This window comes from Gymnogyps californianus, chromosome 2, assembly GCF_018139145.2.
Source record: "Gymnogyps californianus isolate 813 chromosome 2, ASM1813914v2, whole genome shotgun sequence".
In the NCBI taxonomy this organism is placed as follows: Eukaryota; Metazoa; Chordata; class Aves; order Accipitriformes; family Cathartidae; genus Gymnogyps; species Gymnogyps californianus.
The window spans coordinates 27527208-27653301 of record NC_059472.1 but is presented as its reverse complement, the minus strand read 5'-3'; the positions used below and the strand labels follow the sequence as shown (position 1 = coordinate 27653301).

Genomic DNA, 126094 nt, shown 5'->3' with positions numbered 1-126094 from the left:
AAACTTTATTACTTTATTTATAGGCCCAGCCTCCCAGATAAGTGCCATACAATCATGTTAAAAACATTGAATTATTTGATATACTATCATAAACTCATATAATTCAGAAAATGAATATGTTTATTTTCATACATGTTTGTACATAAAAAATATGGTTAATGCAATGATTTTACAATAAACATTTCAAGCAGATTTTATTACAACTGTATGTAAGGCATGAACAAGAATTAAATACAGTAAGCAATGTGCTGAAATGTTTACATTGAAGGGAAGATTCTGAGACATCACTCTGGTATTAGTTATTATATAAATAGTGACACACCTAAAACAAGTCCATCTCAGTAGAACTGAGGATTTATGATGACTTGCATGATATTCCTTAGAGTGTCCTAGCCCAGAAACAGCAACAGAGAAACCTTAAATATCCTTATACATAAGGCAAAAATACAGGTAGATACGTGGTACATCTATAGCTGCTTTCAGCTGTTACAGTAATGGAAAACTTAAGCTAATTAATCTTAAAGACTTACATGGGATTCTTCCTTGCAAAAGGATATCCTTAGGTTGACAGAAGAAACTTCTGCCAGTTTTTCATTCCATGAAATGACTGCTTTGTTGCCAAAAGACTGCATTAGTCAGGGGCTGTTGGTGTAATGCAGAGTAGCCTAAAGTTTGGAAGTCACAAAATTGCTCATGAGGACTAGACTAGCATTGGCAGCCCTAGGAAATGGTAAGCTATAGAAGAAAGATCAAGGTTATATACATTCATAGTGTCATCCTGAATTGCACAGTGCAAACATTAGATGCACCTCAAAATGTTAACCGTGTAGTTACTTCTACCAGGGCCACAAACTAGTTATCTACATTTTCATGCAACAGAATACTTGAGACAGTTCTTGAGAGCACTAACATATAGACGATGTGCTTTCAAAATGAATTTTGGGTATCATGAAATAAGGTACAGTGAGCAAAGCATATCTGAGGAATAGGAAACTCTCTCAGTGAAGTAATTTATTGAGGTTGTTTACACACAGATTCTTCTACATTTAAAGGTGATCAAAGGAAGAAGTATATCTAAATATATGCTATGCTCAGGGCACTTTTAATGGGAGGGGTTTGGGAAAATGGAAATGTTAGCATATCCTTAGTGTCATATTTTCATCAGTTCCCACACATCTGTGTCTTTCTAGCAATATACTTCGATATTCTTCCAGAAGCTATCACATTCCTTCTGATACATCTGCAATGCTTTTTATCCAATCCCAAATGTAAAAGCTATATCTATCTCCTTTTATATATATACTTTTAAAGTATACTAGACTAAGTTGCAAAGCAAAGAAAAGTAGACTGCATTTTCACTGTTTCCATGGCAAGGGTATAGTCCTAGCAGGTTATGGATTGGAGGTCAGTTTCTCCTAATATTTTTGGATCAGTGATTTTTGTAAAAGTATTTAACATTAAAGGTTAACCCAAGATCCAAAGATTCTGTTTTAACAGCACAGTAATATTTGACTGGGTTTTACTATTAAGCTTTATCAAGCAGCTTTAAGGTTAGCTTCAAGTCAGCACTGAAGCAGAACATTGTATTTGAGTTTGTGGGTTGGATAAACAAACACATATTTAAGTTTGCTGGTATAAAACAGGCCGCTGATCTCAGTTACAGCAGTCTAAGATCAGAAGGAAGCTCATGGATTTATTTTTTCATGTTGTCTTGATTTATAATTAGCTTTTACTTAGCAAAGTTTTAGAAGCCCTTTCTCATCTTTGTTGTTATTCCTTTATCTGAGAAACCACAATGTGGTAACCGCCAGCAGGCATTGAATATAGCAGGGTTTTATGCCTCCGTAGAAGGATGAGGATTGAAAAAATCCTAGCTTCTAAAATCAATGGCAGAACCCTTGTCTGAGTGTTACACTGTATCAGGCACTGTTGGTGCAACAAAGCGCAATCATATCGGTCTACATGTTTACAGTCCTTGTAGTATATCTACTAATTTATTTGTTTTTCTTAGTTTCCAGCTAGACTAACTGATGAATTACAAACCTCCTCTGAGGGAGCATTCATATTTTACATTAAACACTGGTGAAAACATGATTTGAAGTCTAATTTACCTCCCATTCTAATTGTTACGGCCCTAGCCCCGGGCAAAAGAGCATCTTAACTAGAAGCCCCAAAAGTCAGAGTTCGATAGGCAGCCTGGCTCTCCTCTGCTGTGTAGTTTAAAGGAGAGGCAGATTATAACTGACTTTGGAAAACGGTTCCCAGTCTCTTGTTAATGGTCTCACCTCTTACGTGCTAAGATTGCAAAATGGAAACTCCACTTCTTGCCTGCTTTTTCTAGGCTCTGGTATCTGCACCGCTACTCCAGCAGCTGAGATCGGGGACACAATGTAGTTGCAAGAGCAGCAATCCATTAGGTTTGCAATGAAGACTTTGCCAAAGGCTTGGAGTGTCCTCTCTTTCTTTTGAAGCATTCAGTAGTCCTCAGCAGGCTTAGTGGGCACTCAGGAACTCGTAAGAGGTGCTCCAAATCAAGCAGCTTAGGAAACAGACACAGAATACAAATAAATGAATGATCAGATGAGATAGTGAGGGCTGACAGGACTTAAAGAATGTTAGTGTTGATAGGAAACCACATGAAAAAGGGGTGTGTGTTCTTTTCAGTCCCGTTCCCCCTCTCAGTCACAAGAGGTGCTGTAAACATAAAAATGCCTTTTCGTACTACTTAAATGGAGTTATACAGGAGAAGGTGCAAGAAACAGGGTAGAAGGACAGGGTCTATGCATGAAAGAGCCTGCTCCCTCCGGCCCCAAAACCACTCTATCCAAGGCAAGCTCTATGCACCCTTTTCTGCACTTGAGGGCAGCTTTTCCATAACAAGAAGGAGGAACCTCTAATGCTGTAAGAGACAACCTTGCACACAGTAATTAAGAATAGCGTGTTTGCTAAATATGAAGCCTGTGTACAGAGCAGATCTCTATAGGGCACACAGCTTAGACAAGTAGGAGTCCAGGTGCATGGCCATTTGGACTTTTGAAAACAAACATTCCCAAATTGCACCTCCTACCAGGTTCAACAGAGCCAGAATAGCTGTGTTAAAAAATATTTAGACATGTTGAAACTATTTGTTGACTTTGAGACTGACTTAAACTGCTCATACATTGATACCCCAAAGCATGTGTTTAAACTGAAGTTATTTAGTAAACCTGGTTCAAATGATATCATTAGATAAAATCAGAAAAAGGTTTCCAAACCTGATCTTGCAAAGACATAGCAGCACATGGGTTTTAGTCATATAAGTACATACTTTGGTCTGCCCTCTTTTGACTGTATCCTGGGCAAAGTTGTGCTTTCTGCAGGCAATAAACCCCAAAGGAATATTGTAAACAGTTGCATACAGCATTATGAAACACACAGAAAAGTTATACATGTCACTGGTAGACATGTTGAGGCAAAGACATCCACAAAACCTGAAAGCATCCAGAGGTTTCCATTGATATGCTCTACAGCTGATCTCTTCTTTAGCTCAGATCTTTACCTGCATTTAGAGTTTGTGAAGGTGGTGGTTTGGGGTTTTGAGCCATCTATACCATTGCTGCTCAGTCTTCATTGTAACAGTTTCAACAGTTTTCACTGGGCTACAACAATATTTTCAACTGTCTGGCTTTCCTGTACTTTGCGTCCTCAAAACACTGTATAAGCATTTTGTGTTGGATTTATTGCCTCCATCTGTCCCTTGAAGCACTTAAAATTACCTTTGTAAAATATGTATACATTAGATCAAACACATTTTACATTTGAATGAATCTGCTCTAAAGTGCTTTCCAAGTCATCAGGCAAAAGAGGCAGTCTGCAAACCCAGCTATCCCCTTAGAACATAAACACATCGGCACCATATCAAAGATATCCCAGGAAGATGTTCTCAGCCTCAAAATACAGTCTTTCCCCATCATTCCTCCCAAAGTAACAGAAATGATTATGTGCACCATTGTAGCAAGTCCTAACTTTGGTAGAGAATTTCTTCTTCATTGAAAGAGCACCTTAAAAGCTTTCTCCAACATTGAACTGGCTGTCTTTATAAAACCTCTATGTAGTGTTTGCTTGCTTGTTTACTTCTTGTGATCAGAAATAATGCAGAAGGATTAAGTTAGACACAAAGGGAATTAGTACCAAATCTGGGATTTGAAATAAATTCTTTGATCCTATTATACAAATTTAGATTTTTGTGAGTTCTTTTTCTCTCTTAAAAAATTTGAAGAGGATAATTTTTTTTTTTTTTAAAGCAAGTTTGTGCAACAGGAAGAGTTCCCAAAATGTTCTTCAGGTTTTTCACAGTTTCTTTAACATATTCTGAAATCACTCTTTCAATGTAGTTTGTATTCCTTCATGAAATAACATGTTTTATTAATACACAGACACCTCGTACTGCTCCATCTTTGGGAAAATGTTAGCTTTCGTCATTATGTATGGTCCCAGTGGTAACACTTAACATCATCCTTTATTCCCTGTTTCCAGTCGATAACGGTGGGAGGTTCACCTCTGTTTTCCTTCCTCCTCTGTCTCCTTTCTGGCATTCTGCCTACGGCCATGGGGTAGCAGGCGTATATTATTTCTTCAAGCAGTTACACCAGTTACTTCAGGCACGCCTATCTCTTCAAATTAACTTCTCCATGCCCCTTAGCAGCTGTTGCTGCTTTATCACTTTACTGCCAGATGGGCAGCAGGCACCGGTCCTGAGCCAGGACCAGCCCAGATGCCATTCCATCCTTACAGCAGCACTGCCATTAAATTCTTTGCTGGAAACTGGATAACCTAATCAACTATGTTTTTTCATGAAAATCTAGTTTCATTCTTCTTTATGTGTGTTATTAATATTTGTCAATAAGGACTAACTTTATACCAAAGGAAATACTGAAGAGCTGTTATGTAGACAAGTACATATGATTTTTTAATGAGTTCTGAATGCAACTCCACACCACTCCAGCACAAAATTTGCCTTAATCTTCTTTGTGCATCAAGGCCTTCCAGATTAGTCTCACATCTATCAAGACATACAAGTATATTGAAAAGTTTTGCTATGAAATAGATACATTTTAAAGTGTAAAGTCTACCTCACCTCCTCTAAAGTGCACAAAAATTTCCATAAAATAATTATATGACAAGGAAAAAAAAAGACAAAAATCATTAAAATACATTTGGAGTTGACTTTGATATTTAATAACTTGAGCAAATAGTTGCAGTGTGTGATGCCAACGTTATCCTTCAGTACAAAAAGCAGACCAAGTTACACTGCTAAACCCAATATATGTACTTGCATGATATTCTCAAACACACTATACGGTGTGTAGGAACTAATATGCTATTTGCTAATTATGTCTGGAGTAAGACCATGGCATGCTCTATTATGAGCCTCTCTATTCCACAATAGCTTATTGCAATCATAAGAAAGAGGCTGTGGTGCCTTTTTTCTTGACCTATGAAGTTACAGACTTTTTCTGTAACACATACCCTTGATCCAAGGTGCCAAAAGAGAACTGCTGGATTCCTGCAAAAGCCTTTACTTCCTCACAAAGCAGATGTTGTAAGCAGTTTCCTTCTAGATCGCCTTCATCGATTGTATCGTAGACACACACTCCAGTAATGATAGAGACATATATTACCTTTAGTCTGAATTCATGGACAAACTGTACTTGCTGTCCCTCAGGGGCACTGACATCAAATGTGCAGATATCCCAAACTGTAAAGACCCAGTTCAATATAGGTAATATTATTTATTTTGCGAATTCTAAGGAAAATTGTGTTACAAATGCAAACTACTTGTCTGGCTTATGCACTCTTTAATGTGCTAATAGAGGTTGACAAGTATAGAGGAGGATCACGTCTTTCTTATTTGCATCCATGGCATTAAAAAGGTTTTGGGGTTTTTTTGTTTGTTTGTTTCTATGCTTGTTTTGTTTTGCAGTAGCTATTATTATTTTTCCTGGATTTTTTTTTCTTTCTTTCTTGTATGGAGGTAGCAATGAAGTCTTATGAAGCAGTTCCTTAAAGGAATCAGAAATCTGGCAAGAAAACGGGATGTGAGGTGTTGAGCTTCTGTTAAGAGCAAAGATCTAGTATCTTGGGCCTGTGTAAGACCTTCAGTCCTTATGATTTCACCCTCTTGTTTCCTAGTTGCCCCTTCCTTTAAAATTTGTTGTGCACTTTAAACTTTCAACCCTTCAGATGCTTCATGTTACCTCAATATCTACTACTCCTCCACTGGCCTATTTGGCCAAAATTTGCTGGGCAGAAAGCAGACTACATTTCCTAGGCAATACCTTTGGAGATTGCTTCAGAATTAAGACAACTGATCATAAACTTGGTGTGTAGTGATAAAAGTCAATCCCAGTAGCTTCCCAAGAGATATAGGAAGCTTTTTGCAAAGTTACCTTTTACAGACATACCAATACAGGAATAAACCATTGCACTGCCATTTGGAATCCATGAAGCATTTATTTTTTATTGTCTTGATTTTTAATTAGCATTTTATTTAGCTAAGTTTGAGCAGCCCTTTCCCATCTTTGTTGTTATTCCTTTATCTCAGAAACTACAAATGGAGTCCATCGAAGGTAATCAAGTTGCTCAGGCATGATTTTCCCTTGGTACATCCATGCTGATGGCTCCCAATCATCTTCTTCTCCTGTTCTCAGAAGACTTTGTTTGCACTCTGTATCTTTTAGATAACATGCAGAAAATATTTAATCAGAGTATATTTTTATTGCTGCTACACATTTCTCACCACATATTTTATTGTACGGTACATATACTATGAGCACTGAATGTCACCAATGGATAGCAAACACAAGCAGGGCTGGATCCAACCCTGATCCAGATGTGGCGACTGTGCTGTGTGTGAGCCTTCACACCGTGTGTCTGAATCCATGTGCCACACTGGAAGAGGCGAAAGAAGGATGGACAGGGAGAAGGTGAAGGTTAAGGGCCATGTTATCTGTCTCCTCTCCCTCCCTGCCACCAGTAAATCCTACCTGCAGGGTATTGTCCTCTCATTAGGAACTATTTCTGTGAACAGATAACAAATTGGAGGAGGGAGATCAATAAAAACTCTACACAATAAGTAGTTACATAGCTGAAGACTTGATCTGATTCAACAGAGCGTTACAATAGCTCTGGGACAAGTTATCCTTCTTGACGTCAGAGGTTTTGCATGAGCAGAAAAGCAGGAAAACACAGAAGCAGTCAGGCTTACCTAGTCTTCAGTGTAATAGAAGGCTGCTTCAACAACAGAGGCAATAAAGTAGTTGTAACTCTGCTGCAACCAATTACGAAGTTTCCAATTAGGAAGAATTATTTAGGATTTCCTCCAAGGAGTTCATTTTAAAGAGTAGTGGAGATTATCCCTAAAGACCTTTTCCAACCTGTCACACTTAAAAGCATTCCAGCTTCTCAGATGTGCTGCTCAAGGGAGCTCTTTCTATTTTATTGGTATCCACCAGAGAAAAATAAACAACAGCCAAGTCATAAAAAGGTTGTTTTTTCTTACTTAACATTACAGCAATTTGCTGTTGCTAACCTCGTTGGGAAATTGCAGGGAGCTGAAGATGAGTGGATGAGCTGATTCACTGTGGAGTATGATTGACTAATGGTGGGAAAATAATGAGAAGTCCCAGGGAAGCACATAGCAGAGAGAAACTTCAGCGAAAGGAGAGTTTTAAAGAGAAGCGTTCTATTTTTCCCTTCTGTTTGTTTGGTTTTTTTAACAAAAGCACCCAACACCTTCATGATGCACTTTGATCTGCACAATTTTGACTAGGTTATTTTCAGAGCGCGGGAGGCCCTTCTCTCTGTGTGAAAGTGAAAAGGCAGTGCTTACCACCCCTGGAAACAGCTGTAGGATTCACAGTTCGCCCAGAGCTCCTAAGAAAGTAGATTCACATATGTAGCCTGTATTTCCTTCTGACAATGTAACATCAGCTGGTTTTAACCTGTTTGTTAAGAAAAGTCTAGAGTAGGTCACCAGTGGTTGGAGAAAGTGGACGTATACCATGTATGACTGGACAATAAACTGCTCCTCCACATGCCAGGATTTAGATCAGAGCAAAGCACACGTAAAAAGCCCCAAAATATTTCCCCACCCGTTTCCTGCCCTTGCACAGACTGTAACAGTCTCTGTGGTTTGGAGGCAGAACCAAAGAGGGAAGCTGTGATTTCAAAGCAGCACAACATGAGGGAAACGTTCAGTGTGGCAAGAGGGTCTGCTGTGCCTGCTGTCCTGCAAAAGAGCGAAAAAGTTGCCCTGCCGATACGAGACACTTGCAGATTCAGCGCATCTGTGGCAAAGATCACCACTTTGGGGTCTGGAACAGTATCTCTGCTTTACCATGAGCAGAAAAGAAGGAAAATCTGGTCAACTGAGGGGACAAACTACAGAGCCAAGGGATTTCTTCTTTCTCAGAGCTCAAGCAAGACAAAAACATGGCAAGGGATGATGAAGATACTTCATACCAAGATCTCAGAGAGGAGAGGACAAGCATGCGTGAGCATTAGAAGAAAGCCACGCTGGAGGGAAGCCAACCAGCCTGTCTCTAGCAGACCTTTGCTTTCAGGGGAACTCCGGAAACGGGTGAACTTTCTGGTTCTTCCTCACTGCTGACGTATACAGGCAGTAATGCATTAAGTCTTCCCCTTTAAAGTATAGATTATCACAAATACACGATTCTCCATTTTCAGTTTTTTTGGAATTAAATTTAAACATACACTGTAGTAGCAAAACTAGTGTTACTACTGCAGCAGTTATGACTTATTTCCTATATTTCTGCAACAGGGCAATTAAAAATTAAAAGAATGAACCTGATTTTAAGACAGAAGAGCCTCCTGTAAAGGAAATAATCTCATCAGCCTTCTGAACTGAACTGAATAGTCCTGTTTCAGTGCAGAGCAGACCAAAATTACTACTACACCAAGGTGACTTAAACTTACAGTTGAGCCTTATGCCTTCTCAAGGGACTGCTCACAGGAGCTCTCTTGGAGGGTTTTTCAGAAGCCCCATGTCTTGGAAGCTGCAAGTCCCTTGGCAACACTGTTGTCAACAAATACACACAAAATCACCTGATGGTGTACACAAAACTCTCTAGTATGACAGCAGAATCTAACACTGAAATATATGCCCCGAGATATGGAGATAACTTTTCTTGTAAAACTTGGCTGAAGGCTGCAAGGCTGCTTTAGCAGTCGTGCAAGACAGCCTGTACTGCTCATGCAGCTCTAGAAAAAAGGGGAGCAATTGTAATGGGATTATTCCCAGTGCTTACTTCAGACATCACTTTTCAGCCTATGTAACCAAAAATAAAGAAAACAAGGACTGTATCATCATTAAGATGTTAATTAAGTAATGAGACAGGTTAAAAATAAAATGGGAAATTATTCTTCTATTTTTACTTCCCAAGATTTTATTAGCTAGCCGATGCAGGCCAGCTCTTGAAAAAGCACTTGTTTAACAATTCGACAAAAATCAAAAGATAAATTTGAAGGCCATCACCTTGGCAGCTCTCATGACAGACTCTCTTCCACGTGCAGTAAGACTCCTTTAAAAATGTTAAAAGTCAGTCAATCTAAAGCTGCCACGTACCTTTTAGGAGAGGTTCGAAGTGAAACTCATCTGCTTAGAGCCATCGTGACCCTGCAATAATTTATACTGTCTGTCCTCATCTAATGTTCAGAATATCAGCATGCCAATCAGATTTTCCCAGAGACCATATTATTAATCTTTGCTCTTTATAATAAAGTCTTCTTTTTAGCTGTATGATATACAATATGAGCCCGGGATCCTGACAAGGACTCGTCCTCTATGGATCTCCCACAGCCCAGCAACATGGGGTCTTCTGAGACTGAAAAAAATGTCCTTTGTGATTTCCTTTAGCATATGGGAAGGAGGAGATGAAAAATGCTAATAACTATACAGAAAGAAGTGTAAATTGCAGAGATTACAGTGCCCTGCGTGTGACCAACTCTACGCCAGTTTCAGGCATGCAATCGGATGCATACACTGCAGCAGGTGGAGACACACTCGCACTTCTCTCTGTGGATGGAGCTCAATCACTCCCTGAATTAGGCCAGGTTCCCTCTTGGGAAAAGCCCCAGGAATTAGCAGCTCTAATTGCATTATCCAGAGAGATTTTGGCTATGGTGAGCAGAGACAAGCATGAATGAGACCTTGATACAAACCCTTAGTCTCTTGCCCATCTCTAGACACTTTTGAGAAAGTTTACCCATTCTAAGTATAATTTAGCAGAATTATAGCTTTGGATAGGCTATATAGCTTTATACAGCCAGCTTTAGTGCTGGGGACTGAAGAAAAAGAAAACAGGAATACTCAGAGCTGGAGAGCCTGAGAGAAAGAGCAGTGCAAATACAGCCCATCCAATAAAAGATGTGCTTGTGTTTTATTTAGATTCTGTTGCCATTTATGTTTAAAATAATCTGATTAGTTCGGGTTATTCAGCACCTGGAACATTCTCTTTACTGCTTGCCAAAAATAATTAAGCCTTATTCTTCGTGATAAAGGACACTGGAAAGAGAAGCCATGGAGAAAAAGACAGGAGAGTAGGCTTTGAGAAATATTCAGAATACTCAGCAATGGGTTTGTAAGCATTTCTAAGTACACCTGAAGCCTACGAGAGACCAGGATTTCTGGCCCACAACTGTGAGAGACTTCAGGAACTGCTCAGCTGGAAATGACGAGCAAAACAGGTCTCACAGGAGTGCCGAATGATGAGGATGCCTGAACCCTTGTCGTATCCTTAGCAAGGGACAAAATGAATATTTCTGTAATTTTGCCACTGATTAAATACGAAATTCTAAGTAAGTGAAGTAGTGTCTTGATGCTGTTTCCCTGCTCACAGAGATGTTTCCATGCATAGTTCTGTTCATATTTACTGCTGTGCCAATAAATGTGCATCAAATGCCTTTCCGCTGCTGCTTTTTTCTCAGAACATCTGCCAAACCATACAATAATTTTTTTTCAGTGTTTGCAGACAGTTTGAGAGTCTATAAACTGTAGTTCCTGCAATGTACACACAAAAGCAAAGGAAAGAGAGGAATAAAAATCTCTTGCCTGCTTTGATGGCAAAATTCTCTATACAACAAGGAAGTATAAATTCTTTTATTCTTTTCTTTTAAGTTCCAACAGCTGCCAAACTCATCCTCTGCTAAACTCCAGTATTTCAAAAATGCAACGACTTAACTGCAAGGGATTTTGCCAATGGAGTCCCATCCCTCTTGTTCTGAAGCTGGCTTTTCCAAACCAGCGTATGCAGCCCATTTTGTATCTGGGTGTAGAGGTTCTCCCAGCCCCAACCTCAGACCCCATCTTCTGCATGTAATGATCCTTTCTCATATTCTCTTCCTTATCATCTGATCAAGAATCACTTTCATGCTTCAAACTAAAGATGGAGATGTAAATTAGTACTAATTAGATTAATATAGATGTTATAGTTACACAAAGGACTTGCCAGTGGAACCTGGGAAAGGAAGAGGGAAGGAAGAGGGGGAAAGAGAAGAGAGAGTTTATTTGTGGAAACCACTTCATAAGCACCAAGGACACCTCTGGTTGCTATTTCTGAAGTACAAAGCCAAAGCAAAAACTTGCATTTAGACCCATAAGCCTCGCTGAAACCAGTACAGCTACCAAATAAGTAGGCCATCTTGGGAAACTCTTTCACTAAGCAGTACTCTCCATTATACTCATTTTCTCATGTGAGTTAGTAAAGTGAGCAGAAGGAAAGGGTCACTGAATGAAGGAGAAGGTCTCCAACAAAAGGGAGAACGCAGTTGCCACTAATATTAGTAAATGCTATATAATATATGATAATGAGTAATCAGTTACCATCTTTATAATTAAAAGGTAATTGTCTAAACCTATGGCTGTAATGTAAACAGAGATGTGCTAACCCAATTGAAATTTGTGCAAGTATCATCAGAGACTAATCATACCCTTCTTCTCTATAGGTTTGCTTGAATTTGATTATTTTGGAAACAAAGCAAAGATTTAACCTCATTTGTTAAAACTGTATAGGCAGCAGAACTACCCAGTATTTTACTCTGTCTCATGACCTATTAGTAAAGTTCCCAGAATCAGCAGATTTCCAGGTGCAGAAGTTTTAACTGGTGACAATACAAGGGACAAAAGTGACTTGTGGGTTGTAAGATTAACAGTGAAATAACTAGCTCTGACGTATGTCCCAGTGATGTATTCCACTGATAGATATTTACCATTTTACACCAGCACATTTCTGTGAGATGTCCTGAAGGTCCCCAGCATTAAAATTAACACAACATAGTCATGTTCAGTCATCACTTACAACAGGACAGATCTAGATTAACATCAGTATTAAATTTACATCAGCAAGAGAACGAGAGACCACAAGCACTTGGCCTTTTCTGGAAAGACCCAGAACAAAAAATGTTATTACCTTTCCCACAAGATTTTACGTTGGCAGAAATGATGGAAGAATGTGGCTAGTAATTCACCAGCCTTAGAATTCATTTCTAAACTTTATTATTGTCTCCACTGAGACTCTCAAATTACTTTTGCTATAACATCATTCCAATTATTTTCAGCTGCTCAGCAATCAGAATTTGTAGGAAAATTCTGATTCTCTGAAAGTTGTGCTTATTCTAAATGGGAACAAAATCAACTTTTTATAGTTCCTTAAAACACAAGTTTCTGGAGGAGATGCTGTTTCAGGAGATTTGAAATGCATTGCCCTAAGATAATTAACTAGTAAAGAGCTTTGAGTTTCAAACATGACAATTTATTCTGAAAAGAATCAAAATTAATCACACTGGCGTTGTTAAAATGCTTTTCAATTCTTTTCATCGTAGAATTTCATGAAAAGCAATGCATTTTTCAGATGGTTCAGTTTTTAATGAAGCTTCATTTCCCAAAGGAGTAATTTTCCTACAGTAAATTTCTCACCTTTGTAATTTTATCCTTTGTTTTCTGTACTCTGTTTGTCTGACAGTTATACAAATGCTGAAGACAGGCACTTGTACCACTACCACTACCACTTTTTCTAGGTATGAGTCTCTTACTCCATCTGCCAGTACAAAAGTGTATTACAACACAGACATTACAGCTCTATGTATATGGCATTTTATAGTTTGAAGATTGTCTAAGGGTTAGCTATTGATACCAAACTATACTAGTAAATGCTGTAAATCTACAGTACACCGCAGCTTTAAATCTAGGTTTGTATGTTGGAAGTGAGTGCTAGCTAAATGAGGCCCTTCTGCTTTTTAGGAGGTGATCAGAGAGAAATGGGTAGATTAGGAAAAGAAGCTTAACTAAAAAAATTAGGATGGAGGAATAAGGCTTCAAGTTGCAAAATCCACAGACAGTATCTCAATTAACAGGAAAAAGCTTTCCAAAGAACGGATGTACTTGGAGCATGGTGAAAAAATTAATTGGTTCTCTTGAGGTTAATAGGGAATTAGAGAGAGGATGGAGTCGCATTGCAGACCGGTTGTGTAATTCCCCTGTCTGCTCTTACAAATGAAGTGGATGGAGATTTGCTTTAGCTGGACGTCCACTTTCCTGAAGACAGGGAAAAGAACTAAGAAATAATGCTCAGCTATAGGTACAGGCAGGACGCAGCAGGGCCAAAGGGAGTCGAAGCAAAAGATTTGTGGGTGGGAAACTGTCAGAGGTAACCACTGACAAATATTTGCCAGGCTGGTTTTGGTAGATTTGGACCCAACATCTGTTCTGAAGGACAGGAAAAAAACAAGTGTAAAACAAATACCAACACAAGAATCAAGGCTTATTTGCCAGAGATTACGCACATTTATTACCAAGCACACATATGGAAATCTGACCTTTGGCAAGAAGATATGATTAGACAGAGTACGCACACTGCAGACAGCACGGCTTTCCCACTGAAGGACACTAGAAGAAGCAGTGGCAGAAGTACACTGGGGTTATAAAGTGGAGATCGACATATTCTGTGCGCGTCACCTGCATGGCAAGTAATGCACGTTGTCCTCGGGAGGAGGAGAGGGTGTACACCCTCTTTGCAGCTCTGGCACCTCACCAAGTCGGTGAGGCACATAAGATCTGGCCACAGCCTCTCCGGCAAGCCCAGGGTCTTAATCCTCTGCAGACACATCTTTGCCCTTACTTTAGATAGTCCAGAGTTAGCAGAAGAGTTATTCCCAGGCTCCCACAGGCAGTGGTGATGTTCTTTTAGTAAGGGCTGCTTTAGTGGCTTAAAAATGTCTTAGATGATATAATTTGCTTCCTTTTCAAGTGGGATCCACCTGATAAGTACTTATGGTTACTGTTCAGCTGCCTGTACATTCCTCATTGTTGACAACATAAAGCAAGAAGGGATGGTAAATCTCAGCTGTTAATTAAGGCTATCTGAGAGTTAAGGACTCTGCCATAAATGGCCATTTCATTGCCACATGCAAGAACCAAGGAGCACAGCACAGACCGTTTTAGCGTGAGCTACAATATGTGAAAGGATAGTTTATATAACTCATCCGCCAGCTATCCTTAAATTCAGCGTAGATGTTCCTCTGGTGCGTGCCACCTCCCAGGCAGACTCCTGCTTTCCACATCTGTCTTCTGAGCAGGTAGGCAGGATGGTCAGGACCAGGATGGTCCATACAATGCTTTGCACAGCGTGAAGCAAGAAGGTTTGTGGGAAGGAAGCTGGCATGGGGATAACATGACTGCAGAGGCAGCTGAAGGGAGAGACTCCTCTGGACCAAGGCCCTGGGGCTATGAGGATCTTGTCTGTTGCAGATAAAAGAGACATCAGCTGGGATCCTGCGAATGTTTAAAAAAAAAGGGGGGGGGGGGCAAAAATACAGCTGCCATACATCTCCATAAACTTTCTCATCCATACAAGGATTTCAGACATTAAATCCCCTCTCAGTCAAGAAACTGGAATTGTCTAAGAATATTCACATTGACAAATCAAGGGCTGAGTAAAGACGGGGAAAGGATTAGATCTAGCACTTTTGTAATTTTTTGTGCATTTTATCTATCACAGACTTTCTTCTTATATTCACCAGAATTAAAGCTCCCTCCTTGTAATCTTTTCTGATAATTCAGTCACTTTCTACCTTGAGAAACAGAATCGGGAGCCAACAGCTTTGAGTTATTAAAGATGATCTGGTTAAACACACAGTGCTACTAAGGAGAGAGGAGCATCCAACAGACCATGCCAGCTTCTGCAAACAGTGCACATGCTTGCCTTCATATGGCCAACGGGGAGAGTGGTCTCTGTGTAAGCACTTTCCCTGCTTTAATTTGTGGTTTGTAGAAACTGATAGCCCATTAGTAGGTATCTTAGGTCATCATCCTGTTAACTGCTTTCATGCTTTAATCAAATAAATGACAAATACTACTAACCCTTGTTAACTCCCAAATTCTTACCCGTGAGGAAGGCTTAGTGTGGGCAATGCTCTTTGTGCAGACAGAGTTTGTACATGTATGCATTTTATTTCCTCTGCTCACATTTAACCTGTTCATATCATTTCAGTTGTAGAAATTTAAATGCAAAATGAAGGGAAAGAAAAGAATATAAGATGGGAATCAGATGTGACTGGTAAACCTCTTTCCATACACCACAGCTTTCTAAAGACTAATGCTGAATGTTATGCAGAGGGGAATAGGAGATTAGCTTTGCACAGCTTTAAATCTCTTGTTTTAATGACTTGGTAGGTAAGATTCAGAATTGCTAAAGTGTTCAGTTTCAGAAACTCACTGGAAATGACAAACCCAATAAAACAAAGAAGCTATGTTGTTCAAACCACCTTCATGCTGTTTCATCAAATTACAATTCTGATTTTTATTTAAATATAATAAGCTCAAAATGAGTTAAAATTAATATAGGCACCATGTTTATACTTCAAAATATAAATTAGAGATTTATAAACTATTTTCTAAAAAGGTAACATAAATTTCCTGTTCCTTTTACATTTTAAGGGAAAGTGATCTGAGTATTTGTCAGTCATTTTAATGTTTTACAACTTTTGTCAAATGCATTATTCACAAGCATGTTTGATGATTTACTAGTTTAGTTCTGAGCAAACACTTTAATGTGCAAAGTTGGAAAGATTATTCAAATATTATTCTATTCAACCAACTCTGGTTGAGAGCCAGAAGAAGGCACGTTTGCTGAAAATATGCTGTTCTAGCACTTTAATTAAGAGAGACTGGAGAAAATTCCCTAAAGCTTTTGGCTAGACAGTATTAGGCTGCAGTGTAAAAAATAAAATCTAAATTAAAGGAGGAGCGTTCCTCTCATGGCAGATTGGAGTTCAGACGGGAGACCAGAGCGTGCCTGCAGCCTGGGTCATTTTGCTCGAAAGGTGAATACAGTTTGGGTTTGCATGCTCTTTGCAGCAAAATTGCAACAGATGAGAAGCCAACCGTATCCTGGGCTGCATCAAAAGAAGCGTGACCAGCAGGTCAAGGGAGGTGATTCTGCCCCTCTGCTCTGCTCTCATGAGACCCCACCTGGAGTACTGCGTTCAGCTCTGGGGCCCCCAACATAAGGAGGACATGGACCTGTTGGAGCGAGTCCAGAGGAGGGCCACAAAAATGATCAGAGGGCTGGAGCACCTCCCCTATGAAGACAGGCTGAGAGAGTTGGGGTTGTTCAGCCTAGAGAAGAGAAGCCTCCAGGGAGAACTTATTGCAGCCTTTCAGTACCTAAAGGGGGCCTACAAGAAAGCTGGAGAGGGACTTTTTACAAGGGCATGTAGTGACAGGACAAGGGGTAATGGCTTTAAACTGAAAGAGGGTAGATTTAGATTAGATGTAAGGAAGAAGTTTGTTACTGTGAGGGTGGTGAGGCACTGGAACAGGTTGCCCAGAGAAGCTGTGGATGCCCCATCCCTGGAAGTGTTCAAGGCCAGGTTGGATGGGGCTTTGACCAACCTGGTCTAGTGGAAGATGTCCCTGCCCGTGGCAGGGGGGCTGGAACTAGATGATCTTTAAGGTCCCTTCCAACACAAACCATAAAAAAAAAAAAAAAACAAGAGAAACTTACCAGAAAAATAACAGATCTCTGAGAGTTAAGACAAGAGTAGACTATTTAAAACAAAAATCTGAGAGCCACATGCTATTCAGAGACTCGACAGCAGGGCCCACTGGAGGCAGAGCATTTGCTTCTGTGGCTGGAGGACAGCCCATGGCTGTGCCCAAGCAGCCCAGCTGGGGCACGGAGAGCCGTAGTTCTAGACCCTTTACATGTGATATTTCTGTCCTGACTTCTCCAGTGCAGTCTGCGGCAGATGCGAGTGCAACATTTCCTAAGGCTGTAGCCTGTGCTGTACCTGATCTGTAGGTTAATGGAGTTCAGCAAGCCCAGCTGTTAATCTCCCACTTTTCAGGAACATGATATGTATATTTATTTATACTCTCATTGATACTCATGAATGTATAAGCAACAGTGAAAGAAACAAAAGGAAACCATTAAAGTAGAAATAAAAATGAGACTCGTGGGAACTCTGATTTCTAATTAGAAACACTGTACATCTATTATAATTTTAGCTCACAGAGGTTAATAGAAAATGAGATCAAAGGCAGCATGTGTTTACCAATGGTAGATCATGCCAGACTAAGCCTCTTTGATGTGCTAAGAGATCTGAATAGGAAATGCAGATCTCATCTATCTGAACTTCAGCAAAACATTTAATGTGCTGCCACTTGGGACCGTATCTGTTAGATGAATGATAAAGGAACTCACGAAAGAACTATAAAAGTGCATGAGGTTTGGAACAGGGCAGATGACAATCTGATTCTGTTGAAAGGCAAATTACTATGCTGGAAGGAGGTTAGTAGTAGAGAACCTCGTGGATTTATTGTGGGTTTAGTCATCTTCTGTAACACTACTTACACTGTTCCTCCTCCTCCAACCCTGTAGGTTCCTGAGGGTTTTTTTTACCAGATGCTCCAGGGCTGCTCAGCAAACGAATGCAATGCTGCCCTGGACCCTGAGCTGCATCACCCAGCCGGTGGGAGCCCATGTCGCAAGCCCCTTCCCTTCCTGCTGGGGAAATCCTCACCTGGGATGCAAGCGTTTGCTCCAGGGAGGACTTCAGTACCCAGCAAGTGCAGGGATGGTGATGCCTCCCACTTTCCTCGAGCATGGACACTTTCAGAAGAGTTCTGCAGGGCCATACAAACACCACAAAAGCTTCTGGACTCAAGTCCAATTGATAGCACGGCCAGGTCATCTTTCAACTGGTAAAGAAAATAGGTTCCTGTGTTGGGTGGAAGAGAATAACGAACACACAAAGATAGCTTTCGTTTGTAACCTTAAAACATTATTTTTAATTGAAATTGCAGATGTGACAAAGCAGAAGACTGCAATATCGTTCAGGAGAAACTAGAGGACCTTAGGGCATGGAGTCACAGCAGTGTGATGAGCTTCCATCAAATATGTTGTAAGACCATGCCCTTTGGACCTACAATGAGATTTGTGTTACAGACGGGGAGTTCATCATTTGGGGAGATGATGGACCAGGGATTTATTTTCAAAGAAGCAAAGGTACCTAGAAAGTATTGTCTGAGCTGCTTCTAGCAAAGAGGAGGAAACATATAATGACATTTTCCTTGTGAGCTCTTTCTGGAAGATGGCATAAAACCCTTGTCCCTTGCTTTGAAAAAGAGAAGCAAACATGAACCAGTGCACAGAAGACAGACATGACGAGCGAACCGACAGCTTCTCTTAATAAGAGAAACACCAAAGAGTTTAACTTAGTTAGTCTAGCAAAATCAAGGCTGAAAGAAGAAGCAATTATTCTCTGTAAAGCTATCAAGACCAAACCTCAGGGAAGGAAAAGGACTTTTTAGCTGAGACAGCAAGACACAGGAATAAAGGGGCCATGAATATGTTTAGGCTGGAAAACAGGAAAAAATATTTAACTATCAGGGAGCAGGGTTGTCTTCCCATAGAGGCAAATAAAAGCATATGCAATTTTAGGACAGCAGCTAATTGGCATACAGAAGCGCCACCTCGAACTCTGCCATCCTGCAGCAGGAAAAAGAAACCATAAGAAGCCATAAGGCATTTCTAATTTGCAGCTGGACATACAGAAGCCCAGGGGATACCAAATTGCATGGCAGCAAGTAAAACCACCTCTCCTCCTCTCAATGGGAGAGACTGCTCTCTAAGCACAGGTTATTAATGCTGGGATTACAAGGCCAGTCCTACATCAGAACAAGCAGTTTCTTTGCTCTGGAGTTATAAGTGAAACAGGAATCAAATCTATCTAGCCCCTGTAGACCCATCTGCTGCTGCTCCTAAAAACAAGGAGCAAAAAGAGTGGCAACAAGAAGAGCAACAAGCCCACAATAAGTAACTTCAACAACATTCAGATCCACAGCTGAAGCTGAACTGCAATAGCAGAGGGTTGCTTATAAATCCTCTGCTTTGGAAAAAACACAGGACCTTATAGAAAAGCTTACATACACTTTTGCTATGCACTATTGAGACTCCAGGTAGGAATGCATGCATTTTGAAGGTGAAAAGACTCTTGGACATTACCACAATGACAGCCCTTGCTCTCTGTGCCCACCAAGCCAGAAGCCTGCAGACCTGAAACTTTGGTTTGGGCATGTATCCGTCTGTGAAGCATCCTCTGCTTAACAGAGTGGTTGGACCATTGCTTAGGGGGGTGCCATTTGATTCGTGCTGCCTTGGCTGCGGCTGATGATGAGTTGTTACACTTCTGATTAATTTTCAAGCTACGAAACATTACAAGCTTTGTGCAGACCACAAGATGGCACAGCTGTAGTACCTATATAGAACTCGATAAGGCAGCCCGGCATGAACAGATTAAAAATAAAAATTAACATAGTATTTAATAACAATTAGAGATGGGGGGAGCAAAAAATATCCTATTCTGGTGAAAAAGCTCTTGTTTCTAATTGAAGGGCAGTGTTCTCTGAGCCTATAAACAACAGAATGCTGAAATCTTTTATTTTCAATAATCAACTGCTTATTGAAAATAATATCATTTCAAAGCAGAAGGGACTTTTGAACAAGGAAACCAGTTTTGTCTGAGATGTAATAGAATCCTGTGACTTCAGATTCTTTTCAGTTGAATGTTACAACCATTATGGAATACCTTTTTAGTGATCTATGTTTTTAAGATGGAAAATTGTTTGATACCAAAAAACTCTCTCTGTCCTGCAGACGTTTGCAACCACTTTCAATTTTTGAATAGCAAAAGAGCTTGAGAACAACCCCTAATTAGATGTCAGATACCAATGACCTTTTGAAAATAGTCTTTTTATGATACAATCCACAAGGCAATGAATGCACTCTATGAGACAATAATGTTAGTAATATGGATTTATGGGATTCAGATTCACTGCTCCGAATGACCCAGAAAATATTATGGAAATTTAACCCAATCATTACTCTGGCAGCGTATCACAAGGAACTGGACAGTATAGGTTTATTGTCTCCAGGATATTTGCTTTTATTATCCCCTAACTACTGAGGAGATGATTTGAGGTAAAGAGAAGCAGACATATATTGAGGACTATGGAGGGAGGTGGAATTTCATTATGTTTATATGTTGTGGGTTTTTTTAACAAAAATGATGTGATTTGTATCATTCAGCAGTGAGTTTTGCAATTTGTCCTGCAGCTGTTCAGCATCTAGCATAATAGGTTGATAATCCATGATTAAGATTTCTAGGAGTGTCTGCAATGAAAATATTAACTTTCTATCCATTTATGTACTGCCATATTCGTCAATAATTGTCACAAATGCCAGGGATTTGGAGAGGTCCCATTGTGGCATAATAATCAAAATCTAAACTCACCTAAATACTGATGTATGTCCATCAGAAATATCTAGTCATCTAATCTATATCCAAAGGGGAGGAAAATAATAAATTTATTAGTCAGGTCCCCTTGTAGTAAATCAGAATTCCTGATTAGCATCCAAATGAAAAACTGGCCTTTCCAAATTTGCTACATTTCATCCAGGCAAACTGTTCTCTGACTTGGACAGTGAGGAGATTCACAAAAGCCTGCATTTTTTGAAATGAGATCTGAAACTTAAATTAGCAAGTTTTTCATTTGGGTTGAGAGTCTTCCTTATTTTAACTGCGAAATGCCTGTGACTGTTCTTGCTATGCCTGGTATAATATTTTTAAGGAATGTCTTAGTAAGTAAGAATTTAAGTCACTGACATTCACTAATAATCATGGAGACGGTTTTCAAAACAACCTGAGGGATCTAAATACATAACGTTCTCCCCCCTCTAATTCTTCCCATACTTCTGTCACTGTCATCCACTGCAGTATTGTACCTCCTTCAGGGCTCAATCCTCCAAACACAGAATGCAGTTCCAGGAAGCCTGTAATGATTTGGGGGGGCTGAGTCTTCAGATTAAAATCTTTCCCAGGGAAGGAATGCACCCTTAGAGCTCTGTAGGAAAAGAAAAAGAAGGAAAAGGAGAAAAGGAAAAGGAGAGAAGAAATGATGATTGAATCGTACAGCTCTCATGCTAACTGAAATGAAAGGAGTCAACTTCTTATCTCATACTGTTACATCCTCTACTCTCACCAGCAGCATTGCTTCAGTGGGCTGTCCAGAGCTCAACAGACTGACAGCAAAGAATACAATTATTCTTTTCTTATATTAATATAACTCAGCACAGAATCAGACCAAAAAAGTACAAACTGTCTGTTTATTTTTTAACTGAGGGTAATAAAGAGTCTTTAAAATTTCACAGAGAGGATACATATCCCATGCAGAAAACTCAGTCTTGCAATTCCCATTAATTTTAATGTGATTTGTACAATCAGTCCCTGAGGCTAAAAATGCCTGTCACAGTGAAACACATACAATGTCCCTGTTGTTTTATTGCATCCTTTGGTGATTAAGCTTGTGTATTTTGGCCTTTGTAGAGAATACACATCCTAAAATCTTGTTTACAGTTCCCTGTTAGTATTGCAGTGAGTGACCACATTTTGAGATCATATATATATCTGTAGAATTTTGTTTTCCTGCCCCTATCTATATAGTTATATGCACTGATGAAGTCCCCCCTGAGCCTTCTCTTCTTCAGGCTGAACAGTCCCAGTTCTCTCAGCCTCTCCAGGCCAGCTGCAGCCCAGTCACTCGTGGTGCACCACAGGGGCTGATACTGGAACCAGTACTATATAACATCTTCATTAATGACAAGGATGATGGGACAGGGTGCACCCTCAGCAAGTTTGCAGATAATTCGTGGATCCAGGGGCTCCTAGGCACACCAGTGCTGCTAAATTATTAGTCTAGGACCCTACAGAAAGTCTGCAATATGGCCAGGAATTTCACCTAGCTGTCTTGAGGTTGGGCTAGCATCGTGGTGTTGAACCAGCCTTCACAGGCCTGGCTCCGAGATAACGACAGCATTAGTGGGATGCGTTTGTCCAAATCACTTACTGCTATTCTCAATCTCAAATCTCATCTGTAAGTAGAACTTCTCTGGGAATGTTTTATGTAGAATTTCTCCAAAGAAGCACAATATTCATAAGCAGGCCAAAACTTTGACATTCATTAATGGAAATTATCTCGATTTCTAGTACAAAGTTGCATTCGGATAGAAATTTCTCCAAAGCTGTACTCTGTTTGGATTAAAGATTTTGGTTCTGTCATTTAGCAGAACTGATTTTTTATTTCAAGTAGACACCTATTAATTATATTAATTATTGACCTATTAATTGTATTAATTATTGTTAAAATCAGTAACAGAGAAAATCACATCCTAATTCCCCCCCTCCTTTTTTTTGCGTTTTGTTACATTGTTCTCCTTAGCCTAGGATTGAACATGGTAACAGCTGGGGAGCAAACAGAGTGCTTGTCGCTGAATGCTCTGGCAATATAAAGTTGCCAGAGATTTTTTTGAAATAAGGTGGTTCCATATCTGCTTTTTCTGCAAGAATGCAGTCCCTGAAAAAAATCCTCTGAAAGCCAAACAGAATATCAGCTACAGTTATAACAGTATGATCACAAACATCAGTCAAAAAGACCTTGAAGAGCCCTTGGCTTTCCTTCAGGTGAGAAGTACCAGGAGATGTGCCACCAGGCTGCCAGCATTGCCCGTCTCGGGGAGAGGGGGTTGCCCGCAGATTCTGAGCTGTCAGCGTGGCTGTAAGTGATGAAATCACTGAACTGGAATAAGCCAGGTGGCCATTTCTGACAGCAGAATTTCAACAACTGCCAGGGGTTTTCAAACTGAAAAGCAAAGAAGAGAGCTGGCATCGTCCCATCAGGTACTACTTCATGGGAGATGTGTACCTTAGGAGCAGCGGCAGCCTGGGAAGGGTAGAGAGAAAATTCTTAATTTCACAAAAACATTGGAATAATACAATTTTTCTAAAAAAAATTTCAAATTTTCTCAAATCCAGCTATAGAAATGAATTTGAGGTACTCTTCTCAGATCCATGATCTTGTTATTGGTTTCATGTAATTAAATCCCTGTTGCATATGAAGGATGATGACCTGCACCTAGAAAAATATTTGGGCACCTAAAGCAGAGCTTAGGCACTGAAGCTTTGCCAAAGTTCAAAACCATGACTCCATGTCATAGGTCTCAGACACTCTCCCAGATTGCTGTGCTATTATATGTATATATGCGCTTACTTCTGGCCCAGCTGTGAGGCAGAAAGACTTTGGCTTTTTTCTCAGTGGCAGTCCTCAAGCACTTCTTAATTCAAAACATGTTACTCATAGGTTGGCATTGGTGGGAGGGTACATAGGCACGGACGAAGAAACAGTAATTATTTACACACCCCAACACGCCTCAAGCACTTGAATAAATTAACCAGGCTCCTAAAATTACTCTGTAGTCAATGGCTTCTTCAGAGAAGAATAGACCTCAATATAGACCAGGACCCTTGAGACTGGACTTAACCCTTTGGTAGAGCCTCACTCCCTTCTTCAGCTGTATGGAAAACTATCCTCCCAGGTTTGACAAATAATTAGCGACTAAAGCTTTGCAATATAAATAACCTTATGATCCCCCTTCTGAAGGGGGAAGGAGCTGGGGTGTATGGACTGCTCAGGACCATTGCTTATATCTGACAGGTACTGTGAACTGGACCTCTTTGGGTTTGGATTAAATATGAAATTATTTTTAGCCGCAGACTAACAATAGCAGTTTCCTCCTACCTTTTTTCTGGGAATGTTGCAAATACAAAGAATGAAAGTGCATTTTTTTTACTGTGCTGTTGCATTGTTATGCTTCTGACTCTCTGTCATGTTTTGATCTTTTCCTTTGTTCCTTTTCTTAGATCTTATAAGTAAATATCTGACTTAGCCATCCAGCCACACAGCAGGCTTTTTCTCAACATGAGCCATAGTCTCTGCTGGATGCCCCATTACAGTTATTTTTATTACACTGCTTGCTTCCAAAACACTCCTGCAGGGCTGGTCATAAACAGAATGTGCACAGGAGAGTCTATGCGGTATATTAATTATCATCACACATCTGCATTTCACATGTCCCTAAAAATTTGTCCTAAAATCTACCAAATTGTCTGGATCTACGTGAAAGAGTGTGTAAAAAAATGTGTGTTACATCTTGCAAGAAACAACCGATATTCCATGTGCAGTGATGTGCATATAGTTTGCTTAGGCACTTCTAGTGCACCGCTGTGCGTTACTGCCCCAGAACTGTTCCATCTTTACTATGTTTATCTTTATAATGATACTTTTCTATCCCAGGAGTATTATGTATCCCCTACAGGCAGAAAGGGGGCTGGTAAAGAGAGACTGAGGTTTGTAGCTGCTGGTCTGAAGCCTGCCTTAGATGCCAGGAGATCCCAGGCTTGGCATTTCCCACTGGCTGGGAAGAGTCTGTCAAAGGCACCGAATTATTAAGAAAAATTAGGCTTGGAAACCTACATGAAAACTGGATTGAATGAGTAGGTCTTCAGTGATTTTCCCACACATTTATAGAAAGAGCATGCAAATAAACAAAAAGGAACAAAATAATGTTCTAGTGCAAGCTGTGTGGTTTCCTCCTGCAGGAGCTCTTACCAACACGGAAGCTAGCATCTCCCTGAATTCCTCATGTGTAATTATGGTTTTACATTACATTGCTTTTCCTGGTGATTTAGGAAAGAGCTCCAATACACACAGACTGCATCCAGGTTCACCTGCTGATGTACATCCCACATCCCAGTTGTCTACACTGGATTGCCATTGGAGCACACTGTGGCTCCAGTCCAGCCTGTGGCTGGGTTTCCTTTCCACCAAAGAGTGGGTATGGGACCAGAGGGAAAGGAGGAGGGCAGGAAGGGCATTGGAGCAGACTCAGGTCTTGCCCCAGGAGGGATCAGGATGAGGGTAAAGTGAGCTCCTGGACCTGGGGACTTTGAGGTGATTTTCATCCGATGAACTAGACATAGCTACGTACTCCCTGTATAAGTAGTTGACCCAACGTTTTTCCAGGCACACCATCACTCCTTTTGGAATTTAGTACATCTATCCTTGCTGTCACTGGCACAGATACCATATGGGAGGGGACTCACTTTTCCATCCTCACAATCCCATTCGTGGAAACACAGAGCTGTAAAGATACTGGCTCCTCACTTGGGTCAGATTAGTCCACGTGCAAGACACAAGGTGATGGAAAAGAAAGGTGGCCTCTAGCATCCTCTGTTACTGCTCATATAACAAGCCATGGCCACACACATAGTAACTCTGAAATTTCTCTGTTTTTACAGCTTATGATCAAGAAGAGTCATGAGGGAGCTGTTACAGGGGGCAGCATTTGAGTACTCAAACCAGAGGCTGGTTTGGAGTTGGCCTACAGAGCACCAGAGCAGGTGGTCAAACCACGACAAAACAACATGTTTTGAGAGCTGAAGGGAGACGTCGTATTATGCTAACTCAACTCTTTACATAGGTACCAATCAACTCCTGCGGTGAAAAAAGGACCCTAAAGCAGATCCATTTCCTTAGCCAAGGGCAAATAGTACTTTTCACTACAGACCCGTGGGGTACCCGAGCGTGCAAGCTGTTCTCCTGCTGGAAAGGTTATATTTTGACATAAGCATTATATAGTGTTTTTCCTGTCATTTAGAGGCAACACACATAGCTAGCCATCATGGAGTGATTTAGAAACTTGATTAGACAGTTAGGCAGCTTGCATTTCCTCAGTAAAAAGGAAGCTTTGCTGTCTATCTATCTCAGCACCAATGGCTCTTGTTGCACAGCCCACTGCACAGCAAGTGTAAGGTAGGTCTTGCTGCCAGTTTTCATTTTTTTGTTTTTCCCAGATAGATAAAAGGGCACAATCATTAAATACTGGCTGACCACTTCATTTCACATGAGTGAAGATGTTGGTACAGTAGGCTGGTTTCTAAATAAACGTTTAATGATTTGACACACAGCAAGAAAGAGAGGAGGCACTTTTAGGTTTTATCCTCATCCGCACATGAAACAACTTTATTTCTTGTAATAGATTATGAGCAGCACGGGTCTGTGGCTGCAGAAGTGAGCGTATCACTGAGTGCTGACCTCTGCTAACCTCACCTGGGTATTTCACAAAGCCATCATCCTCCCATTAAGGCAGCAAGTACCATACCTGTACTCCCACATCACGGGGAACCACGCTGCCGCATTCCCCTCTCCTCCGCCTCACAGCCTCTTGCTCAGAGACAGAGGGAAATCATTGAATGAATAGGGAAGCTGGCAAAATTCAGAGCTTTCGTTCTGTTTGTGTTGTTAAAATTGAGATATGACTTCAGGTAATTTTAAAGTGGTATAAAAAAGTATCACAAGTAAGTTACGCATATACTCTACTCACAGATTTGTTTGCTCATCTGAACCCGAACACTAAAGTGTCTAAAAATGATTACTTAAACAGTACTTTCATGTTTCTGTGTCATGCAAAGGTGATTTGCAAATAAGTTTTTTAATAATGGAAATAATGCTTCCTAATATAATAAAAGGCCTGTGAGTTATTTTTGCTTCTTATGTTTTAATTTTTGCCCTAAAAATATCAGGATTACACAATTTTTTTCTTAATGTTTTTAAGGAAGATTTCTCTAGACAAACTTAAAATTTTCACAGTGAATGTTAAGACTGATCAAAGGGGAAAGATATGGTTCTTCAACAGAAGTCTTTTCATTCCAAGATAGTAATTAGTCAATAAAGTTAATATGTAAATTATTATTGTTATTGTTATAACAGTTAACAAAACCAAGCCCCTCTATAGTCTAAAGAAGCCTTTCCTTATCTCCACTCATCCTCCCGGCTCTTGAGACAACCTTTGGACTTTTTTCTTTTTCTCTCTCTGGAAAGAAATACATTCCCATACTCCAATCATAAAAATCAGATTAAATAAAAGCCTTTTAGTATTACTAAAAAGCAAAAAAAGCCTGAGAAGATTTTTCCATCTCTTTTTCAAGCCATCTTTCAGAAGCAAGATAAAAATTTCTCACCCTGTGAAATGCCTTGTCTTTCCTTTTGGACAGTTCTCTCTCCCCTCTCTCAGGTTTTCTTTTGAAACGTGGAAAGGGAGGTGGAAGAAGCAGGAACATCCATGCACAGCAATTCATGCCATGGCCGAGGCTTTTCATACATGAAGGTGTTTTAAAGTAAAAACTTCACTCAACATTCGTTATGAAGCATAATATCATCTATAATAATATATAATAATATAATATATAATGTATACAAGATAATATTGTAATGTGTAATGTATAATTGCAATGCCATCTGCTGGTGGTGCGTGGTGGGAGAACAAAGACAAAGCCCGCGTTATGCGATGTCCATGTAATAACCTCTTGGCATGTGTCTGAAATAACACGGTGGGGAGTTTCCCTCAGAACTGCTCTCCCCCTCACCCCGGCATCCTCCTCCTCACCTGCCCTCACCCCGCAGAGCCTGCTCCTGCCCCATCCCGCAGCTCCTCGCTTGCTCCCCTCCAGAAACACCAGCACTCCCAGGTCCCCTCAGCCCGATTTTTGGCCAAGCACCTTGAGGGGTATATTATATTTAAGGACCTTGGTTTGAAGCTGGAGTGCTTTTTGCAGGGCACAGCTTATTGTGACGTCTGCATCAGCCATGTGAAAGTACAGTTATGCCCCATCACCCCCCCGCACTGCTGAGACTTCATAGCGTGTTCAGTATGGGGTCTTGTGGTTCCAGAAAGATCTGCCCCAAGTGACAGTATCGAAGGCGAAAGCAGCCAAAATGATGAAGAAAACTTGACCTGACAAAGCCTGACCGCAAGAACCAAGTTTCTTTCATGGAGAGAAAGCAAGTCTAGCCACGAACACACTTTAAAGATGCAACAAGGCAGCTGCAGAGCAGGATGGGACAAACTCTTCCCCGTACTCCCAAGGGTGAGAAGAAGCCATAGCAGCCTCTTCTCCAGCCTCTTTCGGGGTGATTTTCCAGCGACAGGCGAGGCGGGGCGTGCGGCTCGGCCCCCAGGCAAAGCATCCATCCCCGGGGCCGGGGGAGCGGTCCGCCCCCCGGCCCCGCCACCGCCCCCCGGCTCCGCCGCGGCTCCGGGCGGTGTCGGCGGCTGCGGCGGGCGGATGGCGGCGGAGCTGGGAGCGGGGCTGCGCATCTTCCGCGATGTGAGTACGCGGCACCCTTGACATGAACCCCTCCCTCCAGCACAGGCAGCAATTGCAAGCGGTTGGGGGGTGGGGGGGTGGGGGTCGTCTTTTTCCGTTTTTTTCCCTTTTTTCCCCTTTTTTATTTTTTCTTTTTTTTTGTCTTTTTTTTTCCTCCCCCCCCCCCCTTTTTTTTTTACTTTATTTCTTTTTCTTCTGGAGCCATGATTTCCTCCTTGGGGTGGAAGGGAGTGAAACCCAGCAAGTCTTTCCCCTTCCCCTTCCCCTTCCCCTTCCCCTTCCCCTTCCCCTTCCCCTTCCCTTCCCCTTCCCCTTTCCTTTTTTCTTTAAATATTTTTAACATTGAAAATGTTAATGAGGGGAATGAGTTTGCTTCCGATGGCATGCATGTGTGAGGAGAGCAGGTTAGCAATTGGGGGTGGTTAGGAGAGGCACTGGGTGAAAACACTGTCACTTTTCAAAATACATTGCTTGGATTTTTATTACTTTATTTTTTTCCGGGTTTTTCACTGAAGAATTTCTCACCCTGCAAAAGTTTTTTCCTAAACTGTGCAGGCTCTCTCCCATCCCATTAGACCCTGACGGATTTGAAGTGCAACCCTGAGCCCCTCAGCCCCCTGAGGGGGAGTCCAGCGAGCTGCCCTCCTTTGTACCCGGCCATCCTACCCCTCAGGGGTGCTGTGCTAGACTATCACCGAGGGCTCAGCATCTCACAAGATGCAGCTGTAAAGTTTTTTGTCTAAACCTGCCCAGCACAGAGCAATTCTTTGGTCCAAGGCAAGTCCTGGATAAAAGGCAAACTCCCACCCAAAGATCTCCAAAGTATCCCCTGTCCTTGATGAGACCTACAAATCTTCAGACCAGCTCTACTACCAACTCTAATCTACTTCAGACTAACTCTTATACCGGGGTTAGTCCACAATACCAGCTGGAAATGACATGTTCTGTATTAAACGACCCTTTATCTAGATGTTTTCTCTAATGTGCCCACATTAACTTCCCCAGCCTTTTTCCCAATTATTGGAAGCAGCCCCCATCTGCTCATCTCCTGATTTCTCTGGCCTCCATGAGAAGTCATTTAAATTAGACTCTTTCTTTGTTGACTTTCATTATTTCCATTCAAGTGTATAATGAAAATGCAGCTTTTTTGTCTTATAAATACCACTTGTAAGAGAAACAGGAGAATTACAGGCATACATCACAGAAGAGAAACCTAAGTTGCCAGGAAAGAGTTAAAAAAACATTAAATGGAGCCAACTCCCCAGTTTAATTCAGCACACTGGGTTAGGAAACTGCACATGATCAGAATACCTAATAAACTGAAAACTTTTGATTTCACCCAAAGTAAAAAAAATAATTCAAATGAAAATTATTTGTTTAATTTTCAGCAATTTCTTAAACCAGTGTCAGGTTCATATTTATAGAAAAGCAGATGCCTTTCACAGAACTGGTGAAGAGGAGGGAGGGGGGCTGCTGCCGTACTTCTGCTCTTACATCTGCAGGAAAACCTTAAATTCAAACCTAGTGTCTGCCTGCTTCAAAGCAGGGATTGGACCCTGGGGGCCCTTCCTCCTGTGAGAGTACACTCATAGATATTTGGGGGTGTGCAGCTCTGTGATTACCCCTCAGTGAAGTACCTCCACCTGTATAAACACTTAACTGCTTATTAGACCAGGCAGCAAGAGACTGGCTGTAAGCCTGCACAGAAAGGGCAGGCACTGAGGTCCTGGTCCCGCTGGGGGACAGGCAGAGACCTAATGAGAGTGGGACCTGATTTCTAGTGCAACCTCCTCCCTGGTTTTGTGTCAAAGTCCCTATCAAGTGTCCAAAGGATTTTAACATTTCCTTAAGTTCTGGGGGTTTTTTTAAATAATTAAAATGAATTAGTCCAAAATGTAAATAATAATTAATAAATCAATAAATACATAAAAATTAATTAATTAAAATTAGTTTAAAAACAAAAAAGAAAAATTACTTATGCAGAAACTTTTGCCTTATATTTAGAGGCAGAAGAATTACTTATGCAGAAACTTGATTCATATTTACGGGGCACTTCTAGCTGATTGAAACTCCACTACCACAGCTGTCCCAGTCCTATGCATCCATAAGCCAAGCCTGAGCAGCCAGTGCTCTTGCTCGAATAGAAGCCTTGCACAAGGTGCGGGCTGCATCACCTGGTGTGGCTGTTAACAACCGTGTGGCTCTGCATGGGCCCTTGCTACTCATGGCACAAGTCACTGGTCACCTGTCAATATTGCTTGGGTCCACGCTGGGCATATTTATCACCTCGCTGAAGCACACCTTGCTCTTCCCCATCAGACATGCTTGCGCACGTGCCCACAGCGTGCAGCTCAGCCCAGGCACCTGCGAGGTGAGGAGGGGGGTTTCAGGGCTAGCCCCTTTGGTATGCATCTGCTTGGGGGCACCCACTCTTCCCTTTTATTGGGTGTAACTGGGCAGAAGAAAACCATTAGATCTCAGAGTATTGCGTTTCTCCACCCTCCCCAAATTTCACAAATCTCTCCACTTGCAGCTGAAAATCTGCGCTGGCTTTGCCACCTGTTAACATATAGTTACTAACTCCAGAGCAGCACCAAGTCCTACAGGCAGGATGGAGGTGGGTACCTTGACAAGCAGGCTGACTTTTCCTTCAGGTGACGCAAAAAGGAAACAAGGCTGCTTGCCAATGAGATAGGAGAAAGACCAATAACAGTTCCCTGAAAAATCCAGCCAAACCTGCCAGGAATCTAGGACTGTATTTTACCTGTTAAGGATTGTAGAAAGAGTTCTTATTTTATTCTAATAATGCTTCTAATGATCTTTCCTTTGCTCTGCATTTAGTCTTTAGTTCTCATTAGGAGAAAACTTCCAGTTTAAGAGTAAAAATTTAACCCCCCTAAATAGTCCAATCCTCATACTGAAAACCGAGTTGCAATATATGATTTATTTGGATATATAGGGAGGGAAGATGTCATCTTACCAAGTTTATTTCATACTTTATGTGCTGTAAACTTGGTCCAATGCAAAGTTCAGCTTAGAGACCATCAGTGAAGTCCTGGATGTGGGTCACAATTCTGTTAGCTCCCTGCCAACCCCTCCCTACAGAATACAGTCATGAAGATGCTCCGACAGAGCTTGGCACCTGGATCCTTGGGTTTCTCATTTGATTTCACCTCTAGGAGCAGAGCTGTTATGGCATGTGCTGGAGAAGCTGTTTAAATACTACTAGCAGTTTATCAAACCGGAGAACGTTTCCATTGCTGTCAGCTCTCAAAAATATATATGCCCGTTTTGAAACTCTTTCCTTCACTGATATTCATAGCAGCAATAGAAACTATATTTGGAAGATTTCCTTTCTTCCTTTGCCTAAACTTGTTGCAGCATTGCCCGGACAACTCCCCATTGTGGTTCAGGCTGAAGTAGCGATGGGGACTGCATCGGGAAACGTAGCAGGGTGACAACGGATGGCAATTGCGCATATCTGAAGTGTCACATGGTGACCCATGCCACAGCAAAACCACCTCATCTGGAGAGCAGGGAGCAAAGAAACTGGAGGACAGCCCCTCTGTCGCTTCCACTCCCTATCCCTGGTCCCTTCTCCAAAGTGTGGACTAATGTGTTGGTACCTGTGGTGGGACTCCAGCAGGGACAGGCGGGCACGCCTGCAGTAAGACAGGGCCAGTGCACCTGCATACAGTCCCGGATGGGTTGGTGCTGTGTCCCCCAGCCGGTGGCAGGGCTGGGCCTGGAAGGCTGCCACCTCTCCTCATGGGATGCACCCCCCAGAATCATCTTCTTAGACTTTGCCCAAGGAGTTACAGACTCTCGCCTACGTATTTAAATAGCTTCTCCAGCAGGTGCCATTTACAGTGGGGAGAAAAGGCAGACCTGCACACCGAGAGGGTAAGCTGGGGTCACATACAGTTTTCATGGCGGAAGTATTGCAGGGAAGGATCTACAGCAGGCACTCTCGTGCTGCCCTTGCCTTCCCAGCTTATAAATCTCTATGCTTTCCCTCTCCCTTTTCTTCTGTATCTGGTTTCTACTTGCTATCAGAGCAATCCTCAAATTTGCTCCCACACATCTGATCTCGCTGCCTCCCACACCCAGTCTGATCCCTTCATGCCACCTGGCTCCTCTCCTGACTTATCCCTTTGCTTTCTCCACCCACACAAACCCTGAGTCTTTCTCACCATCTAAGATGCTCAGCGCATCCTCCTAGCTATCATCCTTGCTCTGCTGCTTTAAACCACTTCTCTCAACCCCAAATCCAGTATCATGGTAGCCATACGATATCAGGTTTTGTGCCTGAACATCATCCTTATAAGCCATGCACAAACTAGAAAATAAAGCTGGTTCTTATTACGGTCTTGGTTTTCAGCGCACACAGCACAGGAGGTGTTAAAGAAAGCAATACTCTGAGGGAAGGATGGAGACACACTAAGGGCTTTTCAATTTTATGCAGCCTTGTGAAAATATGATGTAGAGCTCAAACTATAAATGCCCACTAAATACAGCATTGTGTGCTATTAACCAATAGGAAAAAAAAAGTGATTCTGTTCTCTCTCTCTTTTTGTTTAGATATTAAGAAGAGCAGACAAGAATGGTAAGACCGGTCACGTGTCTTCCCCCCTCCCTTTGGAAAAAAAAATCCATCACTGATGCAGCATTTTAAGTCATGCTTTAAACATCCTAACAGGAAAGCCAGCCATCCCTCATGTCATTTTATGTTTTCTACAGGTTCAATGCAATGTATTTTGTTGTACACTGATCCTCCCTACGGGTTCTTTAAGGGCAGACCTTGTGCTTTCACAATTTGGCATGTGTGTTTGATTTGTACTTTGGGTGCACGTGGGTGTTTTCTTAGTGACATTGTGTTCACAAGAAGGTTTGAAGTACTTGTTAGTAGCTCCATCTTATTACTTTTTAAAAACACCATAGGCTGTACCCAGCCATCAGACTTGTTTCTTACATTTTGCAGTTATGTATTTGTTCGGCATGTCAGTAGGCAGAATAAAGCCTTGACTTCAACTCACATACTTATAACACAAAAGTCATGAAGTTTTTATTACGTTCTTAATCAAAAGTTTTGCCCTCATGCTACTGTCTGATTTGCCTTCCACATGTATTTTTTCCCTTATTTAATTTCAGTAAGTTGGAGCATAGTACTGTAAGGCTTCACAAACGCTCCTGTTTTGGCCGCAACAGGGAAAGGTCCTTGCTGTAAGGACCACAAGTGTAACCACTAGAATTTTTTGCTGGTATACATAGTCATGGTCTTGAACCTGATTTTAACTCCTTTTCTCAGCTGAGAATTGCTGCACAATTTTGGGCAAGTTACATTGCCGTTTTTGTGCCACATACCCCAGCAGAGAAATGAAGCCTCTGCTACTTCCCTGCATCACACAGAGTGTGAGATTCAGTATGTTTGAGGCTATGAAGAGCTTCTGTAGCTCTGCAGTCACCATAATAGTATTTATAGTTAACTCAGATAACCAGAGTTAGATCTTGCAGGACGAGAAGGAAATACAAGCTCGCAATTATTTAACACTGCAATACCAAAGTATGGGAAGAAGGGAGATGCGACTTCTTGCAGAAGCATGGGCCAGACTTCAGTCTTTTCCTGGAAGCACTGAAGAGTGTCAAACCCACAGCTCAGACAGGTTTAACCCTGACACGTAATTCCCACTCAATCCTCAGAGAACAGGTAATGTGCAGGTTTGATAAAGTGTACTTTCAGGTATTTAAAGGCATAATGAATACTATTGGGAAAATCAGAGAGAATCACTTTCAAGGAAGAACTGTTGGGCAGTAAGGGGCTGCCATACGGTTTGATGGTATAGCTGAGCCTGTCAAATAACCGTTTATAGTTGCTGAGAGGTTGCACCTCCACAGCCCACCTCCGGCTGCATATTCCTGCCCCAGTTTGTGTACAGCAACTGGCACTTCCCACTAAACCAAGGCAGGCTCCTTCAGAGAGCTCAGGGACCACAAAACCCATCACTGTGAGGGTTTTCTGTTAGTGGTTTTTTTAATCTCCCTCAGTCAGCTTGCCAGTGGCTTGGAAGGGCAGTGATGGTGCAGGCTGAATCCCAAGGTGAGGGCTGGGATGGGGAGGAGAAGGACTTTCCCCTTCAGCCGTGCTTTTCCAGCTTAGCTATGTGCCAACCACAGCCAAGCTCTGCTGGCATCCCCTTGTGGTGTTTGGAATAGATGTTTATGTGTCTACCCTGAAGAATGATGACAGTCAGAGCACATGGTGCAGAGCAGCCATCATCATCCCACTGAAGTCAAAAAGAGCCCCTGCAGCTTCATGTCCCTGACCTGGACTTTGAGCTCATGCTCTGTCCCAGCCCTGGTGGACCCACGGCACTTTGGTGGTCAGGAAGACTTCCAGTCCTCAGTGGTGTTACCCCACAGTTTATTATTGATACTTTGCTATTAAAATAGGGGAAACAGCTCACAGGATCAGTGACAACTTTGCTTGTTCCAGAACAATATTGTCGTGGTTTAACCCCAGCTGGCAGCTAAGCCCCACACAGCCGCTCGCTCACTCCCCGCTAGTGGGATGGGGGAGAGAATCAGAAGGGTAAAAGTGAGAAAACTCATGGGTTGAGATAAAGACAGTTTAATAGGTAAAGCAACAGCCACGCATGCAAGCAAAGCAAAACAAGGAATTCAGTCACCACTTCCCATCAGCAGGCAGGTGTTCAGCCATCTCCAGGAAAGCAGGGCTCCATCACGCATAACGGTTACCTGGGAAGACAAAACGCCATCGCTCTGAACGTCATCCCCTTCCTTCTTCCCCCAGCTTTATATGCTGAGCATGACATCCTATGGTATGGAATATCCCTTTGGTCAGTTGGGGTCAGCTGTCCCGGCTGTGTCCCCTCCCAGCTTCTTGTGCACCCCCAGCCTCCTCGCTGGTGGGGTGGTGTGAGAAGCAGAAAAGGCCTTGACTCTGTGTAAGCACTGCTCAGCAATAATGAAAACATCCCTGTATTATGATCAACGCTGTTTTCAGCACAAACCCAAAACACAGCCCCATACTAGCTACTGTGAAGAAAATTAACTCTATCCCAGCCAAAACCAGCATAAATATGAAGCCACATAGGCCCTAGAGACTTTGGTCACTGGAGTTCATACCTATATATGGATCCTTTACAACATATTATTGGAAGAAAAGTGGCTAAGTTCAGCCACTTTAGTTCTATTCATTTAAGTCGATGAGCTTGAAATGGTTTCAGCTCTTATGTGCTTAATTGTGTTTGCTCAACTATCAATTGCCCGTGGGACTTCCACTTTGCTAATTTAGCACTGCACAGGCTCATGCCACATTAATAAGGAGATTTGTTTTAAGGCTGGGATGTTAAGTACTTTCTCAGAAAGTGAACACTCATCTAACATGCTTACACTGTTGTCAACACAGATTATTAGCTTTTATTAATGACTAAGATACTTACACTTTCAGTGTCACCTTTCTGTGCTGCAGGAAACCAAATATTGGCTTACAGTAACAAATACTATGTTACTGTCCATGACACGCTCCTGTTAACCCATATACTATTAATAGGACTCTCTCAGAGCTGCCATATTCGTTCTCTGCGAGATTAAAATACTCCAAAAGAATTTATCATCAAAAACCTTACTAGATACTTGCTTGACAGCGAGAAGAAAATACATCCAAAAAAGTGGATCAAGCTGATAAATAGGAGTATTATAGGAGATAGTGTTCTTACTATGAATTTAGGGACTGTGGGACTTCAGGTTTGCCTTCCACAACAAGGGAAGACAATTATTCTTGCAAAGACAATATAAAATAAGAGATCAAAAGAGCCAAGAAATCCTGCTGAACTGCTGTTACTCAAAAATACTACAATGATTTATGACAGCTGGGTTTAATTGAGAAATTCCTTTATCAAACAGTCATTCCCCTATTTGAAAGAAGCTGTAAAAATGTTGTTTCTTTTGGGGTGGTGGCTTCTTTCTTTGCCAGCTCAGGTACGTATATCATTCTGTAACCCTCCCGTTTCTGGAAATATCAGCTATGCACAGCTTCCACAAGCAGATCAGCTTCATAAACTCTATCTATAGTTCTCATTTCATGGCTGAGCAGCTCCGCTCTGTATGGAGCAGATCCACACTCCTCCCGTAACTGAAGAGGCCGTGTGATTTTCTTAGCGGGAGAACAAGGCATAGGGAAGGAATATCTAATTTCTAAGAAATATATGATTCATAATATTGACAAAAGCATCAGAAAACCCTGAGGGAAAAAAAGCAATTTCATAAAGGTGAGATGTTGCACACTGACCTTTTTGGAAAGGAGAAGTTTCAAGTGTGCATGTCAAAATGAAGTTTTGGTCAGGTTTACTTTACAAAACTCCATACATTCAATGAAACCTAATTTGGAAAAATTCCAGCTAAAAGGAAAGTTCTTCATTTATTTCATTCCTTTTGCTATTTAAAACAAAATCAAACTCGTTAAATTCCTCTCAAAAAGTAAAGTCTTGTCCCTAGCCAGCAGGGACAAGAAATATGGAAAACTGGAACTGCCAAATGCAGTCTTTCCTAATCAAGACAATTCTTTACCTCTCTCATCTCACAGGAAACAATGATTGTCCCACACACATGTGACTGCAGCACCTATATGTACTTATCCTCCTGCTTGTCTGCATGAGGTGTCTCTCTTATCTTCTGATATGCTAAGAGGGACACAGGGCACCCCATTAACCTTGCAGTGATTTGCAATCAAGTGAAATGATTATCAGTTGTTGGTAAAGGTCACCCTGGGGCCTTTTCTGACCATGCAGCTTTCACATGTGCCCTATTAGTATAGCCTCATGCTATAATTCCCTCCTGTTAGCACAGGAAAGGAAATTCAAATATAGACTATGTTGCAGAAATCCAATCACAAACGGTCTGACTGTCAAAATGGAGAAGAAAAAAAGTAATAATCCACTGAGAATGCAACTCTTGATCTTGCAAGAGTAACAGTCTTCTTTCAGCTGAGGGAAGGTACTTCAACACTGATGGCTCAACACTGACCAGAGTCAGGGAGTACCACAAAATAACTGGAGAGCAGTTCCCTGCCTTTGCCTGCATCACGGTGGGGGTCATTTCTCTTCCCATCCTCCTGTGGGAGAAGAGGGCTGCTCTTCCCTTTCTACTTTATCATCTCCAGCTTTTTCTTGAGGGGAGCCTGGCTGCTTCAGGTCTATTCTCTTACGAAGGTGGAAATGAATGACACTGAGCTCAGTGGCGTGCTTGCCTGGCTGTAGGCTGCTGAGCATATGTGCCAGCGCAATAATCACCCTTTAAGGCATGAGCTTCCTCTCCTGCTCTGGGAACATGGCGTGCCCTGGTGTTTAAAACTCCCCTTAGCACTGTTCAGTGTGGAAATAGCCGTCCAATTAAACCTGGATGGAGGAGATAGTGACCCCCAGCCACGTCCTCCAGGAGGACCTCTCAGCTGTCTCTCTTGCCTCTACAAGTTTAGAACTGGTATTTGATTATGGCCTTGTTCCAAACTTACAGCTTCTGCCCCCAAACCCTCGGATCAGCTCCAAGCAGGAGTTAACTAAAAAGGGCAGCTCTAATATGACAGGTTTAGAAAAGATAGTCTATATATATAGATGCTGTCATTGATTTGCAAATACAAGTCAGTTGTTATGAAAAAGCACTGAGTACAAGCTATATCTCAAACATTCTTAAAGCTCCTAAGAGGAAGATATTTGAAAACACCGTAGGTAATATCTGCTATAGAAGCAGAGACTTTCCAAAAAAAAAAAAAAGCCTTAACTGTAAGGAGCACAGTAAACAGTATGCTGCAGGCAGTCAGGAATGACTGCGACCAAATGAGGGAGAATCAAAAAATTGACTAAACAAAGCAAGACTAAAGCTCCAGAGATGGCCAAACCTGAATATCAAACACCCAGAACAAACCAGCAACAAAATATTATTAATGCCAGAACCAGCGCATTTATGTTTGGTTTCATTTTTTCTCTGACATTTCAAATAAGCACTCACTGAAAGCCTTTTTTTCCCCCCTCTAAAATGTGTTTTTTATAATTTCATTGAACTAGAATCTGTAAAATGAAAAATACAGTCAGATAAGACTTATCTTCTCATTGTGTCATGTCTTCATTCTGCACCCCCTGATGTCCATGATACAGAGCAGGGACATCACACTTTTAATAAAACTGTATAGCATGATAATACTAACAGTATCTTCTCACCTGCCTTTAGCATAAGAAATTATATACGAAAAGTCCCCCGGTGCCCTCTGTAAAACACACGGCACTCCAGCAGTAGCAAAATTGTTGTTGATTGCAGTGGCCTGGGGATTTCAGACCAGCTCTAAAACTATGCGAACATTAGCCCGACAAAAAACCTTCAGGTCATAAATAAAGGACTCTTTAAAATAAGGCAACAGAGTGCAGCAGTAGCATCCTGTAGCTTCCACTGGTGTCAGTGACCAAAGGGACTGATTCACGGAGCATACACATTTGAGTCACCCAACAAGATTTCCACAGAATAACCAAAAAGCCACCAAACTGCACCTGTACAATGATCAAGAGGAAATCTCACAACGCTCGCTCTAGTGTCAGTTTTGCAGAGATCAAACTAGGTGTTTTCATATTCATTATTTATTGACAGTGCCATTGCAGGACAAACACTGACTTTGCAGGTGAGTCTTCTACCAGCTGCATCTGCTCACGTGTCTCCAGGTGAGCTCTGGCAGGCTTAGAGCTGCCTCACTACAGCAGTCCTCAGATGGTGACTACTTCTCAGTGGCTCTAGCTTGTAGCCCAGCGTGCTAATTTAAGCCACCCCAGAGGACTGAGTGAATATGCCTGGGAGAGGCAAGGGAAGCACCTCAGGAAGGGGATCTCTTGAATCACCGTAATGTGAACCATCAGAGTTGGCCTGGAGGATCTCTGAAGATCACCACTTACGGGATTAACCTTTTTTTCAAGAAAAGTTTTAGAGTTACACCAAAGCAAGGCATGCCAAGTCCCTGATTTCAGCATTTTTTCCTCGGCCAGTATCTCCTAATCTAGGTCCACAACGTCTTGGCATCTCATGAGGTCTTCAGCTAGCCCATAGACTGCCCCCAGCAGTGCTGTGCGGTGGCAGCTGCACCAGTGCATGGGCTCTCCCCTCCATACACATGAACTGGCCAGGTATGTCACACCATGACAGGGTGACCCAGCTCTTGTGTGCCCCTCCTTGAGAAAAACAGCTATGTGCAGAAATCCCTTGGGGAAGCTCTATGCGCCATGATACCCAGAAGGGCCAGGTCTTAACATCATAGTGGCCGCGTTTGAGCTATACGTTTACTGCATGACTTTACAGAACATATATTCTAAATTGGTGCCAGAGCACAGAAATTCTCTGAACTGCAGCATTGCTGATTTGAGCTCCCAAATTATTCGATCAGTACTGGTAAAATGGATTTCTAAGGCAAAACCCTTGCAGCACAGCCTCCAGGGACTCTCACCACGCTGCTGTTTGCTTCCTGACCATCTGGATCCACTGCAGACACCACCCCGGCTCCTGTGTCAGAGCCCAGGCTCTGCCTGGGGTGGGATTCCCCATCCCACCTCCCTGGGTCCTTCAGGTGCTGCAGGGCTGGACTCTGCACTCCAGATTCCAAACGTTATTATTTCTATAAAGACAAAATGCCTACTTTTAAACCTAAACCCTCTCTCTGTTAGCCTAGTCCCCTTGGGACCACTTGGTTACATGTGCTAAGCTTTTCCAGCATAACAGCTGGAATAATGGCTCAAAATTATTATTTCTGGTTATATCAACACTTGATACAGATCAGAGACAATGAAAGCTTAATGCATTTGCCCAGAATCTTTAAAGCTTCAGCCTATGTCTGTGCTTTTTCTTATGTAACACCTTATGCCTGGGACCTAGTGGATATTATCAGCATATGCTTTGGCACACTGAAATTTATTATTTTGGCAGCTCTTCCTTGGTCTGCTTCCAATGTGCTGTATGCCAATAAATCAGGTTTTTTTCAACTTTTTGCATCTGGTTCAGTCCATCCGTGTCTGTTGTCATGTGTCGTCGTCCCCCACTACCTCGTTTTCTCTGTGTATAGGGCAATATCTTTTAGCACTCAAGTGCTCTGATCCAAACCTTTTACAGCAAGTATGGACTATCAGTGTCTTCCAAAAAGGCAAGTCACACAGCAGGTCCCTGGGAACAGGTGAGCTGGGAGGAGGACCCACGTTTGCACTGCCTTCCTGCTGTGTTTGCTTCAGCCATGCAGGAGACTATGGCCTGAGTGAGGCACTTCAAGGCTTTAAGTTCTTCAAAGGCAGCCAGATTTCAAAAAGCCATAAAGGGGTGTCACAACTCCCATGAGGGATTTAGGAAGTCAGCTCCCATTGAGAAGTGTGAGGGCCTGGATGGGGCTGTGTTTTTGGCCCTTGCCTTTCCCATGGCAGAAGTGACTGCTTCATTTTGAGCACTGTTGTTTCCTAGTCCCTGTTGTACCTTCCTGGGGAATAAACACTTTCTGCCACAGAGGATTTTTCTATTTATTGGTTTCTCTTGTTGTTATCTCTTCTCCCTTTGCTAACTTTTGCGCTACAAGGGCAGAGGACTGTGCTCGTAGAGCCCCAGACCCTAAATAACCCAACTGCCCTGGCAGTGTGCACGTTGCCAGCCTGGAGGCAGGCTGGGCACCGTCTGGTTGGGCTGGCACAGTGCCATGAGCTCTGCTGTCCAAATCCCATCCCACCAAGGTGAACCCCAGGATGAGCTTTAGCCCAGTGGGGTTTTTCCCTCTGATCGCCATAAGGTCTTCCATGTGGCTCTTCCAATTACCATAAGCCCTAGGGCTGCCATTCAGCCATACGAGCTCCATCTGATGTGGCTCCTGCTATGGGAAGACTGCTTTGGTGGTCCTCCGTGGAGCCCGCAGGCATGTTTAACTGCTAGGAAAGGCTCACGGTCCTAACAAGAAGCCCGAAATAGGTGAGAATGGAAGCTGTTTTGTTGCCCTCCAGCATTTGCTGGCATCTTTGTGACACATCCTGCTCCTCTACATCACCATAACTTCCTTCACTGGCTGCAGACTCACCATTTGCCATCGTCTTTGGGCACATAGACTCCAAATATATACGTGCCCTTGTTCATTATTTGCTTGATATATTTTCACTCACTGAAGTCATCTTTCAACTCAAAAAGAGAGTATGTGTGTGGCTTTCCTTCATCAGATATGCTGTTGTCTATTGAAGTCATAAGCTATCCAAAATGTGTCCTGGAGATGACTAGTATTTCTGGAGCAGACTGGCTGGGGGATACCACTTGCGCCTATTTTACACATAAAAATATGTATTCAACAGAGAGGTGAATTTTACTGAAATAAATGTAAGAATGCAACTGTAACCGGACGGAAGGCTCCCGTAAAACACCGTGTAAAAATATTTCTAAACTTGCAAGTGCTACATGGGGAGATTCATTTTATTGTTTATATTTTTGTCTGCCAGTCATGAGTGTTTTGGCTTCAAGGAGGACGGGCAACTGTGCCTGTTTTTGAAGAAACCCTGCTTTTGAAAGACGTCAGAGAAGAAACATGAAAGCAAGCAAGTCTTGCAAAACAGCTTCTTTGAGATAACGTTGCCAAGGCAAAAGCTGCTGAAGGTTGATTTGTCTGAGGGATGCATGGCTTCAGAGAAGTTTGTCCTTCATGAATCATCCATCCCCTGTCGCTTTGCCAGTGGCAAGGATTGAAGCATCTATAATAGAGGTTTCTGCTCAGCTGCTCTGAAGCACTTAAACCAGACAGTATTTATCTGGATGCTCCAAGGGCAGTCAGGTGTGCCCCAGGGAGGCAGTGCTGAGGATACGTAACACAGCCTTTAAAATAAAAGCCATTCTTGACAGTTGAAAAAAAAACCTGGCTAGGCAAACGTGTCTTCAATTAAACAGCACAAGGAGCACTTGTTAGGGCTTGGGTCTGAGCTTCATCTGAGCACTGAGGAAGCACAGGAGTGGCCTGGGCCACTGGTGGCTGAGTCCCCAGCTGCATTAGCAAAACAGTTACACTCATACAAAATCAGAGAAATGCCCTGGAGAATCAGAGCTTTTTTCAGTAAATGTAACTGTATGAAATCTGTAAGTAACCAAATAGGTTCAAACCTCCTTGGGTTTTGCCAGCAACAAGCTCAGTGATGTGTCAGTCAATGTCAATAACATTCAAAATGTTATTGAGAATAAATAGCAATGAAGCAAAAGGCAATGTCTGCTCTTGGATGATAAAATTTAAAGAAAATAGCTAAAGTGCCCAATCTGACTGTTGGCAGATCATTGATTTTCTGGGCTGATGTAAAGCCAATGATCCTGAAGAACAGAGATAAACAGACAGATGTTTCAGGTTTTGTGTCATACCCAGACTGTTCTATGAGTAAACTCATAATATGTTTATCTCAGGAAAGTTGCCAAAAATCACTAGTTTCTTGAGTATGTGTATAACTTGCATGCAAATCACCCTTCCCAGCAAAGGCTAAAGCTGCAGAGGCAGTTTGATTAAACAATCGATTGTATCTGTATGAGCCAAAGGAACCATAGCTGTGAAAAGAAGTTTGTTTCAACACGTTCAATATTTGATATTCCTTCTCTATAACCAGTGCCAAATGGCAGATGTATTTAGATTCTCAATTAGGTAATCATGGCAGCTCTGTCAAAGAAAATCGCCTACCTTCAACACAGTATTGTGCCATCTTGCTTTTTAGCTCTTGTAGATCTTGACATTTTATTTTGATCGTAATGATGATTATCTCCAGCTACAATCTGTCTTTTCATAGTAAACATTTCAAAATGTTTTTGTTGAAGCAGACATTTAATTTGTACAATTTTGAAACCTCTTGAAGATTACATATTTGAAGCCATATATTCAAGTCAAAGAAATTATGAAATAATAGCAAGTAAAAGAGTGAGGAAACTCCTCAGCTATACTCTTCAAATCTGCATTCTGTAGTACAGAATGTAGTTACAAGATTCAGATACTGCCTTTATAATAGATTCTTCACCACTATAAAATTAGGCCACAATATGTTGTAGATTAGTCTGGTGCTTAGGACATCTTAGTCTTGTTGTCTACAGTTGTTTAGTGCCCTATGAGTGATTCAGTATGTTACTGAAGGAAGAGAAAGAGACATGTGAACTTAAATTTAGTGCTACCCAAAACAGAGTTATGAAGTGTTAGGCTCTGAAAATATTCTTTATGCTTCATGCAAAGGCTCAATCAGTTTAGCCAAATTATTGCTTAACTACCATTTAACCATTCAAACTTCTTCTAAATAAAAGCAGGAGGTGGATCTTCTGTCTTTGGCTTTTGTTTGCTGATTATCAGTCTTGCGTTTAAAACTCACCACACTAGTCAAAGAGGAAAAAATTGCCCTAACTGTTTTAATGAAGTTACGGATTTGCCTCATCCTGACCCATGCACTTCTTCTGAAGTCATGTACAGCAAAGGAAAGAGGACAGTTGTTCTTCAGGACAGAAGCAAATGTCAGCTGTTGCTGAGGGATCCCTGATGAAATTTCGTGGACTTCTGTGGGGTCAGCTCTCCATTTACAGACTTCTTTCTTTCATTTTTTTAACATCCTGCTGACAAGCATTGGTTGGTTTCTCACATCACCTTCTATACAATGTCATTCAAAGCCCCATCCAGGCTCTAGGTCATTTCAGCATGCAGAATTATCTTACATATCTTCCTTTAATTGTTTCCTTCTCCTCAGCCTTGAATCATATACTCAGGAAAAAATTAGTTGTGCTGATTGTCATATGTTGTTTAAATAGTCATTGTGATATGATTAGAGGTCACAGTTAACAAAGTCTAATGCTCCTTGCACCCCAGAGTTCTACTTTCCAAACCAGAAAATAGCCTAAGTCTGCCACTTCTGTCACTGCAGCCACAGCCACCCTATGGGTGGTCCAGGCTGTCCAAATTGCAGCGCATTTTATCCATTTCTGACATCACTAATTAAAAAAAAAAAAAGGCATGGAAAATCTGCAGTGTAGCAACTTCTCTGGGATTATCAGACATGCGTAAGTGAGGTAAGATACAAGTACAATCCCTTCTTCAATGAAATGCTATAGTAGTTATTGGAATCCCTTTAGAAAGCATTGATGGTTGTGCAGAATTTGATCTGACAAAAGGAGGATAGAGCCTCAATCATCTGAAGTGGTAACATCCTGAAAATATCAGATGAATTAATCTTCTTAACACATCTCATCTCAAGGATTTTGCCTCATGTAGTCAAGGGCTTGCTATAATTAAAGCTAACTTAAGAAACAGATGAAACAGATTCCACGAAATAATGTAGTAGAGATTGTAATAAGGACTTTCTCCTCTTGAATTAATGTACATCCCATTACTGTTCTTCTAAATGTTATCATATGGTACTTCCCCTCCCTCTGAGTCCCATTAGTCCTGCAGACACTTCCTAACTACATGAACATGTTATTGATGATGATCAGGACCCATGTGGTGATGATTGTTTTTGTCCCAAACAAATGAGAACAGCAGATACTTAGAAAATAAAGTCAACTTCTTCACAGTTGGGCTTCACTGTATATTAAATGGCCAATTCAAACTGTATCTGAAAATCCATCTGAGGATTTTTACTGACTTCTGATATATGTCCAAACCAGTTTTCTCATTCCTATATTTTGGTGTAATCTCCAGATGAATTACATGCTGGCAAATAGAAATTTATTGTTTTCTATGCTGACCAAGAAAATGAGCTGAAATTCTTTCCAGTGGAAGAGGACACAAAGCTGGCTTCCTGTTTTATGAAAGTCAAATTTTTTAAAATTTATTTTGTTAATTACACACCAAGCATAGAGCTTTTTGAGAAAGATGTATTTTATGAAGAAAGAGAGAATCAAAATGCTGCAAACCAGTGCAGTGTATTGATTAGTGTCCTTAGCTAGAGAGGAGAGCCAGAGTCAGATCCCTGCTGCTATTGAATGGTACACTTGCGTCTCAGTCTCCCATGTGGGAGGCAGGGAGCAGAGGAAAGAAAGAAGAGGAAAAGGAAAGGGAAATAGATAGCTTTATATAGCTGAAGAAATTTTCATTGAACTAACATGTGCCTTCAACAAATGTTTGCTTTTGCGTTTTCCTGGATTTTCTCTGTCCCACTCAGTCTCAGGAAGTCACTGATCTTCCATGCAGAGGCGAGGACATGAGCAGGGAGCAAGTATGGGAAGCGTTGGGCAGGATGGGGAGAAGCCACAGGGAATGGGATCAGGGCAAAGACAGGACTGTATTGATGTGTTTGTCAGTAGAGACTTACCAAAACCAAACTAACTTTGCTTAAAAGATAAGGAGGAAGAACAGAGTTACCAGGCAAACTGAGAACTCTGATACAACAGCTGCTGCATTTAGCATCATGTTCTTTATGTGTCTTGATCAAATATGTAAAGTTTCAACATTTAATCTGAAGAGCTAGAGGTTTTTAATAGTTTCCTCTTCTACTGCATGAAGTAAACAAGCAAAACCATAAATGAAACTTAAGGCACTTTCCATTTCTTCATTGTTTCAGATGATGGAAAACTGTCCTTTGATGAATTCAAAGCTTACTTTGCTGACGGAGTTCTGAGTGGAGAAGAACTGCATGAACTTTTTCACACCATTGATACACACAATACTGAGTAAGTGTCCCCTTCATACAATTACAGTGCTTCTCTCTGTACCTGAGAATGGAAAAAAGACATCAGGCTGATTTTAGAAAACAAGAAAACAAGGCTAAGAAGAAAGCTGCTTCAGGGAAGCTAGGCTGTGTCATATGGCTCTAAACTGTACAAGTGAAGTGTTTCTAAGCTTTGTAGAAATACCTGCATGTTCCAATAAATGTGATTTGGGCACTGAGAATACAGGGTGGAAACTGGATGCCTTCTGTGTTCCCCACCCATGATAGTAAGGAAAAGGAGCTGTGGCTTCCTTCAGGCTTAAGTATGAGTTCCTCGGTTCTTGATCCTGCTTCGCTGATTCATTACGTGAGATGAATACTTGGACCAGATGTTGAGCAGGGAAAAAAATAAATGAAGAAATCATATGTAGTAAAGAGCAGAAGAAGCCATCCTGTCTGGTGCTGGCATGGTAATTGTGTTGGTGCTCTCACTTAGGCTGTTTGGATATCCCCATTACGGTTGGGCTTAACAAGGCCACAGGGAAATGAGCTGACAGGAACTTCATGAAGTTCAACAAGGAGAACTGCAAAGTCCTGCACCTGGGGAGGAGCAACCCCATGCACCAATATATGCTGGAAAGCAGCTTGGCAGAAAAGGACATGGGGTGGACACCAAGTTGAACATGAGCTAACAATATGCCCTTGCAGCAAAGAAGGCAAATGGTATTCTGGGCTGCATTAGACAAAGTATTGCCAGCAGGTCAAGGGAGGTGATCCTTCCCCTCTACTCAGCACTGGTGAGGCCACACCTGGAGTGCTGGGTCCAGTTCTGGGCTCCTCAGTATGAGAGAGGCATGACATACTGGAGAGAATCCAATGAAGGGCCACAAAGATAATTAAGGGACTGGTGCACCTCACATAAGAGGAAAGGCTGCGAGAGCTGGGACTGTTCAGCCTGGAGAAGAGAAGGCTCAGGGGGACCTCATCAACGTATATAATTACCTCAAAGGAAGATGCAAAGAGGAAGGAGCCAGGCTCTTTTCAGTGGTGCCCAGTGACAGGACCAGAGGCAATGGGCACAAACCCAAACACAGGAGGTTCCCTCTGAACATCAGGAAACACTTTTTTACTGTAAGGGTGACCAGGTACTAGCACAGGCTGCCCACAGAGATTGTGGAGTCTCCATCCTTGGAGATATTCAAAAGCCGTCTGGATATGGTCCTGGGCAACTGGCTGTAGATGGCCCAGCTTGAGCAGGGGGGTTGGACCAGATGACTTCTAGAGGTCCATTCCAACCTCATCCATCCTATGATTTTATGACTGAAGAGGATGAATTTCCTTTTTATTTGCATTCTGGCCGTCAGCAGTTATTCACAGCAGGTCTCCCATTTACTGTTAATTAGGAGTGTGTTACTAAGCTAGGGGATTTTAAATCGGACCATTCCTGTGATAGAGAAGGTCCTGAGGAGAGGCCGTTTATTGCTTTTGCTAAGAGGTTATGAAGACATCATGTAGTAATCATGGTGTGGGTTGTAGTTCTGGTTGCAAAGAGTGAGTACACAATAAGTCAGTATTGCTTTTCTCAGCTGCATACAGTGGACCAACAAGTATTAAGATGCTATCACAGCCCTGCTTCCTATGTTTACTGTAAGAAAAGGTGGGAGCAGTGTAACAGGACCTTATCTCATCCAATGCCGAACTCCACTGTGTCTCTGGGTTTTTTACCTTCCACTGGGAAACAAAACCAACAGGCTGTGATTTTGTAATTCATCTACTTTGTGAACATCCAGACACTAACAGTGAGATATTAGTAGCCTTGTTCCTCAGACACATGAATTTGGCAATCACCTTAATACTTTAGGACTTGCACATCACCCCAGGTAGCTCCAGACAGGCCTTTCCCCTTGGCCAGTTCTTCCTGACAGTGACTCTCGTATGGCTTTTTCCCTTTGGATGTCTGTGTCACAGCATTGTGCCTCTCCTTGTTCCCCTCTTTCTCAGCTTCTGCCAGTCCTCCTCTGCAAATACCCAATTGCCATGACAGTTGTGTATCACTAGCCCCAAATGCCAACCCACCCAAGGCCCATCACCCTGGTGGTCTGTCAATGACCAGGTGTGATGCTGGCCATTGACATGACAACTACCCTTGCAGCAGAAGGCCTAGAAGTCCAGTTGAGGGCTTTTTTGGGAACCATCTCAAAGCTCATTCTTCTGAAGAAGCCTCACTGAAGGCCTCGTCCATTTTTTCCACCATTATGAGCTAGTCTAATGAATATATTCTCTCTCCTTACAAATTTTGCATCCCTCCAGTCTAGATGGAATTATTAAACCACTTCACCTTTTCCAGAAAGTATGAAGAAGCAAATCAATTGAAGTCTGAAATCTGATCAATATTGTACAAGTGTATGCTAGGGAACATGTATCTCAATTTATGATCTGTTATGAATAACGTCCAGGAAGATAAACATCAAAATTTGAAAAAAGTTTCTAGGTTTTCATTAGCCAATATACAAATCTTTTTTGTAAAAAATCAAGTTAAATGAATTCAGATATTAACTATTCAAAGTGTTGCTTATTTCAAGCCATTTAAATATACAGTCTATATGCAGAACCACATTTCTTTGCTGTCTTAAGAGCTTGGTTGCTTTTTTATAAACATGCATGACGTACTGTTCATGAGCATTATTGTCTGTGTGATTATATGGAGCCATGAAATGCCTACAGTTAGGAATCCTCTTTTAGATCTGTTCTCTGCAGTCCTAAAAGCACTTACATAGGCACCTAATTCATACAAACAGAGGAATATATCCCCTAGGAGTAAATGCCTAAATAACTCTGTGGATTTGTTTTTTAGCTCTGATCTTACTTATGTTTCAGGCATAACCTCCCCAGAATCATGAGATTTAAGCCAGCACAAAATGGAAGTATGGAATTGGACTCCTAATCCCAAGGCCATCCTAAAGCATCCAGTAAACTATCCTGTGTTGAAAACTCTTGGTACTAGGATGCAACAAAGACAGAGAAACAGGTTTCCCAGATGTATCATTCTCCTTAACAGACAACACAGGAGAAGCAGCAATATAAACATGTTATCTCTTATCATAAGAAGAGAAGGCTGTCATTATTTCCCTAACTTCCCATATTTCCCTAATTTGTCAAAAGTACTTATGTGCTATAAATTCAAAGCAGCAGGTTGCAGAAATACTGCTAAATAAATAGGTACTGTGTACAGAAGAAATAAGTGTAACATTTTAATTTTCTCAGGTTTCTTAAAATCAGCGGCAAAGACTGAGAAACAAATATGATCTTCAACAAATACAATGCATGCAGTCTACCTAATCCTAGCAAAATGAATCACATGCTTCTTAGAACACCATGGGAATTTGCTTAGCAGATTAAGGGCCTTCACGCAAATTTTTAACCCAGAGCCAAAGACTCATTTCAGAGCCAAAGACTCATTCATACAGCTTTGGACTTCCGCATGTGTACCACATATCTGCATGAGAATGGTTTTATTTTAACATGATTCCATTTGTCTGCATTTGTCAGGGAGCATCCTGATAAGGGCAAATATCCTCAATGACTATGTAAGATTTCTAAGAAAAAAAATAGATGTTCTACATCTATATTTCCTTTCTTTTTATTTGTAAAGCTTTTTTTTAATTTGTAAAATATTTTTATCTGTAAATTTTTTATTATTTGTAAACCTCTTTCTCTTTAGCAGAGAATATTTGGACCTGAAAAATATATAGAAAAGTGAGAATAACATTACGTTTTTCCTCCTGGGAGTTAGGCATACCTGAAGAATAGGTGCGACTTTGTGGAATGCTACAGGTATTAGCTGAGAACAGGTAATGAAACTGGCACAGCAGCCATCTGAGAGAGAGATCATTCTCACTGTCCAAGAAAAGCCTGGCAAAAAGCAGGGCACAAAAGTCACAGAGAATACGTACTGTGAAGGATCATATTTTCATGTATTTCAGGGAATTGAACAGGTGGAAGACTAAGGAAACCTACTAAATTACCTTTTCCAACCAGAAGAAAAGGTGCTGTCTATTGACTGGTTAACACTTGTTATAGAGTAGAACCTAGATTAAATAATACGAAAACATGCTTAAAGCTTAGATTTAAAACAGCAACAAGAAGCTTTTTGAGTATGATTTTTCATGAAGTCTTTAACTGATAAAAGGCTTAGTGCCTGAATTTGCAGCTGAAAAGTATTCTACACTGCTTGATCTTTAACAGAGGCAAATACATTTTAAAGGCTTTCCCTTAGCACTTTTGAAATCATTTGAGAACCCTGTCATCAGGCAGGCAGCAAGATGGAGCATGCCAAATATCAGATGGATATAGCAAAGAGAGACAGCTTGGACAGTATAATAGAAATTCCTTGTTAGTATAGCTTTCCAGCAAAAATCTCATGAAGCAGATATAATGAGGAGGCAAAATCTTTACTCACTGGCATTTGCTGAAAAGGGCAGATTATGTAAAATGTCTCAAATTAACCAGCTGGGTAACAAAGTAGCAAAATGTTCATTGAACCTTGGAAAGTTTTGTAATGTAAGCTTTAGGAGAACCATGTACGTATCAAACAATCCCCAAGCCACCTATTTTGTGATGTTTTCACTTGCAAATTACCCAAGGGAATGAAATGAAAATCATGGTTTGTGCCTGTAATTCCCAAGTAGTTTATGGCTGGTTTTTAGTAGGGGAGGGTGAGAAATTCTACTCAGTTGTATATCTAGTAGGAGAAGATTTGCACAGATTATTTTGTTTCTCTTATCCAGTTAAAATACAGACTCTGTCAAACTCTGGGCAAATCATTTATCTTCTCTCTGCTTCACTTTACTATTTACAAAATGCAGACTCTAGCTCCCTATGCCAGAAATATTTTGTAAGCATTGAGATTATGCAGTGAATTACACTACACGTAAATGTGTAGGACAGATGGCTAGGGAAGCATGTCATGATCCACTAGATCATTTCTTGGAGTATCTCAAGATTTTATACCCAGCTTGTCACAAGAGCAGACTTTGGGTGGTTTCCACCTGCATTAAATCTTTTAGCTCTGCCAGCATTCAAAACCTCACTGTCTGTGTGCATGAGTCCCTGTACTTCAAAGCCTGAAGATAAAAAAGAAGAGGTGGCCTTGGGGTGATATCCATGGGCCACAAGCTCAGGAAATCTGAATTCCCTTCTCAGCTCTGCTGCAGCAATCTTTCAAAAAATGTTCAAAGCGTAAAAGACTTACACTGGCTTAACACTTTTAAGGGAATTAAATTAACCAGGTATTAAAAACCCCTGTTACACGAGTCCTAATGTCAGTCTTGTTGAAGAGAGATGTAGAAGATTATTGACTTTTAAAGAGACCAAGCCAAGCTAATGTAACATACCTGTTACAAAGCAGATAGGCTATGGGAGACTGCTAAAATGAGCAATTACTATTTTCAATGTGATAGCAGGGCAAATAATAGGAGGTTTAACTTCCCAGTAATTAAGGTTGTGTCTGCCTAACTACGATCTCTGCACCTTGCCATGTGGTGCAGACAGGTGTTATCTTTTTACAAAGTAAAAGAGCCGTCAGTTGGTACTGCAGTGACCATAATCACCAGGAAAAAAGATGAGTAGGAATTAGTTACCACTGCATAAAGTTTCCAAGAGATAGGTTGAATAGGAGTTCATTATGCCAGGATGAATTTATATTTACAATTTGTCTAGACCCTAAAGTACAGGTTATTCATTCAGGGCAGATCATTGCTTTTACTGAAAATTTGCATTAGCTAAGGATCTTTCCTCAGTACATCATTTGGACATATATTTTGCAATTTATGAATGTATTTATGTGTAGACTGGCTATTTTTTTCTTTCTATTTCATAAAATTTACATTACCTTTTTATAACATTCTAAATATTAAATAAATACCAGTAAAGACATGCCATGCAAATTGATTTTTAACTTACATTCCTTTTTCCTTTTGATACAGACAGAAAAAAATGTATAAGTTAATATATACCAGGTACAACATAGATTAATAATGATGCTATCACTATCTAGACAATCAAATTAGGTGAAGTAGTGTGTCCATGCAAAAAGGAAGTTATTTTTTTCCCGTATTTTAGTACTGCTACAATGTTTTACCTTTCTTGAAGGTGTTTTAATACAAGAATTATATTTGTAAGAACTAGCAATCAAAAAAATAAATTGTAAACAATTAAATTTGTGGCGGGGTCTTCCTTCCACTGAACCATAAGCCAATACAATAATTCGTTTATAGGCCAACTAGTAGATACATAGAGTTACACAGAAATTCCCCCCATGGGCATACTAGCTTATACCTGTTCACAAGGCCTTAACATAAGTTGTTTTTTTCTTAAAAGCCTCCTATGATCACAAAGAAACAAGAGGACACTGGACCAATGGGCCACTGTGGTGACCCAGTGAATGCCAGTCTCCTGTTTGTTAATGAAGGCAGGGAGATAATACCAAGAATTAATTCAAACATTAAATTTTAACATTCTTCAGTAAAACAAGCAACTTCTGATTATTCAGAGATAGTGTGCTTCAAAAGCTACATAAAGAGCCAGTAGAATGCTTTGATTAGCCCATACAACTAGCATTCCTGACATGTAATTAGCACAAGACGACTGCTTTAGGGGGGTAGCAGTTAACTATTCTTCCTTAAATGCAGTTTCCAGTATTGTCATTACTTCAGATTGAAGCTGGAAGCCAATTAGGCATTTGACTTCCACTGAAAGTCACTTCTATTTGTGCTTTCCAGGATCTCATGAAACCTTTGGGCAATGCCTATTCAATCACATGCCATGAAATAGTATAAAGAAGCTGTTACGGAGGGTCCCCACTCATATGCCCTCACTCTGTCAGTGTAAGAAAAGGCTTTGCGTTGATGCAGCAGTGATTAGGTCTGGGCTGTTACAGCCAGGTCTCCAGGTTCTCATTTCCTAGCATGCACTTAGCACTTGCATCTACTGCAAAGCAGTGTCTTGTATTTAAAGACCCTTAAAAAAAAATGAAAGTATAGGCAAGAAATCAAGAGCAGTGATTATTAAAGACTTAAGCTTCAATCTAGAGTTGTATAATGATTCTTCTCCCTTTATTCATAACAGTTTAAGAGTTTTGCAGGTAGCCCAGAAATAAGTACACTATAAGCATCTGGGCAACATCTTAAGCTCTGTTGAAGGTATCAGGAGGCCAAGGTAGATCCCCACAGTGTGTTGAGTAGGAGTCAAGCCACCACAGTACAAGTTAGATCAACACGAGGGCATGGCTGTGAGCAGGGAAGGAGCAAGAGGAAGAGCTCATCTTTGCCTCCTGATTTGACACATATTTGACATGACATCTATGTTATACCTCTGTAATGTCACAGTTGGGAGCTTGTCAGTGCTTGTCCTGAGACCTCAAAAAACCTCAAGGCACTCTACTTGAAAGCTGAGTTACCCTTTGCAGAGGAGTTTTGTGAGGGTGAAGGATACCCAATGTGGTTCCTCACCCCTCTCTCCCCCCACAACCTCAGCTCCAAGCTACACAGTGCTCAGTGAGGCTCTGCAGGGCTGATGGGAGCAATGGGAAGGGTGTTGGAGGCAAATGCAGGTGCTGCAAAGGCACCAGAAGTCTTTCCCAGTGCTGACAAGGAGGGTGACAACACACACTTCATGGAGGACATGGTCTGCAGGTCATAGCTGAAGTAATTTTGAAGCTGAAGACTCACATGCCCTGCTGTCTTGGACCAAGTGAACATGAAACACTCATTTTGGTTGTGTAGCAATTTGTACTATCATGGCACAAGTGTAAATCAATACACACAGCTCAAGGCAAAGGCTGTCAGGGACTGATGCTCAAAGCCACCTGAAGATAGAAGTGAGCTGGTGATGTTAACTACAAGAAAAGTTTTGTGTTTTCAAAAAGTGCAGACTTTTACAAAGGCAATATCTGAGAAGTTTAAGGCTGAGAAGAGTGGAGTTGTCTTGCAACCTTAAGCATTGTATTTCTTAACATATTCTCCTAAGAACTATTTTTAGGAGCAGATTGGAACACAAGAATATTTTACAGATTAAATACGAAGAAGAATCATGGAATGTGACTAGCTTTGCTGACTTTCCACTTGAAAAATATTGAAGAATTTTTTGGTGTTATTTCCGTTCCTATTTCATTTCTTGGCCTTTTTGAATCACTAAATCATAATGTATACACCAAATCCAAATCTGAAGATCTTCTTCCTCCCATATTTGCATCTAATCAGGAACAAAAGTCATATTTTTATTGTAAACTTGATATTTTAAGTACTTTAATAACGTGTGCATCATTCCTAGTACCTAGTTTGTATCTTAACATTTCTATGAGCTCTCATCTGGTTTGTAAATCCAATGTGTACATATGTTCAGTGCAGCTACCTGGGGGTTGTAGTATTGCTGAAGAAGCTATTTAAACTCCCAAGTATCCCAACTGAGAAAACCCTAACTTGTGGGGTTATCATGCTCTAAACAATTAACAGATTGCATTACCTGGACTTCACATCTGCCTTTACTGAATGCTAAACAGCTTGCGTGCAAGATAGTATTGCAGCACAGTTCAGCTTCAGAGGAGGTAGTTCTGCAGAAATATAGCTGTTTTGTTTACGTGTGTTATTGCCTGAATAATTGTACTGAAAGTAGAGAAAAGTATCCACACCACAGGTCTTTTTATACATGGAGAGAAGTATGCAGGAAAAGTTTGAAATTTGTGGCTTATGGGGTGAATGCTTTTACAGCTCATTTCCCTGGTAAATTTGCCCCTGCTTAATTTTAATGTCAACTCTGATGAGCCCATGTTTCAGCAGAGCAAGAATCCTTGACATGGTTAATGGTTTAGTGAATAAGTTTTAGCAGTCATTGCAAATGTAAACCTCCCTTTTACTCTTACCCTTCTCCCTTCCCTCCCCCCACTCATAACTTCCATGGAAATTTTTTTTGCATAATGGCATCCTCAGGGAAAAGGTGTCAGAAGATAATGAGAAGATTTGGCAAAGTTACAAACTAAGAGATATGCAGAAGATCTCAAGGGGATTCAATCTGCAGCACTGCCGGAGAGATAGTGTGATAAATGCTTCACTGATTACTGACTCATATGAGTCAGTGGGGAATCAGACTTGTTTTTCTCACTTTTCTCATTGGTAAAATGAAGTCCTCAGCCAGGACCTTAGTTACAAGTTAGGAGGGATGCTAGAGCTATTGAGGCAGACCTGGGACACAGGCAACCTCCCAAAAGTAGGGAGGACCCGTTAATCCTTTGTGTGCGGCACAAGTTAAACTGCACAAGCCAGAGATGAGTTTGGTGAGGACCTGAGAGCCTTGGCCACCTGCAGCACCGAGCTTATGCTGGGCATTTGGGAGAGTCTGTCATGCTGCACGTACTGCACATGTAGGGATGGGACTTGGCACTATGGAGACATATCTACACTTGCATATGTCTGTGTCAGCAGGGTGTTTAAGGCTCCCTCATAGTCAGTGAAGTCACTGGCACCTAAGAAGTAATTCTGCTCACGTAGGCTTCAGCACTGTTGCCCAGGCGTAAGGCACTTAAGATGCTCCCACCTGACACATCAGCCCAAGGTGGACAGGATGACACAGGAGAAGCAGCTGGGACATGCGTGGTGGAAGAAATGCTAGAGCATCTGAAACAATACTAGATGCCCATGTTACTAGATGCCAATTACTCAGGCTCCTGCTAGCTGGTCTACTGAAAAACCCCCAACTCCATTGAATACACTGGGGCTCCTTTGCCTGGCAGGGGAGGTTGGACACCCAGCGCACATATGGCCATCTACATTTAGGACTCAGTCCCAAAGTGAATCCACCTCCCTCCCATCTGCCCAGGTCTTCATTAGCAGAGCTCTAGTTCCTTCTTTGGGTCAAAAGAGAGATGCTGAGATCATCTGCCCTAATAGCAAACTCCAAAAGGATGCCAGTTTGATGTCTGAGAGGAAGAGGATGGTTAGCATTATCCTTGCAATCGTGGGAACCCATCTGACTGCATTAGCTTGCAGCCCAGTACTGTGCACTGAAACTAAAATGAAATGCATGTTATATAGGACCACAGTGTTTCCTTCAAGACTCTGGTTGTAAAGATAATAATAACAAATCCTCAGTAGTTTAACAGTACTTTAAGGATAGTAATTATCTGTGCCTTGGATACTTTTCTTTTGTTTCAGTTGGAAGGCATATTTTAATCTCATGCTATTGCTGATTTATCACAGTTCAATACAAGTACACAGAGAAAAATAATGAACTTCTAAGTACAATGAGGGAAAAAAAAAGATTTATTAGAAACAGCATGAGATACAGACAGACTCTTTAATTAGGTGAATTGCAGGTGAATGAAAAGTGGTTTTTCGAAAAAGGAATTATTGAATGCAAAAAATTGCAGGAGGAAAATAATATATTGATTTTTGACCATTTTTTAAAAACTAGATCTTTTAGATTAAATAAGAATTTTATGGAATCATAGAATGGTTTGTGTTGGAAGGGACCTTAAAGATCATCTAGTTCCAACCCCGCCTGCCATGGGCAGGGACACCTTCCACTAGACCACATTGCTCAAAGCCCCATCCAACCTGGCCTTGAACACTTCCAGGGATGGGGCATCCACAGCTTCTCTGGGCAACCTGTTCCAGTGCCTCACCACCCTCACAGTAACAAACTTCTTCCTTACATCTAATCTAAATCTACCCTCTTTCAGTTTAAAGCCATTACCCCTTGTCCTGTCACTACATGCCCTTGTAAAAAGTCCCTCTCTGGCTTTCTGGTAGGCCCCCTTTAAGTACTGGGAGGCTGCTATAAGGTCTCCCTGGAGCCTTCTCTTCTCCAGGCTGAACAACCCCAACTCTCTCAGCCTGCCTTCATAGGAGAGGTGCTCCAGCCCTCTGATCATTTTTGTGGCCCTCCTCTGGACTCGTTCCAACAGGTCCATGTCCTTCTTATGCTGGGGGCCCCAGAGCTGAACACAGTACTCCAGGTGGGGTCTCACCAGAGCAGAGCAGAGGGGCAGAATCACCTCCCTCGACCTGCTGGTCATGCTTTTTTTGATGCAGCCCAGGATACGGTTGGCTGTCTGGCTGCAAGCACACATTGTCAGGTCACATTGAGCTTCTCGTCAACCAACACCCCCAAGTCCTTCTCTGCAGGGCTGCTTTCAATCCATTCTCCACCCAGCCTGTATTTCTGCTTGGGATTGCCCCAACCCATGTGCACTTGGCCTTGTTGAACTTCATGAGGTTCGCACAAGCCCACCTCTCAAGCCTGTCCAGGTCACTCTGGATGGCATCCCTTCCCTTCTGCATATCGACTGCACCACACAGCTTGGTGTCATCGGCAAACTTGTTGAGGGTGCACTCAATCCCACTGTCCATGTCACTGACAAAGATGTTAAACAGTGCTGGTCCCAATACTGACCCCTGAGGAACTCCACTCATCACTGGTCTCCACTTGGACATCGAGCCGTTGACCACAACTCTTTGAGTGCAACCATCCAGCCTATTCCTTATCCACTGAGTGGTCTATCCATCCGTCAAATCCATGTCTCTCCAATTTAGAGACAAGGATGTCGTGCGGGACAGCGTCAAATGCTTTGCACAAGTCCAGGTAGATGACATCAGTTGCTCTTCCCTTGTCCACCAATGCTGTAACCCCATCATAGAAGGCCACCAAATTTGTCAGGTACAATTTGCCCTTAGTGAAGCCATGTTGGCTGTCACCAGTCACCTCCTTATTTTCCATGTGCCTTAGCATAGTTTCCAGGAGGGTCTGCTCCATGATCTTGCCGGGCACAGAGGTGAGACTGACTGGCCTGTAGTTCCCTGGGTCTTCCTTTTTTCCCTTTTTAAAAATGGGGGTTATGTTTCTCCTTTTCCAGTCAGTGGGAACTTCACCAGGCTGCCACGACTTCTCAAATATGATGGATTTCAGGCACATGGTGCAGCACTGACATCAGAAAGGTGTGTTTGCTACTATTTAAGAGACATAATTGCAGCTATTGGCTTTAACTCTCAGACTTTTCAAGACAATAGCTACAGAAATCAGTTTGGAAATGAAGTACAGAGAAAAAGGCAAGATACTAGTCCGAATGAGCTGATTACACAGTTTAGTATTTCATGACTGAACAAAACAAGTTCACTGAGAATGATTTACACAGTCCTGATCCTAACAGATCCTCTGGTCAGACAGATGAGCTGCAAATAGAGTTGCTTCAAAATTTTCTATATGAATTGTTATCTTTAATGGGAAATTCAGCTTTCTGCAGAAAAAATGAGAATCACTCACACTGGGAAAACCAAATGGTAATGAGTAGTTTCAATTGCATTGACCTAAATGGAGCTGGCCTAGAATGTTTCATTTCAGTTCAGTTCTTCAGAAGATAACACTGGCTTCCTATATTATCATCTTAACATAGCTTAATGGCAGGTGTAGTTTGAGGGCCTAGTTCCTTCCATAATCTGGGTTTCCCAGAGAACCACAGCAGTTTTGGTATCTCTATCAACATGTGCATTTCCAAGGAGTTTAATAAACCAAAATAAACATTTTATTTTGTGTAACAATAAATAATTTAATCTCAGTTTTTAAAAAAAATCATTTGGGGACAAAACCAGAAATTGAAACATTATCATCTTCTGTGGGGTGAAAACTCTGAAATTTGCTCCTTGTGGCAAAAGAGCCACCATGATGTTGCCTCTCATCGCCTCGTTTAGGTTGGTGTCATTCAGACTCTGCTAAAAAATCATAGCTCTGCAGCCCTTCTACAGTTCTCTACAGATTTTAGCATGCACTGCAACTTTTAATAGTATTATTAAGACTCTTTTAGCAACACAGACACTGTTATAGCTGGGATGATTAAGGTGGCTAGCCAGCTATGTAGTCATTGCATCCCTGTGAATCATTGCCTAATGCAAAGGACTAGGTTGGTTTTTTTTTCAGATGACTTGTCAGTCAGGAAAAAACCTTTATTCTTTCCTGTAGTCCTGCCACACGCAGAGCAGTAAGCGAAGATTCTGAAGTTATCACTTGGCCTGGGGCTAAGCATAAGCAAAATAGGAAATTATTTAGTGCAGCAAAATGTGGGACATTAAAACAGCCGTGACCCCACTGCCTGTGTCAGAGCGCAGAAAGCCAAGCTGGCTACTGCCCTTGAAAGGCCAGAGGGTGCGCAGTCCAGCTAGCCCTGGGGTTGAAGAGCAGCAGTGTCCTCGGGGCAGCGGGAAGTTCAGCTCCCTAGGGACCAGCCCCGGGAGCTCTGTCCCACTTCTGCCCCTTCCTCCTCCTCTCCGTTTTCTGTGGCAAGAGGCCAATGCCTGGGCTTGTCCTCCACTGGTAAGAAACCTTGAACAAACCTGAACAAAAAGGTCTTTGCTGTTGCAAAGGAGCTGTGAAGCAGAATATCCTTAAAATGGAAGTGCACACATAAGACTCCTTTGCACAACACCCTCTGTAGTGCTGGAGCACTTACCTCATTTTGCTGACTTGAAGTGGGATGGTATGCAGGCTTTCTTGTTGCAAAGAGCTTACAGCTGTTTGGCTGAGATATTGTCCATGGATGACTATTCAGTTACCCTTGCACAGTCTAAGTAACACTTAATTCCTTTCAGTCACAAATTATATACTTCTGCTTAACAATAGGAGATACCACCCTCAAACTTTCCTCCCTAAAACCAAATTTAGAAAAGAGACGTGCAAATGGGACCCAAAAAAGAGTTGGTTCAAGCCTCTGAAATAAATCCTTCTCATATCTAAGAATGAAGAGAGATCTGAAGAAGAAAGTGTTAGCCTTCTCCAGCTATGATAGTCATGACAATGAATTTCCTAAATTAAGTTAGTTCATAAAGTCTTTCATATAGTATTGGATTCTTCAATAAAATAACTGCTTTAGGTGCCAGAGTCCATACTTTATATATAATTCCTGTACTGAAGAGATGTCATTGCCTCTTATTGTGGTCCAGGGAAAATATGCAGATCTTCTGCTGGTACCTCTGCCTAGAGGTGCCTTTTGTACCAGAGAACAGTATGTGTCAGGTCAGTGGATGGGGCTGTGGATCGGTGGGTTCACAGCAGTGAACGGGTGGAATAGCTTTAACCTTCCCTCCTCCCTGGCTGGCCCCAGTCCACAGCTGACTGTGGTGGGCAGAACAAGAGCATGATCACAGCTGCTTTGCACTCCTACATTTTGGGCCACTTCCAGAGATACCACAAATAGGCACTTTTGTCACAGTTCATTCAAGTGAATTTGCTTATGTTTCTGTCACTGAGCAATAGGTATGATCAACTTTGCAGTGATCAGGACTGCTTAGTGGAATATTTGTAATAGTCCTTTAAAAATAGTTCATGTTATTAGGTAGAGAACATTTTAGATACAAAGTCAGACATGTAAAAGGGCTGCATTTAGTAGTCAGAAAGTAAATTGAGAGCAGAAGTTTAAAAAATGATCGTGCTGACATGACGTGAATGCATTTGGCTACAGCCTATGCTTCCGGTGCTTATCATGAGTGGAGAGCTGGCGCCTGGATGTGAGTCATCCAGCAAATATTGCAAATAACATATTCAGCTTTGCCAGATTATAGGTCTAAGCAGAAGCATCCTTGGCATACGTACCCACTGAAATGATGAACAGGTGCCCACTATAAACCTGAGTACTGAGTTGCAGAAACACCCTTCTGGTGTGCACCCCACTCCTGTACTATTAAATATATTCCAAACTTCTTTAATTGTTTCTGTAGCATCCTGCAGGGAGCTCAGAATTGGTTGTATACAGAAAAAAAAATTCTAGGTTTGTTCACGACTGTGTTTGAAGCAGCATGTTATTATTTCTGAGAGAATTAAATAATCAGTGACACAAAATTATAGTTTCCCTGCCTAGAACAGCATCCCCTTCAAATAGGATGCCAAGAACAATGGAGCCTCAGAGGGTATTTATAATAGAGAAGGAAATAATATGAGTATGCTAAACCAAAATCCATGCTCTTTATGTCATTTCTATGTTCTGTCACAGGCTTCCTGAAAGCTGCTGCACAAATCACTTTGGACAATAATTTTCAAGTGCGCAATTCTAACTGAAAATGAATTCAGCACCTAAATACTTTTCCATTTTCACTTGTGGTCCATTTGCAGCTGTGTCGTTCCTGTCAATAGGACTAGCAGCGATGTTCTGATGACAGCAACACTGAAAGCCTCCGAGCCACTCCCTTACTATATCGCTATCACACTGCTGAGGATACTGCAGAAGAACAAGGACCAGAATGGATTTTAATATGACATTTGAAAAGAGAGCATGAATTTGTCTGGCTAACAATGTGAAAGGCTGTTTTAAACACAGTTATCAAGCTGTACATTAAGAAATGCAGAAATGTCTTTCTTTTACAAAGAGAAGGCATTAGGGCAGATGATGTGAAGGGGCAGAAAATGCAGGGACAATGAACAAAGAGTAGGCATCATAACAGCAAACTCCTGTCGTTTAACATCATCATATTCTGTCACTGCTTTTTGACTCAGGCAATTTTCCACCTTTCAGCGTTTCAGTTTGCATTCAAGGGGTGAACATCTGGACCGTTCCAAAAATGACTGCTGAACTGCAGTAGTGGTCGGTCAGACACGTTCAGTCATTGATGCCGTAGTGATCTGTGACGAGCAGCCTTAAGGAGTCACAGACACTTTTTCCCATCACATAGTTTGTTGACCTAAGAGTTAAGTTTCTCAGCTTCAGCACCAATTCTTACAGACTATGAATTTCATTATACCTGCCACCAAGGTCATTGGAAAAATCAGATGCAAGACTCATTTGTAGCCATCCAACTGGGCCTGTTCAAATGCAGATAAGGTCACCTTCAGTTAATAAAAGTTGTGGGAAAATCTCATTTACATCATCAATTAAAAGTGTTCAGAAGTTTTTATAGCCCTGAGTATGCAAGCTTCTGACAACCCAGGATCCTGCAATTTCTGCCTGTTTCTCTCCCTCATGAAATAAAAGCCAGATGTATGGAAGTTAGCATTGGTGAAAGTGACTTTAAGATAATACTGTGTCATCATTTTATTAAAAGGTCAATAAAAAAATCCCATTAAAAAGATAAGTGAAAAAATCCTAAGTGCAATCAGCCGTTCAATATTCACCCCTCAGCAAGATTGAAAAAGGACATTCATGCGTTTAAGTTTCTTTAATAATCAGTTTCCTGTCCTCCTTGGAATAAAGTCAATATGCTAACTTTCAGAATTGAGCTGTAGGTCAAATGTTTCTTCTTTTGACTATTAAAGCCTCAGAGAGAAAATATCGCTTAAGAGAGAAAATATCGCTTAAGAGTTGATCAAGATGAAATCTGTTTGAAGTGAACAGTTTTGAATTTTATAGAATACTTGCATACATTGATTTATTTATATAATGGCATGGGAATATGGCAATACAGCTATACTTTTCACGTCGCTAATTTTGCTGAAGTTAGTACTGGTGAAACAGTTTTGTATGGCCAAAAAGTCTTAGAAATTACATGTGCTGATGGGCTATGTCTGGTTTTATCCTCCTACTGTACTGTCTCTCCCATGGAGTACTACTGCACCGTGACGATTCCAAACAGGAGAAAGTTATTGGGTTTTCCCTCATTTAGCATGGAGGGCTGAGCTCTCTGAGCCATGCTGTCCAGCATGACTGCCACAGAAGAGGAGTACAGGCAGAAAGGTGGGGAAAAAAAACAATTTCTGGTGTTTAGATGGATTTCTGCCAGTGCTGGGACCAAACGCATAAAGCCTGAGGAGCAGTGACTCTGCGCCATGATGCACAAAGGCTGGGCAAGGAACTTCAAAGAGGGTTGTTGGTGAGTAGGAAGGTACCAGTGGGAACATGATCAGGAAGGGAGGCCGCACCTGCAGCCAGCTGCAGAAAGGCCTCAGCACAGCTACAGCCGCTGGCTTAGGACAAGCCGCCCTAAGGCAGCAGAGCAAGGCCAAGAAAGGGCCAGGCACTCACATCTCCTGCTACAGCCCAGGCAGGGAGGCTTCATATCCCAGTCAGGCTAATCTTTGGGTCCTACTATTTACCAGTCTAACAAAGAACATTACTAAGCTCACTAACCTTCTATACTCTTATCTTTCCAGCAATCTTGACACAGAAGAACTCTGCGGTAAGTTCCTTTTTGGGCAAGAACATAATCTATGCCTGCGGCAGCCCTGTGCAAGTGAACATGTCATGTGATACGATTTTTTTTTCTGTTTAATCTTTGTAGCTCAAACAGAAAATAATTTCTATTGAAAGAACTCCTGGGAAAATGCAAATGGCTTATAATCTTTTTAGACTCTGTCATCCATTACATGCAGAAATTACTTTGAAAATATTTTTCCTAATCAATACTTCACATTCTCTGAGCTTCAAAATCTGTTCTGATGTAAAGATAGACAGATAAATTTTATCTTATTTCCCTTTCATGTGAGATATTTTTTCTAGTTAGTTTATCACTTTCAGAGGTATGAGTGCTTTGGCAATTTTGAAAGAGATTGTCATATTAGTACCCCACTAGAGGAAAATTCATTACTTTCCTCCACCTTGAGCCAGTGAGGACAGCAGTTTGACAAGTTCTATCATCCTTCATCACAAAGAACTGCAAGGCCTAGAATTTGGCCCAGTTACCCATTTCTGTACCCCATTCTGGGCTGTGAGTCATTTCCCCAAAACCCTGTTTGCTTTCCAGCTGATCTTACAGCACCTGATTTAGGAGTGCTGCTTGCAGCAGAAAACAATTAACAGAAAATTTCTGCAAGTCCTCCCATCAAGTGTCAAAAAAACAGTTATACTTGTCAAAAAAGTCTATTTCTGAGGGAAAGATAGTAGCCTGACAAATTTTCCAATAGTCAACAATGTTGAAGACCTATAAAAGCTGAAAATACTGTCAAGTTGAATGCCAACTCATTTACTCACCCACAGAGTGACCCTCCTCATAACCAAGAACCCACTAAGAGGCACCTCAGCCTGTGGCTTATAAATATATGACAAGAGACTCAGCTGAAGTGAATTGGGCTGTGACGCCTTCTGCTGGTTGAGCATCTGGCCAAAATTATATAAAACTGGCCAAGGAAGACAAGTGGTTTTGTTCCACAAGGGATTTACTGCTGTTGATGTTGCACTGGAGGCTTACAGGTTTGCTCAGTATCTGACCCCACTAGCCACCTCAGGCTGGCCAGAGGGCTGAGGGGGGTGTCAGCCCAGCACTGGCTCTGTTTACTGTCTCTTTTGATTAAATATGGGCTGCTTCAGCTGCCTTTTAAATCTTTCATAGGTTGCCACTAGGGTGTTTCTCATCTGTGAATCTGGTACTGAGTTTACTCAACACATGTTTAAGCTAGCGATTATATAGCTCTTTCTGAGTTATCTCAATTCTCCTCAGAAATGAAGATTCACTTCCAGGATACTAATTCACAATACATTTTCATTCTAAATCATTTCATTCAACCTCTCAACAATACCATGTTATGTTGCAGTGTTCCTGAAACCTTATGCTTTCATGACTCCCCTGAGAAGCTCATGCTGACCTCTTAAAAGCCTCAAAGTATTGCTATTTATTATTTCAAAAAGCTCCTATCTAATCTTGTTCTTCCTGTCTGCCACTTAGATGTTGTTTTTCATGCTGTTCCAGGTGATCTGATGTCTAAATGCCTTGTCTTACACAGTTTCTAGCTTTAACATAATTTTCTTTCTTTCTTTTTCTCACACTTTTTCCTTCCTGTGCCTCCCTCTATTGTATTTCACCGCATCGATCAAATGGGAACTTGGGTCATGATTTCCCAGGTTTGCTTCCTCCTCTTGCTGTAATCCCTCTGATTGAGTTATGCCCCCTGATTTTACATCCACTCTTTCTGTTAAAATGTCCTTTGCTTTGAGCAGCTACACAAGGACATCCTGCAACTTATGTTATTTCCATGATTTTTGTTAAAAGTATTTTGCATGCATCGTATTTGTTGAAAATATAATCACAGTACCTGGGACTAGAAGCTTGTCTGGCCAACTCATGGTCTCTTCGTTTCTCAGTGAGAAACAACTGATCTCAGCTGACCCCGACTCACAACAGCCCCCACTTGATCTTATCTCCTCTAAGGGCTTTACCAGAATTATTCATTTTTGTATCAATATAATCAGATTTAGTACATACACATGAAAACTTTATCTCGTGGTAGTAACTGTAAAGTAGACTACTAGACTGAAAATCCTGTTTAGAAAGAAAATGTAGATATTTTGAAAATAAGTCTGTTTCAGCTCTCAAACTGATATTTTAAATTTTTGTCAATTTGGCAACTCATTTATTGAAAGAAAATGTTTTGAAACACTGATTTTGGTATTTTTAGTACTCCAGGAATTATTTTGAGGGGAAATAATACAAAATTTAAAAATAAAATAGTCCTTTTCATTTTAACTCTTGTTCATTTTATATATTTAGATAGTTAATAATACCATAACTGAATTCAGACTTGATAAAATCGATATTTAATGAAATATTGATTTTTCAGGTCATTAATAGGTGACATGGGTTTTCTTCTTCTTTTAGAATATTTTTCCCAGCACTTAGGAGAGTATGAAAATGTTCTATCTGTCTTGGAAAACTTAAACATAACCATACTGAAGGCAATGGACAAAACAAAGAAAGTAAGTAAAAATGTGAAATTTTCTTTACATTGTATATTTTGTTTATTTGAACATGTATCCAGTATTTTTCTTATCTAGATAAAGTTACTAATTCATATTTAAATTCTTCCACATATACATGTTTGTAGCAAAAGTCTAGTAGGAAAAGGCTTGTCAAAATGGTTGAATATCAAAGCTGTAAAGCTCTGTCTGCAAAGTATTACAGTTTGGATATAACCAAAATTGTCTTTGTGAATGATCTGAAGAATGTTCTTCATATTGTCATACCAAGAGAGGGTTCCATGTCCCATGCCAAATGTGGGTAAGTATTATCAGCATATCAACATTCGGAAATAGTCCAAATTTGAAAAAATAATCCAAGATTTTGAAGTAGAAAACATGTTAGTAAAAGATGCTAATGACTTGAACTATATTAATGACTGCCATTAAATTAGGTAGGCAAGAGTCATCTGGAGACATACTGGGGAGTCGTATTTTTGTTATTGTTAAATGTAGATTCCAGGATAGTTTAAAAAGATTAAAAAGGGCTGTAATATCTCTCCCCGTGTTCCCTGAAGCTGAACCCCAGTACTCTCATGATTATAACACCATCCTGTAGGCAGCGGCTGTGCATCCCAGCTACTTAGTCCCAAAATATAACTGGCCAATGTAAATCACTTGAAAGTATTTCTGATAGTAACAGAAGACATAGAAATTTGAGTTGAGTGAAACCTCCTGACCAAGAACATGATTTCATTTCCATTTCAGGCATTTTAAACAAAAGCAGTGCTCACAGAGTCTGCAAAGAGGAGGTGTTAGGGCTGTTGCCCACCAGCACAGCAAGGGGACATTCACCCTAGAGGGAGGAGACGTTTCTCAGGAGGAGAAGCTCAGTTTCTCCATCCGTCCCTCTGACAGGATACAGCTGTGCTGCAGGACATGTTAGGCAGCCAATCCACTTGGCACTCAATTCATTATGGTCATACCTGCTCGTATGTTCAGACCTGCTCGTTCATACCACATCCCAGCTAGATGTCTGATCAAAAGTGCATCAAGACATTGGGTAATATGCTCCTTTTCCCTGGCTGAACAGTTAAATATTTTGTGCAAGGTGGAACAGCTTCAAAAGGTGAGGGAAAGCACAAACCAGGGATGGAAGTGAACCTAGATCCTCCAAACTCTGCCCCAGACCCACACCACAAGACTATTCACTGGAAGGCGAGCCATCAAGATCAAAAATTTCAGCCAAAAGTATTCAGTGAGATCCCGTGGGGGGAAAAAAACCATGTTTTTTTCAGTCAATCAATGGAGAGATCAATGGGGAGAAAGCTGTGCTTCTCTGGTGAAGCTGTTATCTTTGGCATTTGGGTGTTTGCAAGAGTGCAGTACTCATACATTTTACATGAACTGCCAAAATAAAAATCTGAAAGTGTAGCTCATTTATTTAGAGCTTGAGCCAGTAAGCTGAATGTCTCTCCATTCGTGATGTGCATCTTCCACTCCTAATGAAGTGAATGTGCGCTGACTCACTGCCTCGTTGAGCTGCACGCTAAAAAGCAACAGATCAGTTTATTCTAGCTATGCATAATTATAAAAAAAAAATTAGCCCTGTGTATAAACTACTGCTAAAGGGCAGGATATGTCATCTGATAACTACTGGAAGTAAATAGAACACGGCATTTAAGAATTACCTCAGAAGTTAATTACAAGGAGGAGTCCCAGTAGACTAATCAGAGTTGTAAGAAGTAAGCATTGGCCTGACTAGAAAAATGGATAAGAAAATCTGGAATATTAATAAGTGTTTCATTTGTCTGCTTGAAGAATCCATCTAAAAAATAACCAAACGACAATTTCTTTGAATTTTATTTTCCTGCCTGAAGATTCAAGCTTAATGGGTTTTCTATCTTTCAGGAATATTCCAACTGACTATTCGTTAGAGGTGGCAGAACTAGAGCAAGGCTAACACTGGAAAAAACACTTTTAATTCCAATTAGTAGAAACAGTGTGTGAACACAGTCAAACAAAAAATGTGTCCTCAAATATACTAAAATAGAGCTTTCTGCCAAGGATATGACCAGCAACGACAGCTTTGTATGGAAATTAAATTCTCAATTCAAAACTGGTATTATTCGCAACAGGAACTCTGTTCTCAGGGAACAGATAGGTTATGTGACCTAACTACCTGATAAATCATTGGAGTGCAAATATTAAAATCTCCATCTTAAATAGTCCAAGATTTTATTGAAGTTTATGGTCTAAGATCTGGAATATATCCATCTAAAATCAGAGCTGGGGCTGCAGCAAAAGCTAGTTAGCATCTTGAGATAGCATGGACAAATGATGTTGATCACCAGTGACACACAAGATGTGATGTAGCTCCTAGCTCAAGTTGACACTCCAGCTCAAACAAGCAGGTGCTCAGAAATGGGTGGTCTGGTTATGAATGGCCATTGGCATGTATCCAGAGCAAGGCTTGGGTTTCCTCTCCTAGTGCAAAATAAAACTTTGTCACTGCTCTGCCATTGCAGTCACCTAGTCCCTTGAATAGTCACTGAGTAATGGGAGCATTTATTACTATCTTATAAGCCATCATCTAGTTGGAAAATTCATATATAGAAAAAAAGCCCAGAATTGAAGACCTACACCTTGAGAGCTAAAACGACATGGTGTATTTGTAGTGGCTGAGTCAATTTCCAATGACCAGGACCAAATTTCCAAGGACCAAATTCTCCTATTAAAAACCAAAAGTAAAAACTGCTGAGATTGAACCTGAACTCCACTCTGCAGAGTGTTGGGCTGATTAGACCCAGTCCTCAGGATTGCCGTGAGCTTTCCATTCCCTCTGACTTTTTGTGGATTGGAGAAAGCTCAGCACCTCTAACTATCAGTCTCTGCTAAACTTCCCCAAAGCGCATGCCACTTCAGGTAGGCAGCTCATTCAGTCTTAAATATTTGGGGGGAAAAAGGAGCAACTTGGTACTTCATTCATTTTATTTATCCAGTTTAGAGTCAGATAAACAATCACCACTCAGTCCTTCCTGTAGAAAATCCCTGCTTTCCTACCAATTCAAGTTGCCCGTATTCAGTAGATACTTTGCACGAGAGGCAGCTGCGAAATTGGAGCCCTAGAAAAATTGTTCAGCTTCAGTTTCCAAGGAAACGCCAGAGAAGGAAGATGTGTCAGTCTTCAATGAAACGCTGAACAGTGGATCGGCATGTCTGAAAAATCTAAAAACCTAATCTATAAACCCTTCTTATTCCAGATATAGACAGAACTGTGAATTAAACCCCTCTAAAATGTAGAGTTTAATAGACTTTTCTTTACTTTTTGGCATATGTTAATCTAAGTTTGATAACACCAAAGTGTGTGGCCTTATTTGACTCATATCCATAAATCCAGTACACAAGCGTGCACCAAGTAGCTTTTGCACGTGTTGTCTTGGTTTTTTAATTCACGATCAGTTTTGAAAATCACATGCATTAATGAATAAATACCTTGGGTTTTGTTTACAAATATTCCCAACCTGTTCAGCCTTTAGTCAAAAAGATCTCCCACCAAGAGCAACTGGAGTTTGGCTTGGCTACAGACTCCTGTATTTAAATCAAGATCAGCCAAATTGTCCCCATCACTCCAAATTATTTCCATGTGTAGATATTTTTAACCCAACAGATTACCAGATAACTGACTCCTGCAAGGTAACTGCAGAACAATTTCTGTGTACTTTATTGCCCTCTGTGGTTTGAAAGGGTTGTCAGCACAGCTTTCTTGAACTGAGCTTTTCTCCAGTCTTCCAGTCCTGTGCTATCTGAAAGTGAAAATATCAAGTCATCTATGGGAGAAAACGTTCCAGTGTGTTAGCAGGTTCAAGAAACTTTGAAACCAGATTTCCTTTCACCGTTCTCGGGCCAGATCCCTCCAGCCTAACCGAACTAAATAGCACGGAGTGGTTCATGCTCTGTTGCTTGATGGGAAGGTGCTAAGCTAAAAATGCAGAGAAATAGATATAGCAAGGAACATCTTTCAGCAGGGAAAAGACTGAGTTGCATTTGCAAGCAACATACTTTTAATACAAAAAACATCTTACCAGAGGATGCTAGGGGAGCTACAGTCGTCTGTTTTGGTATGGCTCTTTTGTGTTTTATCCTTACACAAGGAAAGGAAACACATATCTGAGGATTTTTAGAGGGATTTGTGGCATTTGATATTTGATCATTTCTATCCTTAGGATGGAGAATCTGCATGAGCTGCTTGTACAGGAGTGATGAGGACAGGTCAATCATGGGTGCCAGTTGTTTTTATTCTACCTGCCAGGCCGATATTTTCCTGATCAAAGTACAAGCTGGGATAGTTCTGTTTATCTCGTTTCTTCTTCATCTTACATACAGGAAGCATTAAAAATTAAAGACTCAACAAAAATTTACAAATGCTTTGGAAGGCTTGTTTCTTTAAGCCTTTTTTTTCCTGACATCTTTTATAACAAAACACAGAAGCATATTTAATTAAAATATTTAATCTTAACTTTTTTTATTACCCAAATAAACATAACATTTTCAGCAAGCTGCGTTTTTATTACATTCTGTAGCTTACATTCACATATAAATACAATGAAGAGAAACTTTCCAACCTGCAGCACAGAAAATAAAATCTGTCACTGAGTAATGATGTAGATAGATAAAAATACACCAGGTTTTTTAAGGTGCTTGACATCTTGGTTCTATTGACTTGTGAATACAGAAAATCAGAAACTTACAGACTAAAGAAGACGTCTTCCTCAAGTTATCAAGCCATAAAATTGTTGCTATTTGTCAGCTATTCAGTGAGAACAAGTTTTGCTCTATCATTTTTATTTCTGGTATTGCTATAGTTTATGGTAAATGCAACCTGCTGGTGGTGGTGAAGTATTCAGTACTCAGTAAACTAGCAAAAGCTCATTTAATCACCAAACCCATCATTTTCATATGAAATGAAGCTGACAATATAGAAGTATTCAGGGGTTTAGACAGGCATCTGGTGGAATTTTAGAAAACCTGGGGTATTCAAGGATGTCAAAGATGTCTGCACAGGCCTGACAAATAGCACACGGGACCTCTAGGAGACCCAGGGGCAGGATGAGACCCCCTTCTGGGGCGGCAGCTGGAAACCAGGTGGGTCTCTGTAGGGCACCAGACTCCAGTTTAGGTACTTGAACAGCTCTGAGGTCTCTGAAGGGTTTTTCCCAGAGGAACTGTCTCACAGAGGAAGAGCTGGTGATGGCTTACCCTGATCCAACAGTGCCTTTTATCAAGTCATAACACCCATTTGAAGTTCACTTTTTTCACCAGCTGAAGAGCACTCCCCTCTCCTCCTGCCTTCCCTTTTGCCAATGGCACGGGGTCATTTTCCAGCCAGGACGTATCCCCGTGTGTCCCGCTGGCACTGTCGCTGGCACCCGCACAGTGAAGGCTGGCAGCAGAGGCTTGCAGGGAAGCAGGGACCATTTCAGATTATTTTAAACCCCCTGGTCCTGAGCACAGTTTATACTGAAGTGTTGGTGAAAGTCTAACCACAGCTGGCTGGTGGCCAGTCTATCATGGAGCTGGCGATGGTCTTAACATACAGAGTACCAGCTCTTAACTTACTGGAGTAACAACTAACATTCAGACTTTTTGCATTGGCACAAAGGCGAAGTGGTGGCAACTGGGAATCGCTGAGAGCACCTGAGCCCGGCAGAGATGCTTCCTGGGGGGAGTGGCACTAAGTGCCCATGCAGTTGTTTCTTTTTCCTTGCAAATGCAGAGTCTGTGTAGCACTCGTGGAGGCCACCCTGTGAGCTGTCTCAAAAGTGACTTAAGACCACCATACCTGTTGTAAAAGTGATCCAACCTCCAGCAACAAAAGGCTTTGTATCTGAGCTGCTTCTTAGGTTATAGTGATTATATTTATTAGATCATATATTTTAATTTCAAAAGGAAATAATGCAATAGTTTTTTTTTTAAAGTAAACTGAAACTGGCTTTTATAGTTAACAGTGCTTATAAGATGAAACTTTGATCGAGTGAGTAAGAGTGGAGCTTGACCCTATATAACTTTATATCTAAACCACAAATCCAATAACTATAACGCAACAGCAACCTCCTGGATGGACTTGGACAGGACTTTTGTACAGCCAATAGAAAACATTTATGAACAGCAAAATTAGAAGTTCAAATCTAAAGTAAAGGGAACATCAAAATAACTAAGAAGGACTGTCAGCACAGTAGGAAATTACTTAAACAAATATTGAAGATTCCCCCTTAATCTGTTCTTCTGTGTTGTATTTTCGTCATCCTTATTTCATTGTTCTTATTCCATTTCTTTACATCTTTTTTCTTCCTCAAAAGTACAGCAAAATCTTTCTTCCATAGATGAAAGCCAGAAGGTGCTTTGGCTAGAATAGTTAATGTACACTTTTTCAACACTGAATCAAGACAGCGATGACCTCTGGGTGCACACTCCTCATGTAAATACAGAGGTACAGTTCTTCTTTTGGAGACAAAAGCACTGCAGACTTCCACGGAAAGGAATGTCAGACAACACAGGAAATGAGGGATGGGACACTGCAAATTTTCTCCTTTTCAGACCCTCTGAAGTCTCACGTTCTTTACTTTGGAGGGACTTTCTTCCCTCCTTTGCAACTGTTTTATGAAGGACACCTGTCCTAGTTTCAGCTGGGATAGAGTTCATTTTCTTCCTAGTAGCTGGTATAGTGTTGTGTTTTGGATTTAGTATGAGAATAATGTTGATAACACACTGATGTTTTCAGTTGTTGCTAAGTAGTGTTTGTAGTAAGTCAAGGGCATTTCAGCTTCTCATGTCTCGCCAGCAAGAAGGCTGGAGGGGCACAAGAAGTTGGGAGGGGACACAGCCAGGACAGCTGACCCAAACTGGCCAAAGAAATATTCCATACCATATGACATCATGCCCAGTATATAAACTGGGGGGAAAGCTGGCTGAGGGCTGCTGCTCAGGAACTGACTGGGCATCAGTCGGCGAGTGGTGAGCAATTGCATTGTGCATCACTTGTTTTGTATATTCTAATTCTTTTATTATTATTATTATCATCATTTTATTATAATTATTATTATCATTATTATTATTTTCTTCCTTTTCTGTCCTATTAAACTGTCTTTACCTCAATCCATGAGTTTTACTTTTTTTTTCGATTCCCTCCCCCATCCCACTGGGTGGGAGTGAGCGAGCGGCTGCGTGGTGCTTAGTTGCCGGCTGTCTGTGATAGCTGGGGACCAGACTCGGTGAACTAGCAAACACCACTTAAGCAGCAGTAACCATGACTGGTTTATACCCAGCATTTAAATATGCAAAACATAAACATATTAAGTTTAGAATGGAAATGAAAGATCATTCTTATTCAATAGAGAAATCAAGTTCTGGAATAGCCTTCCAAGAATTTGGGGGCAAAAAAACCTAACTGCTTTTTACATGTTGCTTGCAAAAACATAGAAAGGGGAGTGCATGGTGTGCAGCAGCAAGATGCTGGATTCAGTGACTGACGCAGCATGTCTAATTCTTTGCTCCTATGAAATCATTCATTTTTCTGCTTTGCTCAAAAAAACCCAAAGCTAAGTGAAGTCAATGCAGCCTTGTTATTACTGGAGAACTTCTTGAATAGTCTAAAAATAGGAGCCAATCAAAGTAAGACAGAAGATTATAGGAGCTGAAAGAGTAACACAGGGACATGCAATTTAGTTACTGATGGTGCATTTATAGTAATTATGTAAATCACTGCACTCTGGAGGGTTGATACTCATTATAAACCAGAATACCTAGATTTTTTTAATTGCATATTTGAGTAATAGTAACAGTAGCAATTATGTAAATTATATCGCAAAACAAAATAACTGGGAAAAAAGCTAGACAAGCATGTGTCAACAATAGAGTTCCACAACTAACGTTCTGTTTGAGAAAAAATGAAGTTTTAAAATTTTGTTTGTTTGTTTTCTCAAAATACATGTTAAATTGGCTAGCACCACTTTTTGCACATGATTACAATTTATTAACAGTTTCCACAGAATCTAGTCTTGTTCTCTTTGTGATTACACTTTTTACAAATGCACCTTCTGCAGAATGAATGTAATGAATAGCTTCTGCCAAAGAATAACTTAAGGCAGGTATTATTCAATTTATCCTGATTATTAATTTTCATGCATTGGGTTTGAATCTAGTTAATATTTTCCCTGCATTCATCACTAAGTTTTTTTCAGGTCAGCATCAGTCTACAATACCATAGCCATCTCCCATCTTGATGTTTTAAAGTGGACAAAATATCCAGGTTCCACTGGAAATGAAAAACCAGAACAAAAAGGAGTTATTCATTTTATTATTCCTTATAAAGAAATAGAAATCTGTTCAGGATGAAGATTACATAAAACATTGAAGGCAGACAGATGAAGTTCAGGACATAAAGAGCAGCAGTGGTACATTCTGCAGAATGCAATGATTAATACTTAATACTGTAAGCCAGCTGACAAAAATACTGCAATCTAATGTATTTCTTAACTGTATACAGTTAATTCTTCCTGTATATTTGATTGCTTCAGGCTGTCTTTTAATGTCTCTATTGCGCTAGTTTAATTGGGCATATATTGTATCATCTCCTTCCATTACAGTGAGTAGGGGTTTTGATTCTCATAATTATTTAGAAGATGTACGATACTGATTAAAAAATCATAGATGAAGAAGAGAGTTTCATGAAGAGTGAGTACTTTCTGAATTCCACATCAGAAAACATCCTTTCAGAATATTTATCATCCAGCTAGTCAAGCAAACTGCAGACTCAGGATTTGTCTGTCTTGCATTAATGGTGTGTTTTCACATCCTACCAGCTATCTTCAGGTACCTTCAAAGGCTAGGCACCACCTGTATGGATGTCATAAGTTAATATCATGGAGGGGAATGAGGGTTGAAAGATTTGCTGTAAATTCATGCTTCTCACAGAGGAGACAACGGGAAAGACAGAGCCAGAAAACCAATAAAAGATGTGGCTGCCTACAGGTTAGGCATTACGTGCCCTGCATTGCCAGTGCCCGGCCTCAAGAATACAAAATCGAATGGAGAAAAAAACCATCCTACCCTTCCAGGCAGATGTTGGCTATGTTGCAGCAAAAAATGCATGAATTGTTGGGTGAAAAGAAGAACAAAGGAAGATTCTTTTAGTCAAAAAATAGTTCAATTTTTCATTCTAAGAAAAAAATAGCAATAACTTCAAAATTTCATACATACTGTTCATTCAAAGAAATGACAGGTATGATGCTGCTCCCACCTCCATTTCTCACAGGCATTTCACTCAGCTCTAATATCAGACTAAACATACCCCTCTAAAATATTAACAGTGTTCAACATTAGATCTACAAAATGAGAGAGGATTCTAAAGTAATTGTTGAAGACAGTCCTAAAGACTGGACTTTCTTGACTGAACTCTGAAGAATTGTCAAAGGTTTTTCAGTAAAAAATAGAAAAAAGTGGAGTAAAGCAGATGCCTTCAATGCGTTTTTGTGTTGTTTAAATTTCAAAGCTTTATCAAGTTAACATTTTGGTGGGAATTTTTCAACCAATCCTTTTTGAGTAATCAGAACTCAACAAAGGGATAAAAAGTAGTAACATCAAAATATCAGAGCAGTAAATGAACTTGTTACTAAGCTCCAGATGCACTAGATTTTTAAGAACTGTTCCTATTTGCAGGCATAGTTGTTTCTCATGTTCTACTTTTTCTAGCTAAAATAGCCATAAAACTGATTAAACGCTGTCTGTAAATTCCTAAAAAGAACCATCCAGAACATTTTTTCTTTTGACCATAGATGACTTGACCTAAATTCCTTGGGTTGTTTTTTTTATCATTCCCTGATTTCTCATGAGACAGACTTGCCAGTGGTTAGAATTAGAGTTTGGATCCTTTTTGCATAAATCCATGTACTCAACTGTTCATCTGTAAACTCAGCTGAAGAGAGGAATGCTGGTGATAGTGCTAAATATATCACCAGTTGCACCCTGCTACAAGGCAGAGAGGACCCTATGAATAAACAGCTATTTTTATCTAGGGACATTATTAAATGAGGTTTTGGAATTTCATTTCATAGGATTTTCTATCTATAAAATTTATTTAAGATCATGACTATTAGTGCAAGTCAAGTCAAATGCAGATAAATTCAAAAAGCTGCAAGCGATGAATTCTGAGCAGTCGTGCAAGGATATTCCAGAGATTCACCCTTTTCCTCCAAGCTCCTTATCAGAGTAGTGAAAACTCTTGGGAACTTCTTTGATCTTTTTTGTGGAAGTCTTATACCTACTGGGTCAGAAAGAGGCAACGCTCAATTTTTTGCTGGTAGCAGAGAAGATGTGTTAAATAGTCAGAACGTAAAAAAAAAACCCCGAACTTAAAAAAAAACCCCAACCTTAAAAAAAAACTTAAAAAGTTAATATCCATACCTTTAAACATAAAAGTGTATAGAAATAACTTCATAGCAGAAAAACTTCATAGCAGAAAAAGAAACATTTAACCTAGCCATTCTCCTGCCGGTACCTATGAAAACCACCAACAGCTTTGATGTTTTCCTTGTATTCTTACAACCTTCTCCCAGGAGCAATGGCATTACACATATCTCTGCTACCTGCTCATATAAAACACAGCCAAAACACGGTTTCTTCTCTCTAAGCTGTGTGGTGCACTTAAGAGCAGTTAAATAGGAGTTACTTTTTATCCATGCATGAATTCTTCTGTGCTTTTCTGATGGATGCTATTACAAATGTGTCTCAAGATTATCCTATAATCACCCATGGCTGCCTATTTTATTTCATTGCTTTTATGTCAGCACTGCAAGTGGTTAGTAGAGACTGTCACTGTTCCAGTTCTCTAGGCAGAATTTAAACATGTAATTTATTTGAAATGTAATAACTTGATAAACTTGTAAAGTTTCTGCTGCATTCCAAAATTGAAGTTGAATCTATTTAATAGTTTGGCATGTTACGCCTTTGCTCACTCTTACAATGAGGATGTTGTAGAAGTTGCATTTGTGTGAAGTCAACACAGTGAGCATCTCTGGATCTGGCTTCTGTTGAAATTATGATTTTATTCTGACTCTGTTCTGATTCCATCCTACAGTCTGAAGAATTAGATCTTAGTGATTGAAATGAAAAAGGCTTAAATTCTTTTTCATTTTAGTAAAGTTATTCTGAGTAATTTTATAACCTCAATTTAAAGTTGTAACCCAGGTCATTGTCCCACTAATGTAGGATCTTGTCCTGGTTTCAGCTGGGATAGAGTTAATTCTCTTCTTAGTAGCTGGTATAGTGCTGTGTTTTGGATTTAGTGTGAGAATAATGTTGATAACACACTGATGTTTTAGTTGTTGCTAAGTAGCACTTACCTTAAGTTAAGGATTTTTCAGTTTCCCATGCTCTGCCAGCAAGCAGGTGTGCAAGGAGCTGGGAGGGAGCAGAGCCGGGGCAGCTGACCTGAACTAGCCAAAGGGGTATTCCATACCATGGAACATCATGCCCAGTATATAAACTGGGGGGAGTTGGCTGGGACGGGTGGATCACGGCTCTGGCATCAGTCAGAGGGTGGTGAGCAATTGCATTGTGCATCACTTGTCTTTTCTTGGGTGTTATTTCTTTTTTTTGTTGTTATATTCCTTTTCATTACTATTATTATTATAGTAGTAGTAGTAGCAGCAGTTAGTAGTGTATTTTATTTTACTTTAGTTATTAAACTGTTCTTATCTCAACCCACGAGTTTTACTTTGTTTTTTTTCCTCCTCCCCACCCCACTGGGAGGGGGGAGGGGGAAGCGGCTGCGTGATGCTTAGTTGCTGGCTGGGGTTAAACCATGACAGATCTAAACACACAGGGCAGGAGACATTCCATGATCAAGGGAAATTTAAATAGATTATTCCTTACTGAGTTTACTCAATGATAACTACTTTTCAGTTGCCTTGGGGATATTTTCTGTAAAGATAAGCACAAATAATTTTTATGAAATTATTTTGATATGACATAAAATAGGAAACAGAAAATTGCAAAGTAATATAACAGTAATAAATAACTGTTATAAGTAATGTCACAAATAAAATAAAGTACAAATAAGTTATAAAGTGTTATATAACATAAACTACTATATAGCAAAATATCAATATAGGAAGGAGAGGCCAAGGGGACTAGGTTTGTTCAGCCTGGAGAAGAGGCTCTGAGAAGATGTAATTCTACTATCTAAAGGAGGGTTATAGAGAAGACAAAATGACATCATTGTCTTTTTCAGGGGTGCATAGCAAAAGCACAGGAGGTGACGGCTACAGCTTGCGGAAGGGAAAATGCTGACTAGACATACGGAAAATACTTTGCACAGAGAGGGTGGTGGACACTGGACCGGGTTGCCCAGAGAGCTGGTGTAATCTCCGTCCTTGGAGATATTCCAAACTCAGGTGGACATGGCCCCGAGTGGCCTGAACTAGCTTTGAAGTTGGCCCTGCTCTGAACAGGGGGTTGGACTAGATGACAGGACTAGATGACAGCCAGACATCCTTTCCCACTAAGTTTGCACAGCTCTTGCCTGAGCTCCCACCCCTTCTGGGAGATTTCAGAGTTATTTTTTGTCCCAACCAAGTTTAATTTGCTTGCCCCAAGTAAGCGAACACAGGTATCTCCCTTCTTCCCCATCTCAAGGAGCTGCTCTGCTGATAAGTGGATCAGCGTGGTGTCAGGTCACCCAAGGGGAGAGGATCCGGGCTGGCACCAGGGCTCGAGAGGATCAAGAGAGTCGCTGAACCTGTGGCAGCCCTGAGATGTGGACTCCCTTAGGAGATACCTAAGCCCTGCCTCTTCCGCCTGTAGAAAAGGAGAACCTCTTCTGCAGCTTTTAAGATAGCCGTAAACCAGTTTTAAAGACCACAGTGACCTTTTCCACAGGGAAATCACTAATTATGTGTATTTTCAGTTGCATTAATGGAAACTCAAATCTTAGCTGCTTACAAAGGTTGCAGTTGTGCCTTGATGGGGAAGATGTGGAAAATTACCCTCATTCACTCACAACCAGTAAAACTAACAAGCAGAACGATATGTTAACACAGATTTATTTCATCTGGAGTGCCCAAACTGCTGTGCAGTATAATGTATATGCTAATGAATGGTAATTTACAGCTAATGAAATTCAAGAAACGGGCCATTTTTCTAGTTTATGTACAGACGCCATCAGTAAGTCCCATTATTAATTGGTGGTGCAGTATACTGACAATACAAATTCTGGGCATGCCAGTTAAGCTGATTCTACCATAATATAGACTTAATAAATTGATACACATTTTTCTTAATTCAGAATTAACATTTTATTTCTTCTAGTGAAATCTTGTACCATTTTACCTTTAGTAAAATGCAAATGAAAGCACTTTTCTGTAGGAAGTAGAGTGGTGAAGCGATAACAAAGCACAGTTGGTAATTCCTCTTTGCCAAGAACTGGAGTTGAGGTTTAAGTTGAATTGTAACAGACAATCTTTTTCCCTCCATGACTTAAATTATAATAATGCTGACAATTTACATATGCTGAATACCTTCTTTCATAACAAAGAATTTTAGAAGGATGGGCAGGAATAGTTATCTTTCAGTGGGAAGGAGTCAAAGTTATCTAATGTTGCTGTAAGCTCACAATTGCTGGCCTCAGAGCCATTATTTAAAGAAAAATATTGAGTAGCCATTTGCCCAACTGGGTGCATTAAGCCAGTTAAGTAGTTCCGCATAGAAGAGTTGTAAACACCAATATTTGGGTAAAATATACATAAGGAAAGAGTCTTTGATAATTCTAGACTCCCACAGATGATGTTAGTATATTGCCTGCCTAGCCCATCTTTACAAAAAAGCTCTGTGTACCTGATAAGGGAACTCTAAGCCATATTTAAAGATCACAAGGACCTTTTCCATAGGGAAGCCTTTAAATACAGAACTTATGAGACAACAGAACAGGAAGAAAAAAGACTAAATCCTGGTGCAATGCACAAACCTGGAGTAGTTCTGATGAAAAAAACCTGAATAACTTTCAGATGCAGGAAAGCATTTCTGAAGGAGTCAAAAAGCAGCCAGCCTCAGGCAGTGGCAAGTATTACACAGCTAACGTTTATACCATCCTCCTGTCAGCGAGGGCCCACCTGAACAGTTTGGAAAAGGAAACAGTATTGATGTGCATTTCAAGTTGTAATTCAGCATCCCAGTATCAGATTTACCGTGACTATGAGCAGGAAGCTATATGGAGGTATCTGTAGCGTTTCCTTTTTGGATGCCCACTTTGATTATCCTGCTCTCGTGAGATTGCTTTGGTATTTAAAAACTTCCAAGAAACAGTCAGTTCTGTCATGTTTTGTTCACTTATTTCCAAGTGCACTGGTGAAAGCTGAAAAATTAAAACATACCTTGGATTTCTACTGCAGGATTTTATTTAGCTGCCCATGCTACACAGATTTGCACATGTTGTTCTAACACGCCACAGAATCAAAATTGTTGGAAATTAAATGATCTCTGTCAGGTGCACCAAAGTTTTAAATCAGTTACAATGGAGACAATTTAGAAGAAGAAAAAAATCAGCTTCCCTATTGCATAATAAGATGTAGTAATCATAAAGGTTGCCATAAATATTATTTACAGGACTGGTGTGAGTCTCAGGTATTCACTCAAGAGGCAGACAAACAATCTGTCACAAGTATCTATTTTCAAAATTAATAAATAAGAAATTATTTGTTGGAGAGTGGCTCACACCTGATTAATCTGAAGACAGAAGAAGTAAATATAGAAGACCATGAAGCTCCTGGCTACATAAGTAACTCCGGTGGTTTAACATCTGAGATTTCTGTAGCAGAAGTCTCCCAACAACACCTAACTTAATAACATATTTTGTGAATAGATTGCTCTCATTTGAGAGCAAAGTGCTTTTAAAGCTATTATCCTACAATCTTTTATTTTACATTTAAATTTCAAAACATCTCATATTTGTGTTCCGATTGCAAACACACACGTGAAAAGAGAAGTCTAAAAGCCAAAAAGGCATTTCAGCTGTAATTCACATTTGGAAGAACAAGGAAGAGCTTAAAAAAATTCCTGTGCATTGCCAAAAATATTCAAATGGGTTCTCAGCTAGAGTAGGAGGCAACACCATTTAAATGAGAAGTTTTCTTTAAAGCTTGGAGATAACACACCATCATTTATCTTCAGATGTGGTGACTAGAGAAATCTTTCATCCAATGCTCCTCATATTTTATGAAACCATTTTAGGTGGAATGCACCCAAAAGCTTTCAAGATCAGCTGAATGGATTTTTTGCACACATGAACAGACTTAGGGCATACAAAAAATGAGTATCAGCGTACTTTCATCAGAGTAGGAGCCAACAAATTAATTCTGGGTTTAGGAGATGGAAGTCCATTTTCCTTCTCCAGTCCTGATGGGAGCTCTACACATTAAGCAGAGGCTCTAGGGGTCTGCTTTATCCTCTTGATTACATTTATTAAGAAGAAAACAACAAAGGGGGTGTTTATATTATTGTATAGGTCACCCCCCTCACACAGCACTTACCTGCATATCACTGTTTGCAGAACTGAGTTTTGCAGATCTGGGCTTGCTGGAAACATTAAAGTTGACCCCATCCCTGGAAATATGATTCATTGGGCAAGGGAGAGAGCAGGTGTAAAAATTTATTTCTGAAATTATCTATGCAAAATACGCATAAATATTTTTGGATACACAAAACATACTGGAAATGTAGTTACACAAAGAAACATTAGAGACCGCTAAATATAGGTGAAAACTTTTCTAGTAGCTAAGCTCCAACTCAAAGAACACTTAGCTGCATTTCATATAATTATGAAATATATAAATATATGGTTTCAAAAATAATGAAACAAATTAAAGGAACAAAAATCAGTCAAAGACTGTTAAATTCAAAAGGCACTATCTCCGGGACAGGCTGGTGGAGTTTTGCAGGGCAGTATCACTAAGCATGTGCCCTGCTCAAAGACTGTTCCCATAATCACTGTCAGAGACAGGCCAGTGGGCCAGATAAACATCTTTTCACAAAAGTGAATCTGAATAAAAACTTTAAATTCACTGCTACAGTTGTCAGTCATATCTTGGCTTTTCCATACTTAAGAAGTAATGTGGTACTGCCATCAACTGGAGTTAAGAAATGCAAGGAAAAGGGGTTTTTTGAGTAGAAACTATGTTGTACAACTGTGTACCTGGCCTCTCTCAGCTTGGGCAGGATCAGTGTCTATACTTGGAAATTCAGAAGTCTTTTTTTCCAGAAACATAAAGGTTGCTTACGTGGTTTGCATGTATAAGCACCAAAACATCCAAGCTGCTTCCTTTCAGAATTAAGTCTGAATCTTCCCTCATATATTTCTAACATAGTAGGGAAATATTTTCTTATTTTTTTTTAATGTAATTTTTAGGACTATCAGGAAGCTTCTAATTTGGAGCAGTTTGTGACTCGCTTTCTGTTGAAGGAAACACTGAACCAGCTTCAGTCCCTCCAGAGCAGCCTGGAGTGTGCCATGGAAACCACGGAGGAGCAGACTCGTCAGGAGAGGTGAGCAAACCTTCTGCCCAGATGCAGTGAAGTGGGTGAGGAGTGGGACCACCATGAACCTCCAAGACCATTTTACATTTCACCCAGCAACCTCATGTAGCGAATAACAGGAGAAATAAGGATACACTTTTTATTCCATATAGGAGCTCACCAATAGGAGTTTTCCTGAAATAGAATACAAGCAGGTTCCAGTCTGATCCTGTGGTGGGCTGCATGTAGGAGGACCGTTTTGTTACATTCTAGGCTCTTCTCCTTTGACGACTTTTTAAATCCATTGACTATTTAATATCAAACGCAGAAACCAGACCACTGCAATGTGAAGAGCTCTGAAATTACTAAGACCATTGACTGTCTCCTTGTTTGTTTCTTCCGGCTTTATGATTATTTTTCATTCCTGGTTGCACAACGATCCTAATGTTAAGAGAAGAAATAGCCAGGCTCTTGCTTGTTACAGCTTCTTCCTAGAACACATGGCCATAGTACTGGTTAACATCTAACTCTATAAACTCTCAGTCACCTGGGTAACCTATTTCCCTCCCAGGGGTTTAGCTGAATTTAATACCATGACCTCATAGATGAGGGTTTGTAGGCTCAAAGATCAAAACATTTTGGAAAAGGTACTTGGCTTTATGGATTTTTGTTAAAGATGATAGGGAAAACAAAATACAAGCTGTTGTGTTTCATGGACAAAGAAGATCACAACATTTCATATGTTTTAAAATGCATTCCTTTTTTGTTCTTGCTTTTGGAAATGTCATTTTCTTTTTTGTTTTGCTGTTGGTTTTGAGATCTCTGAAGTACATGAATAATACACTGGGGTTTTGTGCTAGCAGCTTGACCGCAGGAATCAAGCAGGGTTTGAAAGGCTGAGGGTGCGCCGAGTATGCATAGTTTATATACCCCTCCATTCATGCATTTGTCTTTCCAGGTTCCCCACACAACTGATGGGAGAGAAAGAAGTCTTGAATGGCCAGTTCAGAGCTGGAGCCTAACTTAGGTGCTCTTACATCATCTGGAGTAATGACTTCTGACTTCTTCTCTGACTTGCCTTTTAGGACAGCCTCTCTAGAAATACAATGTAGAAAGACCATCTGAGTAACTCAAACTACTCACTTGGGTGTGTAGAATTGGGTGATAGGAACATCCCTTTTGCTGCCAGCTTTCTCATCTGCATTGACTATCTGGTACGGCATTGTGGAGACTTCTTTCTCCAGTTTTATCAGTACAGTTGTTCAGAAATATCCTCTTGGGTGGTGAATTGGGTTTATGGCAAAGCAAATGAGAAAGACGTGTGACACTGTTAAGCCAAATACCATCTTCCCCATTTTCTGAGGTAGCAATGGAAAAGCCAAGCAAACTCAGCACTAACTACAGCTATTTTGGAGAAAATGAGTTAGTTCCTAGTGCAGATGCCCCAGTCCCTATGTAAAATCATCTTCAGTTATGGTTCACTTAATTCAAGGGCAAACTGTCTGAATCAAAATCCCATTAAGACACTCCTAAACTAATCTAAGAGTGCTTACAGTGGGGAACTGCCATAATTTGGCTTCCTGTGAAGGGATTTTATGCTGCAGAAATACCATCCTAAAACATCTCCTTAACATAGTGTGTGAGCTTTTGGTGACACTTCATTCTGTGCTTCAGGAGATCAGAGAGCTTTCCAAAGCAGTGACCTGGGAATTATTTACTGAACTGTTTAGATTACTGTCTAATATTCTTTGAAACCACTCATCCAACTAACTGTTCAAAACTAGCCATAGTCCTGGTCCTTCATTGCTCTCCAGCTGGATGATGAAGAAGAACCACGTAGAGAAAGCCTTCAGTCCTCACACAAACTCTCAAGCTTCAATGACTCTGTTATCATAGTACAAACATAAGTCATTTCTGTATCTGCTATATTTCAATACTGGTCCCAGAAATGTATCTGTCCTCCATCCAATATTAGCTAATTCTCATCAGTTTTCCTTCCTTATTAACAGATACATGTTGCTGTTTGTCTTTTCAATCTTTAAGCTGAAGGGGTCAATCTTTAAAGTTCATATCTCACTTTTAGCTGTTCTTGTGAGCCCAGTTCCTCTGCACAGATGCTACGGAACTCCCGTGAATGAAGAAACGGTGTGAATGGTTCCTTACGTCAGGTCAGAACCACATCACGGACAGAGACTGACCTCGAGCTTTCTCTCCCTAAAAGACAGGTTTACGTCAGCTTAATCCTCCTTCTTTTTTCACTTCTCTAATGACTAGCAACCTAAACACAACTAATTAGTAATAGTGAAAATCTGGAAAATAATTCAGTGGTCCCAATAGGTATTTCTCCTTTTTTAATTCAAAAGGGAACATGCAAGCACATGTTGTGAGAACAGAGAGGAGAGCTCTCCCATATGTTTTACCTTATGAAGTCTCCTGTGTTTCTATGCAGACAAGGCCCAACAAAACCAGAAGTGCTCTCAATTCAATGGCCAGAAAAACGCTCAGCTCGAAGGCTTCAGAGGAACAACAGCCTGTCGCCAAATAGCCCCCATTTTAGCACAGGTATGGTGTTTTGCATTTTAAAGATATTTAAAACACATGCATACACACACAGAGAAAAATATACATGTATCTTCCTCTCAAAAATTTAATTTAGACACGGTAACTAACCTGAAGGGAAAAAAGATTTCATTTAAGATGATACAAAAAAATCTGAAACAGCATTTCTACTTTGGAAAATGTGAGAGGGTACTTTGATAAACAGGATTCTTTGGAAGCAGTGACATAAAGCATGAGGCTGCAGTGAAGGCATCTCCAGGCTTAGTGACGTCTCTCAGAATTAAGGCATGAAGATGACTGAAACACCAAAGTACGTGATGTGTCAAGCCCACTTCTTGACCAGTCACGCAGATCTCACTGCTTGCAGCCACATGCTTAACTCTTCGTTTTTAACCCTCTTTTGAAGACCCTTCTGCCACTCACCTTCATGACTCACTTTCTGCCACTCACCAAATGATGCTGTCCATTCAGCACAATGATGCAGGATGATGTTTGGTCCCTTGCTGTGAGTTGTTGGTGTTCATAACAAGGAAGGTCACATAGCCTTGTTGCTGCACTCCTAATTCAGAGTTCAGAAGGAACCCAAACATATGCAAGCTGTACCAAATCCACTTACTGTATTAATGTAATTTTAAAGAGCTAACATCTGTCTCCACAGCTATTCTAACAGCTGTCTAACAGCTGTCTACTTTCCTAGACAAGATTTGTGTTTGTCTTGACACTCGGTCTTCCTCCTTACTGCCTGCTGCCCACATGCACAGTAACACTGTAGGTGTGTATACGCACTCAACACTCATGCCAGCATTTCTTTAGCCTTGTTTGGGTAAAGCCACACTCTGCCTCCTCTACACATCACGCCTGTCGTATGTCCCCAGCATTAGGATTTCTTTGTTTGGTAAAAACATAGTCCAAGTACCACAAGAACTCTCAGCTGGAAAATGAGCAGGTTAATAAATATGCACATCAAGAGCATGTGTTGAAAAATCTTCAGTTTTTGATAACCTTCCTCTCTCCTTAGAGCAATCACTTATGTACACATTCACACTGTGGGGGATGCCAGGACCTGCTCTCATAATGCACATATCTGTTTCCTTGAGCATTATCCTTTCCATCTGATAGACAATTTTCTTGAGACTTTAGCAAAGCAAAATTTTCCAGAGACTTTAGAGAGGCTCAGAGACGCTTGTGCCTTTGTAGAACAACATTTTCTAGCTTCACCTTTGCCATATGACATCAGGTCATTATACGGTCACGACTATGACTGCAGTAAAGATGGAGAGCTAGGAAGTCTTCTGAAAGGGGCATGTCCTATCCATATAGAAAGACAAGACACAATTAACATCCAGTGCCTTTAGTCTTTCCTCTGCTGCTGAATTCCATGACTTGGGAGAAAAATAAACATCGGAAAGTTATTATGATGAAATATAATCAATCTTGAGTTGGTCAAAAATTGCAGTCACCACAGGCATAAATTACTCAGCTCAAAACCACAATCTCATTCTAGAAAGTTCTATTGTAGGAAGGATCAATCCTAATAATCATATTGCTGCAATTCATCAAGCACCCAGGAATGCCGTTTGGTTGAAAAGGTAAAGAAGGATCATTAGCTGTAAGGGACGTCCAGTTAATGTTATTAAATCAGCTATAGATTCCACTGCAAGATTATATCCATAATTAGTGGATGAACACATGAAAATCCCTAAGACAGCATATTGCAGATGACTGTAACAAAGCTGAAAACCCCTCAGTGTGTAAGCATAAAAACAGCTGTTGCAGCTGAATGAACCTTTTCTGAACGAAGAGAAAGCCTCTTATTCTCAATGCATACAAGACATTCTATGATTATGCTAGGAGGCTCCTTCAGGAATCCCTAAATATCAGGACTCCTCAACATGCCATGCCAGGCATCTAGATCATTTAGCTGCACATGTACACCCAATTAATTATTTTCTGCTGTTTGTAAGAATGTATTTTTTTATTGGGAAGGAACATATATACTCTTAACCTTTGAATAATCCTGGAATCCTGCTGGAAGCACCGTGTCAGGACCCTAAGAACAGCAACAGGCCGACCACAGCAATGTGTTTGCAGTTGGGGCCCTACAGCAGGTCTGCTGTCTCTCTGCAGGAGGAAGTAAGATCCTATCACCTCAGCTGTATTGGCCATGCCAGGATATTTAAGACAGTCTTGGCTGCCTTCCTTTCACTTTCACCAGTGCTCTCAGGGGAAAGAGGAACTGCAGACAAGACACAGCACATGGTCCCTCCATGAGATGCATTTGAAAGGAATCCCAAAGACAGGCTTGCTGTGCAGCAGAAGAGCTGACTCTCACAGAAACTTTCACATAAAGAGGATTAAGAAATGGCAAACTAAGAAAAATATTGAGACAGAGGAAGCTTTAATACACACGCACGCGCGCACACACACACACACACACACAGAGCCCCCTCCAAGATGATTTTGTATTTTGAGCAGAAGGTGCTTAGGTTATGAGCTGGTTCCATTTGCAGAGGAGAGCATTCCTTTCTTCAGGTATCAATCAGCATGATTTCAAAAGCACTGGCATTAATCTAGAATGTAGTTTTCATTCTATATTGGATTTCTATTGTATCTTAAACAGAAAGAAAATAACTCATATAGTCAAAATCATGTTTTCCTTTAGTTACACCTAAATGAACATTGAACTAGTTGCAGCACAATCTTCGAGAGGCAAAATAAATTGCAAGCGAAGCTAAACTTTTTTATAAAATAAATGAATACACTATGTTCCAGCATTTAGTAACATTTTATAAATGTTCATTATTTATATTTTCCAAAGGTTGGACTGAGGAAGACAGCCAATGGATGACCCAGATAAACAGACTCCAAAAGCTGATTGACAGGCTGGAAAAGAAGGTGTCCGTTTCTTTTCACCCGTTTGTTCTCTCACTTTCAGTAAAGCAATCCTTAAACCACAAATGCTTTCAATGTCCCAGTCACAGTCTTTCCAATCAATAATGAGTGAAACTTCCAACATCACCTAAGAGAGCTAACACTCATTAAATGCCTACATTTTCCTTCCACCTTCTTCTTTCCTATTTCATGAGAGCATGACATGGTTTTCCCACGCCCCCTTTCCCCTTCCCATCACCACAGATCCAACTTTTTATAAAGATCTGAAAAGTCACATTACTCTATGACTGGAGGATGTTATTGTATTTAGTTATGCTTGTTTTGGGGAACATGGGACAAGCCTCTCTTTTTAGTATCTGATTTTTTTCTCTTCCTCTCCAAACTTTCCCACTAAAGCTTGACACAAAGTCTTGTTTCCTCCTTCCCCATCAGAGAATACTAATTTATAAAGACTAAAACACTTTCCTAATAAGTACAGTTCAACCAAAAGCTGACGCAAATCCCACCATCCCGCCTGGGAGTCACGGGAGCCGCCCCAGCTCCGGGGCTGCACCAGCCCCCAGAGCCCTGAGACCGCCTGCGGTTCCCACGCCAAAGCAGAGCCCTCCGGGAGTCTGACAAATGACCATCTGATCCAACGATACTAAGGCTTCCCAGGGCTTGTAAAAACCTGAATAACATCAGTCTGCACAGAAAATGTCTATTTCTTTTGTTTTCATTCAGATTTATTGCTACCCTAGGTTTTAAAAGTTGGTTTATGTCTGTGTGTGGTGACTTTTTTTTTTTTGGAGAAGAAAGAAGAGCAGAAGAAAAAGTAAGGTTAGAAATTCCTGTGTTGTTCTCTACATAAAGTGTCCCTATTGAAGGACAGACAGACAATTTCTGATAGGTGCTAAGGGCGTGACTGAATTCAGTGGATTTTGGGACCCAGGGAATTTCTTCCTCCTGGTCCCCTAGAGGCAAGGTTTTAGGTTGAAGCGCTCTCAGATCCAGGAGTTGCTCCAGTCCCAGCGACGATGCTGATCCTGCTCCTCCCTGCAGACAGTGCTCACCAGCGGCGAGGCTGTATGTGTACTCCAAAGACATGGACTCATGCACACCAGCACGGGTGCCTTCATCAGCACCCACAAACAGGCAGGCAGCACTCACAGAAACATGAACATGAAACAGCCTGATCCCGCTCCTTCTTTGCAGCTGATCAGGATGGACATTCCCTCGTGAACATTATCATGGGCTTCAAGTCCATCTAGTATTTGTGGCTGGACCCATGCCCCTCACCCAGGCTTTGGCTCAGACCTTGGGTCCTGGCAAGCAAGTGTCTCCTCCTACTCACTCGCTAGTCCAACCTGAGTTCAGTAGGAAATTATGCACCTAGAAAATAGTTTTTAGGATAACAATAGGATTATTATATTATATTGTTAATAGGATTTAACAAGAAGACAGAATAAATGGTGGTGATCCGGCACAGGGCTCAGCAAGACAAACATACTGACCCTTCTCTGCCATTGCTCCCTCCCAAATGAACAAACCGTCCCTAATTACTTTTCCCCTTTGGTCCCAGTTCGGGACCAAAATTTGGTATTTCTGTTATCTCAGCCTTATTACTGATTAGCTGCATTACTGATATGGTCACCCCCAGCACTGCTGGCCTTGCAAGACTCTGCTCCCCAAAAGGAGCCCAGTACTCCCTTTGGTTATCCCTGAGGTCTGACGGTCTCTCACATCGCTTCTCCTTAACCAGCTGTGAAATTCGGCCATTCCTCATGGCGCTGTCTGTAACTTCTGTCAACTTCTCACCCTGCTGCTTGCTATGCTCAGCAGCTCCTCATGGTCTGCTCAGTTCATTAAGCCTCTGGCCAGGGCATACTCATCCTCCTGCACACAACAGCTTCCCCCCAGAGGTCATTTCTGCATGAGAAAAGCAATTACACAGCAGTTGCCACGTTAATGACATTTTAGTAGCGACTTGATTTTTTCTGAATAGATATAAATTGGATTTTGAAATGTCAAAGTCCGTCATGAAATGTAGCTCTCGCTTTTGGTCCAGCTTTACTCCCAGCTCTGCTTTGGAAGCAGCAGCTCACTGCCCTGCCACAGTGACCTCCCAACACGGACTGATTCCAAAAGAAGTTTAAGGAAACTTAACATTTAAAAGAATGTTACTGAAAAAAGAAACCTGGCATACAGCAATAATGCAATGCAAACGTTACAGAAAACAGCCAACCATTTTGTACTAAATAAGCTTACAACAAGGTTGTTATAAAGCGATCAAATCTTCTACAGGTAAATGACAGAGAACCTCAGTTTGAAAAGGAGCTCAGTGCCAAAGGAAAACAGTGGCAGGGCATAGACCTTTCATAATTATCTACTTATCAATATAAAACTTGATTAATAAAATATAGCAATTAGACAAATCTACTTTTGCCAATAGACAGACTATATCCACCTTTGCCTAACTTTGCATCTGCTTGACTTTGTATCTCACGGCCAGGTCTAACGGTGAGAGGTGAGAAGTTCACCGTTCCTGCAGCTTCTCCAGGACCACCTCCTTTGATTGTTCTTCTCTTGGCACTTCTTTCTGGCCTCTGTAAACTAAAAAACCCAATTTATGAGGCATGCAACTTAGAAATCATAAAACTTCCGTTCCTATAAAGTATCCTAAGGTGTATTAAAAAGACTATGAGAATTCTTTTGTATTACCGACATTTCCTCTTGTCCTCATTTTATTAGATCTTACACTTCATTACAGTAGGAGGAGCTCCCTGTGATCCATGTTTAAACAGCATCTAGCAAAACAGTGTCTGGGTGATGACTGGCACAGGCACATACTGCAACAAGGATGTCGGTGCCTCTTAACAGCAGGAGACTGTGAGCCCATCTAGTCTGTTCCAAAGCAAATTCAAGAAAAAGCAAAGCTGATCACTTTAATGACCACTGACTTCAGACTGAAACGAATTAGAAACACCAAGTGATTGGTCACCACTTCCCACCTGGGATGAGGCCATTACATCTGCCGTTTCTCAGCAGTAACTTAATCATTTTCAGCTCAGATAATGTTCCAGGTTAACCCACCGCATCCAACCAAGTGTTACATTTCAGCTGTCTTTCAGCAGCTACTAAAGCTCTTCTTTTTGACTTGCCCTGAAGCAGATTAGAAGGATCACACAATCACACTAAGAGGCAATTTCAGAAGCTACCACTTCTCAGCTGCGGTGAGGTAGGACTGAGGAGGCATTGTAAAGCCCCAGCTCTGAGCTGCAGTCTTGGTCAGTTTTCATTTCCAGGCTGCGTGATAATTGTCTGGCAGGAGCTCTCATCTCCACGTTGGGCTACTTCACTCACGCTCAATGTCGAGTCAGCTGATGCCCGAGTGCTCTTTCCGCACAGATGAGGACTATGCGCCAGTGCTTGCTGCTGTCTTCTGTCAAAGGTGAATTTAACGATGAATCAGTCTGGTCAGTCCTTTTTCTTCTCAAGTTCTGAAGTTATACGTACTGGGAAAAGCAGATTTTTTTTTTTGATACCTTGAGAGAAAATAGGTAGTACAGCTCGAGTCATTCCTTTCCTCTCTTTTTCCAAACATTTCCCTTGAAAAATTTTGCACTGAAAATATAGAACCACCACAGGAATATGCATTTGCCCTCAGGGTTTTTATCTGAAGTGTCTGCACTGACAAATGAGCTATTAAATCTGGGTGGTTCCCCCCCCATTTCCTGCCTTTCTATGCACATTCTGCAGGAGAGGTACAGCTACACAGCAGTTACTGTGTGACTGCTACTTCACTCCTGCCTTGCTCTGCCACCTGCTGCTGGTGGAGGTCCCCTGTTCATTGGAATTCTACCTGCACACCTCTCTTCGGCTTTTCAGTGAGTGCAGTATTTGTGCTGGCAAAACGCCTGCTACCTGAGGTTAATCAATCCTCACCCAGCTGGAAGCAGAAGAAAATTTTTTATCTTTGTCACACAAGAATTGCGTGCAATAAGAAGCGAAGCATCACTAACAAAGAGTGCATTTTGCTCCAGCTGCTCATTGCAAATTGATCTGCTTTTTTTCAAGCACATAGATATTTTTCAGAATATCCATGTGGCACTGGGTTAGAAGGTACTGCATGTGCCTAGCATGTAAATTATAATTTTGTGTGCATTACTAGATGGTGTTAACATGAATCACTGATTCATGAAGTGCGCATCCAGTTTGCGTGCCAAGCAAGCATACTGCTGCCTCACAGATGCATCTGTTTGCTGCTGCCCAGCTTGTCCTCAGAAGCTAGTGCAGCAGTTCAGAAACCTGACTTGGAGCATCATGCCCATCTTTTTCAACGCTAGAAAACAGTCCCTCGCAACCATAACCCCCCCGTAGAGAAGTTTCTTCTGTGTAAAGTTTTATGATTGCATAATTGTAGCTGATATAGTTCATTTCAAGTTACCATTCTTGCTCATCTCCATAGTCCACATGACAATTTGAGAAGGTATCTGTCTTTTCTCAGTTAAGTCCAACATACATTTGTGAACAAGTGGATTTGTTACAAATGAAAAATCACGTGCTCGGCATTATAAATAAGACTTTAAATCCAACCCAGGCTGTTCTGTAACCACTGAAGCGTGCAAGATTCTGCAAACAATGCTTGTGTTTGACTTACAGCTAATAAAGAAGGGATTTAATTACAACTTTTGGAGATAAAACAGAATCTAGCTATTGGAACAGTTTGTTAAAAAGGTAAGAGCAGAATACAGCTGTAGTATTGCCTCTTATATTTCTATTTTCTTTTTAACTGCCTCAAAGGACCTAAAGCTTGAGCCATTTGAAGAGGAAGTTTTGGAAGAAAATGCAAGATCTGTAAGTGCTTTTCAAGATAATGATTTTGACATTTGATTTTGAATGGCAGGTATTGAGACAACAATCTCACCTGACCTCTTTTGTTAAAAAATAATTAAAAAAATCACCATCCTCACTTTTTCCAGTGGTAAGAATCCATTTTAGTTAGCAGAATACATTGTGCAACAGGCAACAAAACAAAACTTAGAATATGTGGGCAAAACTTTTATATTAATTTTTGCCTTGCTTTCAAAGGATACAGTAAGCCAAAACCTCAACTCACATAAGGAGGAAAAGGTGTCACTAATAAGATTTACCAAATTTGGCAGCAGTGTTTATGGGGTGGTAGCCTCTCTGCTCCCAATCAATCACCTAATGCTGCATGCATGCTTTAAATCATAGTTGTACAGCCTCCCTCCCTCCCTCCCAAAACTGCTACAGGAAACCTTATCAGAAAGATGGGGGAGCATCTAGCGCTAAGCAATAATCAGTATTACAACTCACAAAACCAAAATCATGACCAGAAATAAACTTACTGTTAAGTAAGTTTATGTCCCAAAATTCAATTTTTCAAATATACTAGCATCCCTAAATTCAGGGCTTTGAACCTAACAAAATGCAAATCAAATACACATGAAAAAATAACCAAAATAGATGATCCATCAAATTCCTTATTTCATCACAGCAGTTGCATTAGATTTTTTCTTTTTTAAAATAAGATTACACAATATTGCTAGACAGGCTGCTTATGACAGAAGGATAATCCATGAGATAACAGTATCAATAATCAAGGCAGAAACGAGTCAAAAACCTGTACAAGAGATTAAGTTGTATTAATTAAGAAGCACATGGTGTTTCTTTAAATATTGCAGTAGTAAAGTTGACAAGCTTCAATAGATGAATCAATATGTAAACTACTTAAAATAGCTAAATGATAATCATAATAATTCAGGATAAATAGGTCTTCTGTACTGCCAAGTGTTTCCATAGTCCTGCTTATAAAGACTGTTCATTTTTTGCAGAAAGGTGGAGGAAAAAAACCCTCTCTATTCATCATTTAACATGGGCTACATTAGGCATCTCATTCAGGTGTGAGTCAGAGCTCTAAAAGGCAAAAGACTATGAGAGCACCTCCATGAAAGTAACACTGCATCCAATGCAGATTGTGGGAATATGCTCTTATCTCAAACCTCACACCTGCCTGCATACAGATTCATCCAAGGAAACATGCTGACTTTATTACTGAACATTTCAAAGATCAACATTTGCTTCGCACTCTTCCAAAAAGACTCTCTCATCCAGGGTTCGGACAACTCTCACTTTCTCTAAGGTGGACACTCATTTTGGGTGTTTCCATTCTGTGCCTCAGCCTGCCTAGACATAAAAGCCACACTTGAGCATTTCTACTTCGCCACTCCAGAGCACTAAAACAGGGACTGCAAACTTCGAAGGAACTTCTGTGGGCTTTCTTTGATGATTGTGGTTTTTATTGTTTTATGATAGACTTTTCTGAGTTTAAAGTACAAGGAATTCAGAGGATGATATGGCAGTAATATTGTCATGTTTTTGTATCAGCACATAATGATTGTTCAACGTCAAATGTCTGTGATAGAAGAAGAAATCGAGGAATTCCGGCTTGCTCTGAAGCAGTACGTGGAATCTGCTTCTACTCAGGGTGGCTGCTTGCAGTAAGTACAATGTTATTGTCCTTGGGCTGAAGGAAGGAATGTAGTCTAATTTCCTGAATAACTTTTAAGTGGAGCTGGATTATTTATGAAAAGAGAACCTGTAAGATCTTCTTTCCTGGCTGGTTATGCACGTGTGTAACAGAGCTTTTCAAAGACGACTAAAACCAGAAAAAGATGTCAAAGTATATGTGCAGACTTTAAGTAGTATCACAAAATGACAATACAGGCTATCCCAAAGATGCTAAACAATCTGTAAGGCTTCTCAGCTCTGCAGGTCATCAGTTCATGGCTTCTGGAAGCTCCTAGGCTGACACTCTTTATTGGAAAACTCATTTGCCACCCTTCAGTTGTGCTCACCTGGCAAGTGAACAACTTATCAACTTGTTTGCCAGTTCTCTGCTTGAAAGCTTTCAGAATCTTCCCTTTAGGCTGTCATTTTAAAATTTTCCTTCATAATAAAGAATGGGAAAAATTAAAAAGCAAAATTTTCAATGAAACTGTATTTCTGCTTTGCTCCTTTTAGAATTAAATAAAACATTAGAACTGGGTTAAGAATAAATTTTAGTGACTCACCACTGTACTGAATTTCTTAATTTAACATACTGGAGAAAGCTACTACCGTACACACTACAGACCATTATGAAATAAATATTTTTATAATGTGTACACAATTCCTATGTACTCAAAGACTTCAAAGGCTGCCTATCACATCCCTAATTTATGAGCCTTGTTGCTATGAAATTGTCACGCTTCGGATTGTATCAGTAGTGTTCACACAGACCAGAAAAAGTAAGCTAAGCTGGAAGAAGAAAAGCGTGACCTTTTTGCAGTGGTTCACTTGTAAAGGCAGACTGATGAGGAAAACAAAATTTTCTTGTGGGCCAAGAGCTGGAAAAAACAAAGAAGGGAAGCCCCCCAGCCCCCTTCCAAAAACGAACATCCACCAAAACACTGTAGTGACTCCAAACTTGTCAGGGAAGAGAGCTTACTTGACTTCAGAATGCAACTGAACAAGTGATGGCATAAAGTTACTTTCTTGCCCAAGTTTACAGGCATTTGGCGAGTCTGTAATGCCACCTACCGGCTGGTTTTTACTGTAGCTGTTTATGACATTGACTTGGTTTTTCCAGCAGTTCTTGGTATTTTTGCTATTTTACAATGTACTTTCACATACAGCAGGAGAAAACCAGTAAATCGGATAAGTTATTGCTTATTACCGTATGAAATATAATCTGAGACCAGTTTTCAAGCACATTAGTAGTAAGATCTGCAATCTCACACTTGGGCATTCAGAGAAATACATACATATACTTTTTGTGCTATACATCTAAACACCAATTTGAGTACCCAAATGCATAAGTACCCTACATGCTATAAAGCTCTTATGCTCAGGATAATAAGCGGGATGATTCTTAGTGTAGAGGATCAGCAGACATTCTGTGGGTCATTTTTCACCCATGATAAATTGTTAGCTGAAAAGCATAAGAGCAAGTAAATAGTACCCAAAAGTATTATTTTAAAAGTGTATCTGCAGCAGACATCAGCCTATCTGGCTTTATACTCCATTATATATTGGCTTTCAAAGCACCTAAACTCTATGCCACCTTGATGCATCCCTCTTACAAAAGGATGACTTCTCACAGTGTAATTCTCCAATGAAACAGCACAAGTTACTCTATAAACTTATTTGAACTGTTCTCTACATGCAATACGCTGTATTAGCTGATTTTCCCTGAACCATAGTTGATTAATTTTCTGTATTACTGATTAGCATTTCTTTAGATAAATGACACTACTGGAGCAGTATGAAAAATGAGTTTCATAAATAGAATCCATGATAAGTGTAGTAATATAAAATACTAATAAATAAAAAGCCATGAAAATACTCCAAGAGTTTTTTTTTTTTTAAAAACTCAGATAATTTGCAGTATGTGATCACTTATTTGTTAAATTTATTATTTGGGTTGTTTTTTGGTTTTGGTTTGGATTTTTTTTTTCAAAAATCACTGCATTTGGTCCTACTTATAAGCAGTTTGGAATAAGATGTGTATGTCAAATAACTTTGTTGTGTTTTATTAAATTAGTTCTATCCTACAATTCTTAGTGTTTCCATACAGAAGCTTCCAAGTGATTCCCGCTTCATTGTTTATGAGTTCTGGGAGAACAGCAATGCCTGGAATAGGTAAGTTTCGGGGTTTTGGGTGTTGTTTTTTTTTTTAAATACAGAAAGTTTTGAAGGTTAGAAAGCAATTGTGTAAAAGACTGAATACAAATTCCTTTAAACACTGCTAATCGATCTCTTGCTAAATATATCACAATTAATACTTCAGAACCATACTTCAATTGCTAAAGACTAAAATATATTGAAACTTATAAATAAAAATGTCAGAAAGACAAAGCTAATTTGAATAGAACACAGAAAGTCTGAAAGCGAATGGATAAAGGTATGGCATCAGATGGATGTTAGTTCATCAGAGACAAAAGAATAGGGAAACAGCAATATTACCACAGTTTAATGATAATGAAAGAAAAGGAGCCAATGAGTGAGACAGGAGGTGTGCCATCCAGCAACACACTTAAGCATACAAGCAGCCATGGGGAGCTCTCCCAAAGCTTCCCAAATCCACATCACAAAAACCCATCCAACAGATTCCCAGAGTGTCTCTTTTGGGCTCAAAATAGAAGTTAATAGTGATTAGAAGTCCTACCAGCCAAATTCTAGCCTGTGGCAGGCAGATGGCTAAGAAACTGAGTAGAGACAAAAAGATTTTCCTTAACTACATTTACTGTTAAAAAACCAAACCAACCAACCCTATGATCCATAGACAGAAACCATTCTGAAGGAAGATGGAGAAGTCCCTTGAAGGTTAGTTGCTTTCCTTTTGAACAAATCCCCAGTTCAAAATTTACTTTCACAAAGACTCAAGAACACTAGTAACACACGTCAACATTATACTGGGTCACAACCAAGAGCTGAGTCTCAGAGTAACAGTTAACCGTACAGAAGAAAACCTGTGTTTAATATAACATGCAAGCACTTCACAGCTTATCTGGTCTCCTCTCCCACTATCATCATTGCCTAAGTTTTGAAGCACAAAATCTCTGTTACAGCATTAATTGCAAAATTTCTAATGCTCATAAAAAAAAGTTAGCCCCTTTAAAAAACTTGATATATTCTTATTTTTCACAATTATTTAGCCACCTTCAAATGAATTACAGCAAGACATTCCAAAGAAGTAACGTGGACTTCTTGGAAACTCCAGAGCTCATCACAACAATGCTAGTCCCTGGTAAATACCAATTTTTCACATTATTTTGTTTGTTCCATGTGAAGAGTTCTGCTATATTAGTGTGTTCTGTATGCAGGACCACTGCATAGTATCACCCTTAGTCAGATCTTCTTTGGCAAAGTATGGAGGAGAAAGGGACTCCAGATGTTTTTATTTTAAGTACAGAAATGTAAAAGGCATCAGCAAGAATAAGACCCACAATGCTTTATTTTATAGTGCAAAGTTACGCTAGCATATGCTATTTAAGGAAATATCTAGAATAAACAATACTGTTTAAGAATAGTAAAATAGACCCCGTTAAAGATTGTCAGGCAAAAACCTGCTTTCTGATGAAGACTTCAACTTAATCGTATTTACATAGACTAAAGGGAGCCTTATTTACTAATAATTCATATTTACTAACCAATTTATTGTACATACTTCCTGCTATGTTAAAAAAAAACAAACTACTTTGAAAAAGCAAGGTGTTAAAGATTCCGAATTATTATTTCTAATACAAACCAATGAACATGCAATATCTTTCTCCTAGAAATGACGGTTAAAAGAGATGAAGCAAAGCAAGTGTCAGTCCTGTATTTACAGCGGGAGGACAGCAAGTTTTTTATCTTAAGGAACACAAATCTGTTACAATGAAACCCTAATTTCCCCTATGTCTGAGTACAGACTAAATTTAAAATAATAAAACCCCACTCAGTAGGAAAAAAAATTACGTAGTCCTGTACCTGGGGTTTCTCCTTAAAAGAAACCAGCCAAGACATTTTCAGACCTCATGAGCCTGATCTGAGCACACAATTATATGCCAGAGATTCCTGCAGTATCAGGAGCTTGCACTTAATGAACCAAGAATCCCTTCAAATCTTGTATCTTACTGGGAAATTGCTGAATTTAAGACAAACTTGGCTGTAGGAAACAATGCGGCCTTTTCCCAAACTTCTTTGTGTCCAAGAGACTAGACTGCCTATGGCCCAGCAGCGTTCCGGGGGGGTTTACTCACAGCTAAAGTACAATTAACATAAAATAAAATGTAAACATAATTTTTAAATGCCTAAATATAGAAGTGTCTGAAATTGGATTCAAAATGCTTGTTAAAGCATCGACTCTGCCTGCTAAGAAGGATTTCAGTCTGCAGCACTCTATCCTGGCAGACAGTTGCCATAGAAACAGCATTTCTCACTGCGCTCCTTGCTGGGGGGGGGGGCAATGGGAAGTAATGAATTCACAGTTATTTTTACAATTTTATAGATTATCTATAATTTAGAAATCTGTGCAGAGATTTGAACTTTTGTTTCATGGAACGTACTTCACATGCTTGATCTATACAAATGCTATTTCTATTTGAAAGACAGAAAATGTTCTTGAAGTAAAAAACGATGGCTGCAATCCTACCAGTATACTTTATGAAAGAATTTTAGACACCGTAAAGTGATACCACTGTAAAATCAGGAAAAAAAAAAACCTGTCTGCAACTAGCACATAGATAGGCTCTATTTTAAAAAGAAATCTACCCTAGCTCAGACACATCCACACTTTTTTACACATCTGGGTAGCTAAGAACTGAAACAATTCTAAATTGTAATCTGAATCTAATTCAATCAAAGATTACAACCCAAGAGTCTTTACGCCGCCAACTAATTAAAATATATAAGGATACACTTATGTGGCCAAGAATGATTTAGGAAGACAAGGGTTTTCAAGACCGTTAGATCCAGTATTATCCTAAAGCAAATTCATTTACCATCAGTTAATAGGAGCCACAACCTATTAGGATCACTTGCACACCTGTTAACCAACCAAGTTGCTTCAGGCCAATCTACCAGGGTGGCATGAATCACTCGGTTCATCTTCAGTGAATGCCTAGTTTTTGTATGAAATCCGGACTTGAGGACAGTAGAGAACCTTTTGGTGAAGAAAATAAAAGCTAGGGCAAAGCCACTGAACACTTATGACACTATAATCCATGAAATAAACTGTTAAATTGGCATTTTTTTTGGTCAAAATTCATTAATCCACTGATGTGTCAGAGACTACTGGGCTTTCATAACCCAAATTCAGGTAAGATTCTTAAGTATCTTCTCAACATTCTTCTTCAAGAATAACATTTTTCATAAAAATGGCATAAATTGAACGATTTATGGACACATTCACAGCAACAAGTTGTGTTAATGAATTTAATCCCCAAACTGCGTAGTACAAACCCTACTGAGCCTAGAACACCTCTCTGCTAAGGGGACTTGGCATCTCAGATACAGTCACAATTCCTTTCCTTCCTTCCTGTCTCTCTCCATAAATCTTATGGTTCCTCTCTGCAGAAGGTTCAATTTCAAAAGGCCAAAGGGTAGGGACTGTGGGGAAGAAGTACAAATGTGTTTCACTCCAGCCCTGTCTATAATCTGGGGATTACAGATCTTCTTTTACTGGAATGACATTTTACAAGTCCATCAATTCTCTTACTTTTGGGGCAAAACACTCTTCATTCCTAGAGCTGTGGAAAAAGAACACCAGGTTTTAATAATGTCACCAGGAAAGAAAGTCATTAAAGCCAGCGCAACCACCCAGGGGACACAGTGCTCATCTTAAATACTGACACACGCAGCAGAACAGGAGTGAGGATTTATGTGGTTTGCTCTCTGGGATCTGGGTGCTTAATTCTATGCAACCACACCTATGACATATTAATGCTTCTTTGGATGTTATCAAAGGGAGATATAAATTCTTGTGCTAAAGCCATCCCCCCACCAGTTATACTCAGCTCTTCTGGTATTTTAAGTATTCTTCCCCTGCCTGGAGAGCTTTTGTCCTTGAAAGCATGCAGCTTTCAAATAAAGTAGTATTAGCTGCATATATAAACGAACATTTCTTTATATACATTATAGCTATTTTATTTAGGATTTTTACAAGAGATAGAAAAAGAAATACTGTGTACTTTAACAAATAAATAACTAAATAAATTCTCCTCTCTTTCAGCATCATGGTGGGTCCTCAATAACAACTAGCAGCTGTGGTTCCAAGTAATGTTAATGTTGCATTGTTTTTCATTACAGTAACATTCATATAGCAGTGTACAGGTGTGCTGGGTTATGAATTTATGATGTGATACTGTTTGTTATTATGGATGTGATCTTTTCCATTTTCAAATATGGAAAACTGCATTTATTATCTTCTCTTCTTGTGACCCGTGAAATGATGCATTCCAGAAGCTGAAATAAGACAACTATGCTAAATTGTTTATTGTGTACATTCAGTCCAAAAGCTGAAATAAGACAACTATGCTAAACTGTTTATTGCGTATATTCAGTCCAAACCGTCACAGAAAAGTGTGTCTTGACCGATATGACTAAATATTTGTGAAAAGTTTTAGTGTTACGTTAATAAACTACTGTTACTTAATGCTGCTGTTTTCTCCATTTACAGAAGAACCAGGTATGAACACGAACACATTTTCATAAATGTCTTCTGCTTCAGAGAAGCTGTAAGCATTAATTAGGAGAATAAACATAGGGACAACTTTTTGTGTTAATACAGAACTTCACTCTGACAAGATATTTTCTGCCCATGACAAGACAAGGCAGTACCGTTTTCTCTTCACAGCCTCTAGCCCCTACCCTCGCAAGAGAAAACATATCTGCCTGTCTGTCAAGCCGCTATGGATCCACAGACTTAACATTTCACAACCAGTTTGCTTTGAACCCTATGTCCTGACCACTCAGAAAAATATTTTCATTAGATCACTGGCAGCTCACTGAAAAGTCATTAGAGAAACTGCTGTTAGAGCATAAATAGCCATAGACCTGGAAGTAGAAATACATTATTCCCTAAGAAGTCTTCTTGTTGTCCCCTGCATCTGAGCAGTATGTCCTCCAGCCCAAGAATGAAAGGCAAGTGACTATTGTAACCTCACACCTCCACGACAGGTTGACAAGCTCTACATGCTAAATGACCACTCTCTCCACTCATCCAGCAGTCCAAGGTTACAAAGAGTACCCAAAGAGTAACTTAAAAGTCATATTCAATAAAATATCTTCTTAATTTATCTATTTTTATTTCAACTCAACCAACACATTACAATATGTAAATTCAAAGTGGGGAATTTAGACTACAAATGAGCAAGCTTCATTGCAGTAAGGTTCCATATTCCAGAAAGCATGACCAGGATTGAGCTCAAGATTAAGAAAGGTGTCACGTTTAGGTACCTGCATGTGACCAAGGCATCTTAGCTCCTATTGTACCAATGGAGTTCTGCGGCTAATTAGTTGCCTAAACAAAGGCATCTAGTACATGTGAGATGCTCTAGGATATGCCAACTAGTCTCCAGCTCCCAGCTGAGAAGGACATGAGTTACCTATAGGTTGTGTGTCATTTATGCCAGCCCCATGCAGCTGCTGCAGATATCCTACATGTCTCAGATGACTCCAGATGCCTACCTTCAGGCAACTGAATCAAACCCTTTGCCAATAAAGTCAATGGAGCCTAGGTTCTCTACGCAAATGTGGATGTCAGAAAACAATACCTACACACCTAAATTTAGGTACCCACGTTAGAGACAAATTTCACCTTTAAACCTTCTTACAGTAACTCACAAAAGTGAATGCTTTTAATACTGAAGTCCAAAGATTTCCCATATTGACATGATCCAACTACAGACCTGTTCTTAAAAAGGCACCCAAATAGCCATATTACACTCACAAATGACACATCAGAGAAAGTTTAAAGGTTTCTTGTCTTTAGCAAAGTAAAAGTAAGAAAGACTACTCATACTCCTGAAGATGTGGCTGGCTTTTTTCCTATGCCAAGATGTCAGTCTACTGTATGGCATGTTTTCTTTTGTCACTACTGATCTACCGACAAAGGAAATGCAGTGACATGTGACCCTGCTGCAGGGTAAATCCTTAAGTGAAAACCGACACACTACACTGAGGTTTATGACATTTTTCCTTTTCACTGGAAAAACTATACTAAAATTATTCTTAAAATAACCTGCTTTAGAACTTCACGTCAATTAGGTGCTGGAGGTGGGGAAAAAGTTCTAGTAGGTCATATGTCCTTCTAACAGTTATTCTCCTTTGTATCTTTACTAGTAAACAAACACTTTGATGAATCATACACAAGAACAAGTTTAAGAAGTTTCACTGAAGAGTTTTGAGAGCTATACACAGAAATTGCCTTCAACACATACTAGGGAAAAAGATCCATAGGACTCACTCTAAAAAAAACTCCCAACCAACCAAACAAAAAAAATTTCAGTTCTTTGTAACATTACTTGTAAACAACATACAAATAGAATATACTTGCAAGCTTATTTTACTTGACTAACTGCTGCTAAACATAAAAGAAACTGAATTCAAACAAGTTTATTTGCATAGTTCAGGGAAAGAAATCTAGTGTCTTATCAAATGCAACCTGAAATTTTTCTGCACTACTGCGATTACCATTCAACACATTCTCATTTAGCTTCCATTATCATTTGTGACAGAGGTCAAACAATTGCCTTCAGTGCCCAAATGACATTATTGTAGGTCTGAATACAGGTTTTGAAGGTAATTATATTCATACAAAATAACTATTATTGATGCTTGTCAACTGAAGGATGCTTTCAGGAAATACTCGAACTACTGCTTTCCACTTCACTATTAGATACTATACTAATTTAAGAAAAACAGTTATAGAATTAACTATGCATCGGTATACTCATTTACCTGTAGGGATGGTTCACGGACTCTGGTGCGGGTAAAACCAAAGACCTTTATTGTTTACAAATTTGTGCTTATATAGATTCATTAGCTGTCCACGCGCTCAGGCTTGTTCCATGATTAGTTAATACTTTCTGTTCACGCGCCGCGGCTAAGCTTCTGATTGGTGCTGTCGAGCAAGACACACGTCTTCTGGCTTCGGTCTCTTATCTGTTCTGCGGATTCCCACAATTCCCCCTTTTTGTTTTTCTACCCAAAATGCAGTGTTTATCATCCTCTGCAGGGCCCTTTGCAGACAGGATAGCAAACACGGAATAATGAGCAGGAGGCCACAAATAATAGCACATAATAAAATTAGCCCAATCTTTATCAAACCTTTAAGCCAATTATTAATTCCCCAGTTACTAAAAAGATTTTCTATCCAACCCCATCCATCATCAACTTGTAGCTTTTTAACTCCCTCTTTCAATTGTTGAATGCTACGGTGAATAGATTCCGAGTGATCAGAGAGATTCATACAACACATACCGTCAAGGTCTTCACACTCGTGCTCCCGTGCTAAAAGCAAAAAACCAATTGCTGTGCGATTTTGCAAAGTTGCATGTCTTACTGAATCAACATCTAAAAGCAAACTACTCAAGGCTTGAGAAGTAGTATTAGTCTGCTTGGCTAGCCAACATCCCAACTTATTTAGTGTGGCTAAGGCCTGCGAGGCTGCCACCCCTGGCGCAGCTATAGAAGCCATAATTTTCTTTTCACTGTTCCAAAATTCCACATCATCCCTGCACTCTGCTTTAAAGGCGTGGGTCGATCACTTGGAGCGCCAGTGATTAAAATTATTGATGTATTTGGTGTTAGCAAAGTGAGCCTCCCCAAACTGCAAGGCCCTCCTTTTATATGAGATGGTATTCCTCCCCATGCGCGATCGCCACAGATAAAAAAGATCCCTGAGGGAAGCGCCAGAGGCGCGTTGCTAGATTTGGAAATATTCGGGCTAGTATAGTTGCACCAGGCTGTATTATTTCTATATATGGACAGAGACGAGTTGATATTTTGCGCTGTCGTTCGATTGCGCCCTGAATAATTAAAATACAAACAGCTGTCCATTTTAACTGAACCCAGGAGTTCAAGTTCCTGTGGCTCCTGTGGTAATTGGGGTAAATGAGCACTCCACCCGTCCCAGTTGTCGACACAGGCACTGAAACTGGAGCACAAATGCTGGGACTGGATAGTGTTGGGCCAGGTATCCGCCGGGACTCCGACAAGACATGTTGAAAAAGGGTTCCCTGGAGATACAATAGACAGGCAAATAAAATCTTGTCCTGTTAGATTCGCTAATGTGACCCACACATTCATCTTTGGTTGTGGGGGCACCCATATTGCTTGTATACACCCAATCAAACTTAAAAAGGTCGTTATCCTCTCCATTTTATATACCGGTCTGTATAACAACAAAAATAACGGATTGAATAGATCTTATGTATACTATTAATTCTCTTACAATAAATACACAATGGTGCTAAAGTATGATTCAGATAAATGTGCTGATTACCATTAAAATAAATCAAATACTTTCTACAAAATATACAATGTACAGTAATATATCCACAGCAGCGTTTACAGACTAGACATATAGACATCTGTGGCCTAGCGAGGCCTGTTACACAACTCCTTACTGTCTCAAGCAAGTCATTTCCCATCAAAACAGTTTGCGCTGTCACTCAAAATGTCTTCTGATATCTCAGCAGGCCCTTCAGGGTCTTTTGCGGTTGTCTGTTGTTTGCCTGGTACCTGCGGCTTTGTGAGCGCTGGCCGTACACACCGAGCTGGAACCCAGCAGGGCCCGTGATCTGTCAAAACACAAGCATACCCTCTTCCCCATGTTATTAATGTAAATGGACCTTCCCATTTACCATTTAGTAGGGATTTCACCATGACAGGTACATTTTTATCTCGTAATGTTTGCTGTGATACCTCCCCTAAAGAGTGAAGATGGCAGAGCATCGCCAGTGTCTCAGTATGAGGGGTAAAGGACAGATGATTCAACACATATATTGCTTTTGCTAAGCGGGGAGTCTCCAACAGTTCCCCCTTTTTGTTTTAACAACATGGTTTTGAGCACACTAACTGTGGGTACTGCTGTCGAATTGGCGTCAGTGCAGTGGCAACATATTGCTGGCAAATGGTGGGTGAATTTTTCATTCCCTGTGGCAGTACTGTCCAATGATATCTTTGCATAGGTTCCTTACAGTTCTCCGTGGGTACTGAAAAGGCAAATCTAGATGTATCTTCCACTGCTAAGGGTATGGTAAAAAAACCAATCCTTTAAATCGATGATAATAATATTCCAATTCGCGGGGATCATTGCGGGAGATGGCATACCCGGTTGCAGTGGACCCATGTCTTCGATTACTGCATTGATTCATTGCAGATCACGTAGCAGACGCCACTTCCCATTTTTCTTTTTAATGACAAACACTGGCGTGTTCCATGGGCTAGTTGTCGGAACATTCACTGCTGCCGCAAAGGCCCCAGCAAGGGCTTCAGTTTGGTGCGAGATAGAGCCAACTCTATTGCAGACCTCGATCATCTGAATTATACCGGCCCCTTGTGATAGGGTTTGTAATACTCGTTTACAGTCTACATTAGCGTTTTCAACCGCTAGCTTAAGTAATAGGGCTTCCTTTGCCTCGGCGTTATCAATCTGCTTATCGAGAGCGTCTCTCAAGCGATCAATAAATTGCATGTAAGGCTCGTTCGTTTGTTGTATAATACGGGTAAATGATTTTTCTGTTTTCCCTGTCTCTGGTACTTTAACCATGGCTTGATAAGCTAATCAGGCAGTCAAACGCAAAATCGCGGGGTCAAGTCGTGCCTGTAATCGTGGATCGTCTAACAGCGGCTGCCCTAGCAGCTGGGGTAAGCCTGCTCCATGTAATGGATCATTCGGCTGCTTTTCTAAATTTGCAAGTGCTTCCTGGGCACACAGATCCTGCCACCGTTGTGTAAATAACAGTTTGAGTTGGCGTTAAAATCATGGCAGCTAATTGGCATATATCATAAGGAGTAAGCAATTGTCCTGTAAAAACATTTTCTAACAGACTCTGAGAAAAGGGGGCAGAAAGTCCATAGGTCACAACGGTTTTTCGCAACTCCTTGATTAAGTCCCAATGGAACGGTTGCCACTCATTTGGTCCTTGATCCCGCACCAGGACAGGAAAGGACCAACTCACTGCCTCAAGGTTGCCTGCCTTAATCGCTTCCTGCCTTAGCCTTGCCCACCGATCTTTAGGATCAAAGTCCATGCCGTCTGATGTCGTTTCTTTCAGCAGGGCGGGAGGGATTGCTACAGACGCTGGCGTAAAACCGGGCAATTGTCCAGATGCATCCACAAGCTTACACTGCTCACCCTCCGGAGGTACTGAGGCAGCCTGTAAATCTCAGGATTTAGGTCTGACAGTGGAAGCAGTCTTTTCTCCCGCTACGCTTGCTGTCGTTTCTTCGGGGGGGGGGGGGGTCTGGGGATCTATAGCACTCGCGGCGGCAGTGGCAGCTTTTTTATCTGCCTTAATCTGCCGTAAATTATCTGTCACTACACGCCAAGTGGTCATAATTTGAGCTGCCGTAAGGTCACCTTGTGAGGCTGCTTCCCAGATTAGTGTGCCGGCTTTCTCCCAATTATCTACATCAAATACTTCATGCAACTGAGTGGAAGCTCCATGCGCTTTAAGCCACATTAACAACATTTTCATAGTCCGTTCCTCATATTTGATTCCCCGCTTAGCTAACAATTGCAATAACAGCCGCAAAATGGACACTTCTTCTACAGACATATGCGCCCCCATTTTAAAAAAAAAAATAAAATGCTCCAGTTGCTCACCTTTATTTGGTGATTGAGACCCGGGTCGTTCAGCTCCTCCGCTGATAAATTCGTTCAACTGGAGTCCCTACCGACGTACGTTCCACGCTGTAGTTTCGTGCCCCACGTTGGGCGCCATTTGTAGGGATGGTTCACGGACTCTGGTGCAGGTAAAACCAAAGACCTTTATTGTTTACAAATTTGTGCTTATATAGATTCATTAGCTGTCCACACGCTCAGGCTTGTTCCATGATTAGTTAATACTTTCTGTTCACGCGCCGCGGCTAAGCTTCTGATTGGTGCTGTTGAGCAAGACACACGTCTTCTGGCTTCGGTCTCTTATCTGTTTTCCAAGTTATTTCAGTCTTCAGCTTCTTTTCTGCGCACCTGCTTTATCACTTATTTACTCCCTTATTCTATGTCTTTCAAGGCTATGTCTAATTGTTCAAGGCTGCTCGCAACACTCCCTGCAGATTCCCACATTTACCCATATAAGATGTGATTAAAATCTGTCTTGTTCCTCAATTTTGCCCATTACTTTCACTTTTCAAAGTCAAAAACACTGGACAATTATTTACAAAGAACTTCAAGGAATGCAATGCGTAGGCAGTTCTCTTGTTCTGATCCATGATGAGAGAAGATTTCTCATTTTAGTGAAACTGTTAGTAACAAGAGACTTTGTACCTTGAAAAGAAGGTATGTATCCACCAAATATTAAGGAATCACGTGTCAAGATGGAGATTTCAAATTAAGAAAGCAAGCAAGTGAAGTTGGGGGGGGGGGGATATTAAGCTAGAGGAGTACATATCCTAAGACATCTGAGATTTGACACAGCCAGTATTTGTTGTTCCATTATTACTGCTAAGGAAGGGAGGTGAGAGCAAGCAAAAAGCCCCAGTCAAGTATTGGTTTAGAATTCACGGTCAGACAGACTATACGGCTACATAACACAAACAATTCAAGGACAAAATTCTGTCACAGTAAAATGTAAAATTATTTATTTTCACTGTAATTGTATTACCATCTCAGGCATTACAAATTAAAGGTTTGACTTTTAAAGCATTCAGGCAATTACAGGAAGAAACAGGCATTTCTGTAAGTTTCACAGGGTCCCACTTTCATCTGTAGGCACCCAGGTACCTTCAAAAATCTTAAAGATCTACATCATATGTAGCTCCTTCATTGATGGATTTCTCATCTTCCAAACAACCCGTCACTTCTTGCATATGTCAATAAAAGGGTTGCTCTTTTCCTGTAAGACAAACAAATCCTCAAATTACTTCAGTTATAAGAGGTCACTTAAACAGTTTTCATTGGTCTGCTTATACCTCTTTTCTACTCCATGTACATTTAACAATTTGGTATTTTTTTGATTAATGCAAACAGTTCTACGTTCATTAATCATAGAGACTTAATCTGAAATCTTCCCAGAAGACTTTGTCGACACAGTAACATCAGTTCAGTTCAAATGCTGAGCTATGTATAGCTAGGCCCATTCCCCACATCTCAAAAAATCCCAGTGTCTTTCAGGACAAATGCAACCCACAGCCCACTAACTCTAACAACAGCATGTCCCTTGTACAAGTCACTCTAGGAACCTTTCTCCATCTGAAAATACGGCTTTCACTCATAGATCGGCATAACTTCAGCAGTGACTTCAAAAATTCAGAACTAGGCAAGTCTTAAGATGGGCAAGAACTGCCTGAACACTCAATTCAGCGGCAAACTGTTGACAACCACCTGCTCCTAAATACAAGCTCATTGACATGTTATAGGAATGTTCATCATTAGAAATTTATTTGGAGGCATCCTTCTGCCCCTTTTAAGCGTCATTCATTTAATTTACACATACATGTCATCAATCCCTCTGGTTTCTATGCAGAAAAATGGGTGACATTTTTCAGTCAACACACTGGAATTTTCCCATGTAACCACAGAATCTGCTGCATGAAGGAAATTGAAGTGCAGAGGAAAGAGGATGGATAATGGAACAATTGAACACCACTTACTGTTCAGTGTAAGTAAATTAAGTGGTTTTGCACACTCCACTAAAAACAAGTCCTGAATAACGATATCATCAGGATACAAACATCCTACTATCCTTTCTGGTACTGCTCTACCAAAAGAGTACTGTCTTTAGGTGACTTGTTATCAGGATGCCACAAGCAAAACTCCACAGAAATACACCTCAACACTTACTTTAGAGATCTCAGGAACACCAACATTCAGGTAATTTCTCACTATGTCAGTTCTGCTACAGGATGTCCTCAAAATTAGTCTGTATCTCTCCCACCCGTCTAGAAACCACAAAGGCTACGAGGAAGATTTATTTTTTCTTTTTAACTAATGGGAACATCCAGTAAGATCTGATGAAAGAGACACAGCTTTCACAGCCTCCCCAAACCAATTGTTTTTTCACTGTGAGGGGGACCAAGCACTGCAACAGGTTGTGCAACCTCTCCACAGAGAGGCTGTGAAGTCTCTGCCTGTGGACATATTTAAAACCTGACTGGACATGATCTGGGGCAACCTGCTCTAGCTCACGCTGCAGCAGAGGGGTTGGACTAGGTGATCTCAAGAGGTCCCTTCCAAACTAAATGATTCTGGCAAAATTCATTGAAAGCTACTAAAAACATGCTTAGGAAAGAAAAACAAACAAGCAAAAAAACCCCCAAACCCAGACCAAGGCTGTAGATTATAATTCTGTCTCATCACTAAACAGATTAGAAAGAAACAGCACTCAGAAAACACTGTTTGCATCAAAACTAAAACTGTTTGTACTTGTCCTACAGGCTTTCCCCTATTAATCAATCTGTTCTCTACTTCAGTGCAGAATGCTCAAACTCTGATGCCCAGTCTCAATAAGCAAGGTGTCACGCAAAGCAGGCAATTTAACGTGACAGACTGATGTCACCGTACTGCACCAGAAGGAGCTTGAAATCACTGCCTTTTCTGGATAAGTTAGTTCTGAATTTATCTTCACTTTTTCTCTGATTCCAGGTGCCTTCTCAGATTACATGGTCAAGAATTATTAAATGCTTTTCCACCAATCTACATATTGTAAGAAGTATTAAGAAAAATCCACAACAGCCTCAATCCTTTTATGGGATATTGGGCTCAGACTATTCTCATTTGAGATGAACGCCCTCCTGGAAAGACAAATTGCTTATTCAGTGTCACTGTTTTAAGAGGAGCGATACACCAATGAGCCCCGCATTCTGAACAGACAAAGGCCTCTCCTATTTCCATGTTGACTAATCAGTCCTGTATTTCATGAACGTCTCACTAGTAATGTTTTCCAAGAGATGCAGCTAACTTAGAAGAGGAAATAATGCAGGTCTTTGTCCCATAAAATGTTTATAGTTACTGGGTTTTTTTCTTCTAATTTTGAAATGTGTTTTATCACTCCTCTTTCTTGAAATTCAACATGTATCTTTTCACACTAATATACGAGACCTGAAAGTAAGACCTATTAGTTGACAGGCCAAGTCAAGTCTAAGGCATTCCTGGATAAGATGCAGCTTCTATTCTATTCACAGATTCTTATATTTGGATTCCCATACAGAAAAACTTAACATCTCCAAGTGCTTCAATCTTTTTATAGAAAGTGACTAGCTGGGTAGGGTTCATGTGTCCCACAAATAAAATTTTTATTTCAGTATATGGCAATGGGATTTCTAACAAGGTTCATATACTTTAACTGAGATCTCACAATGTTCTTGGAAACAATGGTAATTTTTTCCTCTTCCTTGCCAATAAGGAAACTGCTTAGTGAAAAGCAAGCCGGTATATCCATGCAGACATACAAAATACATCTTAAGACAGTCCACTTCCAAAGCACTTACATGCTTAATTCATGATAATATGCCTCCAAACAAACTCCCAAATTACTAAAAATTCAATGTCTACACTGAAATTCAACACTAGAACACAACAGTGGATAGTTTTATCCTATATTAACAGCAAAACATTTATTCTAGTCAATTTAGAAAAAAAAAAAAAAAAAACAGACTATCACCGACCAAGTTTCATACTTATAATGTGGAACTAATTTGTGAAGTATGACTGGCAAGCTAATAGTATCACCTTTATATACTAATGAGACCAGTATACTTGCAATACCCTTTTCAACACTGTCTCCAAGATCATACAGCAAATTCACCAGCTGTTGCTTTCTTTTAATGAGAACAGGATTTTCTTCCTTTAGCTTCCTACTCAACCGTCCATACTTTGTGATTAAGACACCAATAATGATAGCAAAGTGATATAGTTCATGTTATTCTAACACAAAATCCTAACTAATAAGGGTTTGTAATTTACCCATCCCCTTTTGCAGCTGAATAGAATCAGAAAACTCACTGCTTTTTTATCTCTATGATAAATCAGCATATGCAGATGGGGGCTTACATACATATGACTAACACAAAGCAAAGACTTCAAGAGCAGGCCTCACAAGCAGTGAGATACTCTTATTTCTAAAGACAAGACTACATATGAGTAGATACACTTATGACGTCATCCTACAGACACAGATCCTCCAGCCCCAAAACAATCTCTTAAAACACATGTAACCCATCTTGGCTTGCACCAGTTTTTACTATCCTTCTTTCCCTCTACCCAAATTATTTGCAATTTAGCCATGTCATGAGCAATTTTAGAGTTCATTCGTCCACTGATTCCATTTCGGTGGGGGTCCTCCTTTACCTATGAACATAACCATGTGAAAGTGTATATATTATCAAAATTTGCCCCCCTTAGAAATTCATGCTACAGGAAGTGGGGGGGGGGTGGGGGGAAGTTAGGAAATTCAAGAGTTGAAACTTCCCTATCTGCAGGCCAGTTTTCAAACAAGAAAAGCTTTCATCTTGAGGACAAATATAACAGAAAGATGTAAAAAGTAAGATCAGGGAAGTTTAATTTTGTTTTTCCAAAGAACAGAAATTTTAAAAGTTTAAAACTGCCTTGAATTGTGGCCAACACAGTAGTCATCTAGACATACTTCTCCAGGACAGGAATCCTATTTCTAGAACTACACCCCAATGGCCTCAAAAGCAGCCTAGTACGTAGCCTGATTTGATATTATAATGTTTATAACCCAAGAACGTTTTCCCACACTTGGTATGTGGAACGCGAACCATCAGATTTTTTCTCTTAGCATACGAAGTATTTGAGGATTATTTCATCTCAAAGGTTAAGGTGGCACTCCTGGATATCCGTCACATTCACCATTCATTTCTATTCATTTCTCCCCAACAACACAGACCAGAGATAATGATAACACAAACTGCATTAAGCCCATTAATAGTTTTGTAGTGGACACTGACGCATGGACAACTTAAATTTCTGGCTTGATGAAAGTCTAATTCCAGTGTTTATCACAATTGTTCTCTTTTATTTTGAAAAGACAGAGATGGAATTCACATAGAATACCAAAGCCATGTACTGTGATTTCCTAGTAGAAAGCTTTAATATGATTTCATACTGACTTTAAATTTGGAAACATACCTGTTCCTTTTCCTGAGAACAAAGAAAAAAACCTTTTCCTTTGTATGGTACTTGCCATGGTAAGATGCCAAATACCGACTGCAGAAGTTATGTACAGAAGTAACAGAGCTGAACTGCACAATCTGTCTTTTGAAGATTTTATCAATTTGGCAGGCTAGTCCAAAGAAACATGTCTCCTATCAAATGGGTTGTCAAAAACTCCATGAGTGTTTTTATAACTTCACTTAATATGAAAAATGCACTTACTGGCTTTTCAAGTACAATTGGATGATCAGGAAGAAACTCTGGCTTCTTCTGAGAAAGAGAAACACTTGAAAGTTTCAGAAGGAAATCTCTGCTGTATTTGATCCTTTCTGTGAATATACAAAATTACTAAGTTCAACATTGCTGTTTAAGGTATTAAGGTTGGGAATTCAGAGAACTGATTCGATTTCTTATAGAAGGGTGGAAATGCTGCATGTGGAATATAAAAATCAGTATTAAAACCAGCAGTAATTTAAGTCTGACCTTGCATCAGGACAATTTGTAGTAAATTACAGAGCATTTCACTTTAACTCTATCAAATTGACTTAGTAAATATGGAGGACTATTCCAAGCTAATAAGGGTTTGTTGTTTTAATACAAAAGAACAAAAAAAGGTGAATACAGCCTTACACTACAGACAGACTCCCTATATCTTGTTAGAATTAACAGAAACACCACAAACTGGTCTTGAAACCCTAGAATAAAATCTGTTTATAACTCACACCAAAGTGGCACACGTTTCTATGGAACAGATAACAAAAACTGAGTGTCTCTTTTCTTGGAGCTATTAAGTTGATGTCTTTCAACAGCTAAAAGTAACTATGAGATCTGCTGCATGTAAACTGTCAAACGGATTAATACCAATGAAATAGTTTTGAGGGTTTTACACTGAATCAACGACAGTCAGGGGCTTTGCTTAGAACGTGTGTGTTACTCGAGTCTGTACCACTATCTCTACTCTAGCATAGCCTCAGATATAATATGTCCACCCATGTCCATATTTTAAGCCGATACTCTTAAACAAGAGCAGAAACAACAGGAAAGCAATTACGCAAAGAAGGGACAAACTTTATCTCTGGTCCTTGGTGACAAAGAAGTTTATTCCCTTAGGAATAATGGGCCTGCTGTAAGACTGTTACACAGTCACCTGACTGACGACAGTTTTTGCTTCTCAGGCTGTAGGCTGTTGACAAAAGAGGCCACAAAGTCAACTGTGAATGGGATTTTTTCCTGCCTTTGATGACAAATGATTGTAATAACAGCTGAACCTATGTGAGGGCATGAGGATAACTTTAAAAAGAATAAAGAACATGAGCATATTTGAAAACCTATGGCTTGGGTTTTTTCCCCTTGTTTAAAAACATATGAAGAAGACTACTTCTGTAAGACCTTTGACACAGTCCTCCACAACATCCTTCTCTCTAAATTTGACAGATATGGATTTGATGGATGGACTCTTCAGTGGACAAGGAATTGGTTGGATGGTCGCATCCAGAAAGTAGTGGTCAATGGCTCAATGTCCGGATGGAGATCAGTGACAAGTGGTGTCCCTCAGGGGTCCATATTGGGACCAGTACTGTTTAATATCTTCATCAACAACATAGACAGTGGGATTGAATGCACCCTCAGCAAGTTTGCAGACAACACCAAGCTGAGTGGTGCGGCTGACATGCCTGAGGGACAGGATGCCATCTAGAAGGACCTGGACAAGCTCGAGAAGTGGGCCCGTGTGAACTTCATGAGGTTCAACAAGGCCAAGTGCAAGGCCCTGCACATGTGTCGGGGCAACCCCCAGTATCAGTACAGGCTGGGGGATAAAGGGATGGGGAGCAGCCCTGTGGAGAAGGACTTGGGGGTGTTGGTGGACGAAAAGCTGGACATGAGCCAACAATGTGCGTTTGCAGCCCAGAAAGCCAACCATATCCTGGGCTGCATCAAAAGAAGCGTGGCCAGCAGGTTGAGGGAGGTGGTTCTCCCCCTCTACTCTGCTCTCATGAGACCCCACCTGGAGTACTGCGTCCAGCTCTGGAGCCCTCAGAACAGGGAAGACATGGACCTGTTGGAGTGGGTCCAGAGGAGGGCCACAAAATGATCAGAGCGATTGAACACCTCTCCCATGAGGAAAGGCTGAGAGAGTTGGGGTTGTTCAGCCTGGAGAAGAGAAGGCTCCAGGGAGACCTTATTGTGGCCTTTCAGTACTTAAAGGGGGCTTATAAGAAACATGAGGACAGACTTCTTAGCAGGGCCTGTTGCAATAGGACAAGGGGCAATGGTTTTAAACTAAAAGAGGGTAGATTCAGACTAGGTATAAGGAAGAAATTTTTTTACGGTGAGGGTGGTGAAGCACTGGAACAGGTTGCCCAGAGAAGTGGTAGATGCCCCATCCTTGGAAACATTCAAGGCCAGGTTGGATGGGGCTCTGAGCAACCTGGTCTAGTTGAAAATGTCCCTGCTCATTGCAGGGGGGTTGGACTAGATGACCTTTGAAGGTCCCTTCCAACCCAAACTCTTCTACGATTCTAAGACAAAGCAAGGAAGTGACTAAGATAGCAGTAAAAAGCACTTAAGAACTGTAGAGACAGATAACTGAAGGCATACTACCATACAGACTACAGATATCAAATGGAAATTATTATCTAGAACTTAAGGTACAGCTGGAGATAAAAATGGAGTTCCAGTGGAAACTTCACAGTGTGATGGAAGAGGGGGGCAGGGAAAAAAAGACTTATTTGTAGGCAGTAGCTGAAAAACGGGATCTCTAAAGTTGTGTTACTCTGAAGGAAAGGATTACAACAATCAGCAAACAAACAAAAGCCCTTTGAAAACAAGTGTTGGAAAAAGTTTGACATTATGGACAAATGTGGAGTAGACTCAGGAAGGCATCACAGAGCAATTAACCACTAAAAAAGATCCAAAGTGATGGCTCATACAAGAGACCAGGATCTGATGAGAAGCCATTTAAGATCTTGTAGAACACAATAGTCTCTACACACCACAAGCAGAATCAATGACAAAGGATCAGAAAGCCACCATCAAACAGATAGAACTTGACAAGCCTGATACCAAACCAGATCCAAAAACCAGAACATTATTCTATTTACCAAGATGAAGAATAGAAGAAACGAACCTGACCCTGAAAGGGGAAACATGGAAGACTTACTTTCAAGTCAGTAACACATGACAGTGCAGAATTACTGCTCAAAAACCTGGGTGATGGTAACCTCAGACTGAGGAAAAATAGGAAAGGCTCAATAAAACTTAACAGAATTCTTTCAATTCTTGAGTACTAAGAGCAACAGAACAAACCAAGTCTCCAGAGATTACTTAAGGATCGGAGATTACAGATGGAGATTTGAGATGTCTGATTACAGGAAGACATTAACAGAAAAAATTGTCTCAATGAACTGATGACCTAACCTCGATCACTGTTACAGTTCCTGTGACATGTTTAAGAATGAAGAGTTAGGCAGGAAGCAGTGCAGAGGAGGACTGTGAGAATACATATGGAATCTGAGAATACCCCTTAATGAAAAAAAAGAGTAAAAGTTCGGCTTGTTTAAACTACCAAACCATGACAAAAACATTATTATGCTTTATGAGGACTGAGTGACAGGCAGTACAGAAAGAAAAGCATAAGAAGCAAACCTTAAGGACAGTGTTGACACAAGAACAAACTGTCCAGGACTAATCATAAAAGAAATTAAGTGATTTCTAACCATCAGAAAATTAGCATTTCAGGAGCACTGTAGTAAGAGTAGGAAAAGGAAGCTGAACTACTAAATTCTTAAATTGCTTGCATGCAATAGTCCGTATGCCATGACTGACCCCTGCAACAGGCTACAGGATGCAACTCAAATCTGTACTTCTACACACAGAAGCAATGTACACAAAACCAGGATTTTGTGTGAAGAAATGTTTTTATACTTGGGGTTTGTTTTTTCTTGGTTTTGTTGGATTTATTTAAAAAAAAAAAAAAGAGACCAAAAAAAAAAAAAGACAGGTACACCCTTATATGCAAGCAAGTCTACCAGTGGAGGTTTCCCACCTCAGTTATGGCCAAGTTTTACACTTTCTCTAGAGTGTTATGTGAAAAACAGAAAGGTTTCATATTCATATTGCTCTCAAATTGTGGTACAGAGGAAGCCAAACTCTCAAAGCACTGGGTAATGAAAAAAAATAATATGCAGCCCACATCTCTTCAAAGTTCAACTGTCTTCCATCCAGAAAATACAATTCTGACACAGATCTCCATGCCGTATTTTACCTTTTTTTGCTTCTGATTCATGCTGTTTTGGTTGACAGGTCATCATAGTTTGAGTTAAGATCTTCACTTCAGTCATTTCAGATGACTAAAATAGGGAGGGAAGAGTTAAACATTTTTTGATATATTTCACAAAATTAAGTTATGAAGCTTGTTTCCTTTAAGTAAAGACTTTCCTTTAAGTAAAACAAGGATGTATGTTTCTGGGTTTCTTAGTTAAAAATAACAGTTGTAGCACAGTTTGTTATCAGTTTCGCTTTCACCAGTCAACAAGATTTTGGACAATTAATACTTTCTGTGCACAAAGAAAACTGGATTCTGTTCATTTTTTCTACTCCTTCCAATTGAATCACCATCTTATTTACAGTATAAGAACAGTCTGAAAAGAAACAGTCTTGCACAAATTAAACTGTAGTCAGAACTGTAGCTATTTATAACAGTTGATGCACCTGTATCTTGAAAGATGAAGGTCCTGCAAAGTACCTGCAGAAAACTGTAAATAGGAATACTGGTAATGTAAAATGCCTGAAAAGTTAAATTGAACCCGTAGAATGTTTGTTACTCTTAATTACATACAATAAAGGAATAGTTCAATGACCTACAAAGCAGTACAGGCAAGCACATTTGAGACAGCAATCTTTTAGACAGAATTTTACAGTGCTATTTCTAGTTTTTACAAAGAACACAATTATCTCCTCCTTTTCTCTTATCTCACCCAGAATACAGCCAGAAGCTGCTACACTGGGGAATAATAAAAGCAGGAAGGACTTTCCTTAAGAGCAAAAGAGAGACCTGGATTCTCTCACTTAGCAAAAGGTTTCATAAGCACGAAGACCCAACATCTACAGTATAATGCTGAGTTCCTTCCAGCTGCCAAAACCTTGAAGTGAGTGTTTTGGAAAGTAGGAAAGCAGTTTACCCTCAACAGTTTGTCTTGGCTCCCAAAAGGCTCCACAGGTTTGGCTGAGGAATTTTAATCTCATTCTGAGATGGGGGGGGGACGGGACGGGACGGGGGGAACGGGGACACACAGGATGGGACAGGGACACGCAGGGGTAGGAAGTACTGAAAATTCTGGGAAGCATTTGTCAAAAGCGGAAGAGATTCTATTTTCTGGACAGAGACAGCAGTTAACACTTTGTACTGTAACTGCACCACCAGCTTTCATGGTGTGCTAAGACTCGTTACCTTTTCCTGATTTGTCTAAAACTTCTGGGGAAAAAATCTGAAAAATCTAGGGATTTCAGAGAATGAAGTTAACAGAGAGCCATACTGCTAATTCTAACTGCTTTGTGATGTTCAACTAGTCTTTGCAAGTCTTAGCTATTCAAAGGCTCTTTCCAAGTACAAACAAGGATTTAACACAATCTCAAATCCACAAGAGACAGACACGCATGATAAAGCAGAATTTACAGCAATGTGCCAGACAATGTCATCACAGTATTTTTACATTTCTTCCTGCACCATCTCCCATCACATCATCCTGCCAACTGCTTTATAATATCAAGAGTTCTATTATGCTTGGGTTTCGGTCCAAAACTTAACATTCGAGTATCACCACTCACAACAATACTCTTGTACATGTTGCTATCTGAAATCCATCTACAAAGAATGGAATCCATCTATAAGGAATATCCCTAAAGCAGGGCATGTATTTCTGAAGCTCGACATCATTTTTAAATGGTAGTTAAGAAATAGTAAATTAAAACTGATACTGACTGATGGAGACTTTTCAAGCCTCTCTCTCTACCTCAAATAGATCTGAGGTAGTGGACTCAACACGCTCCAGATCTTCTGAAAATTCTTTGCGTATCATGAAGGAATAAAAATTATTCTTTGCTTTAAATTATCCAGTTAGGGCGCAGTGAGAATTCAGGCACTTTCACTCTGAACACCAGTTTGGTGGAAATTCCCTAGAATCAAGGCCAACATTTTAGATACAAACACTATCACTGTGCTCATTATTAACAGTAGCTCTTCTCCACTTCCTCTAAGGCTTAAGACTAAAAGTTTCAGACTATAAATTCCTCAGATAGTAGTTTTAATTCTATAATTCACTGTTCTTTATACTCAGAGTTGAATCTAACACTGATCAGCACTCCTGATGTGCCATAATGATGATTCTTTTTTCCTCGCAGAAGACTAAGCAGCTTTAAGTGTGCATACTAAATGTCCCAGAGCAAAGCAGTTTGAGGAACTCAGTTGCCAGATTCTTCTTCAGTTCTTTCTCTGCTTTAAGAACCTGGTGCATCAGAGATGGCGCTTTTTTTGTTTCTAAAGCCTCTTTTATTTTTAAAAATCTATTTATAAGTTAGTGGCAAATACAATCTGCTTTACTTTTTAAAATCTTCACCGTTCACCACGCTTTCCAAAAAGTAACCTGCATTTCCTGTATCCTAACCTATATCAACTTGAGTATTTATTCTCTCTTTAATAGATCGTCACTACATAAGACTACAACTGGTATAAAAAGTTGTAACAAGTTGGTTTTCCTTTAGCAATACTAAGTGTTATGTCAACTGTTGTTCTTGTTTTTCACCTTACAGTGAGTTTACTGTTGTGCTAATTTATCTTTTGGAAAAGGAAATCTATTGGAGGAAGAAGGAAAGGAGATGAGGATAATTAAAGTTTTATGATTGTAGAGACAGAGCACTATTACTGTCTTGCCAAAAAGGCAGTAAGATTTAAAGTACCTGAAATACAATTACAATTTTGAAGAACAAGTTCTTGAAGTGAAATATATATATTATTCTAGGAATGGCGACATTATTTCACCATATCAGGAGCCAAAGAGCAAATGGATAACAACGTACAGCTTTCTCAGATCATCACTGACGCTTTTTGAAACATACAGAATGGTCAGCAAGATTCATTAAAGAGCGATAACACACAACTCTGTATCATCAGATTCAGGTCCTGATATCTTCAGAACTAGATACTGAATGTTCCTGCTTAGAAAAATATCCTGTGAAGCTGCTATGCCAGCCTCCAGGCCAATGCTGCCCATCAAGCAGGGGTACATAGGGTACTAATCAACTGGTGTTTGGAGGTACCCATGAAAGAGCTGACAGTCAAAAGTATTAAAAAGCCTTTTCAATATCCTTTGGCTTTCAATAGCCAAAGGAAAAGTTTAAAAAAAAAAAAAATACAGCTATACTAACATCAAAGAAATGTAGTATGTCGCTACACGTAGCCAAATACCGACGAAACTGAGTAGTACAACATTGCTGACCACAGGCCTATTCCAAAAGGGAATAGCTTGTTCTCCTAAATACATATTGCTCAACAGACAAGTATAACTGTTAATCTCCCTATGTGTGATCAAGACCTTGGCTGCCAACATCTTGACTTTTTTTTTTTTTTTTTTTTTTTTTTTAAATAAAGTCAAAGCCAGCTTCCAGAAGCTTCATACAATAAAGGAAGGACTACGGGATTATTAGACCTCTTCTAAAATAAAAAATGAAGGAACTGACTGGTCTAACAAAAAAACCCCTAAAACTCTCAACACGCTCTGAAGAACATTAAAATCAGTATCAACGGTAAAGCAAATTTACACTATGAAACATTAAGCATTCCAGTTGGAACACTACAAACTTCATTTTGCAGCAAACAGCTACAACCAATTTCAAGTTTGAAGGACACATTGTACCATGTCTAAAAACAAGTATTTCTGGCAATAAAGCACTAGAGTGCTTCTGGTTTTTTGAATGCTAAGGCCCATTTATTGCCCGGTCCACCACAGTCAATGAAACAGAACTACAGAATGCACTGGAACTGTTTAATTATCTAGTTTTGTGAAGTTTGCTGCCTCAAATGAATTTGTGCATGTGCTAACTAAAAAAAAAAAAATAATTATTTCTAATGTTATTCTTTACACATAGTAGGCAAATATGTGTACTGAAGTTTAAAATAGTCTTAAATTCAATGAAGACTAAAGAAACACCACACAGACTTTCATAAGACTCTAAATAAGTAACTCATAAGATATATTTTTCAGCTACTAGTGCATGCAAATATCAGGAAAATGCATTCCTGAAACTCGTACTTCTTTTTAACACTTCTAACACTGCTGGTTTATAACACACGGATTCAAGGACACTCCTAGCTGGAAACAGAGTTTACTTTTCATTTGGTAACATAAGGGATCAGCTGACCTCCAATTTATAGCACTCTAGAACACACTCCATCAACTTTGTCATCTACTGTTTACTCAATACTCACCCAGTCAACCTTACTCTGCAAACATACTTCAGTGTTGCTGGGTAATTCAGTCTGAAAGTTTAACGCAATGGCTGATGCTGGTGAAGATAAGAGAAAACGTTAAGAAAAAATATTTTAAACAGACTCCACATTTGTATTTTGTGATACTTGCCACAAGAACATTACTGAAATCCAACTGCAAAGAGATTATACACGCATTTACTCACAAGTTAAAAGCTCTAAATCATCACAGGACCATTTTTCCATTTCTTCCATGGATTTTAAGCAAAGTAAAAGTGTATCATGTCACTTAGCTTCTGTCCACATCATCACTGCTGCCACTGTTTCTCTGGCCACCAAAAATATCTAACTTAACAATAACAATAGCTGTAATACTGCAATATCTAGAAGGCATACAGAGATTTAAAAACCAAAGAAAATATACACACCTGACATAAACACAGCATGATTTTTTTTCTTAGGCTTTTTTCTGTTTGTTTTAAACTTGTATGAAGGCTAGATAAGCACGGTACGGTGCAGTATATTGTACTTGCAATAAAACCCAAACAATAATCTATTTGTTAAATTATGTGTATTTTATGTTTTCAATAGCATATCAATAGCATATATTTTGTTTCCAATAGCATGTCAACTAACCCATGAAATCCAAATTTAAGAGAAGCCTGATCCAGCTTTCTGAAGCCAGAACTGCAGATGCCAAGCTAGAATACCACCAAACAGTTCTGCATAAACCTAACATAGTCTAAATTCAGATTTTATCACAGAGATGACTTAGTAAGATCAACACACAGCAAGCTACTTATACATCACCGTAGTTTGAACAAAGTCATTTAAAAAAAAAAAAAAAATCCAAGTCACCTTACACATCCTTGTTATTTCCTTAAAAGCAACTGAAGCTTTGGCAAAGTGAACTGTATCTTAGCCATGCTACTCACCTTGTTTAGAAGACAGATGATGCACAGGTCGTGCTGGCTGAAGGGATTTACCAATAAACTTTTTAGTTTCCTTTAACATTTTGAAGCATCACACTTTAAAAAAGCAGCAGAAATCAACACAGAGCATTCAGTTTCACATACGGATGTTAAGAAAAGCAGTCTATCTACCACTCCTTAGTTGCATTTGACAAGAGGATATACCGTATTTTAGTATCTGGGCAGGAAAAAGAAGAAAGACCTAATACTGAAATCTTCCTAGATGATAGAATATGCTGGATAAAATTTGCATAAAGACAGAATCAGACATCTCTCTCATTTTTCCTTCCAATTGAGCTACCCTAGCTTCTTCTCAAAAAGATTTTTTTCCTGTATGTATGTCTGTATGCTTGGAGAAAGGAGATGGGGACGTGATGGAAATGAAGGTATTTTCTAACAATTTAATTCTATGGGGTTTTGATTAATTAACATCAGTGTACCCTTTACAGTCTGCTGGTTGCACAGGCGTTCCTTATATATATCTCTACATAAACTTGCATCATTGTTTTTTAATATCTACTTTAGTTAAATTAATACAGTTTTGCATCTTCCCACTCCGTTTAGCTGCTACAGAAGCACCAAAACCTGCTAAGGTGGTCCTGGGCTCACAAATCTCCCACTATAAGTAAACCACCAGTCATAAAATCTTAATTTGTAATATCTATATCTTCATTCTTCTCCTTCCCACCCCCATCTCATTTGTCAACTGGGAGATTTCATGATTTGAAGGAACTTCAGCTTCTTTTAGAGAAAACGAATAGCAGAAACAACAATCAACACAATAATAATGGCAGTGAAATTCTGTTTTCTCTAAGAGACTTTACAAGAAAGGGAATAATTGTTATAACAAAAAAAGATTCAAAGGAAATTATCATGACTTCAAGAGTTAAAGCTATACAGATTATTATCCAATTCCAGTATGGAACAGGAAAAGAGAAGTTAGGCTATTTAAAATATGATCCAGTATCACTCCCTACTTTAACTGGTCTTTGCATTATAGGAAAAAAAAAAAATCATCTGATGATTTACTACGTTATAATATTTTGAACCTGAACACTGAACTTTTAATATATTCAAGTAACAATTTTCCAACATAGCCAGTTTGAACCCATTCAGGTCTAGAAACCAACTGTTAAATGGTTACTGTCTGAATTAGAACAATTAAGCTAAAGCTAGGAAAAAAGTTCTGGTTTGATTCCCTGGTTTTCCTACCTTCTCATCTTAAAAAGAAAGACTTGAAAGCTGTGGTTGAAAGCAACAATGAAAATTCCTGCAGGTGAATGAACTAAGACTACCGACATGGCAGACGTATTTCATTTTGTCCAGATCAGGAATGCTTGTTTAAACCATATTTATACTAGACACAAAATTTCCCCACAAAGCAATGCAGTAATTATGTTTGCATCGGAAGATAAAAAACCCCAAGTTCTCCTTCGTACCCTGATTGCAAATGACATGCACACTTTTTAAAAATAGGAAAGACTGTTCAAGAGGCTGGTTAGCTTCTAGAATGTAGCACACCTGTATTTTTTAAAGTGTCCTCGTGACGATGAAAACAAGATGACTTGTGGTGACAGCAAAACAACACATTTTGCCCCTCCACCCCACTCCCCCCCCCCCCCCCGAATTTCCATGAGAAGAATGTCTAAGAAACCACACACTCCCAAAGAAAGCAAAACAGAAAAGAGGATGAGAGGGCGGAGTTTGGGCATGGGTGAAATCAAGTACTGTGTTGTAACAGCTCTATTTCCTGCTTTAAGCAGAAGGAAGAGGCTAGAAAAGATCTCAAGAACTTATCTAGTCCAACCTTCTGGATTAATACAGTGTTCTGACTAGTATGAAAAAAGTGGAGAAAGATTAGTTTTAATAGCTGAGAAATAAACTGCTTCCATGAGAGACTACTGCTGCAGGGGCACCTCCTGCACCCCAAGACTTCCCCCTTACAAAGACCGTATTGCTTCTCAGGAGTTACTCCGATTGGTGACCTGCCCACCAGAAAGGAAGCCTTCTGCAGTAGCAACAGGCCCAGCAGGATTTCTGTATGACCTTTTTTTTTTGAGCATCTTAACAAGTTGGACATTCACAGCACACCGCTTACGAGGGCTATCAGAAATGTTCTTTGGAAGACTCCTTCCCGAACACGTGAAAGAGAATTAACACAATTTTTGTGAAAAATCCCCCGAGCCCAGCAGGCCCAGCAGTAACCAGAAACTGACCATCTCCCCTCGCCCAAAGAGGCACAGCACTGTTTCACTCAAAGCCCCCGAATGCCTACCCCAACCCACAAGAAAACAAAACCGCTCTCCGCCAGCCTGACAGAAGCCGCCTGCCTGCTGCGCGGTACCTAGCAGCCCTCCCCGGCCAGCCACCTCGCCGCTCGCCAGCCCCTCCCGCCCCGCTTTGGGCCGAGGGACCCCCAGGGCTGCCCCAGCCCACCTCTAACCGCCTCACTGCGCAGCTTCCCCCGCCGCAGGCAGCGCCTCTGCCCCGCTATCCCGAACGGGCTCGCAGGGGCCGCTCTCCCTCAGCGGCGGGCGGGGCCGGCCTTCGCGCGGCGCCTCTGGCCGCAGCCGCGTGCCAGGCGGGGTCGGGCGCCGCCGGCCGTTTAACGGTCGCGCCGCCAGCGGGTGGGGGTGGCGGTTGCGGTCTAGTGACGGTCTTCGGCGTCCCTTAGTGGGGCTGCCGTGGCTTCTTCCCGCGACCTGTGGCGTTTTTGGGAGGGGGTGCAGGCTTGAAGGGTGCCTTACGAGGCGCGCCGGTTTTTGTCGGCCCTGTGAAGGAGCGGGAAAGGCAAGTCACATGCTGCCGCCAGCTCCCTCTTGTGTCAGGACTGAGAGAGACTGGAAATAAAGGTGGTGTCGTTTGTAGCCCTTGGAGCTACTTCTCTGTCCTCCAAAGTGTCGTCATGTTTCGTCAGGGCCTTACAGTGGAAATGAGGAGAAAATATGTGACTTTTGAACACAACTGTGAGGCCTCCACAACTAAACTCATCCAGAAAGAAAAAGAAAATCCACAGGCCTGGGAAAGCTGTCAGGTGTGGTTTGTGAATCAGAAAACAGCCCTTGCCAACCTGCCTTTGCACCAACCAGTTACATGGGTATGAGGGATCAGAGAATGGCCGCTGGCTTTTCATTTATGTAAATGATGGGATCCTGCATGTTTTGGAAATTAAAATGTATTTTTTCTTACAACATGTAATCAACAATAACAATGGATATGCCCTGCTAACTCCCAAAGGGGCAGACTAAATTCCCTGATGTTAATTTGCTGGATTCCAGATAGTCACCTTACATTACTTGAGTACACAATGTTAATGAAAAGTCCTTAACTTTTTTGTTAAATATTTTTTTCTGGGTTTTTTTTTTTTACTATTTCATAGCACCTGCTAACTCTGACTCCAGAGATTCAGAATAGGTAGGTAATATCATGTAACTTAATTATATAAAGAGCAAGCACTTAATAGGTATTTAATTATTAATATCTAATGTTAAGATTTACAATCCTCGTTTGTTATATATAAAGACTTTTTTGTTCCACCAAGCATCTTGGTTCTTCTTTTCTGCAATCTCTGAAATTTATTTTTAAGTTAGGTATGGAGAGTTGAATACTGTCCCAGAAATAGAAGCCAATAGAAGTTCTAGTAACAAATCATCTTCCAGTTAGTTTCCTGAACTGTTCGCGCATGGTGCACCATCATATTGTTTTTGCAGACACTGATGCAGTACATCTGCATATTCGCTAACCCACTTGCTGCCACTTAAAGTCTGGTTTGAAGTAGTTTCTCCCGAATGAATGAGTTTATACTCAAGACATACCACGTTTCTTCTGACCTGTCATCAATTCTCGCAA

General features: G+C 40.4%; 2 protein-coding genes across 2 annotated transcripts; one reads left to right on the top strand and one right to left on the bottom strand.

Annotated features, from left to right (window-relative positions):
- Positions 1-44684: 44684 nt before the first annotated feature.
- NECAB1 (N-terminal EF-hand calcium binding protein 1) lies at positions 44685-100726 on the top strand. The gene is made up of 12 exons (XM_050915670.1): positions 44685-44688; positions 46191-46299; positions 63396-63421; positions 65834-65931; positions 82367-82503; positions 84923-85035; positions 87851-87927; positions 92707-92760; positions 94315-94427; positions 96532-96609; positions 97626-97717; positions 100682-100726. Exons 1-12 carry the CDS (start codon positions 44685-44687, stop codon positions 100708-100710), a joined length of 930 nt encoding a protein of 309 aa, XP_050771627.1. The 3' UTR covers positions 100711-100726.
- A 7507-nt stretch (positions 100727-108233) lies between these two features.
- On the bottom strand, positions 108234-124914 carry C2H8orf88 (chromosome 2 C8orf88 homolog). The gene is made up of 6 exons (XM_050892443.1): positions 124682-124914; positions 122210-122302; positions 121275-121351; positions 117057-117141; positions 113015-113121; positions 108234-108515 (listed from the first exon to the last, which is right to left on the bottom strand). The coding sequence occupies exons 2-6, from the start codon at positions 122286-122288 to the stop codon at positions 108477-108479; spliced, it is 387 nt and encodes a 128-aa protein (XP_050748400.1). The 5' UTR covers positions 122289-122302; positions 124682-124914; the 3' UTR covers positions 108234-108476.
- Between the last annotated feature and the right edge of the window lie 1180 nt (positions 124915-126094).

Coding starts and splice junctions, on each gene's coding strand:
- NECAB1 (XM_050915670.1), top strand. Junction 63,422..65,833: donor TGACACAGAAGAACTCTGCG/GTAAGTTCCTTT, acceptor TTCTTCTTTTAG/AATATTTTTCCCAGCACTTA. Junction 85,036..87,850: donor TAGCCCCCATTTTAGCACAG/GTATGGTGTTTT, acceptor TATTTTCCAAAG/GTTGGACTGAGGAAGACAGC.
- C2H8orf88 (XM_050892443.1), bottom strand. CDS start 122,288: ATGTTAAAGGAAACTAAAAAGTTTATTGGTAAATCCCTTCAGCCAGCA. Junction 121,352..122,209: donor TCATCTGTCTTCTAAACAAG/GTGAGTAGCATG, acceptor TATCTTCACCAG/CATCAGCCATTGCGTTAAAC. Junction 108,516..113,014: donor CAATTGTACTTGAAAAGCCA/GTAAGTGCATTT, acceptor TTTGTCTTACAG/GAAAAGAGCAACCCTTTTAT.